The 121,440-nt window shown below is 41.2% G+C and overlaps 2 protein-coding genes and 1 long non-coding RNA gene across 6 annotated transcripts; 2 read left to right on the top strand and 1 right to left on the bottom strand.

Annotated features, from left to right (window-relative positions):
- Positions 1 to 693: 693 nt before the first annotated feature.
- On the bottom strand, positions 694 to 106,346 carry eva1aa (eva-1 homolog A, regulator of programmed cell death a). 2 transcript variants are annotated; one of them, XM_084737234.1, is made up of 8 exons: positions 105,976 to 106,346; positions 77,018 to 77,241; positions 74,792 to 74,915; positions 71,215 to 71,367; positions 57,509 to 57,652; positions 8,503 to 8,637; positions 3,630 to 3,833; positions 694 to 1,905 (listed from the first exon to the last, which is right to left on the bottom strand). In XM_084737234.1, exons 1-8 carry the CDS (start codon positions 106,082 to 106,084, stop codon positions 1,526 to 1,528), a joined length of 1,473 nt encoding a protein of 490 aa, XP_084593360.1. In that variant the 5' UTR covers positions 106,085 to 106,346; the 3' UTR covers positions 694 to 1,525. The 2 variants fall into 2 exon arrangements, with proteins under 2 accessions (XP_084593360.1, XP_084593361.1); XM_084737235.1 differs by lacking the exons at positions 57,509 to 57,652; positions 71,215 to 71,367; positions 74,792 to 74,915; positions 77,018 to 77,241; positions 105,976 to 106,346 and adding an exon at positions 43,506 to 43,641.
- LOC146314498 (uncharacterized) lies at positions 39,658 to 45,010 on the top strand. Of its 3 annotated transcripts, XR_014771914.1 has the most exons (4): positions 39,658 to 39,827; positions 43,149 to 43,494; positions 43,655 to 43,814; positions 44,553 to 45,010. It is a non-coding gene; the product is annotated as an uncharacterized LOC146314498 (long non-coding RNA). The 3 variants fall into 3 exon arrangements; XR_014771912.1 differs by lacking the exon at positions 43,149 to 43,494; XR_014771913.1 differs by lacking the exon at positions 43,149 to 43,494 and having other exon boundaries at positions 44,684 to 44,794.
- A 2,689-nt stretch (positions 106,347 to 109,035) lies between the features above and the next one.
- On the top strand, positions 109,036 to 112,920 carry mrpl19 (mitochondrial ribosomal protein L19). Its single transcript, XM_084738019.1, has 6 exons — positions 109,036 to 109,178; positions 109,648 to 109,771; positions 109,877 to 109,995; positions 110,829 to 110,963; positions 111,344 to 111,525; positions 111,793 to 112,920. The coding sequence occupies exons 1-6, from the start codon at positions 109,100 to 109,102 to the stop codon at positions 112,012 to 112,014; spliced, it is 861 nt and encodes a 286-aa protein (XP_084594145.1). The 5' UTR covers positions 109,036 to 109,099; the 3' UTR covers positions 112,015 to 112,920.
- The last annotated feature ends 8,520 nt before the right edge of the window (positions 112,921 to 121,440 follow it).

Genomic DNA, 121,440 nt, shown 5'->3' with positions numbered 1-121,440 from the left:
CTAGTGTATTTCCTCAGTCAAGCTGGATATCTAACTTTAATGTTGTAGTGTGTTTCCCTTGTACTGAATGCTAATGCTACCATATTGTCCATATGCCTCAGTATGAAATCTTTTTTTAACAGAACATAATGCAGATTTAATACAACTTTTTTTAGCACCATAGGCAGCTTTTCGTGTAGCCTATTTGATGCATTTTCTTAATTCAAGTTTTACATTACATGAATATAAAGGGAGTTTTGCTTTTTACTTAGTTTTACTGACTGTTTCAAAGTTGTTGCTAGAGAAAATTGCTTTCATTTTTCCGTCATTATTTCAGTATGCATTGGCCTCAGGTAGGCAGTTGGAAGCAGGCATAAAGTTAACGTTGTCATGTACGAAAAGACCCCAAATAAACTACTTGATTACTAAAAGTGAATGATTTAAAAAGCATTTGAATAGGAAAGATTGTGTCCCGAACTTTTTGATCCATATATATCCACTGTACTCCATCGGTACTGGTATCGTTCCCAAAAATCAAGTATCGGTCGGGCTCTAAAATACATATATGATCAAATAAATTTAGAACATCTGATTGATAAATCATTTGACCAGTTATTGAGTAATACACCAGCTGCACTCTTGACAACAGTGACTTAATAATAGCTAGAAAAAGGCACTGCACTGTGAATTAAACATACTGTATCAAAAATAAGGTTAAATCACTAAACCTCTTTGAGGCTCTTTTATATGATATATCTAACTCTTTTTTTCTTTAAATGCTGACATAGCTGTTTAAAACGGGCTGATCCCCTTCTTAGGAAGCAAAATACATCAACCAAACACAGAAACACTAGGATTGCATCCCTGAGGTGCCAGACAACCTTCGCCAAGTATAAAAATATCTCATAATAAACCATACTTGAGAACAAAAATACACAACATCAATAAACTATTAAATATTATAAAATAGATTTCATAAAGGGCTGAGATGAATTCCCTCCCAAAAAAATATCTTTTGGTTTTTATAGTTCAAAAAAGGCAGCTTGGTTATTCACTGTGGAAAGATTGTCTTACATCGTCCTTTAGTACACTTCTTTCTGCTTCATGCTGTCCCCTCTGTAAAGTCCACACTTGAATACTGGAGGGCGCAGAGCATTAAGCTCCGAGTGTCACAGTCTTTTTTGCAGCTGCCTCACGTTCTGCATGAAAACAGAGCCATCTGAGGCCTTGGTCCTTCAGTCACCATGTAGTCTCAGCTAACCCATAAATCCCCACTTCAAAAAGGCCTGCTGAGGTCACGGGCGAGGCAGCGTAGCCTTTCACCCCTCGTTTCCGGCAGAAAGAGCTGAGCTTATTCTAGTACTGAATGGGGTACAAGCTTATGATACCCAGAGGAATACGCAAGGACTTTCCTCTCAAGTCTGCAATACCTTCCACTGTTCTCATCAGCGCGCTTGCTCATAAAGCTTCATAAGGGTTTCTCGCCTCTTTCAAACCCAAGTGCGTCCTAAACTTTGTTCAAGTCTTCTACTTTAAAAAAAAGTCCTCAGTAATACCGGTTGAGGCTCCGTGTCCCGGGGATGTCCGGCTGCCCGTTCATCCAGATCTCCCGGATGATCCTCTCCCTCTCCTCGAGCCTCTGCGCCCTCTCCAGCTCCTCCGCCGACGTGAACACGTTCATGTTAAGCGTGCGCTCGAACCGCCGGTGCCGCCGCGCCGACAGGTCCGAGGTGGTGTCCCAGTCCGAGTCCGAGTCGCTGGAGTCGGAGGACGAGTCGGCGGGGCGGGCTCGTTTCTTGGCGGGAGGCCGCTGGCGGGGCTGGCAGTCGGTGCGACAGGAGATCTGGACCACCAGGGCGAAGAGTGTGAGGAAGAGGCCCAGACACACGCCGCAGACGAAGAAGAGCGCCGCCCTCTCTGGGTGGTCTGTCATGGAGGAGAGAGAAGAAGATGTTTTACTAAAAACATGTCAAACATTTAATTAGATCCTTGTGACTCATGTTGGATTTCTTGTTTTCCTCTGACCTGTTGAGCCTGTTAGAAACTGTTTCACTTGATGGCTCACTCACTGTAATGAACACTGGCTGCAGACTTACAGCTCATATTACTTAACCCACTTCCCCAGCTCGGTCCCTTGGTTTGGCCAAAATGTCTCACAAATTCTGCTAAACCCTGACAAGTACTCTACTTCTCCTTCTCCTCATCTTACTTATCCATAGTCAATGTATTGCCTATAGCAGATACCCGTCCGGACAACCCCAGTTTGGAGAAGCAGCAGGAGTATTGGAGTAGGAAGCTAAGCAATGTACTACTATAGACAATATTTTAGCCACTTAAAAAATGTCCCTCTAAAATATTCAGTATCAGTTGAAGTGCTTGCTATATTTAGAATATTTTCTGAGCTTTATTATTCTGCCAAACAGCCTTTTCTGATGGGAAACTGCGATTATAAAAGGGAAATATTGCTCTCTTGAGACCAAACTGACTCCATAGCCAAAAACAGTAATTTTACATTGTGAAACACGCGAGTTGTTGACCTACCGCTGCCTTTATCTGTTAGTTTGTTATTGTGTGACTTAGATTAATCCGAACGATGCCTTTAAAATGCCAGAGTCAAACAAAAACGGGCCCAGCAACTTCTGTGTTCTCTGAGGTCAAATGATTTTAAGCCTTACAGCTCATCCAGATTGTGGTAGTGTTGCTCATCTTCAACCTTAAATTCTCTTGCGGCTCTCAGGTTGCTAGTTGCTCTAATTAAATTCAACTGCAGTAACCACCACGTCTTCACACTATTATCCAGCCCCATACACTGTAACTCAGCTCAGTACCTTTCTTTTCATTTTAACACCATTAGACCCTCAAACAATTGAGTTCCAAATGAAAAGGGGGAATGAACTACAAAATATTAGTAACATATGTTTTAATCACATCCAGTATAAGTTTTTCTTTTAAAAAAGTTCACACTTAAAGGTCATACATTATTTTGATTGGCATAATATTACTCAATAAAACATTCTGTAAGTACAGGTCATAAAATTTTATGGCAGCTTACAAATGGAAAATAAGCTTTTTTAACAAGTTCAGAGCTCAGTCAGCTGACCTTAGTGTATGGATTGTGTGTTCATTTGACTGTGTGACTGCATTTCATTGTGTATAAACTGTTTATTTGAGTCACAGAGTTGATCTTGGTAAAACAGGAAGTATTCAAACACCCAAACTATTGCAGCGTCTGTTCTAGCAGCTGGCTGAAGCAGGTGACTGATGTGTGTGTGTGTGTGCGTGTGTGTGTGTGTGTGTGTGTGTGTGTGTGTGTGTGTGTGTGTGTGTGTGTGTGTGTGTCTGTGTGTGTCTCTGTGTGTCTCTGTGAGTGCGTGTATGCAGCCGTTTATCTCTGCCTAACATCTGTATTCCTCTGGCCCACATTTACCCACCTTTCAGGCCCAGGAAAAAGGAAATGGGGGATATTTCCAGAAAGATAGCATGCCACACACGCACCACATATGAAACCATGTGTTCAAATACTCAAATGTCTCTTACATCACTCCCTGAGAATGAATCCTAAGATCTGTGTCTATTCTCCACTAATAATAATAATAATAATAATATAACACTGGATGTGTGCTTGTGTGATGTAGTGGATGTTCTCCTACCTGATATGTATGTGTAGGCCGCCAGTGCGTTGCTGATGAGGGCCATGTTGGAGCTAGAGGTGGAGTTCACGATGGGATTCATGTCTGGGGGCCGAGGTGGACTTTGTCCTCCACCTCCTGCTCCTCCTGCTCCTCCTCCTCCTCCTCCTCCGGCTTCAGAAAACTTCTCCTCGTCGGGGTTCGTCTCCCTTATCTTCTTCCTATCTGCAAAAGACAACAGAGCAGGAAAGTTCAGTTTGACAATACAAAGCAGACTTTATTCTAAGAAGAAGGGGAAAATTCATTAAACAAAACAGACCAACACAGGCAACACATACCTTTCTCATCATCACTCTGTCATATGTTTTTGCAAATATCCTACTTCTCATCTGTACCAGCAAAGGATATGAAGGACAATCAGAGTCTGTATTTGTTTTGTTTTGTAGTTGTTGCAGTGTAACTTTTAAAAGGGACACTGAAGTAAATGCAACTTAATAAACAAAAATAATGTCAACTTCAAAATCCAATCCAATTTTAAGACTTGCCAACATTGTATTAAAGTCACATTCTGGCCTAAAATTAAGATTATTGGATTTTAGACTTTTTGAGACTTTTTTAAAGCAGTGTTTCCCAGCCCTGGTCCTCAGGGACCACTGTCCTGCATGTTTTAGATGTTTCTCTGCTCCAACACACCTGATTCAAATGATCGGCTCATTATCAGGCTTCTGCAGAGGCTTCATGACGAGCTGATCATTTGAATCAGGTGTGTTGGAGCAGAGAAACATCTAAAACATGCAGGACAGTGGTCCCTGAGGACCAGGGCTGGGAAACACTGTTTTAAAGAACCGCAGTAACCCTGACCCGTGGACGAGAGGGCACAGTTCAGCCACGGAGGACGCCATCAATTTACTTACTTACGTCACAAGCATGAGTAGATGCACGCTTTCTTCTGCGTGGTAGAAAGAAAATAGTTCCTATGTGAAACTGCACTTCAGGTCATGATTTCTGGGAGTTTGTACGACCCTCTTTTCTTGATACATGATTTCTGGAAAGAAACATATCGTCTCCAGCAAAGTCAGTCTTCTGAAGGTTTTTTCTTCGCTGGTGTAATAAAAAAAAGCATATCACATTCATAAATAGAACATGAATACACTCTTGAGATCTGAATTCATCACCCCCACATGCAATGATACACAGGGAGTGTGTTCATTACCACATGTACAGTCAGATTATGACGGCACTGTTTGGGTCATTTACAGTAAAAGAAGAGCGTATTGTCTCTGAGGAATTGTGACTACAGCATTCAGACCACTGAATCATCTGCAGTCCCTCCTGTGGTTTTCGATTTTTTAGGAGTTACGCTTCTGTAAAAAGATGCATCACACATAAAGACACACACATGTTCACCGAAAGTCGTGTGATTCAGATGATAACACAACATCCGCTTCTGTCAAATTCGTTCTGACTCAGGTCGTTAAGAAACAGAGAACCACATGGGAAAAGTCTGCACTCTGGCAACATTTCAAAACTCGAAAAATCTCAGAAAGCGATCTATTTATAGACGGGAACAACTGTTTCCTCCTCTGGATTTTCATCACAGTACAACTTCTGTCAGTGTTTACATGCTGGCTTGTGTTGTGTATGCAAAAGTCGGGGAGTTGAGATCAGAGAACAGAGTGATTTGATTACTTACATACTCACTTTCTGAGCCTCTAGTTAACCAGAATTGGTTTTAGGTGGGTTAGTGTCACTACTGTAACTTTAGCTCCATGAATAATCGATGCATCACTGAAAAAACAAGGCTGCCCAAACAAACAGGAGCATTCAGTTCAGTGACCTCAGCCTTTACTCTGTATGCATATGTGTGCACAGCCATATTTACATGCATGATTCTTCGTCAGTGTATCTCCGGTGAGCTGTCACACACGCCGATGACCACTAACTGCAGAGGCTCTAAGGTGTGTCAGGCTTCTCTTTATCTGATAAATGCAGTTTAGACTGGAACGGCTCACTGAGGAGGTAAATGTTTCCACCTGGACCCACTGCTGCGGTGCAAACATCAGCTCACATTCAACCAACAGACCGCAATCTCTCTTTTTTTTACACACTTAAAAATAAGCAGAACAATCATCAACAGAAAACACTCTCAAGGCTGGAAAATACTGAATCCAATAACAATGAAAATACATAAGTTTCTATTTTGATTAAATACTTTTAATATGATAAATTCAAGTGAAATCAGTATAAATAATCTAATATTACTTATTTTTCTTTTTAATATCACAACTATGCATTTTAACAATAATAGATCTTGCATCTGTGCTGACATGTTGGACAAACTGTTTTATGTTTTCAGCATCAGCAACAGAAGTGTGTTTAGAATAGAAATAAGAGGAACAGGGCAGTTATGATGGGTATATAAATCATTACTAAAGGGACAAAAACAGGACCACACTGAAAGAAGATTCCAGGAAAAAGACAACACCATCATGGCCAAAAAATCTTTGGGAACAGCAGCGCACAAACGTCAGAGCAATAAGCAGTTTGGACCAAAGATAGAGACAATAAAAAGTCAGAATCTTGTGGTTTCCGACTTAAACTTGTTTGACCTTCCTAACGGGCGGGTCAGGTTTTACAAAATGATTTTATCCTGTCAAGTCAGATTATCAAGTAAACTCAAAGTTTTATTTTAAAATTCTAGACAAGATCCCTGAGTTATTAAAGATACAGGTAAGCCAAGCAAATTAAACAGTTAATAATTTGGGGCAACTAGAAAGTTTCCACGTTAAAGGCATCATAAATCATCACTTATGACCCACTACAAGTGGTGGTATTTTCTTATTTACCATGTTTTGCTACATTTGTGATGTTTCTGGACCTTGGCCTATTCAGCAGTGGTGTTTAGCATCCAGCCAATAACAGCATGCAGGTTTTAAGGTCAGAATTGTATAAAAACATAGCGACCGATGCTTATATCTCACTGTCTGTCTCTTTTCTCTGCTCTCTGTGCGTGAGATCTGCAGAGAGAGTTTTACACACAGGCAGAGCAGACTGAGACCAAATCTGGTGTCGTGCAGAGGTGTGGGCATGTTTGAATGTAACATCAGTAAAACAATGAAAAAATAATGCATTTTATCTTTATTTCTCTGATTCACTGCTGTGTTCTTGCTGATGGTGTTTCCTCACTCCATTCAGTCTGTAGGTCATATTTAATATGTTTAACCTTTAAAAAACAATGACACTGCCATAAAAGCTATAACTTGAATAATTAACTCATTGTAAGAATCACATAGCTGTTTTGTACTGTTGTCGAAAGCCCATAATTTCATACACAGAGACATATGAAGTGAAAAGATAGGAGAAATTTAAGACTTTAAGAAAGTAAAGGGCGCAGAAAAGTTTGTTTGTTCATTTTGGACAGAAGGTTTTTTTTGCTTCCTTGCTGAGAACTGAATGAGAGGATAGATAGCACTCTTATATCTGTATGATGAATATGAAGCTGGAGCGAGCAAGCAGGTTAGCTTAGCTTAGCATAAAGATTGAAAACAGTGAAAGAGCTAGTCTGGCTCCGTAGACTGGCAACATCCTAACTAACATGCTATATCTTGTTTATAATAATACTTACAAAAACTGAAGTTTAAAAACGATAAGTTGTGGTTTTACAGGCAGTTATGTGTTGGACTTTTTTTTCCTCTGGTGGTTGCCTGGCAACCTCATGGAGTCTCCAAGAAGTCATCGTGCCCGTCCAAGAAAAAAATCCACAAATATCCCCCAGATTTTGTCCATCTGACAGAGCAAGGATAGTTTTTTTCTTTTCCCTGTTTCTTGTTTCTTGGTGAAAAGTGTATTAGGGTCGGGCATAAGGGGAAAAAATGAGAAGACAAAGATATTTTTTGTTGTGCATTTTGAGAATAATGTTGAATTGTCAAGCATAAAGTCAAAATGTTGAAAATAAGACTGAAATAACATTGTGACTCCTTTCTTGAAATGCTTGGCTTCTTTCTTGACATGCAAAATAAAAAAAAAACTCCCTCCTTTCATTTTTCCCCTAGATGCACAGATATGACGCTGCATAAACTATTCCTTTAAGAAACACGGTATGTGGTGAAAATGGTGACCCAGCTGTTTAGTAAACCGATATGTTGATGGTGAAACATAAAGATCAAACCCTTTTTTGTCCAGCTGAAAATAAACAAAGAGAAATGAGGCATATGAACCGTGGAGATCAGGACATTTACAGTAAAATGTTTCTCGTTCCGCCTTCATGTGTTTCATCCCCTATCAGAGCATCGGAGATGGAAACAGGTTTTTCTGGACGAGCTGTTTGGAGCCGGTGCGAGGAAGTGAAGCCATTCATGCGTGAGGAACTGTCAGCCTCCTGTCCGCTCCCTCTCTTAACTCCTCATTCATTCGTCTATCCTCCTAATTAGTACAGTGCCGGTAGCTGAGCAGAGGGAGTACTTAGTGTGCTGGACGCAGGCCACCGTCCCTCATGAATAAAGCTTTGTTTAAGTTTCCTTCCTTGCTGGCGTCTCCGCTTTTTCGCTCTTTCATTTCATTGTCTTCTCCCTCTTTCTCTCTATGGGAGTTTGACCATATATAACAGACCGATTTAGACTGTGGTCACATATAAGAGCAATCACTGGCTCTTGGAAAGCGGTATATTTTTAAGACCAATGATCATAAATGGTCCAAACCGATGCCTCTGCGTGGATACATATGGAAACAGTTGACTTTAAATATACATACATGATGCCCTGAGTTACTGTTTCTCTTGAAGCCTGGGAGGCCTCGGGACTGTTTAGTGTTAACTGCTCTCCACGGGAGGCTGCGAGTGTATGTCCGTGTGTGTGTGTGTGTGTGAGAGAGTAAAGAAAAAAGCTTGGATCCTCACCTGGAACAGCGTCGGGGCTTTTCACTGAGCTCCCCTCCGGAGGGCTGTCTCCCACTATGTTGGGGTCATGGGCGCTGGGTGGAGGGGCGAACACCGGCGGTCTGTGTCCCTGCTCCTGCAGCAACTTCTTTGGGACTTCAAAGAGAAGGAGAGAAGGAGCAAAGGAGGGGAGTTTGGGCAGGAGGAAATAAAAGAAAGATAAAATGAGGATAATTAGATAATGATGTCTAATTTGAAATGGAGATGAATAGCATTTATTTCAATTTCCATTCGATCAGGAAACATTATCTGCTGATAGAAAAAGAAACTAAGAAAACTAAAACATTGTTAAAACGTTCAAAACTGATATTTTGGCCAAAAACAAGGTGTAAATGAGGGTGTAAGGATAGAGTGGTACTGACGATAACTGTGGTATTTAAAAATGAAAACACACTCTAATCCGACGCGTGACAAAACACACAATAAACAAAGTTAAGATGAATTTGACTAACAGCATTTTATCGTGATAATTTCATATAGATATCGCCATCGTGAATTATTTGGCCCACGATAATCGTGAGTGAAAATCTGATATTGTGACACATTATCACCTTTAACTTCATATAGCAAGCATTTATTTAGAGCTCTGTTTCTGTCCATCTAACAAATGGACAGTATTCGGTCTCCGTATTTGGTCTCCGCCGACTCAGAGCCCAGTATGAGTAGAGGAACTGTATTATTATGTGTAATTGTATTGTATGTAATACAATTATCAACATAATCCGATATGTTCTGAACAGACACATTACAAACTCTTGCAAAAAAGCATTTTGGAACATAAACCTAAATTCTCAGCAATGCATGATGGGAAAAGAGGACCAGCACTGTCTGCAGCACATGTGAAGCTTGCAAGCCTCCTCTGGTGCATTAATTTAAGAAAACGAAGTGATGCTGATGGTTGTTTATATTTGTTAGGTTTTTCATATCTCTTTTTCTTTTTTTTTCATAGGAATATTAAATATCTCATTAATTACCTTTTAATTTGTCAGAGCACTTCTGCACAGTCTAGATTCTTTAGATCGGATTATGAGTTAATCTCTCAAACATTTAATTTAAGCTTGAATGAGAGTAAAAATATTTAAGTGGTGGGAGAGTAAGGAGTGGTAGTAAACGGCATGATTCACACACTCCTCCTGAACTTGCACTCTGATTCCCAGAAGTTATGCCGCCCCCTCCTCCTCAGACCTTCACATCCCCCCACCTCGCAGTGTCCTGTGAGCCTGTGAGTCAGGGAGTCTGCTCTCTTTCCCCCCCAGACACAAACCCACACTGCAGTGGGCTATACATTCCTGCCCGCTCACATGTGGTTTTGGAGGCCGGGCCACGCTCCGGTCACCGTGTTTGTCTGCTCTGTCAGATCAGCGGTGATCTACAGCTCAGCAGATGACTGTCCGTCCAGCTTTCTGTCTGTCTGTCTGTCTGTCTGTCTGCCAGAGTTGCATTTTCATCACACCGGACAAACAAACAGGCGGTGACGAATCATCAGCTGCCTGCGTTTTGCTGACATGAGGAGCACTAATAGTGAAACTGCGACATGTGATTTAGGGTAAAAAAATGGACCGTTTGTTTAAAGGCTGATGAATAAACACGCTGATCAAATTTCCAGAGACGGATCTTGGCCGTGGTCCAAGAGTCAATCAAAGTGCAGGAAGGAGCAGAGCAGACCCCACAAAGCTTCCCTCCACTTAGGCCCTGGACACATTACGAGAGTTTTCCAATTGTAAGCAATGATGAAAAGACTGAGCAGGAACATTTAACTACTAACGTTCACTGTACAGCGCTGGAGGGACCCTGTGGCCACGGCACGTAGTGCACACACACGACATGGCACACAAATAACAACAGCCATCTTTGGGTAGTATATATGTAAAAATGGGGACTAGATCGAAGCGGTGCACCTGCACTTAAGCTTCAACTTGCTTTTAGTACTCTACAACTCACGCTGTTTTTGAACACTAAAATAACAAAATGTTCATGTTCATGTTCAGCAACAAGTCCTGCTTGCAGACCCTGAGACAATCGACAAACGCAGTCGACATCTTTCACACATGCACTCAGATCAGCTGGACGCACCGCAGCGGGCCGACCCAGGAGGAGAGGAGGTGAGCGGAGACAAGAGCCGTGCTACAGCTGGGACTTAAGGCCGCTCTTGGATAATGTCCGGCCAGGAAAATAAAACAGATGAGAAAGCAACGGGAGATCTGAGACTGCAAAATTGGCAGCAGCAAATAAATCTTTTAAAGTTAGCTAAGACCAACCGTGGTGCAGGAGGTTTTACATCAGCACTGACACATGATTGACACGTATTGTTCCACGTCGCCTTTTCTGTCAGTCTCAATTCGTATTTTGTATTCAACCAATTAAAACCGTAAAGATCATTTTCTATACTGCTGGGATTCGAGTATTTAAAGAGGCTAAACTCAACAACAACACTTGCTTTATTGTCTGCCAGTCAGGGACGAATGATTGGCCTGAAGACACATGATAATATACCCATCTTCAGAGGTGCCTTATTGACTGATGTGTACGGAAATATATCACCGATTGTCTTTTATTTATTTATCTATTTAAAGGTTATTTGTAACATGTTTTGTCATGACCTTGATGAAGGCCACGAGCCAAAACACATTGTTCTAACTAACAATGAAGCTGTTCTACAGGCTGTTACAGTAAGTTTTAACATCTTTTTTCTCTCTTCCACGCACCTTAGAAGTTGTGCCAGAAACACCTGCTCTGTTTCTGAGATTTCAGTATTTGACAGCAGAAGATTACAGAGGCACAATGAATAAAACATGTTGGATTTTATTGTAACTTTTTCACTCACACACGTAATAATTACAGCCTGATAATATAGTGCAACTATACTCTCTGATGGCTTAACTGGGCTCAAAGTTGAGCATTGTGTTCCCTCAAACACTGAGTTCATAACTTACTACGTGGTCTTTAGTACAGCTAGAGAGAACAGTGACCGAATAAAAGGCAGAACCATTTTGTTTTTTTTAAGGTTTTTATGTCAGTCTTTAACTCCCCAGTAGAATTCCTTTTGTGTTCAGATTTTGGTCAAAGTAAGTATGTTTTAGCCTCAAAATACTGCTTTCCTAAGATATTTTCCCACATGACCTGACATAGGTTTCTTCATGATGATGTTGCTGCATTTAAACCACCTGGGTGGAGGTGGAGGTGGAGGTGGAGGGAGGACATCAGTGCTGTGACCTACAGTAAGCGATGTCACTGCTTATTTGCTAACGGCTGAGTGGGAGTTTCCATTTGAAAAACATGGAAAAGAACAAAGACGAAGAACGAGCACTGCAAAGTCACACACTAGCGCTACTCTAATTTATTTTGCCGTGCATACCATATTATGTTCTGTCAACTGCACATGTGAGAGGAGAAGTTTCTGATGCTATCTTTCTGCAGCCAATCAGCAAAGCCCGTTTAGCGGCAGACTTCAAAGAGCTCTTTTGGCTTTTCTTCTTGCCATGAGCAAAAAGGGCAGGAGGCTGATGCCAGACTAATAGAAGTAGTAAATGATTACTGGTCTTTCTTTAAATCTGCTCCGACAGCTTCACCTTAGAATTCATACGGTGTCAGGAAGGTTACCAGTTGTAGAAACATATACTCTTACATTTAAATACCTTTCTGTAATTGCATCATCTCATGTGGCAAACCGCACCAATCTGTCGCCTAAATGGGTTAAAAAAACCAAGAATTTGAAACCTCACTTTATGCAGGTCTGGTTGGCACAAACTAAATAAACAGAGCTCTCCACATGTGGAGGTGAAATGAAGAAATAGGACTCAGCCTGGCAGCTCCCCCTGTCAGTCCTCATCAGTCTGACACACTAATCATGGGTCTTAAAACTCCCCCACTGCCACGCTGCCACCATCCCCACGCCACGCCCTGATTACAGCCTTCTGATTGGCCCTAATTGGCTGCACATGTGGCCAAGGGTCACAGCTGAGAGACGCCACGATGTGACACACACACACACTGTCTCACACGCATTTTAACACAATTAAAGGGATAGGTTGGACTATTTGAAGCGGGTTTGTATGACAGACTTATTGATAGTCAGTGTATTAGCCACACTAGATGGCGGCTGACACGCCTCCAGTTTGGAGAAAGGGAGAGAAGCACCAGCACGGAAGCTAAGTAATGTACTGCTGTGGACAGGGTCAGTTAACAAAACAAATATATTTACAGTGTTTTCTTTCCTTACATTGCCATCAGACACCCATTTCTGTCAGGAAACTGGTGTTACATAAGCCAAATGTCAGTCTCTCCAACCCAACCAAAGTCCAGAGGCAAAATCAGTCATTTTACCTCACAGAACATGGGAGTTACTGGTCTACAAATGCCTTGATCTGTTAGTCTGTTTGTGTTGTGGTGTGAATTTGGTGTTTTACAAGGTTAGTTTAGGTTCACCAAAGTCACACAATAATACAAAAAAACTACCTACGCAAGGCATTGGTAGACCCGCATCTCCTGTATTCTATGAGGTAAAATTGCAGACTTTACCGGTGGAGTTTGGTTGGTCAGGAGAAAGCGACATTTGGCTTACATAATGGCAGATTTTCACCAGAACAGGATGTTTGATGGCAAAGTTAAGTGGTGGAAATATTCTAAATATAGCTAGCACTTAAACTAATATAGATTTTTTTTTCCTGCTATATCATGTGCTAGATAATGATCATTTTAATTTGAAATATCAAGTTAGCTTGACATATTATTGTATTGTATTACTGCAACAGCTTTCATTCTCATCAAAACTTCCCACTAAATCATAATTTAAGCTAACAGGAACCTTAGCCAACTGTTGAATGTACACAAACTTTGCCCTACTCATGTTTGTCTTGATAATTTTCTTTTGAAAACATCAAAAAGACCATCTGTTGTGTAACTTTGGTAGTTTTGATTATAAGCCATTGTCACGTTGAAATCAATCCATAAAAATCAGCTGAAATGTTTGAAATGTGAAATGTTATGTCATCATCTGATACATTATCAGCGTTACAATTTGCTGTCGCATGAAACGTTGAGAGTTGGGAGTTTTGCAACTGTTGCTGCTGACTTTCAGACAAGGTTCAAGTGCCTTGCAGAGGGATTTACACAAGTACAAGTAGCTTCACCTGAGTTTCAACCAGCTAAAGTTGAACAAAAGTTTCATTGTCCATCTAACGCTGGCACTACGCTGATAAGTACCTCATACAACCCCACATCAAATAATCCAAACTATCCCTTTAAGGAACATATATTTGAGATACACCTATGCATACAAAGGCGTATGTACTCTCACAGCCACACCATTACCTGGCATATATACATAAACACACAGTCCGACACACTTGTTTAACATCTTTCTTCCAAACAGACATTTCTCATGTTATGTTTTTTCTATGGGCTCACTTTGCTGGCGAAAGCTGCAAAAGTATAGCTGCTTGTCTAAAAATAATTGTCAAAAAGCTAAAACCTCCCAAAGCAAGCGGCCACAAACCACACGTACAGAGCCAAGCAGTAAAAACCGAACCAGTTAGAGAGAGAAAGAGGAGTGCGAGGGAGAGAAACCGAGGACATAAATCACACTCTGCAGACTGCTGTATTATAATGGCGTGGTCACATGAACGCATGGCAAACGAGTCCTCGCGATTCTTAATATAACTCCACTAAATAGGGTGGGACCCATGCCAGCGCTGTACCTCTCGGAGCGGTGGATCGCCACAGGGAGCGAAGATACGAGGCGGGAAAGAGTGCCCCTAACAATGGCCCGTGTTTACACTGGCAGAGCCCGGCTTTGTTTTCACTGGGCTCTGCAGGCCAGAGCGTGTGTGCGTGCATGTGCGTACGTGTCTGTTTGTGAGCCATGTGCTGACCGGTGCAGAACACAGTTGGGACAAAGCCCCGTAAGCCAGAGGGGATATAATGAAATATTAAACCACGCTAAATCTGAGATGAGATCAGACCTGGGCCAATAATTTGAACAGACTTTGGCTTTTATGAGCGTACATGGGGGGCTGCTGGGGACTGAATATTTCGGAGATTGTCTGAGGGCATTTTTTTAATGCTCGGCCTGCTTCAGCTCTCAGAGATTTTGTCCCTAAGACAGACACTTATAAATTACTGTAAATTTAATATATAAGGTGCTGCCTTAATGTCAGGAATTCAACAGCGACAACAAGTCAGTTTGGGCAGGAAGATGTGGTGGATGAATGGTTAAACACAGGACTTTCATCCAAGAGACTGGGGTTTAAGTCTTGTGCGGGGGCTGTCAACTGGGGATGATGATGATGATGATAGGTCATTATTTGCAGACTGTAAAGGTTGGAAAATGTCACTATTGCAAATCCTGGTGAGATATGACCGATTGGGAAAGTTCAGTGACTTTAAATAGTCATCGAAAAACCATTTGAACATCTTCCGCTAGTGAACATCTTTTTCCACAGAGAAATGCTCACTGGGAAAAGTCAAGAATTTGAGCAACGTGCCGCAGGTCTGGATGAGATGTACTCTACTACAAATTCATACAACTGCTGAAAAACTGGAAGAGAGTGTGAGAAACTCGACAACACACACTTCTGACAGGAGATGGGATTCATTTGCAGCGATACGAAGATATGGAGAGTTTTGTTCCAAATTGAAAAATCGCACGAATGTTAAATCACTTGTGGAGTGGATAACTTGAGAGCTTAGATAACAAAATGCATAACACGTTGTGGTAGTATTTTTTTCCCTTAAAGAGGCAACAAGCATTTTAGAGAAAAAAGGGTGCATTGAAACAATGTGCTGGTATTTGTGTGCATATGTGCAAGAAGTCTGAGCAAAAGCGTCTGGTTTCAATCAGCACACAGTCGGTGCCTACTTCATCTACAACATTAAAGTGCTGTCTAATACACACAAAGCCTCAAAAACTCAAATCAGTGTTTACAGAAACACTTAAACTCACAAAATGCTTTTTATTCTTTTTCAGCTCTTTCTCCTGCTTCTCCCCTCAGACACCACACAGAGAGGCATGCAGACATCTGCCTGCTCACGCTCACGAGCCCATCCGCCCACGCACACACACACACACACACACACACACACACACACACACACACACACACACACACACACACCACCATTTTTCACTTAACTAATGGAATTCCTGCAGAACAACATGCAAGGTGAATAGGGCAGGAGCTGAAGGTGTTGAGATTGCATTCCTCCTCTGCCTCCCTTCTCCTTTTTTTTTTTCCCCTCTCCATCCCCCAGCGTAACACTCTAACGGCATCCATCTGACAGCAGCTGGTTACGCTCGAGTGTGTGTGTGTCTATGTGTGAACGTCCGTGCATTTTTGACATGCATGAGATGGAACGTCTATTTATTGTACGGACAAAACTGTGAATTGTTTAAAGGGATAGTTTGGATTACTCGAGGTGGGGTTGTTTGTGGTACTTATCAATAGTGCAGTGCATCTACTGCAGGCAATACAGTGACTATCAGTAAGTACTTTAAATAATCCAAACTATACCTTTAAATGAGGATGACACAGTGTAAGTGTGTGTTAGTGGCTTAGAGAGATAAAACTGTCCCTGACCTGAACCAGACGAAGGCATTATTGTCAGGTTGATGTGTATTCCCCCAAAATAAACGCCCAACCTCGACCCCACAGTGAAAACGCGTGTCTATAAATCCAAATGCGTGTGCGCCTGCATGGCTGAGAACGCGTGTGTCACAGGACATGATTAACACGCTCATTCTCGTCTTGTGTATACAAAGTAGACCAGGTTTAAGGTCTGGTAATGTGAACTCTATCAAGGGAGCGGTGCGGTGGTCTGAGCTGAGGCCTTTTCCTGGTTCTGCTCCATTTTTATGTTAGCGTGGGCAATCCGACCTACTCTACCACTTTATTAGGTTCTGCTGTGAGAGTGTGTGTGTCGACTAGAGTTACAACATAGCCTACGCTGGGACTGTGGTCACCTTAAAGGAGCCTTAAAGGAGCATACCGGTGGTTTTGAAGGTTTTAGCCCATTAACTGTAAACTACGTCTGATTTACACGGCTGTCGACAATTTCCCAAAACAGGCCGTAAGTTTTACATTTAATTCCCACCTTCAGCAGAGCCATTCATTTACATTCATTGTACATAATGAAGCACAAGAGAATTGTCTTTTTCATTGAACAGCGCAGCCATAAAAACATGACGGCTTGGATTAGGGTTGACTGAGTGCCTTTGACTTTGAGTCCACTGGCGGTTGTTTTTTTGGGAGGTGATTTTGGTTATTTTATTTTGCTAGTTTAATGGTCTGCCTCCGAAGAACGAGCGAGAGCCGCTGCTTAGGGACAGGCCCTAATTCAGCGGCGCAGTACACATCCACTGAGCCGAAGAACGAGTGAGAGGGAAAACAGCCAGAATATTTTCACATCCAACTCTGTGAATTAAGGATTTATTTCGTCCAAACCACAGTGGTGATTGTTGGAACAGTGGAAAGTAGGGATGCCCTGATCATGTTTTTTTTTGTCGCCGATCCCAATCGCCAAGTCACAATGAGAGGGTTTTGTTCACTGAAATGCTTCAGGGAGTTTTGGAATGGATACAGGAACTGTTGAGGTTGTATTAACAACGGGAAAACGGGAACAGATCAAAAAAAGGTTTCGTACTTCTTTAACTGACAAATTAGCTGTCTGACTATCTCACTAACGCTGCCTGCCAGTTGCTTTTTTTGACCCATAGTAGTAGAACACAAAAAACGACATAAAATACAAAAATTTGTTTATATTTTGCCAAATTAAAAGTTAGCTATTAGCAGTTCCTTTTTGCAATTTATCAATGGATGTCCAGAAAACTATCACTGGATCACTGATGATTTTCAGGCAAGTTCTGGAGTTATAAGGAGCATATTTTGTCTCCGTTTTCTAAGTGGATTTATGGACACTGCATCACTCTGTGGCAAAGGGTTAAAGAAGAAAGTATGTCCACTAAATTTGCAAGTCCTCACTTTTTAGGACAAAGTGTTTAACAATATAATGCACATACACATAAATGAACATAAAGTGTTCAAATTTATAGAACAGGTGTCTTAAATTACTTACACTTACACAAAATTTAGGGGGGAAATGGGAAACAAGAAGTGAAAATGACAAAAATGGGAATAACCAGTAGGCTAACTGCCATCAATGTGTCCTTTAGCAAAGCTCTTAATCCACACCAAAGGCGGTTCTGGAGCTAATCTGAGGCCACTGGTGGAAAACTGGCTATGCAAGGACGTTCACTACAGTGGTTGTTTGTATCTGTATGAATGAGAAGCAGGCACAGCTCAGCAAACCTTTATGAGAACCAAGCCTCAAATCCTGGAGATCCAGGAAAAGTTCAGCTTTGTCTTTTGGCTCAGATGCACGAACGCTGTATCAAATCAGCGGCCTCAAGTCATCCAGTCAGCGTGTATCATGCAGGCTAGAAAAGCCCTTCGCTGGCAAAAAGCATCTTGTGACAAGATCTGTGAGCTAAAGAGACTTGTATTCTGCAGTACAGTGCAGGTATATTCTACTGCATGACGTGCATGCAGAGCAAACATAGCTGGATGGTGACACAGTGTTAGTGAGGGGTGGGAGTACATTCCAGGATGGAGCGAGTGGAACAGCTCAACCCCCCATCCTGCCTCACGGTGAGCCCCCTGCCCTACATTCAGCTGCAGAATTTTCCCCCCATTTACTTTAATGGATAACACACATCCCTCTGCTGTGAGACATCCACAAATGCAAATGTATGCACACACACACACACACATATTCACACACACATGCCACAGCATGAGCTCTGAACGTAATCACTCTCACTTCACCGCAGCCATCAGTTATACTCCAAAATCCCAGCTGTTTTGACTATTTAAACACTGCTCACACACCGCACACGTGCACACACACACACACACACACAGTTGGTGTCATTAACATAGACAGGAATAGATGCTCTGCTGACAGTGTGGGGTCATAACAATCAGACCAGACCCCACACAGACACACACAAACACACACACAATCCCACTGATGTCTTCAACTGTGGTAATATCCACAACCTCTGTCCCACTTTGAAAGAAGAGGTGCTGAGCGTAATACTCACTCCCTGATGACGTGCTTATTTTATCATCAGTGAATCATCTCTGAGCATCTCTTTGCATGTTGATTGGCCTGTAATGTCACTGATAATGTCAGTTTGTGTTTTTGTGGTTCTACTGTTAACAGACTGAATACTGAGGCTATCTTATAAAAATGCATCTGGCAGATGATACAAATAGGAGTGTGCACGCACATCCAGAACAAAGAAGGGCAGGTGCTGAACTGAAAGTCAGCAAATACTGAAATAAACTCTTAAATGTCTTGCACACTGCAGGCCTCCAGCGTCTACTTATCTATGCACCGAAGTAGTGACATTTCAAGCAACACTACTCTTCATCAGACTCAAGTGACAATGCATGATGTCATCATATGTGTGCTCAAAAATAAATTTTTTCTAGTGCTTTTTTGGGGATATTTATTGATTGTTACCTCACACTTACATATCAGATACTTAACTATGAACTAAGGGCCATGTGCAATACTATGTATGTGCGTATTTATTTATATATGCATGCACGTCATGTGTATGTGTATCTATAGATAAACATGTATTTTTGAACCCTCCGTTCACACGAACTGTCCACACCAAAAACTTTAAATATAATTATCATTCTACCTATGAATTATTGTTCTAAATATTGTTCACCTATAAAGATACAGCCTGCACTCTGTCATCCACTTGAGTTAGAACAATTTTTAAAACGATATTTTTATAGTTATAGTCATAGCAATGGTTATAGTTCTGGGTGCTGACAGCCCTTCATCGGGTGACTCATGTGTATATAAGACGGCGTCATGCAGTGTCTCTGTAGTCTGATGAAGAGCAGCGCTGCTTAAAATGTCACTGCTTTGGTGCATTAAATAACTGGACACTGGAGCTTTGCAGTGTGTGGTGCGTTCATTTGTTTATTTCACTCGAGCTGGATTTATACACAAATGCCCAGACATAAGATGTGATCCAAAATACATTTAAGATTCAGTCTGCAGTGTAAGCTCTCTGCAATTTAACCATTTCTTGAAGTGAATTTGAAGGACTGTGGTGCATTATCAGCAGCCTATTTGTGTTTCTCCCCTTTTTTTCTTAACTATCTATTATCAGAAAAAATTCTGAGCTGTGTTTGTACTAAGCTGTTTTCAAACTGAGGTCCAGGGACCAACAGGGGTCCTTGAAAGGGTTGTAAATTGTCCCCAGCAATAATATTTTAACTTTTGTCACATTTTTTTGAAAGTTGGAACAACAAGGAAAGAAATAGGTTTGGCCATTTTGATTGACTGTAACTTACAGGGATCCTAGTTTGATCGCTGGTTTATTATGAAGATCTTTTATCTGCAAACTAAAGCTGCCGTGATTAGTCGACTTTTCAAGTAAAAATGTCAAACATTTTCTAGTTCCAGCTTCTTAAATGTGAGGATTTGCTGCTTTTCTTTGTCACTTTTGACAGTAAATGAAGAGTCTTTGGGTTCTGGACTGTTTCTGGAATTTAAAGACGTAACTTTGAGCTCTGGGAAATCATGATGAACATTTCTCACAATTGTTTGACATTTTATAGAATAAAAAATTAATAGATTAATCGATAAAATAGCTTGGTATTATTCTGTGAAAATCAGTAAAAATGATAAGTCTTGACCAGTTAAACTAACTGCTTTATCTAAAGGGCCTATTACTGTCACATAAATTCTGGAAGTCCACTGCCTGTCCATATCTAAACATGACCTGCGTCTCTGCTGGACTGGAGCTGCCCTCAGATCACTCTAATGTTTGTATTTCCACGTCTTTATTGACCGGTCGTGGGAGAGGCGGGTCGCTGTCGATGTCAGCGCAGCCTCATCACTATCTGATGTTCCACTGGGTCAACAAGGATGTGACCAACGCTGAATCATCAAACCATGCCGCCCGCCTAAACTCACTCCTTCATATCACAGTTATGAGGTCATGGGATGCTGAGTTTTGATTGGGCCCCCGAGAGCTGCTGAGGTCGTCAAATGACTTGTGAAAACAGTCAAGACAGAGGTCGTCATTTGTTGTCGCTGACATGGAACAGACAGAGAACAGATAGTGGTGGGATTTGTCTAGACGCAATCATGACAGAAATAAGGGCAGCAACATTCACCAAGCATGTCCCAACATATGTCACGGCAGATCTAAACAATGGCGCTATCTTTAGCAGGAGGCAACAACTGGTCGTACATGGCTGTTCATAAAATCAACACTTGGCAACAATAACGTCTACTGGGGCCTGAGGAATGACTCACGCTTTGGCGAAAGATAAACGATGAATATCTAATAATGGTAGCACAGGTTTTGCTTAACCAAACCTCTCAATATAACAATGGGCATGAGTGCCTCGTTGCAGTTAAAAGATTAGTGCCAGGCGACCGGGCAGGATTATATTTTTTTCTGCAGTGGTGACAAAATCCTAAAAAATATATTTAAGTTTAAAAAAGCTCCCGGCACTCTCCAGGGAAAATATCACCGCAAACTCCCTTTAAGAAATATAACATATTAACAATTTCTTTCATGTACGAAAAGCACATGACTCTAAAAAACACAAGATAAAAGGCGTTGTATGTTGACAACCTGCTTGTCAATCTGGCATCAATATAATCCACTAAAATAAGCTGTATTTCTGTACAAACTTTACTTTTTGGATTTGTCCTCCTCAGCTCTAGCAGCCTCCCTTGTCTAGCTGCACTATTTTAGTGTGAATCAAAGGAAAACTGGTTTAAAAAATTACGATTTCTCACTAAAATATACACTGGTTGCTGGATCAGACACAGGCCGAATTAAACACAGACTCATGACACTGTTAATTCACCGTCTAGCAAGCGTGTGACGGTATTTCTTTTGTTTGTTACCAAAGTTACTGCGTGATTTGCTGATTCCTGTTCGGCGCTGGAGAGAGCACCTACCATCCAGTAATATTAAACATGTTTAATTTAATTATAATTATGAACTTTTCTTGATCCAAACTTGTTTAATAATAGCAAAGATGTATGACCAAAAAGCTGGGATGCAGCTAGTCCACTGCTCAGGTGTCTGTGCCATCAGGTTTCTATTTATCTTTTTAGTGCAGTCACCTGTGTTAATGTGTGATGGTTACAACGGTTAAGACGAATGTTGACTGTCGACATTCTTGCACGGTTGAATACATCAAAAGGCTCGAGATTAGATTTTCGATCATTGGCGACTGATAGATCCCTAAAGTGACAATGAGGTGGAGCAAGGTTCATTCAGATCTCTGGTATGTGAAGTGTTGGCCTGATTAAATCATAAACTGACAGTCTCTCTGACAGTCTCGATACCCAGAATGCATCATGCAACATGATGACTAACCCGGGATTTACACCAGATGCGCCTGCGCCGCAGTTTTGCTCCGTCATGCACGCGACTGTTTCAGAAGCGTTTCAGCAGTGGAGCATTTTGCCCGTCTGATTATGTTTACTTGCTCTGATTTTGTTGATTAAGTCCTCTTTCCTTACTCTTTGTGCTTCTACCATGGATAAGCAGGCTACGTAGTTAAATTGTTTATTTTCTGTCTGTCTTTATGATCGCGAGTCTGCACGGGGTCTTTTATTTTGAAAATCAACCGGATTCTCCCCTGTTTTCCGTGCCTGACTTCCTGCCCTTTCGACCAGTTCTGTATCAACTGACACACCATCCGTCGAAAATAGACTCGCTGCGTATTCTCCGCAGAGCAGAGCACCGAGCCGCTTCTGGGACGCTGCTGAGACGCGCCGCTGCGCTTCTGGCGTAAATTACAGCATTGACTAGAATGGGATCTATTTCTCCGCGTGCCGCGGCGCAGCCGTTCCACGGTGCAGACACGCCTGGTGTAAATCCCGGATAAGTGTTTAAAGACAAATATTAGCAGAGCTAGAACAGTCTGGTAAGTTCAGAAAGTTACATCACTACACAACACTAATGGCATATCATGATGTAGTGATATTTATCAGGATATCTTGTCTTGTATCACGATACGATAAATATCGATATATTGCTTAGCCCTAACCTAAAGTTTTTAACATCGTAGGATGAACATTAAACAAGAATTCATGTTTTCAGGGTTGCGTGCAGAGCAGTGAGTGGATGAGATAGTCAGTAAGAGCAGCTTTACTTCACTCAATTTGAAAACAGCGGGAAACCTCATGAGGTTTCAGCGAGGTCACCTAACCTGCTGAATGGGCCTCTGTGATAAAGCTAACTGCATTACAGAAGTTAACTCAGAGACGTGGAGACAAAGACAAAGACAAAGGTATGTTTGTGGCATTGTAACGTAGGTGTGACCTCAGAGTTTAAGGATAGCGGAGATGCTGAAAGAGCCTGACCTCAGAGTCACATGCGGCGTTTAAGACCCTCTACATAACACACTGGCGCTTCAGTAAACACCAGTCAGGACTAGATTAGATTACAAGCCATCGCACTAAATGACCGAGGATATAACCATAACAAAATGACGCAGCAGATGATCTTTTAGCGTCTGTGTGTCATTATGTGCTCTATGATTTGATGCAGGCCGTCACACTCCATCACTCCCTCTTTATCATTTTGGTTAAACGCTACCACCTGCCTCACATAACGCTCGTCTATCATAGGTGCTCCAGCGCCCTGTCATTGTCAGGTAATTAGACGAACCCTGAGTGAGAGTGAATTACAACCAGGATAGTCTTCTGCCTCTTCAACGGAGGAATAACTGAAGAAAACCTAAGCTGTCTGTGGGTTGTTGGCGTGTTCAGATGTGTATATAAATATATATATATATATATATATATAAAAAGCGAGGCATTTTTTTTCTCCATGTGTTGACAGTGCGCTGGGCCGTATTAGCGGTCAGGCCTGGACAGAGATAATGACGGTTAGGTCTGGGTCAGCCTGAGTCCGTCATCGGTCTTATCACCACAAACACACACGGCACACACTCACACGCATGTTATCGTACACCTTTTGTTTAGTCTGCTGTTACGGTGCTGCACTCAAGCCAGGTATTGTTTGACATTTTCTTAAGCCAACAGTTCCAACAACTGATGATTTTTTAGTACAAATATGAAAACATTCACTGTAAAAATAACCTGTTTTAACTTTAAAAAAAAAGCTAGTGCCTGGGCTGTCTTAAAATTAGCTGATATTGAATGAATTTGAAAAGAAAAGTTGAGGCAATTTTATAATGATCCATAACAAATAAACTTTTCTAGTCAGATACACTCATGCAAAAATGAGTACAGCAGTAATATTAAATAGGCTGAAGCTGTATTTAATACAGTGTCTATGGTTAAAGTGAGTTGTTTCCCCCCCGCCATCTCTACCCCAGAGTGTAGGAAGCTCAGGCGGGCTGCAGGAACACACATCATCACAAACTGACAATGACAAACCGGAGCGAGTCCTGCACTGAGAGCTGCTCAGCTGTTTATGACTGTCAGTTGTCTGTCGATGTAAAGTTAGCAGCTGTGGCGTTGTTACCTTAATCTCTGATGACATATCATGATCATTTTATGATTTATTACAGCAAATTTATTGCAAATTTCTCCCTTATGCTATTAAAGCTACTAAAAGGAACGATTATGTTTTAAAACGGTAGTGTTTCCATAGTAATAACCATAAATTATGATAAAAACATACGACACACTGTAAAACTGCCTGGAAAAGTGTTAACACAGTTTCATCTGATTTCAAGGAGAATTCAACCCGATGACAGACATTAAGAACAACTAAATAGAAATAGCCTTCTTGCAGACTTACACAGGTCATATAGAGGCATCAGTAATAAATTAAGGCTGTTTCATAACCAGTTAAAAACTCCTCATGGAAGCTTAAAGTTGAACCAGCAACTCTTCAGTCATACTGATGAACAAATTTAGCTGCAGCTGCTCCTGTTGGAGCTTCTTTGTTCCAGCGTTGGCACGAAGACAACATGTGAAACGGCTCCCAGTGAATTTATTAAATTTTAAGTGTAAGGGGATAGGGACCGAATTCAATACTAACCTTCGTCACGGTGGTCACAGTGTTTTCATTGTTGTGAAAACAAGCAACAAAGACTTATCTTGAAGTTTAATAGAGCCACACAGCAAGTTTTCATCAAATATGCTTTCTTAAAACTTAAAAACAAAACAGAGAGAGTTTTAACTCTCAAATTATGCTAGCTGATCATGTTTCTTTAGAAACTAAGTATAATGATTTAAGCAGAACTCTGTACAGTACATTCAATCAACTCATTTTCATTTTAAGTCGAAGTTAGTTGAACTCATGTTTATAAATTCTGACATGTTCCAAAAATAAATACTACACATTTTAGGTTCAATTAACTTAAATGAATAAAACTTGCCATCCAAACAGCACTGAGGTTTAATGTCCAGCCCTACACTGGACTGAATGTGCCCTATATGAACAGACTTTTGACATTATTCTACCATGAGCTATTATTAGAACCACGTCCCAAAATAGACATTAGCAGGCGGGTGCTATCACCGGCTACACTGAGAACAGCTGGTTGTGATCAAGAGAGAAGAGGAAGGGTGATGAGAGAGGAAAACAGAGAAGAAGAACCTGCATGAAGATTTCCTTTCCTTTCTCTCCTTACGGCTTGAGTTTTTTGGCATACAGAAGCGCTAATGCACACACACACACACACACACACACACACACACACACACACACACACACACACACACACACACACACACACACACACACTTCTTGCAATTGTGCACACACTCAAAATAAACGGCAGTGCACTCATGGGGCGCAGGGATGATGATATAACTAGATTTGGAAACTCAAGTCTCCCATGTGGATGTATTCCCATCCCAAGACTATCTGGGTTCAGCTGCAGCTATCAGTTTGTCCTGCCGCGTCCCGTCCTCTTCTTCTTCTGCCCCTGTCAGCTTAGACGTGGTCTTAAAACAGCTTGAGACGCAACAGATGCAGATGCATGTCCTCGGGGTTAAGGGCATGAGAGAAGCAGACAGACGGAGGAGTGATAGGCACAGAGGCCGCCAAAGACACTTTTACAGCGGTCTTTAAAACAAACACCTGCTGCCGTGGCTGCAGTGCCTGGAGGACATCAGAGGTCCTGCAGTCTGTAACCACACGGCCCTGATTAGATAATGAAACTGAGCTAACAGGGTTACAGCATTACGAACTATCTATCAAGCCATCAAGTCTCAATTAGGGTGTAATATCCTGTACGAGCACGAGGGAGACGAGGCTGCAGCGGAGGGCAAACGCACATAAAACACTGTTTGCCCACCTCTCAAACTCAGCACCCATGAGGAGGATTTACACACAGTTTACAGCTGCCGGGGCACTCAAAGCACTCTAGGACTGCCCAGTTTGCTCTCCACCGGATCACTGAGACCTTTGTAAGCTTTCCAACATGGAAATTAAGGGTGTTTCCAGATCTAGAGTTTGTTTGCTCTGGTCAGAATCAGTGAATGAGTTAGTGAACTTGATGTGTTTCCTCCTTGTTTCGGTTTCTTTTCACACAGAAAGAAACTCAAGTGAACAAAAAAGCAGCCGCTGAACCACTTAAAGCCATGTAAGAGCTTTCAACTCCTCCCACCGGTTAGCTGAAAAGATGCACGATTGCAGTTTTATTGTCCGATTCTTTAATGGAAAATTAAATTGTATGTTCATAATAAAACATAAACGTTAATAACTTATATTTTTTCCAAAAGTGCTCCAGGTTTCTGTCAGGGGTTGTCTCAGTTTCCTTTTTCCAACCTTTCTTCCCTCTACCTCTTGTTCTTTCTTCTCTCACGTTTCCTTGCCCTCTCTACTCATGTCCTCTCCTCTATTTCTACCTCTCTTCCCCAATGAACTTCATTGCCAGCCCAGGTCTGATCTTGATTCATTTTGCATATAGCTGCTAGAAACCTTTGATTTCAGATTCAGCTGTAAAACACACCACTTTTTAACTAATTCTTTTCCTGATGATGTTCTTTAGGAGCAATCTGGGTTCTCAGCTGAGGGTAGATGTTAAGCTGCAGAGCTGTACGTTAGTAATGTTACCAAACGAAGCCGTGGAATGTAATTACAGCTGCATTTGCCACAGGAGCCTACATGCATTCATGCATTTTTCCTCGACTGTTTCTGATTAACACTTGAAATGTTGCGCAGCAATTCATGCACACGCTGAAAGAACGATGAAGCAACTCCAGACTCTCTGAATGATGGGTTTAAGCTTGATCCTGATCTTCTGCCAAGTCCATTTTACACTGCTGATACTGCAGCACTGATTAGAAAACTGATTAGTCTATCCTTTTTATCACGGTACATTGAATCAGTAACTATTCTAAAAACTACTCATTTTACTTTTATTTAGCCAAAAACTAAAGTGATTTCCATGTCGCCTTCATTATGAGACAGACCTTTTAATCTGCTGTATCAAGTTTATTTTTTTAATGTGCAATTTTATGTGAATTCACACAGAGCCTAAAAAAGAAAGCTTTGGTTAACAAAGCAAGATGATAACCACCGTTGTGATACACTTCATCTCTGCTGCATTAAATAATAATTTGTCAGATTAAAGGCCTCACTGTCAATAGCTGCTTTTTAGAAATAAAAGCTCTTAGAGGGTCTGAAAAGTTGCGAGTTGGCAGCACTGAGCACAATAATTATGATGTGGTTCACAAACAAGGTGAAAAAAGTTGACTGTTGACATAAAAAGTGTAAAACGTTCATCTTTTTCCTCTCCACACCCTTATAAATGCATCATCTGTAAGTTTGTTCTGTATATGAAATGTTATTGTGATTGAGTTGTTTTTGAAAATGAAATGCTACTAAGTCTCCTGATCATTAAGAAATGAAATTAAAATGATGGGTAATAATAAGATTATTACAGAATTTATGCGACTCTGTCTGTCAAAATGCTAGATGACGAGAATGTCTAAAGCAAACTCTGTTTCCAGTGAGTGAGGCTTGTGACTGAACCTATTTGTGTATTTTATTATCAGTCATTATATCAATAACTCTGCTTCTTATGAGCAAAATGAGTTATTGTGCCTGTCTATAACACCTCTATAAGTGCTTTTACTGTATGACGATAAAAGTTATGTATGCATGACCCCTTTTCCTGAAAGAGGAAAGAAATCTATTATATTTATTGGTTATGAAACATCAATCATTTCTTCATCTTGAAATAAGCCCGGTTAGTGTGAAAAACAAATTGTGCAATCCATCTATATTTGAAACTAATAAATACAGTACAAGCAGAACAAAATGCAGTGAGGCTTAAGGAGAGATTGATAGAGTAACTGACAAAAGGTAGAGTTTAACCCACCCTCATTTATCACTATGACCCTGAATACAATAACAAATAACTCTCTGTAACTGAACAGGAATCAAACCCTTGTTGCAGCTGAGAGGATCTGTCTTCTCAATCCCAAGCCCAGCCTGCAGTATTTTCATTCCAGCTGTGTTGTAAATCTTTCTGGTATCAAACGGCTGCAGAAACCCTCCGACAGTGGGCCAACTGTGGCTTACGGAGTTAGAAAACGCAATTTGATCTGCGACGCTTGTGTCTTTTTTTCACATCGCATTGCCGCGGGGGGTTTGCTGCGGTTTTGACATAAGGCAGACTCACACTGACACACGGGTCAAAACGTGACACTTTAACTCACACACACACATTACGCAGAACACCTTTCCAGAACATTTATTCAACCCTGAGACAGAAGAAGACAGGAAGTCGGGGTGGGAGGGATGGGGAGAGAAGGAGAGAGGAGAAAAATGATGGCGTTCCCTGGGGGTGACGCAGGCATACCAGCTTTAATCCAAACACTCCAAAATATTTGTATCTATTATGTCAGTATTATAATGCATATAGCACGAGGAATACAAATGACACTTGGAGAGGAGAAAGATGAGAAACATGCTGCCAGAAATTTAACATCCACAGAGCTTTTAGAAAGATGGAGAATAAAAGTTTTGCTTTTCCTTTTTTTTATTATTGTGAATTAATCATTTTAAAAAAAATTGTAAGGTCTTACTTTTTCGTTTGACGAATTAAACAAATGAGATATAACACAGTAGTTGGTGAGCTTTAGAGTTGCTGGGTGGGTGGATTTCACCTCAGGCCACATAAGCTGTTTACACTTGTTTCCAATCTTTATGCTAAGCTAAGCTAACTGTCACCTGGCTCCAGCAACCTATTTACCCCTCAGACATTAGACTGATATCAATCTTCTCATCCAACTCCAGGCAAGAAACTAAATAGGCACATTTCCCAAAATGCTGAACTGTTCATTGAAATATTAGCTTCTGAATATTAATAATTTCACTAGAACTTTTCATGCATTTCAAAGTTTTATGCAGCACATCGTGGAATGGGTCTAGCAGGGTCAATGATATGCCAGCGATGTGAGGAGTCAGAGTTTAGACTCACAGGAGGGAGAGGACCACCCATGAACTCGGCAGCGCTGACCTTTATAGGGCAAACTGTCATATTAACATTGACAGGCATTTTATTAAGCAAATGAAAGAGTTGAAATCTTGAGATCAAAACAAAGAACATGTGGTTGCCTGTAACATTTCTAAAGGGGGTCTGTGGGTCCTTAAAAACCCTTTGTACTTTTACCATGCAAGAAATCACATGAAGTTATTGCAACCTTTGTTCTGACATGTCAACTGTTCCTCTCTCGGTGGCTGATTTTTTTTAATTTTTGTTGTGAAATTATTATTAAATGTATTCATCCATCTCAGGGAGGGCACGTAGTTTTATGCAGCTTTTCTATGCTAACAGAGCTACACATTAACTTTGGCTAGAAGGGCTTGGTTAACTCCAATTAAAGAACAAAATGCTACTTTCTCAAGGTATGTCAAAGAGCTCTAGTCAGTCCACTGGTGAATGACTTCTTCTCCTCCTTTTACATCCCAAGTGTCCTACTCTGAACTGCAGTGGATCTGGCACTGACAACAACAGAGCCCTGATGAGTGTTTGCTTCCATCAGCAAGCTACCAAATTTGTGGATTGCGTAAGAGTAGCATCCCAAAATCAGACTGGTTTGGCTAAGGCTGTAGCCAGACCTACGGAGGCCTGGATCCGCAGTGGCCTCGCTAAACAAACACAACTTGGAGGTCTGGCTTCGCTTTAGCTGGCGGACGTCATTATGCACGTCGATTAAAAACAAACACACTGGCAGAGAGAGAGACATCCAGCTTTTCAGTGTGGGCCTACGGGTGGAAAATTCCCATCTGACAGGGTTAGACAGAGGAAAGGAGAGGGAAAAAGTGAAAGACAGACACTGAGGTTACTTTTAGCTGATGGACAGGAGAGTTTAATTCTTCTCAGCTGCCAAGATGCCAATTCTTACCACTTAAACAGTAACCGAACTGACGGCTGAATGAACTTTCACTCTTCCTCCTTCATTGTCATAGAGAGCGAGTGAAAGAAGAGATTGGGGATTATCCAGCTTCATCCAGCCAGCTCCATTACTGTTATTAGTGGACAAAAGCCAAGATCCAAACAGAGGCTGCCCCCCTCAAGCATACACAAGACCAAACACGGGTCAGACAAAACAGCCACTATTACCAAACCTGATGATTACACAACAGCAAACTGCAGGGTTTCACAAATTTATTACCTCCTCTGCACGAAGTAAACAGCAGAGGTGGGAAGGAAGCACTTAAGTAGAGTTTCCAGGTATTTGTACTTCAAAATAGGCTTGTTACTTTACTTTCGCATTTGAGGAGAATGATTGATTATGTTTATTTAGCATCACTGCATGCCACCTTCACCATCAACAGGGCTAGTTTAAACCTAAATGGATAACACATAGGAAAGATGATTCCCTGCAACATTACGTACGAGAGACGTAACAAGACCGAAAACGACACAAAAGTCGTAACAAGACGAGGAAAAGTAAAGTTCAGTTCAGGAAATGTCCTCCAGAGTGACACTTTTTACTTTAGTGCTTTGAATACAATTCAGAGCCTGTGCTTTTTCACTTTTACTTAAAGTTCCCATGAAGTCAAAATTGATATTGAAGTGTTTTTATCACACGTTTTGTGCTATATGCCACCTACAGGTCAGCATCTGTTCCAACAATGACCAAAGAGTTGTTCTGTTGGTGTTCTCGGGTATTTTTAATGATATTTCAGCTAATGGACAGATAGCTTTAGCTTACTTGTTGCTAAAGTAGCTAACCATAATTGTTAGCTGCCGTTAGCCGGCAACAGAACCAGATCAGCAGCCTCCCAGTGAACATGGGATGAACACATCCTCCGAGACTGACAGGGAATAACAGTACTGAGGTCAATTACAGAGTTTTCTGATGGAAAGATAGCTTTAGTAAGATAGGTAACTGCTAACTGCTGTTAGCTCAGACAGCCGTGACTCAGCCCCGTGGTGCCGGGAGACAAACCCAGCAAGAAGAACCTCTGTACTGTACCCTGTTCCCTGTCATCAAACTGGCTTCTCTTGGTCTCTGAGGCTGTGCTGGTCCCAGTCTGGCCTCGTTCACTGGGAGCTCTCAGTCTGGGAACAGCCAGCTCTCCTTCCTTGTGTTACATCCATGGACTGGCTACGGTAAACGCCAATCAATGTCTGCAACAAGCCCCTCCCTATCAACCTGTTTTACAGGAAACATGTAAGCAATAAGCACTCTGCTAGACATTTCATGGAAAGTTCAGGTAAAAGAGTTGAATCTGTACTTCTACTTGAGTAAAGACAGTGTGAACTTTTGCCTTCTCTGGTGCTTCTTAAGTATTTTCCATTTAAGAAACGGACACAAAGAGCATTGTTACAGGCTGTTCCATGCAAACACGTGTGAAAAAAGACAGTATCTGCATGACTTTACATGGCTAAAACAGAAAATAATGCATTACCACGTTACATCAGCCACTGAGAACTCTCAATTTGAATCAATGATACAGAAGTCAGCGGTTCCCACACACTTCTGGGTGGAAGCGTGTCTACTATATCACACTTGAATCACATGAGAGCACATGGGCCAGTTTGTACCAACATAAATGACTAGCTGCATTAGCATAGCAGCTAATCATAAACCCTACAATAGTACAACCACACACACCTCAAGAGTACCAGAACTCAGTTGGGCACTGGTGTCATGTTGCAGACAGGAAACAGATGGCCTGTTACAAAAAAAAAAAAAAAAAAAAAAGCATGCCAAAGAAGGCCAGAGAGAATGTTTCCCTCACTCTTTTTCTCCCTCCCTCCATCATCCCTTCATCCTCGGCTGGAAGCAAAAAGAAGACTGAAGCCGTGGTGGTGTTTGGAGGCTAGATCAGTGGGCTCTGGCTCGAGATCAGAGTGATGGCGTTCTCTGGGAGATTTTTAAATAACAGCCCAGCATGGCTCTACTGTACTGGGCTAAGCTGGGAGCCAGAGCCTGCAGGCTATTTAAGACAGGACACAACCCAACGGGCGAGAATATATTTTAAGCCTTCGGGGGGAAAATATTGTTATCAAGTGCTGCGTCTCACGTTAACGCTACAAATATAAGTGCTTCATTTAGGGTACGTGTAGGTGTGAGAGAAGATAAACGAGCTACGCCATGATAAAAAATGTATTTTGCAAAAGACTCTACTGCTTTCTCGCAGAGAGGATCGATACCACTCTCATTTCTGTATGCTAAGTTAAGCTACAGCCAGAGGTTATTAGCTTAGCTTAGCATAAAGACTAGAAACAGGGGGGAAACAGCTATCCTGACTCCATCTAAACTGAAAAAAGTACAACTACCAGCATCTCTAAAGCTTACTTAAGTTGTGTATCTGGTTTGTTTAATCCCTACACAAACAGAAATGTAGAAACGAGGCAGCCAGTCCTGCTCTGTCCTCTACAGTGTTCAAAAATATGCATTCCTGAACCAGCAATGGAAAAACAGGTTGTGGGGAGTTACAGGAAGTTATGTTCTGTATTTCTTGGCAATGAGAGATTAAACACCGCAGCTTCCTGGTTATAGTACGTAAAACCACAACTACAGTACTGTCTGTGTGGTTATGTGCATTTCTGAACATTGGACACACCAGGGTAGCTGTTTCCCTTTGCTTCCAGTCTTTATGCTAAGCTAAGCTAATTGCCAACTGGCACTAGCTGAATACTTGAAACCACAGATGTTAAGATTCACTTATGTCCTCATAATACTTCAAAATAAAATACAACTAGGGATTAATTGTTGTGGATTTGGCCATCATTTCTATCAGTTATAGTATTGTAGCTCGCTTTTATGAAGCGATAAGATCTAAGAACATGGTGAATTTTGCTAAAAAGAAGTCTGACTTGGCAATAAACAATTACGGTCAGACAATCAGGCAGGTTTTGAACAAGCTGAACTTGTATAAACCATTTATTTGGAAGTGAAACTCAAAGTGAGTGCAACTGTAACGCAGAAAATAATGCCCCTAAGAGAAAAACTTTTTTGTCAACTGACTTTGTCACTGCGTTTCCTGATTTTAGCGAATAACTTATTCAGTACAATATTTTAAAGATAGAAAAAATGACCAACACTATTAAAAGATATCCAAGTTATCCTTTACTTCTACTTGTAAATCTTTTTGTTTCAATAAACCCACCTATAAAGGATAGACAGAGGAGAGCTACACAGATCAGTGGTACCTGACCACCATCAGACACATTCAACAGATAACCTGTAAATTGTACTTCCTCTAAAACAACCTCCTGACCTCTGCCTGGCACACAGGACTGACCCATCAGCTGCTGATGACAGATAACCTTTAACCCCGAAAAACAGCAATCAGAGATCAATATTGTCTTGAGTAAGACCGCCCTCCACAGAGAACACACTGACAAGCGGACTGACCCTGACTGTTTGAGGCCGTGATCTATCACATGTTTACTTGAGCTCTTTGTCCTGTGTTTTCCAAATCTCCAATCTCAGATATTTATCGTTGTGAAGCTTCTCACGCCGAGACCGTCTCACATTGTCTGATGTCCAGGGACGCCCTAAAAGTTTTCAGTTAGAGACTCTAAAAGATTCAAAGTGCAATCCATTATATTTGGCAGAAATCAAGCTTCTCTACTTGATGTTTGTGCAAATAATGCAGCAAAACTCAAAGTAGAGGATTTTAATTTAATGCCTGCTGCTCAAATCAACACATAAAAGTTTGTGATTTTTAATACAAACATTAACAAAGACAAGATTAATTTGATTTGATAGTTTAGCAAAATGAGTTTAAAATGAGTAAATCTAGATTTAAAATTAAGCAGAGCTCTGTTGTACAAAAACTAATTTTAGTAAATCAAGTAAATTCAAGTAATCAAGTTTAGTAAATCAAAGTTTATTTATGTGAAACACACAAATTAAAAAAAAAAAAAAAAATAGCGAGTACATGGGGGAAACTGCAAACTTTTGCTGCTCTGTATTCCTTAACAAAACTTTGCATTGTTTGCTAGCTAAACAGTAAAACTATTATATTGTTTGCTAGCTAACTAAAAAGGTAGTTAGCCCACTCATGATGACTCAGCAGAAAAGCTATAATTTTTCAATTTAAACCTCCTCAAAAGTTTAAAGTCAATACGGGACCACATTTTAAATTGAAGTTTAAGGTTTTGGTATTACATATTAGTATTACATTTAATCTGGGTTTAGAGTAACAACTAAAGTGAGGTTAAAAGATCTAAAAGATCTATTTGAATTAAAAAAAAAACAAAAAAAAAAACAGGATCAGGTTTCAAATTAATCCTGGTTGGTGCAACCGAGCCACAGACTGTTTTGAAATCCTCACAAAGTTCAAATTCAATCATATATAGTATATTAAATTAAGCAGTACTCAGCTATAACACTTTTTACGTACACCGACTATACTTCAAAGTACGCTCAAAGCCAACATCCGCATTCATTTGTTGTATATAAATATCGACTACACATCTTGAAGTTTAGACAGTAAAAATATATAAAGGCTTACTGCTTTATTAGATTTCACTTACACAAATCCCAGCAGATGTTCTTCCATCAACCGGCAGACATCTGAAAACCTGCCTAACATCTGCAGCTACTCATTTAATGCTTCATTCAAAAACCCTGGGCTGTAAAATCTACAGACATCATTAAGCATGTCTGCTAATTTCTAAAACCTGAAATACAGCAGCGATAAAACTACTAAAGGCAACGCAACCCGAAACACATGTTTACTGTATATTGGAACCTACCAAGTGTGGGCCGACTTAAAACACATGTTTAGATAGAAGAAACCTCCTCTCAAAGTCTCTTTGCAGAGACTTGGGAGTCTTCATTAAATTTGCACCCTGTAATCCTGCTGCATAACATTTCAACCTTTACTGGAAGTCTTGGAGGATTGTTGAGGAGTGTTTGGGCTTTTTGAAAGTCTCCAGACTTCTAATAAGGAGTTAACAAAGCCAAAAACATAGAAAAAGAGCGCTCTGTCTCTACTGTATTTGTCTCTCTTTTTGTTTCTCTCTCAGTCCAATTAGGTCGTAAAAAGTGGGGCATGTTCGCCAAAGCATACCAACAACAGTTACGTTCAAACTATATTTTGATGATTAATGACATAAAAATGTATGTTATAAATGTCCCTCCCTCTCTGTCTCGTTTCTTTTCCCCGCAATGTCATTAAATCCTCCTTCAAATCGAGTTTCTCGGCCTTCTCATGCCCGCGCAGCACATGCTTCAGGACTCATAGCGATCCTTTGCCTCTCAGAACAAATTGAGTTTAATGGGGGTGAGGCGGGGTGAGCCGAGGGGGAGGCGAGGGGAAGGCGAAGAGAGGGCTGTAAAAACACACCACATGCTACTCTATGCCAGTCCCTGTGAGGAGAACAGCAGCGTTACTGCCTCTGACATTATTCCTTACACCAAATCCAACAGTAACATACGCTGAGATGGCAAAAACCGACACACGCTCACACAGGCGATCGCTGCACGACAAAAATACATCTTTAAAGGGATAGTTCGCATTTGATAAAGTGGGGTTGTATGACGTAGTTATTGATAGTTGGTGTATTACCTACAGTAGATGGTTTGGAGAAGAAGAGAGGAGCATCAGCACGGAAGCTAAGCAAAAGATATTTCAGCCACTTAGAAAAATGATGATATTGATGATATTTTCAACACTTTACTTTGCTGTCAGACATCTTTTCTGATGGTAAACAGCTCTTATATACACCCAAACACTGTTCTCTCCAAACCAACCAAACTCCATAGGCGAAATTAACAATTTTACACGAGAGTTGTTCTACTTCTGCCTAAATTAGTTAGCTTGTTTGTGTTATTCTCTGACTTTGGTTTTTCAACAAGATAGTTTGGATTCACCAAAGTCACACAAATAACACCAACAAACTAACAGATGGAGGCAGCAGTAGACCAGCTGCTCCCATGTTCTGCAAGTTAAAATTACTCATTTTGCTTATGGAGTTTGTTTGGTTTGGGGAGAGCAATATTTGGCTTATATAACAAGGGCTTCCCGTCAGAAAAAGCTGCCTGATGGCAAAGTAGAGCAGTTAAAATATAGTAGACATAGCATACATTTAAAGTCATATGGTTTTTTTAAGGTGGACCTTTTTAATAAGTGGCTAATTCACCTTTTGTTGCTGACCCTGTCCACAACGGTACATTGCTTAACCTCTGTGCTGGGGCCTTTTCTGCTTCCTCATAGTACCTCAATCCTCAATCCTACATGAAATAATCTGATCTATCCCTTCAACATGCGACTGAATGAAGGATTTAGTCTTAAAATGACAGCTCCCTGAGTCATTTCACATTAGCATTCCTTTGTTTTATAGAAATTCAAGACTCTAAGGCTGAATCTCAAATGAAAACTCTAAACAATCCTGATTGTATTAATGTTATTCTGGTAGTTACCACATTAGGGCAGCTGTCAGAGAAAAGTCTACTCTGTTACTGACTTTCAAACTGTCTCAACTTCCAGTATAAATTGCAGTGACAAACACCATCCATCTTCTCCTCAGAACAGGTTAAAACGGTCACAGTTGTTGGCAGATACCAGTTCATCCACGTCTCGCAAACACACACACACACAAACCTGGCCGGACAGGCCAGTGAGCAAACATACACACCTTTGGCAAAACACTGACGTGAACACACACAGTTGGTATGCACCTTGAACACTGGTCTTTTTTTTCTGCCCTCCTCACGGTGCAACGCTCTGGTTTAATTAACTGGACCAGCTGTAAAGGTTCTTCTAAGGCCAGTACATCCAAGAAAACACACACACACACACACACACACACACACACACACACACACACACACACACACACACACACACACACACACACACACACACAGAGTCAGAGGTGCAGCGTTCTTCACCCTGACCAAACCAGGGTGCCTTGAAGAGAAAATTAATTTTCCTGGGTGAGCATGGCTCGCTAAAGGGCAACTAAAAAGGCAGCAAGTCTGCTGAATAAAGTCATTCAAGAGGTTCTGTGGCATTCTGTCTGCATGTCCACGTCTTCCAGACCCGAGGATGAACTGGACGCACACAAGCTGTCTGGATCACTGCAGCTGCCAATCTGCTGTCCTGCTTGTCATCATTTCAACATCAAACAAGACAAAGAGGTACATATGCAGCATACATAAAAAAGATCCCCTCCGGACATATGAAAATATCTTGCTTTGAATACTAATTTGTGACTGATTTATCCACAAAAAGTTTCAATCAGCCCGTTAAAAATTCTTAAAATTACATCTACGGCGTCTCTGTTCTCCTCCCACTGTTCATTTCCTTGACTATTTGACCCAAGACGTTCCTACTTGACTGAAAATTCCACTCTCAGCGTACGTGCACTGGTTTCCACATCACACTTGTGTAAATTCAACACATTCTCACTCCCAACTCGTCAAATACGACAGCTAGGTCAGTGGCCCTGTGCTTCAAACTATGAAGCACAGGGCCACGTGCAAGGTTCTGCAGTCAAGTTAGAAATAATAAATACGAGAACAATTAATCAACCATTAATCAAATCACATTTTTGAGTGTAGGGAGCCTGTAAAATCTAGTCCACAGACAAAGTAAAAAATGTGTTTGATCGTCACACCAGCACAAACGTGGAACTGCGAGTGTGTGCTTTGCATCTTCACGAGTTTTTACTCCCACGTGCACGACCCTCGGCCCGGCCATTTTTTCCCCCTCTCCCACCTCGCTGACCTCTTAAATCTAGCAGGATCCAGGGGACTTACCCCCACAATCTCGCTGGGAAATAAATGACTCCCCACAGCTATGAGGCTCCTCAAATCCCCTCCATCCAGGGACCAGTCCGGGCAACAACACGGACATCAGAGGAGTGATAAAACACTGCTCCTCCAGGACAAGACTGTCTGCAAAAACTCACACAAGGAACTGGCCCAAAAGGAAAGGAAAAGTTCTTGGAGAGCAGAACTATGGTCTGCAAAGTCAGCTTTTTAACAGAGAATTATCATGTATAATAATTGCGACTGGGGGTCCCAAGCAGCCAAAGCCATACAGATAATGGTATGAGGATGCAGGTATTATTGAGAATGTGGTTTAAAGGGTGGGATATGGGGGACAGAAGAACCCCAGCACCCCCTGCAAGCAGCTGCATGCTGACGCTAAAGAATGCCAGGAAGTTTTTTTGGGGGGGCCACATCTGCTTTAGCTATCAGCAGACCCCATCGCCCTCCCCATGCTCTTCAAAATGACTTTTATTTTGGAGTACTTTTTTTGAAAAAGGGAGGAAGGAAAGAGGGAAGGAAGGAAGGACGGGCAGTAGGAAGGAAGGAAAAAAGAAAACACCCCTCTAGGAGAACTGAAGCCATTAGGAATGCATGCTGAGTTTCAAAAACAGAGAACAGAGAAGAAAAGGATAAAAATCAAATCAAGGGTAGAGAAAAAGAAAAAAAGACGGGGGTTGGAAAGGAAAGAGGGCTTTTGCTTTTCTGTGAGAGAACCAGGCCAGAGCTTAGTACAGCGCCAGGTTCCATTCAGACTAGACAAAGTAAATAAAACCACTTGATGAAAAAGAGCAAAAGGAAGCCAACGCATGGCGGAAAGAGCGTTCCGAGCAGGGGGGTATGAAGCCGTACCAAGTTATAAAGATGCAGGGAGAGAGAGAGAGAGAGAGAGAACGACTGACTGACGTTTTTGTTTGCACAACTGAACAGTCGGCCTTATCTGATGGCCGGACACAGATTTACACAGATTATCACATGGATTGTTAAACATGAAGTCACATCTCTGTGTGTGGGGCGCAAAGCAGAGAAGAAGAAAAACAGCGGGAAAGGCACTGACACTGTGCATCAATCATTTCTACGGTCGACCCTCCTAACTTCTTAACTGTTTGGTAACCATGGTAATTAGGGCGAGAACCAGGGTGCGTTCCAGGTTGCAAATCGAATAAATTTAGGAAATCTGACAAATCATTATTATTTCATCACTTTCTGATTGATCAGTTGCTGAAAAGACAATGGATAGTGGAAATGTGGAGAGACATCGGGTCAAATGTCAAGCTGAAAAAATTAACCCATTATCTACTGTTAGCATTCAGCCACTTCCAAGCTAACAGTGCCACAGGGAATCGGACAAATCGCTATCCTTTAATCAGCTCCTGACTGATCAGTGACTGAAAAGACAATGGATTGTAAACATCCGGAGGGACAGTATATTTGATAACCCATTAGCTACTGTGAGAGAAATGCTAACGTTAGCATTCAACCACTTCCTAGCTAACAGTATCATTTGACAGGAAAAGTGTCAATGAATTCTGAAATATCTACACACCACTTTTCTATTTCAAGTCTAACGGTTACAAATTTGTTCAGCTCAGATGAGAAAAGTAGTGCTGGTTGCTAGGTAACAGACGGATTGAATATTTAAGATTTCCTAACTTGAGGTAAGAAAAGATATGATTCCTAAAGTTAGTTACGATTTACTCCTGTAACACCAAATTGGGAAAAATTCTTCCCTAGACTCTTTCTATTTTAAGACTTAAGATAAGTAGTTTCTCTAATCTGGCCCCTGGAATAACAAACAAAAGCGAGTTAACACCCAGCTAATCAAAATGAGCGCTGCATGGAGCAGGCTGGGCTTATATTCCTCTTCCTGTTCCTGTGCCGTCAGCTCTCTGGCCTGCCCTCTCTTCTCGTAACCCAAACCACACACTAATTCATAAATTACAAACAAAGAGTCCCTTGTGGTTCGGGAGGGACCGGGCCGGCACTGAAAACTGGCGCTACAGGGGAACGGCAACGCGTCAATTAGAGGGAAACCTGGCTGACGGGGAGAGGTAGGTGTGGATGCATGCAGAGTCTCAGGAGCACAGACCTACTGTATACACTGTTCACAACAAGACAGGAAAACACACACACACACACCATTTGGAAGCCATCTAAGCAATTTTGTCATTTTGGAGCCCAGGAACTGACTGTGCCATTGTCTGGCGTGAGCGGCTCGCTGGGTTCCTCGGTCCTGTTTACGAGGGGTGACGTGGGCGTTCAGGTGTTGCGCACGCAGCGCCGGGAGTTAAGCCTCTAGCGCCGTTGAGCTGAAGGCAAGCTTCTGTGGAAAAACACGTGTTGAGTTTGCAGGAGCTGTTGCTACAATCCTGCATGTGGACTAAACACAAAACATATTTTGAGCTCAGCATCAGATGAAAGGAACCCATCGAGGCTGATTAGTCTGGTTCTGCTCAGTATACAGATTCTTATGTGATGATACACCGAATTTACTGAATCTCTTGTGAATGTTTTATGACCTAAATGTCCTCATTAATTTGCAATTTTATAGTAAATACAGTTTTTCAAATCCCATAACTAAACTGAGAATAGCTACAGCAACCAGTGACATCCATCCAGATGTTCGACCAACCAATCAGCCAACGTCTTGTCAAGAAGCCCAGAATATTTAATATGCAGATACTATTAAGTCAAGTTAACTGCAAGAACACACATAACCAGATTTGCTGGTAATGGCTGTGGTACCCAGCACAAGGACTAATTTGTCGAAAAACAAAAACATCATTTACGTCATTTAACAAATTGGAATAATTTACCCCTTAATGTTCTCCTAATAAAAAATAAATTATCCCTTACAAAAGAATATGCAGAGACATTTATTGGCATGCAGATGACAGACAGATTTTAATCATTTATATACAGATTTTTAAATATTATTTTTTACCTAAATGTATGCAAATTGTTGACTGGCATTTAGTGTTGCCGTGGCATCAGCTTATGGGTTCCTTTAAATAAACAAAATAAACAAGCCATACTTTAGTTAACTCAGACAAATATAAAAAGTAAACCACTGTAAGAAAGGAAATGACACAGGCACAGATGAATTAAAAAAAATACAAACTCTTAGAGTTAAACTGTGACATAGATTTCATTATATTACCTATTATTCAAATATTCTAGAACTAAAAAGACCAGAAAGTGCAGCAAAAATGATGAAACGATTAGTTGATTAACTGATTAGTTAACTGTCAAAATATTAAGGGCAACTATTCTGATAATCTATTAACCGTTTCAGTAGTTTTTCAAGCACAAGGCAAAACATTTGCCATATTTGTCTGTTCTATATCAACGTTAACTGAATATCTTTCATTCAACCTTTATTTAAAATCAGAAATACATTGAGGTAGAGGCCTCATTTACAAAGTAGCCCAGTAAAACAATAAAATCTCTGACTTTTTGACTTTTATGCAAGTTTCTCATCGTGTTCTCTGTGTCCAGGAGCTTTTATTTTAAAATGTCATCTTGCGCTTCGACAGTTCATAGACTGAACAGTTCGTCGATTAATCAAGAGAATAATCTAAAGATGCACCGTTGATCGCCCATGACTGGTGACCGGCCGGTCAGCCTCAGATATATCCGATTCGTAACGCCACAGCCATATTCAACGGTGCCGGTCACAGCCTCACACACACACACACACACACACATTCAAGCATGTCATCGACTTTAAGAGGAACGATCGACACCAAGAACAGGATACAGAAAAGAGTCGTGGGGGAATAGAGGAGAGGACATGACTAGAGAGGGCAAGAACATGTGGGAGAAGATGGGAGGAGAGAAGACGGAAGAAGAAAAGTAGAGGGAGGAAGTGATTTTTATGCCTGATAGATTTTTCATCAGATACTGTGGTTGTTTAAAAATGGAGATAACAACTCCCATGATTCCATGCTACTTTTGTCTCATGTTTTTGTTTTAAAGGGACATTTCACCCCCCCAAAAAACTTAAAAACACATATTTTTCCTTTGACCTGCAGTGTTTTTTATCCATCTAGACTGCTTTGCTGTGAGTTGCAGAGTTTTGTAGATATCAGCTGTAGAGATGTCTGCCTTCCCTCCAGTATAACGGGTCTAAATTCGACTCTGCTTGTGGCGCTCGAAGTGCCAAAAAATACATTATACCAGTGAATGCGTCCAGAAATCCTGACCTCATTACTCAAGATAAAACACAGACTTTGTTGTAAGCAGTTTCATGTGGGATCTATTTTAATTTTCAACAGTAAAATCTGCTGGAACTACTTTCTTTCTACTAAACAGAAAATAGTTCCTAGAAGACTCTGCTCACAACAAAGTGTTTAGTAATCAGGCCATGATTTGGTCTGTGGATTTCCAAAATGCTGATTAAATTAAGCGATAATGACATAAACATTCAGAGGAGTCGGTGTTGTGGTGAGTTAAGTGACATCTTTTCAGCGAGCTGCTGCCTGCTCCTCTGAGTCAGCACCACTATTTACAGTGTGTGTGAACGACTGGCCGCCCCTGGTTGGTTTTACTGTATTATGTTCCCCGTGGTTAATTACAGGGGAGTCAAACTCCTGCCAGCAAAAAGCCTGTTTTCTACCCACAGCTCATTAGGAAAAAACACTGACCATCTATGGAAACACACACACACACACACACACACACACACACACACACACACACACACACACACACACACACAAAGAGTTTCACTGCTCCTGTTAAAGGTACCAGTACTGAGCTGGGTGTTGTCAGGCATCAGTCCTGTCATGTGAATGTGTTTGTGTCTGTATCTAAGTGATCTCATGCAGTTATCTCATCTGTTCACACCTGAAACCTACAGCTCTCTGTCAGAGTCTAATCCAGTCAGTCGTCCTGGAACATCTTCCTCTCAGCTCCTGACAGAGGTGGAAAACGCACACACATTATTTACTCAAGACTGAAAATAACTCTATACTCTAAAATAAAAGTAGAAGTACTGATTCAACTTCTTTACTCAAGTAAAAGTGCTTCCCTCATTGTTTATTTGTTCTGTTATGTCTTGTTATGTTGTGTATAATAAGCACTGATGTGTACACCGAGAAATCTACGTGTTATTGTCTCATACATTTAGACTGAAATCCCTCTGGATGGCAGTGAGACAGCGTGCAATGATGCAAGATAAAAATAATCAATAATTCCTCTCAAATGCATTAAAACTAAACAACTCTGTTTTGAAAACGGAAGGAGTAGAAAGTAGAGATATCAGTGTTAAAATGTAGGGAGTAAAAGTAAAAAGTTGATACCTGAAAACTCTACTTAAGTACATCAACACAGTATCTGCACTCCTAAACACTTGCTTCCTTGTGTTTCAGACACACCGACTTCCAAATAATTAAAGACAGTCACACTCATACAAAAGTATCCGCTCATACATTCCCACATCCTCGACAGCGAGAGCTGAAACAGCGATGACGATCCTGAGGGCAACACAAGGTGAGGTGTTTAAACTTCCCAACCAGCAAAAGGTAAAAACAGAGAAATTACTCTTAAGCATCCAAAGTTTAGAGCTTTAAAGGTTTAAAATAAGAGGGATGTTCTCACTTCTCAGCAGTCTCACAACAACAACAACAACAACAACAACAACAACAATCCAGAAACAGGCAAAAGTCTCCAGACTGTGGCAGAGAGGTTTAACAGCGTGTTGAGGCAGAAGACGAGGTGACACTTACACACACATCTCTGAATGGAAAATCCTCCGGGGTCCAGGCTGTAACTTTCTCTCTGAGCGTGTGCTTGTGTGCGTCTGTCTGGCTTGTCAAACACTGACCCCTCCTCCTCCTCCTCCTCCTCCTCCACCTCCACCTCCTCGTCCCGCCAGGAGAGCTGGGACTACAGCTCAGCCGTGAAAACAAGCGCTCACGTGAATAGTCCACCGCGGGTCCGACCAGAATGAGAGGGAGCACGGCCCAAAAAAGGAAAAGAGAGAAGAAGGGAGGGAGGAAAAAAGGAAAAAAGAAAAGGATAGCCCCTTTAAGAAGGTAGGAGTTCTTCTTCTTCTCATCCAGAGAGACTGAGGCTGTTTCTAATGCTGCTCCTCTTTTAGTTCCCCCTTCCTTCCTCCTCTCAGGGAGAGAGAAAGTTAAACCCGGCTTTAGACAACTGGAATGTGACAGCAGGAGAGAGCGACGGAGAGAGAATGAGGTGGTGAGGGAGGGACTGTGTGTATGTGTGTGAGAGAGAGAGAGAGAGAGAGAGAGAGAGAGAAAGAGAGAGGAGCAGGGACATGGAGTGTCCACCTCCACAGCCCACTGCTGTGTGAGCGAGCAGGAGAGGTAGAAAGGGGGAGGGAAGCAAAAGAGGAGGAGGGGGCTCCGAGTGTGTGCATGAGTATGAGTGAGGGAGCGAGAGATGAAAAAAGAAAGAAAGAGCAGCTCCAGGAAATGACTTGAGTATTTCATTCAGCTCAGATTGGGAATGTGGTGTGTAAGAGCAGGAACACGCGGCTCAGGGCTGCATGTAAGTGAACGTGCACGGCGAGGTTGGACAGCGTGATCATATGTACAGTGAGACAATATAAATTTGTCAACAATCGACAGGTTTTTCCACCATTTATAACATTGTAACTGTCCCTTTAATATCTGTAGGCCATGGTAAATAAACAAGCAGGACTACTTTATTGCAATGTTGGGTTATTAGAGAGAAGTGCACTGATTTTTCAGGTATTTAATTTGATGCATTTGCTCAAAACAGCCATTCTTGTCAAGTTTTTCCTAAAGGACTGGTGCGTAGGATTTTCTGGCATCTAGCAGTGAGCTTGCAGATTGAAAACACCTTGCCATTTGCTTGGGGTTCGGATAAAAGAGCAGCAACCTTGAGACAATCAACAATGCATCTTTCGACCACGCAGTCAAATCAGCTGGATGAAGCGCCCTGGACCACCCCAGGAGGAGTGGAGGTGAGCAGGCACAAGAATCATGCTGGGACTTTAGGCTACTCCTGAAAGGGAAAGGGAAAACAGAGCCTGTTGTGACCGCATCTTTGAGAGACCTGCACCAAAGTAACCCCGGACCGAGCTGTTGCATAGTTGCAACATGCAAGACTACGACAGGACGAGGAGAGGAAGACTTCGTGTTTACATCGATAATGCTTTGTGCTCAAACACAATCAAAATTGATGCACAATGTGTCCAAGCTGTCTAACTTTTTCATGCACAGATGTTGACAGACAGAGAACTTACTTTAAAACTCTAAATAGCATTTAACTGCTGTGTTTTGAACTGTTTACCAGTATAAGGAGTATGTATTGTGTTGCAATGTTCAGGTGCGTTCTTGTGTGTGCACATATGATAGAAACAAAACACTATTCAGTTCTTAAAAATAACATTTAATAAAGTCTTCATATTTTATTTGAAAGAAAAAGTGTATTACTTACTTTATTTCAACTACTTCAATGCAAAATAATAGAAAAAAAGAGTTTGAACTGGATTGTTTCCTTTACAAGCTCAATGAGTAAAAACACATGAATAAACAGGACTCATTAGTCCTTCTGATGTGGTGCTTATGAAGTGTCTATAATCTGTACTTGTAAACTATGCAGTAAAAAATCTAACAAACCCTCCAGGCAAAAGAAACTAAATGGATGATCGTGACTTCTCAACTAAAGCCCCAAATTGCAGTAAAAACATTTATTGTAACTTGGACTCATGGTTCTTAATCATTTTGCCTGTTAAGAGTAAAAAAAAAAATGTGCACAAAGTCTAGTATTTCGCCGCAATATCCGTGCCTAATGTAAGTTAAGAGCGTTCTTAGCGAGTCAGTGATTTTCCTTTTCTCTCGATCCAGAGGAGCAGTGTTCTGTATCCATCACTATTCACTTTGGCTCGTGTCACCGTACCGAACCTTTAAAAAGTCGCTTTAATGAAAACAGAATGAGAGGAAAACCCGTAAAAGAAAACTAGACTGTGTGTCAGCCAGACGCTTTGATTCCTTTATCTACAGCCTGTTTGTTTAGTGAACATGAGGAAGCAGCAACAGAGGGCTGCGCTGATGCAGACAGATAACACACACAGGTGACTGCAGCATGATAGGATGACTGCCAACTTACTGCAGTCCTCGCTGGATTTGATGAACTCAGTGCTAACTGAGGCATTTAATACACTCGTCAGGTCTGTTGGGAAATGTCAGAACGTTCATCATCACCTGTCAGCAACAAGACGAGATAAACACCAGCAGTCATTATATGTAAATATCAATCAAGTACGTTTACTCAAGTAGAAATCAGAATTACTTTACTAAAGTGTTTCCAATTCACACCACTTTTCTGTTCCAGTGCTTTTTACTCCACTATATTAAAGGAGCATTATGTAACAGTCATGCTCAGGCAGGCTGCAGGAGCTCTGCAGGAGCTCTGCAGGAGCACAAGACAAGAACAACATTGCAGTTTGATAATAACAAGTGACGATGAGTCCTCTGTAAGTTGTTTATAGCTATCAATTGTCTGTCATTGTAAAGCCAAGCCCACTATTCTGAAAACACAAACTTGAGTTGAGTGACTGCCTGTCAGACCCCATTTGCATATTTGCTCTAATTTAACCATTATAAACATCTACCCTTTCTAAAAGATCATTAATGATTTATTATGACTTATAAACAGACACTTTATTCGTTCATTCGGTGAACATTCTGCATTAATTTTAACTCTAATTAATGTGAAATAGGCAAACAGTAATGCAACTTACGGCACAGAATAGAAATTTCAAAAGGGGAGCGCTGTGACTGTAGAGTTGTTGTAAATATGCTGCAGATTTATCCTTTAACTTACCAGTAAAAATTTATTTTACATGAGTACTTATACTATCTATACTAAAGTACATTTTGCAAATAATGACTTACTTTTCCAGGACTTCTACTTGTAATGGAGTATTTTTTATATTGTAGTAGTACTATTTTCACTCAAGTAAAGGATTTTGATTACTTCCTCCATGACTGATGAGAAATAAAGTTGCGAATTAAGTGTCATTTCCTACAGTATTAGCATAGTTTAAGATCTAGTCGAATGTTTGTAGTGAAAGTGAATAATGGTGGTTTTGTGGTTTCTAAGACTCAAAGATTCAAGTTTGTCTAAAAAAAATAAGAATGACTTCTCTAAACAAAAGATTTCTAGGCTAAACTTTGTTTAGTTTATTTCAAAACTAAAGAGTTTTCTCAACTTTTTTCCCACAATGTGGCATCAGGTATAGACTTGCAGTTTTGAGTCAATTATTGATTATTTGATTGCCTGTGTAAACGCTGCAGTATAGCCTGATTTGCAGAAATGATCACTGGTTAGATTTCTGTCCTGCTTTGCCTCCCATCCTTTATCTTCATTGTGCTGACAGTCTCATGATCACATTAGATAATCGGTGTCTGTCTGCCCTACAGGCTCGATACTGACCACCAACCAGCCTCTGTAGCACAGTTTTATCGAGGTCACAGGTCTCATCAGCTCCGGTCTGTATGGGACTGGGAGGAAAAAGGGCCTCTCTGATGATCATTTTTAGGGTCTGTCGCGCTGCTGCTGCTAGTCAAAGCCACTTACGTCCCTGAAACTGTTCCAGCCGCCAACATAGGAAGCACTTTCCAGAGCGGAGGAATGTTCTGCGTTTGGCTTTAGGCTGTTTGTCTGTAGGATAATAGGAGCATGCAGTCAAGTCGACGTTCGTACAGTCACACAAACACATGTATACACATGTACAAACATACCTACACACATAAAGCACAAATAGATTATACAGTACATGCACAAGCTGAATGCACAAACACACAAACATCTCCCCCCCGTCCTGTGGTTTGTGCTTGGCCCGTTTTCCCAAATGAGCGACTGCTTTTTGTTGGGCTGGAAACTGCAAAATAAGCAGAGCTCTGGACGAGAACTCGCTGCCAACTTTGTCGGCTTCACGAAGTCGTAAACTGCGTACAGTACACTACTGTTTGTCGTGTCACTCTGCGCTCACGGCGAGAACGGCCCTCTCGCTCTTTTTGTGATTCTTGTTTTCGTTTGTATGTAGAGTGTGTTGAATCAGAGGAGGAGGTGAGGTGGGGGGCAGACTAATGCTTTCCAGTCTGTGGCTGGTTTCAGTTTTCCTCCTGCGGTGGACGAGGACAGAGGGAGAGGAAGGGAGAAAGGGAGAGGGTTGAATTAGTGTGTGCGTTGGGGGTGGGAACCGAGAGGAGAAATTCCCAGGGCATCTGAAGCTGGAATTATAGTTCTGCAGGATACATTTAAATGTCTCTGCGGATCCATGTTCACAGAGGCGTTCTGGGTAACTATAGGTCTCGGAGGCTTGCGGAAGAGTTGGTGCACACACCTTCACAACTAGACACTCAGTATGGTGAAGCACCTACTGCAATGTCGCCCCAACTGCCAGATGCAACCAGCAGATATTTACAAAGTTGCAACAACCACATATTTGAAACTGAAGCAGTTACTGATCACGTGAGGCCTCTAGCGGCTGGTTAAGAAGAGTGAGAAGTCCATCATGTCTATCCAGACTGATACAATGTCTGTAGTGAAGATTTTGAAGGAATTAAATACAGAACTTGCCATTATATTGACCTGTAACTTTGAAATAAGGTTTTTAAGTAAAGGTATTAAGTTTTGGTAAAATAAAAGTTAACGCTAAACATGTCTGATTCCAGTGAATGCTGTCTTCACTTAGAGGCTATTTTTACAGAAGAGGACTGATAAAGAGCTGAATGTTATAATGTCACAGTGAAGCTGACCTTTGACTTTTGGGATATAAAATATCATCACCTCATCATTTTATCCATTTAGACATCTGTGTGTGTGATTTTGTCATAATTAGTGTATGAGTTCATGCGTTATGGCCAAAACCTTTGATCATCAAAATCCAACCAGTTCAACCCCTAACTCAAAGTGGACGCTCGAATCAAGTTTGAAGACATTCCCTAAAGTTGTTTAGATATCGCCTTCGCAAGAATGGGATGACCCAAAAAACATAATGCCTGCGGCCACAGCTTTCATCAGCGTGTAGTCGTTTAAAAAAACATGTTTTTACAAAGATTCTGAATCACAGATGTACTTCAACATACTGTCATGACTGTGCACAAAAATAATAGGCTGATTGATCCAGTAGTATGCTAAATTAGCTTCAGACAAGCTGCACGTCTGTTGATTATGTACGCACATATCAGCGACTGCACAATCTCTGCCAGGCGTAATGATAACTTGTTATAAACAACAACAGTGGCCAGAGGGGATGCTTTATATAAAAGCATATTGATTTTAGGAATGGCTTTCATGTTGTTGAAGGGAAAATTGTGCTAATGCCTGGTTTCAATAGGTAATATATAGGTAATATAATTAAATTATTACATACATGTTAATTCTAACCACTGTAATTTCAATATGAATGGTGTATTTTCAGAAGAACAGGGAGGAACTGCCACCTGGAAAAAATAAGTCGGAGCAACTTAGGAAGCAGTTGATGGCAGCTGATTTGATTGCTGAAAGACACTTTATAAGTAATATCTGCACAACTCAATTACTCTCCATGAAAAAATGCCTACTCCCTCAGATAGTCTGGGACACGAACCAGTCAACTTCCTGCTCTAACCTCTAGGCTATCGCCGTCTGTGTGCTCGGAAATGGTGGACAGGACGGAGACAGGAGACAAACAAGGGAGAGGGATGAGATGAAAGAGGGTTACGGCCTGCGAGGGGACGTGGACGAGGAAATGGAGAACATTGAAGGGGACGGAGCAAGAAAAAGAACCATGCATGGTTAAAAAAAACAACAGTGCCTATGAGTCAAACATATGTGAGCGGTGGGTGGGAAAGACGAGAAGCTGTCAGAACTTAAAAGGGAATTTAACACCTTTTGTTCAAGATTCATTTTAATCTGATTAAACTTCTTACAGACTTTCCCCCTCAGGCAAGTGATCACACCGGCTGGGAATTAAACTAGATTTGTAATGTATGACTACACCACATGGAGTTGAGTGTGCATGTGTCTGAAGGAGGGGAAACTACCAGAATTTGTGTGTGATTTAGCCAGTTATTATTCGCTCGTAAAAGCGCGTGTGCTGCTTCTACCAAGCTGCCAGCAGACATCAGATGATGCAAGTCGATGAGACACGGTGCGCTGGTAGAGACATCAGCTGACTGAACATGCTGGCAAACCCTGAGCCGCAACCCCCTTGCATCAGCAGATCGCCGTGACAACAGCGCGTTCCCGCCAAAAAAACTCCCTCCGTGTTCCTCGTCCCGCTCCGGAGACCACACCCAGTAACTCTCAGTCACTTTACCAAATTTCAGTAATGCTTAGAGGAGACTACTACCAAACTCAGAGCCTTTTATGGTCATTGGCTGAGGCAACCACAACCACCCATTAATGCAGCACGCCGACACACACACACACACACACACACAGGTCAGGTGAGGTCACGTGCTGTGTGTTTTCTCGCAGAGAGTGCCAGCTGCTGGCTGTTATTGCAGGGTTTCTGCAGAGTCAGGTTTGTGTTACGAGGCTGGGGCCACTTCATTCCTTTCTGCTTGCTTCTCTGCTCACCGACATCACACACACCACGGATCACATCTGGGTCAAAACCTCTGTTTTAAAACACCGTTTTCACGGGTCTTGGTTTGTTTTACCCGATGTGCAGGGTCGGTCATATACTCTATAATGATGCAATGAGAGCCAGAATCCTCTGACGTTACATCTGAAGTATCCAAGGGTTAAGTTTTTCTTTTGATTGACAGTCTGCTTGGTACAACTGGACTTGGCTGTTTGTAGTAAACCACACCCAATTCAGGTGATACTCAAAGAAGTCTTTGTTTCTTTTTAGCAAACAAGGTGCAGTTTCGACATATTACAGTATGAAGCTTTAAACTTGCAGCGTGAGAGGGTAGTCAAGTGTCTAAAACAAAAGCACGTCTCGCTGGCATTAAGCAAGAACAAAAGTACTTTGTTCAAAGATACAATAAGATGAGCCACGTCAGCGTCAGAGATGTTTGATGCTGGATTTTTGCAGGCCAACTTTCCTGAAAGCTTCTTCAAGTTGAAAATGAAAATCACAAGTTGACGATCGGTCATACTTAATCAAATCAAGCAGCGCTGAAATTAAAGTCATTTAAGTTTTCAAGAAAGACTGAAGTTAGTCCAGAGAATACCCAGCATTTGGTAGAGGGAAAAAAGTTTATTTAATTTGAAAGGGTGTGCGTAAGACTGTCATAATCATGTCATGCACCTGCTATGAAGATGAAAGAGTATTAAGAAATGTTTGACTGTCATTCAGTCAGTCAGTCTTAATGAAAGTTGACATTGTCTGAGATGTCTTTGTTATGACGACTTGTCATTATCTGGCCTGTTCTTGAGTAAAGTACAGACTTGGTTAATGTCACACTGTCATAACAAAACCATCTCAAACGATGTCAACTTCACATTAAAAATGGCGCCTCTCTCACAGCCACAGTGTCCCCCTTTGAAACTTACATTCCAATCCGAAACTTGTGTTATCGTTTGCCCGTTTTACGTTAATTAGAGTTCACATTAATGCCCAATGTTTGTTGAACGAGCTGCAAAAAAATCTTTTAGAAGGAACAGATGTTTATAACGGTTAAATTGAGTAATATGTTAACAGAGTCTGGCAGGCGGTGAGACTTAAACTCCAGAGCGTGTATTTTCAGAGCAGTGGGCTTTCAGCTCAAGATAACAGGTTTAGCTTTACATCAACAGACAACTGACAGTTATGAACAGCTGATGAAGTTACAGTGTAGGACACTCGTCACCTGTTATTGTCAAATTACAGCGTCGTGCTCGCCTTGCACGACCTGAGCTTCCTTAAGTCGGAGAGGAAGGATTCAGGGGAAACAACTTGCTTAAATTAGTGTGCCTACTTGCTCCACAGTATAATGGTGTGTGTTCTCCAGTGCTGCAGCTATAGGATGATCAGCTATAAGGGAGATGATGAGGCCCAGCAGCAGCTACTGGCCGCCCGGCTGGACTGCAGTTCCACACAACTGAGCCAAAATAAACATCTTCCCCACAGTCTCCTCTGCTGACATGACATGAATGTGTGCGGGGGATCGGCTGCAGGAGAGTATGGCTCGCAGTGGCCACATGTGTACCTCAAGTATCTTTGTGCATATATATATTTGTGCGTGTGTGTCTGTGTGTGTGTCTGCATAACCAATTGGGACAATCTGAAACCTCAAGCTCCTGAATTACATCTTTATCTTCCTCTGTTTTCCCCTGTTACGTCTAAATCAGCACCCCTGAGCCACATGTAGGCGGCCAGAGCTTCCTCCACTCGGATTGTGTCCATTAAAAACACCAGTAGCACAGTCCAGTGACCACACCTCTGCCAGTCCCTGCAGTTTAGTCTCTATAGTGTAACCCTCACCAAAATGAGTGAAACAACAACGATAGAGACACGGAAATTTAATTTATTCCATCCTCCTTTACACTTACATTAATACTGTGATATTCAGTTAAGTTAATTAAACAGTAAAGTGTTTAAGAAGTGACTTTCGACAATCACCAGTAAAAAGTGTACACGAACTTCTTCATTTAAATAAAAAAAATCATTAAGAAGGATCAAAATTATCCAGCTCTTGTTTTGCGTTACAAAATATTGTTGACAGGGTAGTAGATTTCACATGTTTTCTCTTGTACAATGTGCTTTGGTAATACTATGTTTCACTACGACAATAAACACTCTTTGAATCTCTTTTTGTCACTTTTGGTCCAATTTATTACTTTTTCTTACGCCAAGAACTTTGAAACTCAACATTTAAGCCACCATAGACGGAAAGTCCTTAAAGTATTCAGAAAATAATTAAAATTGATCATTTCGACTGAGAAAAAATCCATCTGCTGATAAAGATGGGATCTAAACTTACAGAAAACTTATTAAATAATTGTTTTGTCAGAGGAATGTTTACATGTAATATATAGTACAGTAATGGTTCAGCCCGTAAGCCGGAAAATCTTTTCAGCAGCTGAGCTGCAGCTCTGTTTTTGCGTCCGGTCCCATATTTAAAAAACATGTATAGGATATTAATGGACTCATTATACTTTCATTAGGATTTTTTTAGGGATTCTATTTCCATTCTGAGGTTTCAACCCGAGGGTTGGAAATGCCTGAGTGGCCTGTTCCACTGAGCCCCCATTCTTTAAAAAAAAAAAAAAACAACCAGCTCCCACGTTAACCAGCTAAGCACCACAATTAATCCATTTCCTCCTCAGAAATTAGACCTGTTCATTAGGCTTTCCATAAACTTCCATCGTCCTGAAAGTCTGCTCTGCTGTGTGTGGCTTGTTCAGGGGGATCCATTACACCGCAACAAACACTCTGGAGGGGAAGTTTAGAAGAGAGGCCTCCTCATCTTGATATAAAGTCTCAAGCTTTAATATCTCTCAGGGGAGGAAAAGAGTTGTGCTCCGGGTCTCAAGAAGGAGGGAAAGATTCCTCTGGATATGATTTGATCAGCACGAACGTCCGTAAATCATATTTTGTCGAGTTAAAGTTATCGCTGCGCCTTATGGTACAAAGACACACAGAAGCAGGATGTCCTCAGGCTGTACCTCACTCACAAGTAAGAGGAACGATGTTGTCAAATAGGAAGAAAGATATTTTGGGGCTGTCGGACAGGCCTCAGGGGTCTGATCAAGCAAACTGTATAAATAGGACCCTTCCTACAACTTAAAATTTCAAGGCAACTCATTGCCAACATATGACCAAAAACACACAGTTACACAACGCATAAAACATCTGCCAGAGCCGGACTGTTTTTTCAAATCAAACATATGGATGGATGCATGTTGCAGGGAGTCGGAGGTTTTCATTCCTGCAGCTTCAAAAGGTCAAGCTCTAACAAAATAACCAACACAACATTACAAGAAAGAAACTTCAAAGGGCCCATATTGGAACTTTGCTTTTTGAAGAAAGCGCCCCGAGCAGACTCATTCATCAATCTCCAAATGTTACACTGAGGCTAAATATTTCCAAGTTTAGACTATGAATAATGTGCGAGACAGAACTCACTGCTGCTATCTGAAGCACAGAGATGACAGATAGTCAGAGCTGCGATCGGACTCACAGGTTTAAGTATTTTCTTACAAACTAACAAACAAGCCGTAGGGACTTCCTCCAGGGGGGGACTGGATGTAAATGAAGCCTGACAGTGGCGGCTGCGCGGAGCGCGTGTGTGATCTGCTGCTGAGACCGATGGCGGGTTTCCGGGCCATTTGCTGCTCTGTTATTGCTGAGGAGGGAGTCTGCCCCTGGGGCTGTGTGAGGAAGAAGCAGGAGCTCAGAGGGTTGATGGCTTTATAAATCACAGGCGAGCTGAGGCCGACAGAGAGTCCGGACACCGTGAATCAGTGCAGTACACACAAACACCAAAACGCACACACACACACTCATTGCACATGGGTATATACACTCATAAAAACCTGTTTCCGAAATTATTTTATTCTTGGCAGACTCTCCCTGAAATAGCACTTAGGTCATCATGGCACAGTAAAGATTTTAAGTTGGTGAACACCTCCTTCAGGCAGCCTGGTCCACGCTACACCTTAAATGGTACAGAAACTCTCACACAAAGAGGAACGTATACACACTCAGAGAAAGAGACAGGGCTCCATTTAAACAATCTATGGTACGGTCTTAAGTGCATGGCGCAAGTGCATTTAGGGTGTGACTAACTCCACTTTTGTAAGTTAAACAGCTCATGATCTGGGTGCACAGTAAGTCCCCAGGAAATGACAACAACTTCTGAGATGGCGACCTATACACTGAATATGGTGAGGTAACACCTGGGATGCAAATGTTAAGAATGCACACAAGCTAACATCTTTTCCCATTTCTTTTGTGGTGATTTAACCATTTTAATGCCAAGGCTCGCCTCCTGGTGTGCAAATGTTTCACCAAAACAAGTTCTCCCCTAACACTTTTTTTTGCAGGGGCGCTGTCACCGCATCCTGGGCTTAACTCCACCCAAGGCAGAGCGTTTTTCCCCCTATATAAGAATGATAATGTGTGGAGCCAGCTGAGCTGAGTGCTGGAAAAAGGTCTGACTATGCAAGACTAGACTCAGTGTCTCATGAAGTCCAGGTTTGTCCCCTGCCAGTCCACATTTTGGTACCACAAGTCGCTAAAACGGAAGAGAAAACAGTTTTTTAACAATAAAATGACACACAAAGTGGTACGCTTCCTGTGATTGGTTTGCATAGTGTTCACACGAGAGTTCAGTTGACAGTGGTCGGAGACCACTGCTTTGAGACAGACCAGGGAGCGGTTGTTTGATCCGCACCAGAGTTCAAGTCAAGCGTTCACACCAACCCAAATGAACCACACCAAGGGGAGAAACACTCCAGGGTTTGGCAAACAACAAAGTTGGTGAACACGCTCTTAAACAGCAGAATGAGTTTAGTTTTGCACCCGCCCTAAAATTCCTAAAAGTCCAGACATGGGAAGTTATTTCTTTAATCCTTTACTATCTATCAAAAAATACTCGGTGCCATCAATCACTCTCTATAAGTAGACTCCGCTTTTTTCCGTTGGAACAACGCTCACACAGAAAACCACACACACACACACACATATGCACATAAATGCAACCGATCATGTGGAGACAGACATCCTCCGTCCCCTACTCCGACACAAATGGGGTCAATCCTACACACACTCAACCACCAATGAAAGAGGATCCCCCGAAATTACCACTTTGCTGGAGCCTGGAGCAACCAGTGACTTCATGTCTGCAGCAGCTCCGATGATTTACTCACGTTCAACCATCCCGACTCCCGCCGCAGCCCAGGAAACCCATCACTTACCCCCCACCCCCCCCTGCACCACATTTCCCTTCTATCTGTTGAACATTTACACCATGCCACATCCCCTGCATACCTCACACGTTTACTGACCCAACTCAGCAGCACCAGAGCTGTTAGGAGAGCACGTCGTGTTATCAGGGACAGATAGGGGAGGTCAGACACAGATTCGAGCCAAACGACTCCATAAACACAGCTGAACGGTCTCTGTGTTCTTGTCTGCGCCGACCGGTTGTTGCTGAGATAAAGGATGGATTCTTGGACAACAATCCGACAAACACAAAGCGTTTGGAGACAAAGGACTGGGCGGCGGACCCTTAAAACCAGCCAATATTTGAGCCATAAACCGAGACCAGAAATTCATAACTCAGCCCATGTGAAAGCTGAAGCACTGAAAAGAGCTGGAAATATCCACACACAAATTTTGATTAATTTACAGTCCTACGAGGCACATAATAGTGGTTTTCAGGCCCAGTGGGGACTAAAAGATGCCGTAAAATCCAATCCTTAAAATCAAAACTCAAAAATCACATTGAAATGTTAAGCATAACAGTCGTCACAGTCTTAATCTGGATCTATGGCGGGTATGAGAGGCTCCAAGCCATGGTGGTGCTGATTGATCAATTCCTGGTGCTGGAGGCGCCTCGATAATGTGTGAGTGCGCACGCGTTTGAGTGTGTCTCCAAGTGTGTGGTTAATGAATTACAGCCTTGACAGGTCAGGATTAGCCCTGGGGTGTGGAGCAGATAAAAAGGAAGACCATCATTCTCCCTCATTCACACAGACAAAAAGTCAAAACAGAAGATACGACACAAAGCTGTTTTTCTTCACTTGAATTTTAGGGGTGTCATGTTTGCAAGAATAAAGTGCCTTGAACAAGTGAACTTGCTCACTTACTTGGAAAGTAAGTTGAAATGGAAACTTTGAACATCTTGTTTGACTCTTTTAACTTCCTCTAACTAAAGAAACTCCTTCAATAGTCAAAAAACAAGAAATTAATTGCTTTACACAGGGTTGCATCACCAAGGAATGTTTTTTTTAAACCTGATTAAATCATGGTTTAACTTGAATTTATGTTGCACCAAATGTTTAATCTATTTTAAAATTAAGAAAGATTAAAATTAAGCAGCTAGCAAACAATATGACATTTGTGTTTGCTTTTTAGCTAGCTAGCAAACAATGTAATGTTTTTTTAACTTTTAAACTAGCAAGCGCACAATATAACTTTTTTTTATAAACCTTTTAGCATGATAGCAACCTTTTGTTAGGGAATAGATAGCAGTGGAAGTTAATGGTTTCCCCCTGTCTTTTATAGGTCCCAGCTGCACTCAGATGTATTTTATCTTTATTTATTTTAATTTGAGTCAGTGATTAAATCCGGTTCAGTTTCAGTTTACATCAATAAACTTGGATTCACTCAAACTAGATGAGTTTTAAATTGTGCAACAGAGCTCTGTTTATTTTACTCGTTTTAAACCTGGCTTTACTAAACTCTGAATTAATCTTAGTCATCTTAAGAAACAAAGAAGTTAACTTATCTTAATGAAATCCTTGAGTTTAATTTAAAAAATCAAGCAGACTTTAAATTATTAATCATAGCAGCCAGGACACAAGTCTTCCTTGAGGACATCATAATACAATTATTGGCACCTTTATTGTCCACTGGTAGACAGATCCATGTTTGCACCAAGTGTTTACCCAACAGCAGAATCATCATCATACCTTAAAAAGACATATAATTCTTCTCTAAGTATAACAGAGCCCATTTTAGAGGCAGAAACACAGAGCTGAAGCGTCAGAGACCAGACTGAAGCTGATCGGTGAGTGAACATCACCCTCTGGTGGTAAAAAAAAAATGCAGCCCTAGTGAAGGTGTGTTTTTTTTTTTTGGACTCACCACAGGTGTAGATGACACTGAGGTACTTCCTGGTGCCAGAATAACACGGATCTCCAAAGTCTCTGGTGGAGGCTCGAACCAGGCAGCTTTTCTTTCCCTGACAGCGGGAGGTCAGGACCTGCAGGGCCAGAGACGACTGGCAGTCTGACAGAAAGACAGAGAGGGGGGGGGGAAAAATCTATTATTACTAGACACACCAGACTGATGATAACAATACAGTTTATCTAATTATATAACAACATAGACGTCAATGTTACTGCTTCTGTACTTTTCCTGGTAACACCATCATTTCCAAAAAGGAACTGACATATTACTCACAAATTTCTTAGGAAGTGTTTTGGAGGAAACTGTGTAATTTGCAGCGACTTACAAGGAAAAGTGGAGCAGAGCGGACAGGAAAAACATACGTTGATTTCAGCTCCTCAAATGTGAATACCTGCCTCAGTCTTTTATAATAGTAAAATGTTCATCAGACAAAACAATGTGAATGTCAACTTAAGCTGTGGGTAGCTGGTTATTATTTTCTGTCACAGACCAAACCATTAATAAATTAGTGAAAAAAAATAACCTGCTCATTAAAATGAATAATGACGTAACTGTTAGCTGTAGCCCTAAAATGAAGACAGTGTTCAGCTGCCTGGCTTTCTTCCAGTTAACTGAGAGTTTCTACCCAAGTTTCTATCTTTTATGCAGGTCAGCTGAACATCCAAAAATGTAAATATTGTCTTTCTGAGTTGTAAATTACAGGCAAGAAATGACTGCTTGGTTTAAATGAATCTTTTTAACTTTTCCCAGTCAGTCATACTCCAGTTCTTTGAGGGAAACGTCTCTATAAATCAAATACCGCTCACAAACTCTACCCAGCCATCTACTATCTACTGTATAATTTCCTTGTTCTGTGTTAAAACGTCAAATAAATGAGTTACTATGTGTATTGTATCCTACAGTCTCTGTAATTAGTACCAAATTACACAGTCCTCCTTCTCCTCCTCTAAATGAAAAAAAATACAGCATTATCTATATCAGTATGAAACATTTATTTTATCTTATCAGTTACTGTGGTCATTGAAGTACAGAAACCTTTGCTTGTTTCATACCATTTACAGTTCAGTTATCAACAAGGCAGATAAATGATAAGTACAGATAAAAGCTCTCATCCAATTACAACTAATCTAAAATTAAACTAATCTTGTTTTAGCTTGTTTATATTATCTGTTTCTATAACTGTTAATTTTCAGGACAACCAACCATTTTTCAGGACATCTGGTCACCCTGGTCGCGACTCTCTGTACTACCTTGCTATTTGATGGACAAGTAGCACTTCAGGCACAAAAGGACTACATGAGTCTCTGTCAGCTACAACAGAGATCGACACACACACATACACACACACACATCAGACCAAGGGGACATCACACACTCCTTCCCATTAAGCCTTCCTCAGCTCCCATCATGGACCCTCTGTTCACATCAGACCCACATACAGAAACCTTACTGGGGCCTCACATTGTCTGAGGGATATCTGATCCAACATGTGTGTGTGTGTGTGTGTGTGTGTGTGTGTGTGTGTGTGTATGGAGACCAGACAGAGTAATGGATGTGGCTCTCATTCATCATCACTAAGCACCCGGCAGCTCGTCCAGACCCTCTGTTCTGCATCCTGTGGGGAGCGCGGACGGACAGATGAGGCTCTTCTCTTTCCTTTTTCCGCTCTCGCTTCCTTCCCCTCTCACATTAATAACACGACTACAGAAGATAACACACTGTCCCGCTGTGCTCGCAAACTGTACAATGAACCCGTTACAGCTCATAAAGTCAGAGTTACAAGCCTCTTGATTAACTGGTTTAGAAATTATCAGAAAATAGTGAAAAAAAAGTCTTTTTACAGGTTCAGAGAATCCAATGTGACGGCCTTAAATTGCTTGTTTTGTCACACCTTCAAACCAAAGATATTCAGTTCAACATCATGTAAACATTTGCGCAATTATCAAGCAATCAACTAATTGATTAATCAACCCATCATGTCAGCTCAGTTTTAAAGACAGACAAGACAAGGGCATGAATGACTGATCTATACAATGACTATGTGGACAACAAAGTGTATTGTTGCAACCTTATGGCTAAAAAAACTAAGCAAAATTAATTATCTCTAGAAAATAAGATCCTTTATTATGTTTTCAACTATTTACTTATTTTTGCGTCAATGACATTGGCAGAGATTTGGAGTTAAAACATCGCAGACTCAAAAAAAAATCACTGGTTTAATAAAATGTTGCAGCCACAAAATGCGTCGCTGCAAACTCATTCTCCAGTATAAAGTAAACACTGAGCAAAAGGAGCAGATTATCAGTTTGTACACCATATTTAGACGATAGATATAGTTCTTCATACAACTTCAAATAATGTGAACTATCCCTTTAACCAAACTGGAACACTGTGAGTCTAGTGGGATCAGTATATATCATGAACTCCAGTGACAGCCCACGCCGAGGTGTGTGAGAAGCGCTAATAAAGTCAGAAGATCCTCCTGCTGAGTCTTGTGAGAACGTGAATGTGTCGGGGTTCCACATGGATGCCTCCCAGATCCCCACGCTCCATCTAACCCCTAAAACACAACACAAGGAGGCGAGCCTTTGAAAGTGGACACTGCGCTTTCACACCGTCTGCCTCGGCGGAAAGAGACAGATCAGAAAGGTAGAGGTAAGAGGCCGGTTAAGGCTCGGCTCACACGTCGACAGGCCAAAACAAATTACGGCGCGGGTCAGAGGGCAAATGTCCCCGTCAGGAAGTGAAAGAGAGCAATGCAGTGGTCATGCACAGTGTCAACGCTGGGAATTCGGTGAATGGCGCACAACTGTGCAGTCCTGTCTTATTGGATTACAGCAATCGCAATCAAAGGCCACGCTTTATTTCCTGGTAATGATTGTGTTCGGAGTGAAACCAGATCAAAGGCCATGTGTAGAAAGCCTCTTAAGAATGTGAACCTGAATCAGTGTCGCTTCGAAGGGGCAACCGGACACTCCCCAGCTGGAGCCGACACACTGGAATTCCCAACCAGGACGTAGTGAGGTGGAAATCTGTGGGAACCAGTGAGTGTAACTGGATAACTAGTCTGACACCTCAAAGGCTGAAGAGCTCCCACTGTTACTTCAGGAGACAGTTAGGATTATATGAAGTGGGGCTGTATGAGGTACTTATCGATAGCCAGTGTATCACCTACAGTAGATGCTGACTGGCACGCCCTCACTTTAGAGAAGCAGAGAGGAGCACCGGCATGGAAACTTAACTGTTGTGGTGGGGGTCAACAACAAAAGACACTTAACAAAGGTCCACCCCAAAAAAAAACAAACAAACACAATATTTTTACTGATTTACTTTGCTGTCAGACAGCCTTTTCCGACAAGAAACCACCGTTATAAAAGCCGAACATCGCTCTCTCCAATCCGACCAAACCCCATAAGGGAAATTACTAATTTTACCTCAGAGAACAGAAGAGTTTCTGGTCCACCACTGCCACGATCTGTTGGTTTGTTTGTGTTACTGTGTGGCTTTGGTGAATCCGAACTATCTTTTTAAAACACAGAAGTCACACAATAACAAAAACGAACCAACAGATCGAGGCAGCAGTAAACCAGCAACTACTTTGTTCTGCAAGGTAAAATGACTGACTTTGCCTATGGAGTTCAGCTGATTTGGAGAGAGTTATTTTTGGCTCGCATAACAGCAGTTACCCATCAGAAAAGGCTGTCTGGCGGAAAAGTAAAGCACAACCTGCTTCATCTGCAAATTGATTCTGGTTCCAGAAAGCACTCTTTGAATGAATTATTATGTTGAAGAGAGATGCTGCTGGTACGATGATGCTCCATACAGACACAGCACTCTTCTTGTGTGCAAAAACATATCCTAAACGTGCCTATATCCATTTCCAGCATAAAGGAATGATGCTCCCTTTGTTTGACTTCTTGTTGTCTCTCCTTTGGCTCTAAGTGTTTATCTAGGCATGTTGTTAAATGTTAAGTACTTAAGAAACATGTAGTTGATATCAGTATAATCAGAATTACTGACTGTTTATACAGTGTGAGATAAAATGGGCGTTCTAGCATGTAATAGGATAATTTTATCAGAGTGAAGTAAATAAAGTGCGATGTGTTAATGGCTTAAATGCCACAGTTTATCTACAGCAAGTAAAACTGAGCAGCACACGTGTGCTGCCTTGCATCACATGCTGAGCTGCATCCTGAGGCCAGAACTGAACAACCTGAACCAAAGAAGCACTGAATGAACGTATTATCCTCTGATCAGCTGAGACTAACATCACAAACTGATGACATGTCTCTGCAGAGGACTTACAGGTCAAGATCAGGGGGTGCAACTCATGATTTTATTATTTTAAGATTAGATTTTATTACGGGGCTGAACTGTTAATCAGGATTGCATCAAAATCACGTTATGGCCTACTGCGGTTTTCAAATCGTAGCGGGTGCAAAATTTGTTCAAGGCAATCAAAAATAATATTTTAAATTAAATTTTTGCGTGTTGCAGAGCTGTCCTGACCTACACAGCATATTTAACAGACATGTTTAATTTTAATATGTTTTTAAATGAAAATTAGGATACTGAAGTAAATCCCTCTAAATCGCAAATTATATCACAATTGCAAAATCACTCAAACGCAATTCAGAACTATTTTATTATTTTAGTTGAAGAAACATTTAATTCATAACATGTCAGAAAATGGTGGAAAATTCAAATAATACATTCCTATAGTCCGAGGAGTATGTTGTATTTTATCTGAACAGTCCAAAACTAAAAAGATATTCAGTTTACTGTTACAAATGACCAAAAAAAATATTCCAATACTCACATTTGACAAGCTGGAATCAGAAAATGTTTGTCATTTTGTTGAAAAAAATAATTACTAAAATATCATCAAAATAGTTTGCACGAAATCTTTAGGCTTTTGACTAAATGATACATGAACTAATCATTGCTGCTCAGTTGAAATATAGCGTCCTGTTTACGTTCATCCCATTCTAGAGTTCCACTTTTAAAAGTTAGAGATGTGCACATTATCTGACGACAAAATATATTAGACAGTTAGACAGTCTTTCTACCATTAATTAATTATATTTTTTTATATTTATCTTATTTTACTTAATGAATCCTATCTTTTAATTAACTGTATTTTTCTATTTTTCTCTGATATAATTATTGAATTCACTTGTATTATCCTTTTTTACTGTGTCATTAACACTTTGGCAACATTAAGACATGGATGCCAATAAAGCGTTGTGTGTATCTATGCATGTGTGCAGATGCTGCAGCACAATGACCTCCTGGTCTGCCCGATGTACTTTAATTTGCCCTCCCTCTCTCTTTTCCTCCCCAGAGGGCTCGTTTGAGCTGCTGCGCCACGCTGAAAACTTTCCTCTCTGACGGGCGGACCCACTGACAGACAGGCCCCCATTAGCTGCAGCTTTGATTCCCTGACTGGGTGATTAGCAGAGCAGGGGGGCCACGGAGGAGCGGGCGGGGCCAGAGGGGAGCAGGGGGTTCTCAGAGATAGATAGAGACTTCTAGAGACAAGAGGATGGAGACACACACACACACACACGCACACGCACACGCACACGCACACACACACACACACACACACACATATTTATTCTTTGTCCACTGGATTTTCATGCTTATATGTGCGCACACACACACACACACACACACACACACACACACACACACACACATTTCTATGCAGTTTAAAAGAGCATTCCTCAGGGTCTGACCTCCTCTGGCTCTCATTAGCAGCTTTAACACAGACAGACAAGCATACAACAGTCCTCTCTCTCTCTCACACACACACACACATTCACACACACTCATAGGGGGAAACAAGCATGAATAACCCCTGATACCTCTAACCTTTACCCTCAACCACCTCCGAGCCTGTGCGCTCACCCTCCGGCCTCCACACGGCCAACAAGGACGGGCCTGTGGTCCAGAAGAGAAGGTCCACAGTCAGGAGAGGCAGCGACTGAGGGAAGAGGAGGAGTTTCCTGCACACGTATTCTCACTCATGACTAATCACAGACTGAGGTCACACACAGAGAACCACGAACAAGAAAACACAAAGGCATAACTTTTCTTAAAATGACCCACGGTTCAAGTTACTGACACCTGCTAAAACAGAGAACCTCTAGTAGTCCGGGAGTTTTAGACAAAAGTCACACAAATCCCAACAGAAACAAGCTTAACTGATTTTGTGTTCTCCGACTGTTCTAAACGAAAGGAAAAAAGTCTTAAGGAATCATGAGAAAGGAAAGTTTACTACACAAATAAAGTTCTAAGATATCCAAGTGGTGGTTCAAAGGTGTTTCTTAACCACTCTGGTACCACTTTTTTGCCTCCTGTGATAATGAAATCAACTATCACTGATCAACTCTAGTATACTTGTATATAAGGCAACATAAATTGGCATTATTAGCATCATTAGCACCAAATGAATATCGGCACTGATTAACATAAATTTAAAACCAAATATTTTAAATATCACTCGAAATAGACCGTTTATATTTATTTCAAAATATTCATGGATGCCAAATTGGCACAAATCAGCATAAATAGTGGCGATGATGTATTTAAAGCTTTTCAGGTTTCTTTCCTAAGTCCCGCCCCTTTTGCCCCGTGTTCCAATAGCAGTTGAGCAACCTTGGTGTACCCCGTGGAACCTCAATAAATTTTCTCCTTTCCTGTTTCCTGCACTTCGATATGCTGTGTGCTGGGCTCGTCTACATTCAAAGGAAAACGAAATTTCATTTTTTTAACATGGGCGGCAATGGGAAATTGTGGCATCACAGATTTCAGGATTTGTTTTAGCACCTTCCCTACTTGGATTTTGCAAGACTTTTCATACGTTGTATGAGACTAGAACAGTTGAAAAGAGTTTCTGTTGCAGTTTGAGTGTGGTGATATCACATTATATTTGTACTATAGGTTGAGAAACCCTCTGCTAACATCCTCCTCTCTGTCGTCCATGCATTTAAAGTATGTGTTGATATGCTGCTCTGTACCAGCAGCTCCTCTGTGTCGCCCAGCTCTTTCTGTCACATCACTCAGCTGTCATACATCTAACTTTCTGCTTGCTTGAAACCGGCATCATCCTTGGATTGTGTCTTCACCAGTAATCTACCAGTTTTCCCACTTACACGGAACTATTTCAACATGATACCAAAACAATAACATGACAATAATATCATGAAACGGTGGCTCCTGTGTGTTGAGTTTCACTTGTCACAGAGCCCGCATATTAAGATTAACGTAGGGTGAGTGTATGCTGGTGGAATGAGTGACCGTCCAACAAATCGACAGGACGGCACTAACATAAAAGCACGCCTCTGAGCACGTACAAATCCACACACACAAACACAGCACATCCGCAGAAACCTGTCCCTCTCCATATCAAACCTCAAGGTATTCCACCCACGCACACCTTTCCCGGAATTTCCAAGACAATGGGCAGACAAACTTGTCAAAAGTCCTCATCTCCTCTTCTGCTGTGACTCACCTGAGATACGTATCATTTCATAGGGAGGCTCGAGTCATTGTTGTGGGATTAAACGTCTTTGTGAAATAGAAAAGTGACTCTCAGATGCCGTGATAGGTTGAATGGGCCTGCACATGCTGCAGACAAGTGCTTCCTGCGAACGTCATTAATGAATTTGAGACCGCGCTCCCACGCACATTTATTGTAAATGGTCCATTCATTTCAGCAGAATTCATTTGAAGTGTTACAGTAAGTGATTTCCAGTCATTAAAAGGGATAGTTTGGATCATTTGAAGTGATGATCCACACACACCCTTGCGCAGAGAAACACGTGCGGATTCATCTTCAGATTTATTTGTAAGTTGATAGCAGGTTATTTCTAGAGTCTGAGGCAGTTGCTGCCAAAACAGTCCTTCGCATATGAGTTATCACTGACAGCATGTTCATATAATCAAACACCGCACCTAAATTCCAATCAGAGATGCCCCTAAACCTCGGATTAACCTGCTGTCCTGGAATCATATGCAGGGTAAAAGCTGGAATACAAGCGTCAGGGATATTTTAGAAAAGTTTAGGTAAAACAGTCACCACCAAGAACTCAATCACTGAAATCTGTCATCGACTTCCACAGCTGAGCTATAGTTACACCTTCAGGACAGGTTTAAACACACGGAAGTGTACAGAATTTTATCTAATCTGCAAAATCCCAAACAACATCCTGCGCCTTATCTGTTACGTATGCATCAAAGTCACAGAGAAATGCAGATACAGTTACAGCGAAGCAGCTCGCACCCTAAGAACTGGAGCAGATTTCCAACAGCCAAGTGTTAAATTTGACCTGCAGCTGTGCGTGCTCGGCTTTTAAAAAGCTAGCGTGATCACATGAGAGACCGACCAGTCCGTGCTTATAGTCTGAAACGTCCTGAAGCACATACTCAAAAGTGAAAGCGCAGGGGTATACAAAAAAAAAAAAAAAAAAAAAGCAGCTTGAGACCCTGCATGCCGAGCATGGGGGGCTATTTAGATGTCAAGAGGTGTGTGTGATGGTAATGGGGCAGATGAGAGAGGAGGGCTGAAGCAGGCCCCTTTGCTTTGAGGATTCTCCATCGCCGCCAAGACCTGTCCAACTCCACCACTCCCACCCCACCCCAAAACCGGGGAGCAGACGAGATCAAAGAGGTCGTACTTTTGTGCACACATGCCTGTGTATGCACTTGTTTTTGTCTGGTATACTTTTCCAAGGCTTTGAGTTCAACATGCAACCACAATGCACAGTGTTCTGTTTGCCAAGATTTAAAATCTTCAGATTTGGAAATATGGGATTAATTATCTTGTTTTAAAAGTTATTCACTCGTTTCTATTTAGGAATTTTTAGAATGTTCTTAAATTGATTGTGCCTTTTATGCCTCAATCATTTATGAAGAATCATTTGCTGATATTCACTATATTTCACCTATTACTGTGCCTACTACTATACAGTCGGATGGCATAATTTGATCTAAAAAACATAATATTTCTACTTATTTCAGCACTTGTTAGTGTTACTAGTTAGTTTGTAACTTATTTCTGGATTGCTGCAATGATGGATAATTTCACTGCTATTAAGTTATCTTCTCCTCAAACTCTGTTTATTTCTTGTATCTAGCAAAACTTTGGTAACAGCAGGTCTTTATGGTAAATGGGCTGCATAATGCACAAGCTAAATATGGTTTATGTAGTAAAAACATGTCCAGAAGAACGGTTTTCAGACGAGAAAAATCTAACTCTAATTGGCAGAAGACGTAAAGAGACTGTTTGCAGGGAAAATAAAAATAAATAGCGGACAAGCGATTCCCTGCTGCTGTACGTTGTATATCTGAATGACACTTTGCACAGTTCACCTGGGCAGGTGCATCCAGCTGTGTGAGTTCAGCCGTTGATCTCACACACGAGGCAGCCGTGAGGTTGCCAGGACGGTGCGGTTTAGAAGATTACTATAACCAACCTCGCTGGCACATTCAAACACACATTTAAAGAGAAATAAAATCAAAATAGGCACAAAACAAACTTGCACATGATGCGACTGCCAAGCCTGAGATTATTCAGACACGCAGAGCCACAAACGCACGTACACACACACACACACACACGTACACACCTGTTGGAGAACGCGAGGGCAAAACGAAGGGGAAAAGCATTTAAAAATAATTAACGGTGTGTGTCTGAGCTGTCACTCAACACACCCTCACTTCCTGCTCCTGGTGACATGAGAGCCACATGAAAGACGGAGCTGACGGGGGAAAATCCCACCAGGGCACCACGAGGCTGTCTGGAACACCCTGAGGAGGTGTTTGTGGGTGGTTCGAATGTGTATACGCCTATGTGTGTGTATGTGATAGAGAGACAAAAAAAAAACATACTGTTTAATGGGTGAACAGGAACAACAAGGCATTTGTGTACGTTTCAGTGTCCAGTTCATGTAAACACACACAAGGTTATATAGATAGTACAGGAGATCCCCGTTTTTCATTGCCCTTTTCCAGTTTCCTTCTGGGGTCACAATTTTCCCATATTTCTCCTATTTTTAAATTGTCATACTGTTGTTTTCTTACGGAACGTTTTCAAGGAAAGGGGCACACATTTTCTAGGAGCAGCCTAATTAATTTATACCCTCAAAAACATTTGTAAAATATTAATCTTCTGTGCTCTGTGATTTAATTTGAAATCGGACCAGGAAAGGCTAAATGCTGTGGTGTTTTGCAGGTAACAACTGTTAATCTGCTGACATCAGTTTGCAAGTTCTTTAAAAGTCACCAGAATGCAGGAAACAAAGTCCATGAAACTCCAGTTTTTCATGTGAAGGACCCCCAGAACCTCCCGCTTGGTTTCAAAATCCTCCCAATTTTTGAGGTCTCAAGGTTGTCTTTTTCAGAGACGTCCCTGCTTATTTCAGCAACACAACGACAAGACACATTCTGCATGTGTTTCAACAGTGTGGCTTTCCATTAAAAGAGTTCAGGTACTAGACAGACTGTCCTGCAGTCCAGTCCTGTCTCCTATTGCAAATATGTGGTGTCATATGAAATGCAAAATATGACAACAGAGACTCTGCTGAGCACCCGAAGTTGTATATCAAGCAAGTATTTCACTTTCAGAACTTCAACAGTTATTGTCCTCAGTTCCCAAAGGTTTTCTGAGTGTTGTTAAAAGAAAAGGTGATGTATCACGGTGGTAAAAAATACCCCTGTCCTAATTTTTTTGGAATATGTTGCAAGCATCAAATGCATGCATCAAAAGTTTAGCAGTTTGAACTTTAAATATCTTTTCTTTGTACTGTATTCAACTGAATATATGTTGGAAAGCATCCTGTTTTTTTGTGATTGGGTTTTGTAGATGGGCTTGTTTTAAGTACCTAAAATACCTTTTGTTGCTGACCCTGTCCACAGCAGTACAATGCTTAGCCTCTGTGCAGGAGCTCCTCTCTGTTTCTCCAAACTCAGGTTGTATCAACCGCCATCTACTGTAAATAAGACACTGACATTCGAGAGGCGCCTCATACAACCACGCACGAAACAATCCGAACTATCCCTTTAACGTGTGATTTGACAGTAAACACTATGGCTCCTCTGCTCTAATCTGGCCTTTGTGCAACTGTAACAGTAGAGTCTGTTTTCCATCAACGCCGTAAGAGCTCAGCTACTGTATTTAATCCTGAGTCTGAAACCAGATACGAGGCAAGCCCTGTCTGACCCGCTACACCTACCTGTCGCACATTCCTGGTCCACCTGCGCGCGGAGGACTGGCTGAGGTTGCTTCAAAGCAAAGCCCTCAATGCTCATATAGAATACAATAACACACACATACACAACGCCATTCTTCATATCTGTCTCTGATTACCCGCTGACTGACACCTGTGTCAGCGTCTTGACCCCGTCCTGTCACCTCTGTCATGAAGAAGGCACACAGGGCACGTCCGTTAGCGCATTGTCCCTTCACAACTTTAAACAGGAACACACACCAGTTAACTGTCACCTGCTCTGGCTACTTATTTACAAGCGCAAAACCTCAGCGTCGGTTTCCTTCTATACATTAATGAAACAAAGGCGGCGCAGACTAAATGAGCTGCCCGGCAGAGAGGCCCGGGCCGCCATGCTAGCTGTTGTCATATACTAATACTTGTCACGGATCCAAGCTTAGAGTCATTAACATTCCCCTAAACAAGGACGAAGGTACATCTGGATACCCCATGCACTCACACACACATACACGCTCAGAGGGAACTCAATACTGTCCCTTTTCTACGGGCCAAACTCTTGCTTTGGATGACACCTGATCTACATTCCAGCCCAATTCCCCTGGCAATGTGTGTTTGTGTGTGTCTACCTGAGCCTCAGTGGTGGTTTTGTGTATCCCAGTATGCTTTCATAACAAAGTGAAGAAATGCTAAATGGTGATTTGTCTCTAAAAAAAAAAGGACAGTTTGGATTATTTGAAGTGAGGTTGTGTGGGGCGCTTATCAATAGTTAGTGTATTACTTGCAGTAGATGGTGGTCGACGCGTCCCCAGTTAGGAGAAGCGGAGAGGAGTACCAGTACAGAAATTAAGCAACATGCACGGGGCAAAACCTACAAAAGCACCCTGCAAATGTTTTACAGTCTACAAAAAAAGTATAGCCACAAGTACAGTAAACAATGTTACACATCAACAACACAATATTTCGGGATCTGGTGGAATTTAAGACTGCACAAACAAGGCACAAAGCAAGAAATAATTTACTTCCTGGCAACATACAAGACATATTTATGGGCTAAAATTTCAGAGGGAATCATTCTCGCACTAGTCTTATAGGTGATTTTGTGGAATGAAATGGTTATTGGTTTTCTTTCCTTTGTCCTTTTCAGATTTTTTATTTTGAAGCGCTGCTGATAAGGTACGAAGAGGATGAACATGGTGGTTTTGTTGTGGAGATGGACGCTGGTGAGGTGTGGCTTAAACGGTGGTGTTCAGACTGGGGTCCGGAGACCAGCAGGGTTCCTTCAGTGGGTGAGGATTCGAATATTTTTACTTTGTTTTGAAATTTGGAACCACAAGGAAAGAAATATGTCCTAGTTTGATAATTGATTGATGAAATTACAAAAAGTTTTTATTACCTAAGACCAGTATTTATTACTTTAATATATTCTAATCTAAAACCTAACCTTTAAAAAACGACAAAGAGAGGCCTGTGGTTTGATGTACGTCTACTGTGATGGTCCTTGACATGAAACAGTTTGGGAACCCTTGGGCTAAAATCCGTTCTGCTGCTGACCCTGTCCACAGCACCGATTCTCCCGCTGCTCCTCCAAACTGGGTGTGTGCCAACCGCCATCCACTGTAAGTAATACACTGACTTTGGATAAATCCCTCTTGCAACACCACTTCAAAAATCCAAACCACCTCTTTAAATCATAAATCAGTAACAGTGTAAACAGTGTGAACGGTTGGGTGTGGCGGGCCATTGTTTGCTCTACAGCCTCCGAGGCAAAGAAGCCTGTAGAGGAATTATAAAATCTTCCAAACCACAACAGCTTCTCAGGGCAATTATCATCCAAATCAAAGTAAATTCATGAAGGACTGATTTTGCGCGGCGTTTGAAGTTCTCTTTGAGGTTCAGAGGTGTTCGAGTGCTGACGTGTAAAACCCATCAATAAAAATGTTTCATGTTCCCCGTCTGCTGGATGCGTAATGACGCCTGGTGTGATTCGCTCAGACAAATCTGGGCAAAAAGAACAAATCAAAGCCCAGAGTGACCTGAAGTTCCACTGTCTGAGATCATTAATATGTATAAGCACATTAGCAGGACAAGGAGACTCATTTTAACATCACGCAAACGCACACAGACTTGATTTGCATTCCCAGCTTGTGTCTTCATGTAGGAAATCTCATTCCTTTTCTGACCTCAAGCTAACCCGATGCTAAGAAAAGCGTGAATGATAATTAATTCAAACAGCACTGATGCTAATATGATTAGCACCCATTCCTCACCCTCTCAACAGAATGATCAGTTAATAAAATCACTACAAAGCAGCTCCAGGAAGCTACAGGAACCAGGATGCACTTGAAACCTTAAAACTGTAGTTTATCAAACTACCAGGCAGCCTGAGGATTTGTTTTAAAGGGGATGCAGTGAGAGAAGGTGCCTCACCTACTGACGGGGCCCTCCTGTGTTGAAGGGGACACTCCAGGGTCCCCTGTTGAGTCCGGCCAAACATGGCGGAGTAAACAGCGATCTGCATACCCCGTTTGCAGCTCAGCCTCATCCTCTCCTCCTCACAGACCACCTTACTCTTATACTCATCTGGAGACACAGGGAGAGAGAGGACACAAGATGTTACAAATAAAAAAACTGAAAAGTTTCTTCCCGCTTTTATGGATTTAAACAAAACAAATGTCATTAATGTTTTTTGAATTATGCTTTTTATGGTCTCCTTAAGAAAAATATCTGCAGCAACTTAAACTATAGCGAACAGAGTAATAAATTCATGTGATAACATATAACAAGGCAACAGATATATACTGGGAAGCAAGAAATACTCAAAACAAGAGTGATTATGACATTTTATCTACCTTTAAGGTGAATTTACTTTTAGAGAAAAAGTGATGAATGTTTGAGGTAATTAAATTCTGTGTGATGTGAGGTATGTAGATCTGAAATAACTGTAAAAAAAAAAATAGAAGGATAAGGCCATTTTGAATTCATTATGAAGCAATTTAAGGATAAAATATCAATTTTCTGGGTGCTTTTTGTCTTTAAAATGCTACAGACCCCATAGTGCCCCAGAGCGCCATGTCATGATAGCGCCTGGGAGTGCCTGACATTTTAAAATCATCCTCAGTGTATTAAAAAAACAGGGAAACAAGTGTTGTAGATATTTTAAGTTGTCATCAATAAATGGAAGCATGGCTTCCATGACTGGACGCTGTATTCAGGGGAAGAGTCGGTCGGGACAACAGACTGGGTCGTAACTTTTCCTGTTGTTGTCAGACTCTGAATGTTTAATCAGGAGGCAAACAGAGCGAGATTTTATGGATCATATTTGTGATAAAAACTGACCAGAAGTTACTTTCAGTTCTTTTAGGTAGACTGAGTTTCATTTCTTCATAGTTATTTACATATATCTTGTTTTGCCTGGTATTTTTTCATACATGTTCAATGAAACTTGGTCTAAAAGATCATGTTTTTTCAAATGAAACAACTTGTGATTGTCAACATCTGCAAGACTCAAGAATTCTAACAGGGTCTAAATGGTTGAAACACTATAATAAACATTTTTTTGGAGCTGGCAGTAAGTCATGCATTTAATTGTATGTCTTTCCATGTCAACGAGACGTTAAAATAATAGTCGGTTCTCTTCAAAAATCACATTTTCAGATGAAAAGAGAATTTGGTGACGATTGAATGACGTTTAAATTTTTTCTTTTATCTTATTTGTTTGATCAAACTTCTGTAAAGCAGCTTTTGGCCTCGACAAAAAGGCTCCTCTGGGTGTAAACAGGCAGAAGCAGGGTTAGTGTTTCTCAGTGGACGTGTAGAGCCATGCAGAGGCATTCCTCACACACATCCAGCCACAGTGACCTGTGACAGCCAGAGCAGCTCCACTGGCCAGCAAATAAAAACACAACAGCAGCCGTCTCTACGTCCATGTGGGGAGTGGAACAGGAATGCAGAAAGAAGCGAGGGGAAGAGAGCGGAGAAAAAAGGGGGCAGGACTGGTTTGTTGTATCTCCTGCTGAAGGATTCACTCTTGTTCGCTCCCTTTCTCCTTCACTTCCTCTCTCCTCCGTCCACCTCTCCTTTCAGAGGCACTGACACCTGCCCGTTGCACCTCACTAACACCCCATGCGGCCTTTCTATTTCCCCCCCGAGAAGTCATTGGTTAAGTGACAGTGAACAAAGAGCTGTTGATTGGCCCCGGGGTCCGGCGGAGAAAGGAAAAGCGGGGAGGGCAGGGGGATCAGTGGATTAATGCCCACTTCTGGTCACTCTAGTGTGAACCGCTGCACAGCTCAGTGCGGCCCGGCTCAGCACCGCACCGAGGCATGAATGGAGACCAGATTCTGGGTGGGATTACTGCTCTGTTGTTGCTCCCCTCTGGAGTGATACTCTTAGCTTCCTGGCTCACAGAGAGAGGCAAGGAGAGGGATAAAAGGAGAGGCACGCAAAGAGTCTTATTTTCCTTTTAAATGAGGCAAGGATGGCAGAAGCACGAAAGACTCACACAGATACACTGCAAAATCTAGTGAAGGCAGTTGCCTTCTCAGCTTTTTTTTTAGTTTTAAATCAAACTTTTACAGAAAGTTTTGCCAATCTATTATCTTACGTTGAGATAATTTACTTAAATACTTTAAACTCGCTTTTTCATAGATTTCTCTCTTAAAGATGCATGATGTAAAAATCTATAAATGCTTTTGTTTTTGTACACTTAAAAGCTATGTTCCAGTTAAAAATATTCCTGCACCGAGGGCAGAAATTTCATGGCAGCCATGACGGCCATGGCCGCCGTGACCCCTCAGTTTGGCCCTTATGTCCCTCAAAAAATTACATGCCCTGCGGCCACAGCGGCCTTCATGCCACGCCTGCGCTGCCCCAGCTAATTTAGCTTTTTTCTCCTCTGCCTCCTTCCCGTCAATACAGTTTTTAGACACCAGCGTCTTTCGTTGACATTCTGATGTCGGAAACCCTGTGCACATAACCAGCGGTGGGTTAGATTTCAAGCCTGGGTCTGTATAAGTGTGATGCAGAGAGAGAGAGAGAGAGAAAGTAATCATGTGGACATGTGCGAGAAAGGGATGGCGAATATGGACAGTGATGTTGATGTGAATAAACTTTATTTGATCATGAGGTCCATGGACTGTCTCTCTCTATGGAGGCCCAATTCCACCAAGGTGATGAGAGAAAAAAAAAGAAGAAAATAGAATAATGACTTAGTATACACTATTTAAAATACCACTATATCGCTAAATAGCCACTATTTTAAAATACCAACTCAACATTTTGACATAATTAATTATTCTAAGACATTATTATTGTAACTATTATATATAAGTGGTAAAATAAGAAATAACCTTTAAGCTGATTTAATCGCATGGATTTTAGTTTTTAGTTGTTACACCACTTCACATATTTGTTCGTGTGAATCACTTATAAAAAAAAAACAAAAATGCTTAACAGATTTAAACTGTACGATCAATACAAATTTATGCATGTTTGCATGTATGGTGATATGAATTTAAAATGTTTTTACTGCTCATTAGAGGCCTAATCTATGGATGTTTTGTAAAGCATGAGGTGTTATATGCTTGCAATTTACCATAATGTGCAAATAAAGACAATATTTGCATACATATACATACATATATATACATACATATATATATATATGTATACGTATATATATATATATATATATATATATATACATATACATATATATATATATTTCAGTGACAATCAACGATTTGTGTAATACTTTATAAACAGGGAAGATCCTGGTTAAGATTAGTTAGTTGAATAATGCGCTGTACAACTTCACTTCTAAACCAGAATATGGACACAGATTTCCTTCACTGTTAATGTCATTTGTTTATTTCAAGAGCAAATGAAGTGACACTACTCCTTGTGAAATGTGTAGGTGTGTGAGAAAAGAGAAAAAAAAAATCCCTGCCCAGAGTGGGACAGAAATGTGTGTCACTGTCAGGATTTGAGGTGATGAGGGACTTACTAGGTCTGCATTTGTACCAGACAATGAGGTATTTACTGCTGCCAGGACACTGGTCTGTCCCAAACACGCGGCTGTTGACAAGGACTTGACAGCTCCTTCTGTCTTGGCACTCGTCCAGCATTTTCTAAAGAAGGAAAGAGTGACAGAGAGCGGGAGAAGACCAAAGAGAGGTTTAGAGAGAGGACAATAAGCCGACGATGGTGAGAGCAACGGCAGGCAAAACCTAAAACCACTTCAAACAGGCTGCTTATGGCCATGGGAATATGGAGAAGAGGAGAAGGTAAGAGAAGAAAGAGAACGGGAGAACGAAATCTCTGGAAAGCTCCACTCCGCTCATTTCCTGGCATCGTTTTGCTTCTCTGGTTTCATCATCTTTAGCCGGCTGTGACCCAGGTGAGCACATTCCAACACAAAACAGTCTCCCGCACTGAGAGCCCACTCACTGCAGGAACAACTGAATGGACTCTGTTCAGAGCCTTCACCGAGTTTTAGCATCTGTTACAACAGATCATGGACTGCAGATGAAAAATTAATGGATAAATATCGTATATACTCTTGACTAGTAGGAGAAAATGGGCTCGGGGTGCTGCAGACAGGCTACAGAAGTCATAAAGTGATGGCTGATCTGATCACAAGTGTCTAAGTGCTCAAAGTACAGGTGTGAACGTACCTAAGACGCATTAAGGACGGTGGTAAGAGGTGGTCTCTGCTGCATGTGACCACACTCTTTCAACAGTGTGTACGCAATGTGTCCTGGGTCACACTGAGGGACGGCCTACTGAACTGACAGGGTGACCTCCTTCCTTTGTGAGTTTTTCAGTTAGGAGAAATTTTATAAACTTTGCGAAGGCTGTTTACAACAATTTCTTAATTATTAAGGCCTTCTTATAAATGTGGCAAATGTTCTACTACATAAAGTCATTTATTTCTTTGTGTAAAAAACTTTGCGCCCATAATGTGCTCATGTAGCCATGTGGTGTCTACACATGGAGAGGGGAAGTGAGATGGCGGTTTGGTTCTTTACGTAGGATTTTTAAACAGTAAGAAAAATAGAGAATAAATCCGCTGAGCCTGACATTCAAAGTTTAAAATACTCAGATGTATCACGTGTCATTAAAGAAACAAAAGGCTTGTCATAACTGGTGACTTCACTCGCCTGATTAAACAATTTTGTCAATTATCTAAGTAGCTAACTTAAAATGCAGAACAATTCCTTGTTACAACTTCCTAAATGTAAGGATTCGCTGTTTTTTTTCTTTTTCTTTTTTTCTGTTTTATGTCATAGATGCTTTTGGTTTTTGAAATGTTGGCCGCACACACAAACAAAAAAATATTCTTTAAATGTCATCTTTTACTCTGGGAAACTTTTATGTTATTTATTTATATATTTATTTATTTATGTATAGTTTAAAGAATGAATTAAAAATAATCATTAGATTAACAGATGATGAAAGTGATCATTGTTGCCCTTGTTGTGACACCCCTGAACTAAACCTTCTCATATGGAGACATTCATACTATAATACCAACAAACCCAGGGTCATGAACAGGTGGTACAAAGGGATTCTTCAGGGTTGTACTAATGTGGGTGGCGCAGCAGTCAGTCATTCTCTCACTTCAGCACAATGCACTCTCTGTGTCTGTGCATTCATGGCTGTCCTGACTATTATGGAAACGGAGGGCGTTCGACGCTAGAAGGCAGGGGGACTAAGAATAAACCGAATGAATGCTGAACAGGATGTGTTTGTGTGTGTTTGTGTTGGTGCTGCAAAGCGGGGGTTCTCGTCCAGCCGCATCCCAATTTAGGAGAGGATGCTAAGGCAAAGACCCCATGAAATCGCTTTGTGTCATGGGAACATACAAGCCTGCTTCCTCTTTAGAGAGTGTAATTTGCCGGAAAACGTCCTCACAAAGCATTACATAATCAGTGGTCCTCCAAAATATAACCCTTGGCCAATTTGACCATTTTACAGGACGCTTCCTCTCAGGAGATCTGCGGCCCGAAAGTGAGGGTGTGTGTGACTGAGGAGTGGACAAACAGACGGAGGAATGCCAAAAAAGACACATGGGAAACTAATTTTTACAGACCTGTACAGACTCTACAGACTCTAATTAATTTTGGTTACTTGTTATTTAAAAAATGAAGAAAAGTAACCAAAAATGATGAAAAAAAGATGATTTTCTGACACAAAACACTATCAAGAGTGTGAGATTTTAATTATTTACCTGTAGTGCAGTGGACACAGAACAATATCGATCATCCTCCCGAATGTGATAAGAGCTCAGGAGGGTCTGGTAGGTCTGAGGGCACTGTTGGGGGTCCGAGGCGCCTCTCCTTCCGTAGAAAGCTGATTGGACGGTGATGGTGGTGCGGGGCGGGCAGCGAACAGACAGGAAGTCTCCGTCACAGGCCTGCTCGGTGTAGTTCCTCAACACTTTGGACAGGTAACCTGCGGGACAGCAAAATGCCAAAACAGCTTTTACCTCAGGCACTTTGAGCAACACTGCACACACAAAACACAGACATGTCAGTCAAACTTGACTGAATGCTGTTGGATTGGTTCAAAACAACACAGATCTGGGGATTGTGCAAAATAAACCCTGCATTCCAAATTGCATTATTTTTCTTTTTACTTTTATTGTGTACTGCAGCTGCCCTAGTATTTACTATTGCATGCAGTATGCCTACTACTGGGACATACTACTTCCTCATAACATTGTGCCTCGAACTTTGACCCTCTTACTCACACACCATCACAAACTATTGTAAGACAGAATAGAATAGATAGAACAGAAAAGCGTGGTAGTGTGAGTACTGGAGCGCAGAGTGAGTGTCGACTTGCTGGAAATGAGTAGCATTAACGTTAGTGGATTTGGGACACGAACTATCTCGAGGCACGTTTTTAAAATGGCACACAGGTGCACTTTTTAACCTTTGTGCTTGGTGTAAGATATCAAATATTTTCAAGCCAAAAGGCTGAAGTTCAGGTGAAGTCACGAGTCATTGGTATAAAAGTCGAGTTGCAAGTCTCTTTTAATTTTGTCAAGTCAAAAGTCATCAAACTTCTGACTTGAGTCCAAGTCATGTTACTTCATGTTAAAATGTGTATTTTATGTGCAGCACAAGCATCCTTACTCAGATAGATGAGGACAGAAATGCTTATTAATCAGATTAAAGCTAGCCTGCTAACTTTGCATTACCCAGGCTAAACCACCTCTTAATCACCCTCATTCCATGCTACTATCATATGCAGAGAGGGTTGGTAACATGCTAAGGTCTCCTAAGATCTTTTTTGTTCAATAATGGAGTGTTTCCATGGATATTTGGTAGTCCTACATATCAACAAGCCCCGACAGATCTCTGCTTACTTCTAAAAGATGCCTCCAGGCCAAGAATACTGCAACGACACAGAGACAGTAAAGCTTTAGCTTATTTAGCTGTTAGCGTCAGCCCTCCGGTCATGGCTGTAGAACATACTCTTGTGTTTGATATTGAAAATACTGCCAAGGATCATTTTTAAATCCTGACATTATTACATTTTTTATACAAGGATTCAGTACATACATACCTACTTTTTGGACCTTTTCCAGAGATTGGAAACAGTTCTGGGGGCATTTTGAGGCACCGCTATCTACCGGTCTGCGTGATAGTCAGCAAATCCATCTGTCTACTTAGGAACAATCTTTAGTGATTGATGATTTAAGTGAAGACTTCAAATTATGTGAAGTGGGGATTTATGAGGCACTTATCTGTAGTCAGAGTATTACCTACAACTGATGGTGGTCAGCACCCAGTTTCCAGAAGCAGCGAGTACCATCAAAAATGTATTTTAGCCACTTAAAAAGACCTACATAGAAAAAAAAAGTCTTTATCAGTTTAAGTGTATGTTACATTTAAAGCATTTTTACAGCTTTACTTTGCTGTCAGCTGTTGTATAAGCCAAATATCCTCTGTCATGCTCAACCAAACTCCATAGGTGAAATCACTCATTTTATCTCCAGAACACAGGAGTTGGTGCTGCACTGCTGTTCAGTTCAAAAAACCTCTTTAAATCTTTTACGGGCCACTCTTCAAGTTTTCAAGAATCAATTTCAGATTCTTTCCTTGCCAGTAACCATTTCTACTTGCACCAAACAACCAGCTGGTATCAAGACTGTGAATAGAAACATTACATAAACCATTTAACGGAACAAGCATCGCGTGAACTTTCATTTAACCTCGGAGGCGGCTTCAAATCAAATGGAAGCTCTCATTCTTTTAAAAGACGCTCAAGTCTCTCGGCTAACTCCGCTTTCCCATTAGCAGTCTTTGAGAGCTGCCAGTCAGCCTGTCAGTCACACAGGATAACTGAAGCCGTCACAAAAGCCACCATTAACATTCCAGCCTGTGAGGAGGAAAGCACAGATAAAGGAGAGAGCTGATCCCCACGGACACTGACATACAGTGTCTCTCTGGACTTATCTGGACCGTTTACGCACTGGCTGCTGCAGAGGAGAAACAAACACACTCACAAAAACATTGTGGAAATGTTTGCCTTTGGTTCAGGGAATGTGTGCATTGTGCATTCCTGCATAATGTTCCCTGGATGTTTAAATTACTTTTTTTTCTGATGTAAACATTATTATGCATGCAGTTATGTATATGTAGTTAATCTAACTAACTTTATGGGTGTTTATGTTGTTTATTAGAAGATCATCATTTCATTAGTAGTATTTATTAGTATGTTATGTTATTTTATTTAGATCAAATGAATAACTAAAGATGGTAAAACAGTAAAATGCACATAAATCTGAGCTGTAATAGTCCACATGCTGATAACTTGGCCTGTGGCATGCAAATAATCTCCAAATAAACTTAAAATAGGATTGCACGTACACCTGTTCTCCATTTTCACAGCTGGGCAGCCACAGGTGGAAACCTGTTGGTGTGAGAGATGGTGCTTTAATAGCCATCTCTATTTAGACTGAGGCTGACCTTTCACAGCCTGAGAATGTCTCTTGTTTCCCTTCCTCCTTTTAACTGTGGTCATGGTGATAAGGGGACAATGTGTGTGTGTGTGTGTGTGTGTGTGTACGTGTGTGCCCGCTAATGTGTGCGTGTTAAGGGAGCTCTGTTTATTTCCTCTTGCCTACCAAACACTAACCAAATACAGGTAATTGAATCACAGTGTGTCCACTTTGCGAGTGTGTGTCAACGTGTGTGTGTGTGTGTTTACTTCTTGGTAAATGTGTTTGCAGAGCACTTAAAGGGAAGCTTGAGCTCGCTTTGGAGGTTGTTTTTCAATCGTAGAACAAGTAAAAAATAGTTGCTTTTTCAACCTGAATAAAATTGGAAACGTTAAGTTACCTTTATGTTTCTGACGGTCAGTGTCTGACAGTGAACCTCAGTGAGTTAGTCTCCAATCAAAATTAAAACATTTCTAAATGATCAAAGGGCTGGACTGAGGCTGTTAAAGGCCTGAATTTGGCCTGATGTACACTGCTGATGCATATTGCAGGTTACATTTTTCTTTTACACATTTCTTATTTTTATATATATATATATTGCTGTTATGTATTGTAGTATAATGCACATATTTCTTAAAGGGTGGTTCCATTATTTGGGGATTTTTGTGAGGTTTTATATCATTTTGTAGCTTCCCAGTAGTATTCACTGTGTATCCAAATCCACAAACATTCAAATTTTGGTCTAAGTACATATGTTTTGGCCTCAAAATGCTATTGTCCTGAAGGTTTTTAAAACTTTTGGTCTTATGTAGTTGTCTGCATGATGACATTGCTCTATAAACCCCCGAGGTTGAAGGAGCAGCATGTAAAATCATTACAACTGGGATCAGCAGCCTCTGAGTGAACCGGGACCAAACACAGTCTCTGAGACCAACAGGGACCAGCTTGACAACAGGGAACACAGTACTGAACTGATATAAAACGGCTCTGATCAGGAATCTGACTCCGGGGACGATGAACACGACAGGTGGGAACAGGAGAAACATGTAGCGGAGAAGAGCGAACAGGAGGTCAGACATCTGAGAGGCAGCAGGGAGACAATATTTTCCACATCTAATGTTTTAGATTAATTTTCAATCACACCAGAGCTGGTGACTGTTGAATAATGGACAGAATAACAAAGGCTTTTTGGTGAGTTTTATTTTGTTTCTGTTGAGTTTGACGGCTGAACTTCAATTCAGAAGGTGTACACTTTATAACCGACAGGTGTAAGAACATAACCTAATTTCCCACCAGGGATCAAAAAAGCATTTCTGATCTTCTGATTCCCAACACGGTTTCCCTCGTGTGAAATATAATTTGCACTTATGCTGTCACTATTGAAATTTTTGACTCTTTCTTTCCATTGTGTAGCCTTCGCAAGTTTCTCCCCCTCTACAGAAATCTCCCTCTCTCTCTCTCTCTCTCTCTCTCTCTCTCTCACACACACACACACACACACACAGGTCTGCTTTGCCTGCCACATTCCACACAGGGTGAGAGGGAGCTTGGCATTTCCCTGGCAGCGAGACCACACACACACATGCATACAAAACGTCAACACAAACAACGTGGTAGGAACAAGCCTCTCTTGAAGCCAGTGTGTGTGTGTGTGTGTGTGTGTGTGCTGTTGGTGTAACAGTATCACTTTATTAGGGCTGGTTCTTGGCAGGGCGCCAGTGCCATGAGAGACCACGAGTTCGCGCGGCCCTCTGAGCCTCGGGTATGGCGATGTAACCATGGAAACCGAGGTTATGAAGAGGGTGAAACGGAGAGGACTGAAGATGGATGATTTGAATTCACTCGGGCCACTTGGAGGAGGGGTTTCTTGAGAGAGAGAGGGGGATCATTGAGCAATGGTTTGAGCACCACAAACGCACCTCCACCCTCCAAAGTGGGACTGTGGGTAAAAGCAAACAGATTATCTCACACAAACCCTCAGGTGCTTTCCGAAGAATCCATTTCTCTTCTTCGCCATCCCACCCTCCTCCCACACTCTCTCTGTCTCTCTTCTTCGGGACCGTCACTATTGTTCCCTTCACGCTACCTGTTGACTGAAGCCTCCTTTCAAGGCAGACAAATCAGGCGGGGTTTAAGACACCTGTGTAAACCGCCCAGCCAATGACAGGTGTCCCTCAGAGGCAGAAGGCCGAACAATGCTGGAGGAACACCCAGGCGTCTCTCCTTCTCCCTTCTCCTCCCTGTTTCTTTTCATGTGGGCCCAGACTCCTTCCCTAACTAGCTCTCTGCCCTTTCCCTTAACAAAAGCGCCGCACTATTATGTCTGCTGGTTTGTTTATTCGGCCATTAAAAGACAGGAGGCTGTGGTCGCGATGCCGTTCATGCACAAACAGGTTGCTCTTGTCATGGACTGGTCTGATAGGTCCATTTAATCTGAGCACAAACAGCATAGGGATTTGTTTTAAACACACACACAGATGACTGCACCTGCCTTTTGTATCTATCATCCAACACAGACGGGATCTTGTCATACGATGCGACTTAACCCGTCAGTAAACAAGAATGTCCACGGCTTCAGCTGCGACCTCTGAGTCAGTTGTAAAGCAAGAAGCCCTTGTGATTGTTGGCTCCTCATTTGCGGTCATGTGATGGCCCTAAAGTCTGACCCAGAAATGGAGGGGGGGGGGGGGGGGTCAGGTATGATGGAGATTAGTGACGGGTCGCTGTATTGTGTCAACATGACACAGAAAGAAAGCTCTCCTCCCTGGGAGTCACTGATTAGTCACAACCTGGTGCAGGTCACATACCAATTTAAATTTACAGCAGAGTGTCTGTAAATACGTTTAATGGGATAGTTTGGATTATTTGATGTGGGGTTTTATGAGGTGCTTATCAACAGTCAGTGTGTTACCTGCAGTGGATGCCAGTCAGGACGCCCCAAGTTTGGAGAAGCAGAGCAGAGGCTGTGGTGGACAGAGTCAGTAACTAAAGGTCCACATTAAAAAAAAAAAATCAATATCAGTTCAAGTGTACGCTACATTTAGAATATTTTCCCCACTTTACCTTGCCATCGGACATCTTTTTTCCTGTGGGAAACCAACATTATTTTGTCCTCTTCAAACCAAGCAATCTCCATGATTAAAATCAGTAATTTTACCTCACAGAACACAGAAGTTTCTAGTCTACAACTGTGCAATTGTGTGACTTTGGTGAATCTGTGCTTCCCATTTAAAACACCAAAGTCAAACAATAACACAAACTAACTCACAGACTGAGGCGGCGGTAGATCAGCAAAAACTGTGTTCTGCAGAGTAAAATTGCTGATTTGACCCATGGAGTTTGGTTGGTTGGTAAGGAGTGATATTTAGCTCATTTAACAATGATTTCACACCAGAAAAGGCTGTCTGATGGCAAGGTAAAGCAGTGAAAATACTGTAAATATAGAGTCTGCTTCTCCAAACTGGGGGCTTGCAACTACTGTAGATAACACAGTGAAGTTCATCATACAACCCAAACTGGATGATTTTGAAGTTTTCGATAAAACTGAAGCAGGGAGTGCTACTTTATTAGTTGAGACAACTCTCTTATTTCTTAAGCCAAACCAAGCATTTACAAAGTCATCAGATCATGTGGAAAATATTTTGCCACAAGGCTGAAAGCATGGCTGCTCTTCTTAGCTCCTGAAAAGCTGGCATTTGGAGGTTAAGTAGTTTCACTGGATAGCAACAATATGCAATATTTTGAAGCTTGAACCTTTTAAAGGTGGTGGATGTATCTGCAGAGATCCTGCCTTCTGCCTGGATTTTTCATGATTTTGTTGTGCTGGAGGCGCTTTATCAACCCAAAATGTCAGTATGTTAAATCCTAGGAATGACACACAACAATAAACCTTTAAATACCATATAATCATATAACCATATAAATCTTTCTGGTGCATTTATTGCTGTAAACACTGAACGTTTCCCTGTTATTGGAGTAATAAAGGAATATCTTATCTTATCTTATCTTACAAACAGTTCAGACAAATCCTAATAATTCTACTTTTAAATAATCTGAACTATCCCTTTAAAAATATTTATTTATTACTTCTACATAAAGTGCTCTGCCACAGCTGGAGCCTCCCCGTCAGTCTCACCTGCCTCTCCTTTCAGGTCAGACTGCGAAGAAGCTCCGGCTTATTCTCTAAGCTGAGGTGTTCAGTGTCTGCTGAGAATAAGCACGACAAGTATTTCTGACATGAGCTGAGGGGAGGCGGGAGGACGAGGACGGAGAGGGCGGTCTGACACCAGAGGCAGTTCAGGTGTAGAGTCTAGCCCGTGTTACTCATGCTCAGGGCTTTCCCCTGCTTTTGAAAGACGCCGCCTCCTCCTATTGGCCGAGCCTGCAGAATGAACAATGCTCCGCAGCGTGGAGTATTACTGACGTGTTATAATGGCTTAATGATGCTTATTATTCAGCTGCTTACTCATTCAACTCACTTTTATGTTGCGTGTGAAGTTACGTCTGTAAAGCCCCTTGCATTGGGCAAGACTGTGTAATATTGCAGAATATTAGAAGATTATAGCTTAGCTTAATGCTGCAAAAGTGCCTGTTTACATTGTGTTTTAGAGATAATCAACAGGCTGTGTGAATAACAGCACTGTAAAAAAAAAAAAATTTGTTACTTAAGATAAGTATGTGGACGGCCTTTTTTTTTTGAAAAGTCAAGTTCAGATAATTTTGCAACAATTCACAACAAATAAATTTTGCTAGTAAAATAAACTCTATGAAACGGATATCAGAGTGTTTGTGTATTCGCTTCTGCATATTTAAATGTTTCCTATGGACCAAACACCACCTCTGAAACCGACAACAGGGAATACAACGGCTGTTTTCTTCCTGGGTTTGGCTTCTGGCATCCCGGAGCTGAGTCAGCTAACATAGTTGGTTGCATGGCTAACAGGAGACGGCAGTTAGACATTTTAGCAACAAGTTATAAAGTTGTGTTTTTATACAGTATCACTCAGTACACTGAGTCACAACTGCAACCTCTTTAATGGATTATTATCTATATATAATAAAAAATACATCCGTAACAACACCTCAAAAGACATTCTTTAAAAACTCCAAAACCAAGACTTTTCTTGAAAGCTACAGAATCAAAGGCTGTATCGCGTTTCATCTTGGTGCATTAGGTATTTAGGCATTTACAGCTTCATGACTTTATTGGTGTTATTTTAAGCAAATTATAGCCATCAAACCATCAAATCTTCAAAGATGCAGAGCTGCAGGCCTGCTGCTGGAGAAGGAATTCCCTTTAAGTGGTGATTACTGGGAAGGAGCGGAGGTTTCCCTCAAAGACGCAGGCGGCGCTCTGGCAACACTCAAGAGAAGAGGAGGCGGGTGGAGATGAAGGATGTTGGAAAGTTAGAGAGAAAGACGAGTGATGGAGAGGGAAAGTGGTGGATAAAGACACGACAAATCCAAAAAAGCTAAATAATCGCGTGTTGATTAAAAGTCTGAAAAGATATCGAGAAGACAGCGGAGGAAGACAACACACAGGTCATGAGAAAAAAGAGCCGCACAGAGGAAAGAAGAGAGATCTTTTAAAAGCGAAGCCGCTGCTTACAGGATGTGGCAGCAGCGAGTCCGAAGGCCAGAGCTGGTGGCTTTAGGCCCTGTAGTAATTACATTTCTCCACAAACCACAGAGGCGGCACAAGAGCCTGGAGCGGGGCAGGACTTTCAGATAAAACAACCACCGGCTCTAAATCATGCGCGGTCAAAACTCCGCATTCACCTCTTCAAACCTTTAGCTGGAAGTATGACACACGAGCTGACGGAGACAGGTGGATGAGGTGTGCCGACGTGAAACGAGACCTCAGACGCGAGGAGAAAGACGGGGCAAAACGTTCACACGGACGCCACAAAGGACACGCCGCTGCACAATGGACATGATGTCAAAGCAAGGCTACAGTACAAGCAAGTGCTGCTGTAAACGTGCCAAGTACAGTCCTCGCTGCTAAGCCATTCAGATTTGGCTCTAAAAAGAATGCATTCCTAAAATACACCGCATTCTTTCGCTTACAATACATTAGTCTTGCTACTACAGTCACGTTTTGGATTAGCCTACTTTCTCACTAATCACACCGTGGGGCAGAAAAGGAGCAAAGAGATATTTGGCTAAAACCTCAGCAGTTAAATTTGACATAAGTCACAGCAGGATTACCTTTTAAACTACTCAAGTACTGTAAATATATAGCTTCAAAGTTCTGCAGCATTAAAGGTTTAAGTGTTGAGTGAAACGGTCTAAGATTTTGTGCATCAGTATGAACAAACATGCACCAGCTCGCCATTTCGGTACAGAGCTTGCAAATATTTGATGGATTATTGTGATCTGACGATTTTAGGATCTGTCATCCTTTCAGTTCACATCAACAAAGCTACAAAGTCATAACTGCACTGAAACCTTTTTGTCTCAATCAGTTTCTTAAATGCACAGAAACACTTCTGTTGGAACTAGTTTTGTTATTTCATATAGTTTCTCTGTTTTTTCCTGTTTTTTTTACCACTGGAATGGGGGTGTTTTATGTATATGCGCCAATCAGAATTTAGGAACATCTGATTAAAGGGTTAATTAAATTCTTATGAAAAACCCACACACCTAAAGACATATCTCCTTTGGAAATTTAACTTTGATTGTTGCTTATTTAGTCAGGATTATTTAATCTTCATTCTTAAACCTGACAAGGAGGATAATGAGAGCGGTAAATTTTGGCAGATTGAGGCCACACAACCAAAACAATGAGTTCAAAAATGATAAAACACTCTGCAAAGCTGAGAGAAACTGCACAGTTGGTTGATAATTCTCTGCCGGTTCAAGCAACTCTTTTACACAGTCATTTGATCCATTGTTAATATTATTATTAATACATAAATATAATAAGTATTGATTATAGCCATTAAGTCAGGGGGTTTAACACTTCTCCCATAAATGACACACTGCAAACCTACACAGAGTTTGAACAAAGACTCTTGAAAACAGGATGAAAAGGAAGATTTTAACCAATTATCATGTCTGTTTAATAGCTGACTGGTTGTTTTATGTTTTTCAGTTAACAAGAGGATGGTGATCTGCAGTACATAAGTAGGTGTGTGTGTGAGAGAGCGCTGACAGCATTAACAGGTGACACGTGACGCCTGTTGAACTGAAAGAGGTGCAGACCTCCCATAATACTTATACTGAACATGTTAACATACAGACACACTGCGCACACAGTTACTGAACGTGTCAGGGCTGTCAGCTGAGGGGGCTTACTCACATGAGGTTGGTCCCCTGGATTTAACCCCACTGAGGACCTAAACAACACAACTTCAAGTCCTATTCCAAAGTATCCTCCCCTTCCTTCTCCCAGGGATAAAAACCCAGCATGTGTTTCACACTCTGCTATCAGACTTCACTTCAGACTGATCAAACGACAGCTAACGGGATTGGGAAGAGTGTGGCAGGAGTAGAAGGAAAGTACTTATAGCAAGATTTATTTGCTCATGACATTAAGGGGATAGTCTGGATAATTTGAGGTGGGGTTGCATGAGGTACTTGTTGATAGTCAGGATGCTGGTTGATATGCCTGCAATTTAGAAAAGCGGAGAGCAGACCCAGCATGGAAGTTAGGTTATGTACTGCTGTGGTCAGGGTCAGTGACAAAAGGTGTTTTAACCATTTAAAAAAGGTCCACCTAAAATAAGAATCAATATCAGTTAAAGTGTACGCTAAACTCATAATAATTTTGCAGCTTTACTTTGACGTAAGACAGCCTTTTCTAAAAGGAAATTGCCGTTTTATAAGGCAGATATCGCTCTCTCCAAACCAACCGAACTCCAGAGGCGAAAACGATCTTTTGGTTTGTTTGTGTTATTGTATGGCTTCAGAAAATTCAAACTAGCGTCTTCAGACACCAAAGTGACACAATAATGCAAACAAACTACCAGATGGATGCAGCAGTGGATGAGCAACTCCTGCATTTGGCGAATTTAAATGACTGATTTAGTCTATGAAGTCTTGTCGATTTGGAAAGACCAAGTTCTGACTTATATATGACAGTAGTTTCCCGTCAGAAGAGGTTGTCTGATGGAAAGGTTAAGCAGTGAAAATATTCTAAATATAGCATACACTTAAACAGATTTTTTTTTTAGGCAACAAAAATGTTGCTGCTTAGCCTGTACTGCATGTAATACACCGACAACACATGCAACCCCACATCAAATAATCCAAACTATCTACTTTCAGCCAATTGAGGTGAAACTGATTTGTCATTTCGATGCAGCAAACTGTGGAGATTCACATTTGCGTGTATAAGGGCCATCTGGGTGCATGCTGCATTAACGTCCTGCATTTATTCTCACCTATTTCAATATGTCATCAGCAGGGGCAGCCAGATATGAAAAACAAACATCCACATGTTTAGATTTGGTTCACTCAAGCGCTAAAATTCTGCAGTTTGGAATCCAGAGGCAGAAGATGACTGCGTGCCAACATGGTAATCCAAATTAAGTTTTTAAACCAGCACAGTGTGAATCACTATCCTCAGGCGATGGTGGTCTTAATTTGAATGTCAGAGTTGCTAACGTACACCCCCCCCCCCCCCCGCCTTCCTTCCCCAGCAGACAGAGAGCGGAGCCTGAGCAGCTGAAGTCATAAAAACCGGAGACACAAACACAAACACTCTGCTTGCTCCGGTCCTTCTCCTCCTCCCTGACATGGCTTATCTTTCTAACACCTACACGCACAAACACACACACATAAAATCCCACAAAGGCATGCAAACACACAAACAACCCGCTGAACATCGACAACAAACTTCTACACCCTCCCCTGCCTTTGGGTTTCATAAACACAGCTCATTTAGGCCTATTTGTTCACACCATGACACATGAATCCATTAGCATCAGTCACCCGGGCTTCTAATGGGCAGTGTTACGGCATACGGGTCTTAAAGGGATAAAACTATAACAACAGTTTTCAATAAACCAGGAACTAAATCTTACAGCTGAGGAAAAATAAAGACCAGACAAGGGAGATAACGAAGGTTTCAGGCAGGAGGACTTACTCATATCACTAAAGCTCATAGATAAATGGGTGTCAGTGCTCCTTGGTCTAGATTTCACAAGTTTTTAGCGGTCTGCTGGTGGGATGAACACCATTTTTCCAAATATTTCATCATGTGGTGTTTGATGTTGGTGGTGGAGAGCGCTGAATAACATGTCAGTCTAAAATCTTGCATGTAGGTGTTGGGAACTATGACTGCAAAGGTCACACTGTGGCACAGTTCATCATCATTCATCATTTTCACCAAATCATTCAGTGACCCCTTGTGCCCTGTGTGTAGTATTTGTTACGCTTATTCACCCATTTATTCATTTTTTTCTGTTACATTAGCTTTTTATCAATCTGTACATTAGAGTTGAACCAGATATCAATGCAAATAAAATGTTGGTAAAGGTATGATTAGGGTTCAGCTACTGAGACAAAGTTATCAGAAGTTAGCAGTGCTATAAACTCATGCATTCCCCACACCCCCACTTCCTGCGTTGCCATTTTATTGGGTGTACTACTTCCTGTGTGCTGGCAGTGAATGTAAATTGTGAGGCGCGAAATTGTCCAGTATGACCATAATTGATCCTTCCTGAGTTCCACCCCTTTTTGCTCTGAACAAGCTGGTATCCGGCTGAACCTTGGTCAATTTTCTCCTTTCCTGTTTCCTGTACTTCGATATGCTAATACTTTGAAAAACAACAAAATTTTGAATGTGGTTAAAAGATGAGACCTGTAAAAGCGACATATATAGTCACACCTTAAATTAGCTATTGTCAGCAAAATGCTAGCGAACTAGCTAGCTAACATTTGATGCAGATTTTCTAGTCAGTTAGCTAGTGTTTGACAAACATTAGCTTATTAGATATAACTAGCTAGCTGGGGGGTTATCAACCTGCAGCTCCTCTCCTGTTGCTCCCTTTGGCTTTGACACGAATTATATAAAAAGGAATAACGGCTCTTTTTTTAACATTTCAGTTTTCACTTATCACTGTTCTAGGTCTAAAGTACTTCATACATTCTCCAATTGTAAAAATGAGTCACCCGTACACTGAATAATAACTTTAAAAAGGTTTAATATTCCAATATTTCATCAACTAAAATGTATGTCGTAGCCTAAGTCTCAGAGGGAAGAAAACAAAGACAACAAAGGTTGTTCATTGAGGTTGTTGACCCCTGAGCGAGCTAATGATTGATGTACATTAGCTAGCTTGTTAGATAGCATTTTGCTAACATTAGCTAACTTAAGATGTGACTGTGGCTTTTCCAGGTACCCCAACAACATCTCTAAACCATCTTCAAAATTTCTTTTCCACACAGATGAGCCGAGCACATAGCAAAGCTAAGTAGGCTACAGGATGCTTGGATGCAGAAAAAAATGATCCATTAAACTGTGAAATTAAAGTATTAAGGTGTTTCAATACTAAATGTTGAATAGTTAGTCAGTTAAATAAGAATTACTGTATGCTGTGATTGATGGTGGTAAATTGTAGCCATGTCAAACACTGGATTTTAATGTGAAAGTTGCAATAGTGATGTTTACTTGTTCCAGTCCAACAACAAGGTGAAGTCTTATCTACCAGGAAAAGAGAGAAGGGATTAAATTGAGAGAACTGGAGGGATGTCACATGCTAAGTCAGACACATATCAGGTGGGACGGGGAATTCATGCTCTGGAGGAGAACATGAACACAACATGCTCCTCTTGCTTGTTCACAGCCACACACACACACACACACACACACACACACACACACACACACATACACACAGCCAAGGGAACAGATCCGCACTAAACGGTGAAGCTTAGATGAAACCACAAGAGAAGCTCGAGCTGAGACTCAAGGGCAAACTCATGGTAGTAACAAGGCTGAGGGGTGATATTTGAGGCAACCGGTGTTAGTTAACTCCTGCAGACAACGGGAGGACGTCCACCTGTGGGTCTGTGGTCTAAGCTCATCCTGAGGGGGCGAAACATCTGCCAGGGTTGGAGATGGCCTCACGGTTGGACAGTGGCCGCTGAGTCTACCGCTGGGAGTCCCCCAAAAACCAAACACTTCCCCCCTCCCGAGCCCTCCCATGACCTCTGTTAGCACGTGCCTCTCCTAATGACCCCTGGGGGTCAGAGGGCACCGGGCGAGAGGACGCTTTTACTTGAGCATTGTGTGTTTCTCATGATGGGATGTAGGGGGGGGTGAAGGGTGAGAGAGTCGAGTGGGCGCAGAGGTTCTGGGAACACCCTCCCTGGTGTTTGGATGCGAGTCCAGACGGCCACAGAGAAAGTGTGTGACAGAAAGCAACGGGGGGAGAGAGAGAGAGAGCCACAGGAAGAGAAATCTGTCATTTTAACGGTCACTTTTATGACCCCGGAGCGCTGGGTGGCAGGCAGACCGCCCTGTTACTAACCGCAGTCCGGCAGACAGCAGACAGATGCATCAGTGTGTGAGCTTTATTGTCACTTTAGTGAACGACAGATGTATCTTTCTCCAGTCGTCCTCACCGCAGCGGATAGGGTTTAAGTGATTGTTGGGTGGGGCAGTGGTGGCCTGAGGCTGAGAGAAGTCCACTTGTGGCAGAGAGGTCATAAAGGAATGGTCTCCTTTCACTCGCTTTCTCTGCTGTTGTGCAGCACAGACAGAGAAATTGACTGTTTATAGCAAATGGCTCTAAAGTTAGAGTTGGCAGGAAAAGCTCTCAAAGCATCTGATTCTGCTGGATAATTCCTTCTTCATAAACACATGTACCTTAAATCTTAGATAAATTAACAATATAGAACATTAACAGGAGGTTGGTGAGATTAAAAGGTGTCTTCATATCTGCCAGAGCAAATGAAACGTGAGCTTGCAGATTCGTCTGGTTCCCAGGCAACAATTAATCCAAAACTGATCCATAAACTGAAAGTGAATCAATCAGCAATGATGGATTATTTTAAGGTTTCTATGAAGCAAAATCTTTACACTAACTCTGCCCAATGCAACACTTTCTGGGAATCAAATTTTTACCTTCGTGTTGGAGCATAACTGGTTCTTTGATAAGAAGCCAGTCGCTCATCTTTTGCCTTTTGCCAAGCCTGAGAGCTCCACAGCTGCAGGTCACCTAACACTATTGATGCAGAAAATGAACAAGGCTTTTTCCCAATAACCCTGGATCCCCTCGGACTTTGCAACTTTACTCTCTTCATTACACCCTGGCTCTCTGGCATCATTGTGATGCAGCGGCCTCCCAACTGCTCCATCACTTCCTGCCCTTCTCTAGTTTTGTCAAAAGCCTACAACCCCCACTTTAAAAAAAAAAACAGCCATTATCTTTAATGCAATAACAGCAAGACAGCATACCTCTATCAAGGTCCAAGCATGCGCTATGAAGAAAAGGTAGGAGCGGGTGGGCACTGAGTTTTTTGGGGAATTAACAAGCTTATCAGGGGGGCTGTTCTGTGAAAACAAGCAACAGAACCAGTCCTGAGGAGCCGAGGGAGTGAAAAGACGTCTGCAGCATGTCCAATGGGACTTAGCGGGGAGATCTGCTTCCATTTACAACAAACACAGACAGATCTGCAGGAACGAGCAGACTAATGTGAAAGCTTACCTTGATCTATTCACTCAGAGTTTCATGGAGAGCTCGTTTTTTGTGGCTACTGAGTAACTAAGGCCTCCTTAGGTAAAATGTCCTTTGAATATCTTTGGGTCGTGAGTCAAAGAAGACATTTGAAGACGTCCTCTTAGTCGTTTGGACATTGTTCACCATTTTCTGACATTTTAAAACAAATCAATTAATCAAGAAAATAATCAACTAATTAATCAACTATAAAAAATAATGGTTAGTTGCACCCCTAATCAATATAACAACAGTATTAAAAAAAGATATTCTATACCTCTTTTGATACCATGGTTTTGCTGCAAGCCAAATATCAGGCAGGACAATAAAGACTGAACTGAACTGAGTTCTTGAAAGAGCACTTAGATCATTTCCTTAACAGCTTTGACAGTTTTGATACTATAATTATCAGATATTGTACCATTTTAAACACAGCATTGTTTTTGTTCTAAAATTATAAAATCAGTGACAGAGCCTGGCGTCTGATGCTATTGCTTCTTAATATGCATATTTCTGAATTTGCACTGTCCCTCACTAAATGAACCTCAGCGTAAAGGTTAAATATAATGAACTGGACTTGCTAACCTATAACATACTGAGTTGTCCAGTAGTGTTCGGGACGCTTAACCAATCCAAAATGTCGGTATCTGACGTCCTGTGAATGAGATTTACAAACCGCAATTGAGAAATCTTACATAATCTCCCTTAAATGTTGATACCATGTTTCTTTCTGGCATGAATTGAACTCTTTTAACAGCAACTTTTGTTAAATCACAATTTCTTTATTTTGCTTCTTTCTGTGCTCGTTTTTACACCACCTTTGGTTTCACTGTTGTTTACGGTGTCTCATATTTGTCTGATTTATAATCACAGTCACAGGAAGTGTGTTTAGCTCGCTGCATACACACACTAACTGTGCACCTGGACACGAACTGAAGGCAGAAGAGTGAATCTTTAAACAACCAAAATGTGCTCATATCGCAATTCTCAGTAAACATCAATAAACCGAGACAACCAATGACATCCAACTAGAAGTTCTACCAACCAATCAGCCAACAGCCCAGATTTTGAACTAGTTATACAATAATTAAACAGGACAGACTTATCAGAGGTGAGCCAACATGTCAAGCAAGCCAAGTAATTACCATCACATTTATTGAGATAAATCTAACAGTTTATTCCTTCAAATGCATTACAGATTTTATGGTTTAGCTCTAAACGAGACTTTTAACATGACGCTATGCTGCGAATGGAACAAAATGCAGTCTGAGAAGAAGATTTTGGCTTAAACATGGAAAAGAAAAACAAGGAAAATCTCTCTCCTCTTTCTCTCCGGTTCCCTCCCCCCTTACCTGAGCTAGCCGGAGGGGCCAGTAAGCAACAGATTAGCAGTGCTTTGGGGAGCAGGCTGCTGTAGCGTGCTGTAATGCAGACTGTCAGTCCGACACAGTTGGGGGGCTACACAATGCCTCCTTGTTCAGACTGGCCCTTCTGTGCCCCACCTCTCTACTACCTCTCCATCTCCCTCTGTCTGTCTCTTTCTCTTTGCCTCTGGGGGTTTAATCAAACCATAAAAACTAATGGTGTTCAAAATGTCCTTTTTTCCCCCTGCGAAACTGAAGAAAGCACGTGGTGAAGAGCGGAGACAGGATAAAGAAAGACTAAAAAGGAAGCCAGATCAAGGCGGACATGTTGACTCTTAAACCAAACATAAATCAGCTCCCAGGAAACAGAGAGAAAGATGGAAGAAAAGAGATGCAGGGGGAGGAGGAGGGGCATCAAAGCATGGTTTACATTCTCAGGAGCAGAAAAGGTGTGTGTGCGCTGGTTTTTGCATGTGCATGTGAGCAACCTAAGCCAAGTATCACAATACTAAAGTGATTACTTTCCATTACACCTTTTCACTTTATGGTGAAATTATTTAGCCTTACACAATGTTAATTAATTAATTGTTTGTCCAGTTGTTCCTTCCTTTGTTCCTTTGTTGACTTTTTCTGGGACTTGGCAAGTGGGTCATAATCGACTTACCCAAAGTCAATTTTTACTAGTCTCTGTACAAAATGTTTTATTTGTTAGCAGTTATAAAATAAGAGCAAAGACTTGGGTTGATTTTCATGTTTAATCTAGAGCTGCAATGTCTATAAAATGTCAGAAAACTGTGAAAAATGTATATCCAAGCTTTTGAAAGTCCAAGGTGATGTCTTTAAATGTCATTTTGTCAGTCTAAAAATTCAAAACTATGCCATTTTCAGTGCCTGACAAGGCATTTTACGTGCCCTGGGGAAATCCTAGCAGTAATTTGAGTAGTAGTGGTACTGACAGATTAGCGAACTAACTCTGTTTCTGTGTCGCTAACATTAGAAGTTGGACTGACCAGTAAATGTCTCTTTAAATCAGAAAAGAGCAACGTCACAGTAAAGTGACAGTGTCAAAATACTGTCATCATCCAAGAACTCAATGTCTAATTTAAAGATAAAATAATGTCATTAAATAAATCCACCCACTAAAGGCAATGTAATCTGATTATATCTTTTTCATCTATAACTGTCACAGAATACAGTTACATTGTATCCAAATTATGTAATCCGGTTACATGTAATCCATTACTCCCCAGGCCTGCATGTGGCTGTGTGTCTAGTGGGGTTTGTTTTGAGCTCATAATTCAACAGCCAGCGCATGAGTGGGGTGGACACGAGGAGATAATTGCCGGTGAGTGCACACTCCCACTGCCGTCTCTTTCCCAACACTTGTTTCTGTTTGTCTACAGCTCAGTTTCATCCTCCAGCTGGCTGGCGCGACACTCCGTACCTGCAGGAGCAGGTATCACTACTTATCTGATTCACAAATAAGCTTTCTGCTCCCAAACTTTCTCTGGAAAAACGCTCAGAATATGATAAATGGGACCAAATTCTTAATTAATGACACAGTTGTTGCCTAAACAGAAATAGCTGGCTAACTGCAGCTGCGTGCAACAACGCCGGGGTGTCAGTCAAGAATCTTCTTCACATGTTTCTCTGTGTTTTCTTTGGGGCTTCTTGCACCTCCCTCATGCAAGAGAGGGCAAGTGCAAACACACACCTGCAATGTCTACATATACATCTCTGCAGTTTAGGAATTAGACCCCCTCTTCCCTCCCCAATAACAGTTATTACTATAAAACCATCCAGCTCAGCATCTGATTGGGCGATTCGGGCGATTTTGGGGATAGACAGAAATCTATGCAAAATAATGATTATCTTATTAAGGGCTGGCTGCTTGAGCAGTTTTCTGCTGATTATAAGTCTTGATTACGACATCCAGCCTCGTTCAGCTGGTAGTTAGGACTCCTGCACCCTCCTCTGCAGTCTGGATTTAATGTGGGAGTTTCACCCCAAAATCAGGTTTGAGTCAGACGCTGTTTGAAAAAGTGACATCGACTCTCACTCAAATTATAGTGATTTTTTTTTTTTAGGACAAGAGCCAATTTAAGCTCTCAGTCAAAACACAGATAACACACATTACAGTATAGTATATAATTGAGGCACTAAGGGCGCGTTCACACCTGTAATTTGGTTTATTTGAGTCAGACTACGGAGAAAAAATTAATATTAATAAGAATAAATTGTTGTGGTTTTGTTCTGGTCCAGTTTGTGAGCTGCAGACACAAATTTATATACTTGGTCACTGTGATCTTGCTTCATCATACAGCTGCACTTATTTCAAAAAATCCTTGCGACAACAGGCGCTGATGGTTGACTGATGAGAGACGGTAACGCATGTGGCTGGTAAACGGTTTGCAGCTCTTGTTTTTGAGCTGTGTCGTTGCACACAGAGCAGTGCGACAGCATGGCAGGCTGTAGACTTTACAAACCGAGTCTTAAAATCACCACAAACCACAAAACTGACTGTGACAGAAGGAGAGAAGAGGGACGGAAACGGAGCGCAGGTGACTCGCTGTCGGCTGCCGCAGCACCCAACAGACAGCGCAGAGCAGGTGATGCTTATTCGTTTGTGCTTGTTTTTTCCAGATTGTTATTCTAAGTGTCTGATGACATTATGGAACAGAGACCTTTTTTGTTTGACCAGAAATTTCACTGCTCTCGCCAACTGTAATTTCAACATCGTCATCATCAGCTTCATTCAAACTCGACAGAAACATGAAAAATGATGAACAGGTAAACAGGGCAAATGCATAACAATTTCTTCTGACTTTCCCAAGACACTTTCAGGTGGTCTTTGATCCATTGTTTGGTCCACACTGTGTCTGCACAATATGAGGATTGTTCCATGACATTGTTCAATATGACTTGTGATAAATAAACAAATATTTAAGTGTGCCTCTGGAAGCTGCCAAAATAATTCATTGTGTTTCAGTCAGTCTTTTGCAAATGTGTTTATCATGCATGTCCATTTTGCATGAACAATGAAGACACATTATCTCGGTCTGCAGAGGACGATTGACAGCTTTCACACTGGCCTCAACAAACTAAACAAAACAGACAAACTGAACCAACCAAGTGAGGTGTGAAAGCCCCTCAACGATTACTCTTAACACTCAACTTTCTGCAATAAACTCTCCACTCTTCTCTGCTTATTAAGGAAAGTAACTTCGCCTTTGCACAGAAAGAACAAAATGCTTAGTGAGACAGCACAGAATTATTGCTTTTTATTGACATATAACAAAGACAAAACCTTTGCTGATTGCAAAACAGTTTGTCTGACAAGTGTGTTTATGTTCTTTGTGTGGCACCAGGACATTACTAACATACCAACTTAATTTAGTGTAATATTGCCTCAACAGCGGCCAAATCGTTTATTAAGCATTACCTCAGCCAGGATGAGCTCTCTTCCCACACACGTCTTGGCAACGAGACAAAAACTTATTTTGATCAGCGCACGTTAATATGGTTCATATGCCAGGACTTGACTCAGTTGATACAAAGCTCGCCTTCGAGGCCACATCTGCTTTGAACGCATTTTCACATTAATCTTGTCAGCAGTTTGGTATTCAGTGCTTCGTGCTTTTATTTAACTTCAGCGCATTGTTTTTCCCATTAAAAAAAAGCGGTTACGGATCATTTAAAATAAGCTCGAGTTGTATAATGTACTTCCCTACAATTCGCTTTTTAATCACTCCACAGTGAGGCTGTGACTTCAACCATTGTGTTTACTGCAGTGTGATGTGGGAAAATTTAATTTCCTCATGCCGAACTTGAAATACGCAGAGGGGAAGAGCTGTTTCCTGTTGTAAACACCCTTCTCTCATCACCAACACCACACTGTTGTTCCCCTGACATGATGTCAAGCTCGGCTTTATGTGTGTGTTTGTTTATGTACTTATTGTATCCAGGGGGAGGGACTCACAATAGGTCATGTCTTTTATCACTATCATGTTGTGTCAGGCCAGACTTAACAAACACACACACACCCCACTCACTGTGCTTTATACAGTATGCACACAGATACACACACACATCCAGAAGTTATCTATGTTACATCTGTGAGCTGTCTGCACCCAAAGGCTCTTTAGTTTCACATTTCCTTTTACTTATTTGACTGTGGCTGCAAGAGGAGTCTTGTTAGTACCAAACTTTAAAGATGGGATTTACACAGCTATATATAATCGGCATCACTCAGCTATTAATGCTGCACGTCACATTTAAACGGCTGAATATAACGTTTCAGATCTCAGAAATACATTCATGGCCGTCGAGATGAACACGTTTCTGTAACATGAAGCTGAACAAGCCTCCGTCTCAGTTACCTCTGTGTTTAAATAACCTTCTGTGGGCTGGTTTCAGCAGGCCGGTTCCCTTTTAGATCCAGGCCTCAGTTTGTAAAATACCCAAAGGATTGATCTCACATTAATACATTTCTTCTTTTCTTTTGGAAAATGTCTCCAATACGTGGCATTGGATATTAGCAGGTATGTAAGTCTATGCACTGATCTGATACCACATAACGTATTAATTCCAAAAAGGGACCCTGCTACTTATCAGCAGCATCCTGTTCGCCAAATTGTATAGTCAGTGAAGGAGAGAGGCGTCAGCTGTACCACTATTCGGGCAGTTCTTGGTAAGTTGAGGGTCCATGGAGTTAGTGGAATAATGTGGAGGATTGTGTGTTTCCCAGTCAGAGTTTCTCCAGGAGTTTCCGGTGTTTTGGCAGAGCCACTGATGGCCATTAAGAATTGGCACTAGCGTGACAAGGAGCAACTAGTCGTCTCATTGTCTGCGTTCTGATGTACGATTACCTAAACTCTCCAGTTCTTTCATCAGTCTGTTATCTTGCTGCATTCACCTTCCTCTAAAACAAAATTTATCTTGCTGTGACCGACAGTCAACCCTTCTGTATCCTCCATTGTTACTGGAGGGTTTGCGTCGTGTTGAAAATTATGTCACGTGTTTCACGTTGCATCACTATGATGATAAGCTAAGAAAACAGTGAAAATCGAGAAAAGTACCTGGTTGAGTTGAGCTGCGCGGTACCAAACAGTGGAAAAGACACTTCATACTGCATCCTCTCGATGTCTATACGTCTTGTTTGTTTGTTAAGATCAATGTGCGAAACAATTTGTCTTTAAATGTCAATCTTTGAGTATCTACTGGGTTATCTGTAACTTTTGTTACTTAAATATTATGAAAAGCAACACCTAAATGGATTTAAGAAGGAATTTAAGAGGATTTAGATTTGATAAGCGGATTCCAAACTAGATTCAGATTTGCTAAAATGCTATCAAACACCAACAAAATCCTTGTTCAATGTGTCTCCTGTCTATTTGGTGGATTAAATAAACAAAATCAATTCAAATCAAAAGCATTATTGCGCAAACTGACGCAGCAAAAGCAGAACAACAGATGATATAAAAGAATTCACTCCCTCATTGACACCCAACAACTCCGTGTTTTGATACCATCACACCATGAATCGAAATGTCTTGACAGCTCACTCCTTTGAGGAGCTCATTCACAGAAACTATTCTTTGAACGGCGACACCCCCACCTCCTCTCTATTCAGCCGGGAGAGAAAAGCAGCCTTATGCCAGGCCCTCGCTGTCCGCCTCGCCGCCTGCCTCCACCGCAGTAGACAAAACAAGTGGGAGGCAGGATTTGTTTAGACAGAGCTCACCTGGCGCACACAGACACAGAAACAGTGATCAGGCGAGCCCTGGGGAGGAGTGGAGGCAGCGAGGAGGTGGCGGGGAAAGGAGGCAGGGGGAGCTCTGTGCGAGAGGGGGGAAGGGACCCAGAGAGGAGAGCGTGGGGTTCAGTGGGTCACCCTTATCCAGGGCCACGCAAAAATCAGATCGGATTAAGATTTGAGGGGCCTCGGGTAGCCCTCAGCAGTAGGTGGAGGGGTGTGTTTGTGTGTACGGGTGGGGGTAGGAAGTTCAGAGTAGCCTAATCTAAGACTTGCCCATAGGGTGATAGCATAGGTGGATTTATGTGTTGGCTGCAGTTTAGAGCACTTGCCCATAGGGCAGCAATCAACTGATGTGTTACTAATGAAGGATCGAGGTCTCTTGTGTTTTTACATCACATCATCAAATGACAGCAAATTTATTTCATTGATTTATTGTTTGCAGAGCTTCAACCAAATGCGAACCAACTGTGACATCACCTGTTGGTTTTTGGACTAGTTTTAAACCCTAGAGTTTGGCATGTTTGGGGTTGCCATTTTGTATTTTTGCAACCAGATCGTGTGCAGTAACGCTGAGAGCGTGAAGCTGCGAACTCGACAGTGTCAAGATCTAGCAGTACACTAAAGCATGTTTAAAAAAACATTTAAATAGATGATGTAGTAACAGAATATTGATCCATGTCTGACCTGCACTGCCTAATTTTATAGTAGGGCAGCACAATGTGGTAAAAAAGTCATATTTCTTTTTATTTTGACTGATATTGTGATATGCGATCAGATTAATGGGAATGATCATTTTTGCGCCACAAGTTTCATTTTCACTGAAAAAAAACCTATTACTTCTAATATCGCAAATCACACCGCACTTGCAATATCAGTCAAAATAATCACAGTTGGATGTTTTTGCAAAACCGTTCAGCTCTAGTCTGTGGCTACAACTAATGATTATTTCATTATCAATTAATCTGACTACTAGTTTTTCCGATAGTTGGCTATTTGTTCAGACAATAAAGGATTATTCAGGAATTAGTTATGAACATCCATCAAAGTTTCCCAGAACCCCCCCAAAAACAGTTTCACAATTCTTGTTTTGTCCAACCAAAAGACTCCAAACAAATACTCAGTTTGTTTTAATTTCAGACAAGGAAAAGTACCAAATCCTCACATTTGACAGGGTGAAGGAATAAAATGTTTGATGATTTTTAAATGATTAATTGCTGATAAATTCTATTGAAGATTAGTTGGTTAATGGACTATTTGTTTCAGCTGTAATTGTCTGATCAACATTCATACAACATATAAATCCAGAAAGCTACAGCATCTTTATCTTAAACTCAGAGAGATTTTTTTTTCCTGGAACACAAATATGGTCATTGAGGTCAGAGATCAAGATGTTGAAAAGCTGACGGTGAATGTAAGAAACCACTTTTAAACATAATAAATTAATTAAGAGCATCATAAATATTTTGCTCACACTTTAATTTACTGCAATTATTCATCTGTCTCTGGGAACAAACCTTTACTTTATTTTACATGTGAAACTTTTTTTTACCAATCAAATTAAACTGACCATAAGTAAAGACCTTCATCCTCTTCTAAACTGAGGTAAAATTCATGACCTAAAAAAAGGTGCTGTGTTGACTTTTCTTCTACCTTCCCTGACACTGGTCAACATGTGTGATGAGGTTCGACGGGGGGGAACAAAGACTAAGATGGATGATAACTCCCCCTAACCACACACTCACACTCACTATGGGTTGACCTCAGTTGACCCCATGGCCCCTCATAGCCTCACATCCCATTGAGCGAGGTTAAATGGGGTTTTGCCTACAGGGTTTTATGACAGAGAAAGAGAAGAAAAGTTGCTTCACTGTAACCCTTTTGGCTGTTAACAATGCAGTGGTTCTAAAATGTTCTGCAGTTAAAAGAAACAAACATCTGTGTATTGTTTGAGTTGAAAGTTGAATGGTCCACCCGTAGCAAATGATCCTGTTCAGCCCTGTTATTCTTTCAGCTTTTTTCCCAAACAGTCCAGCATCCACTGCTTCACTTTCCCTTCAGAACTATGTGCTTACAAAAATGACACTGTTTTCCGTCTATGCCAGCTCATAACAATCCCAGTAGAAGACAAAAACGCAGAAACAACGGCGTTCATACAGTAGCACCTCAGGTACCACGACACACCTGCCTAAAAGTGAGGTGAGTCAAGTGTAGGGCCTCAGATACTGTTTAATTTCAATACTGGTTACTCTGCAAGTCAATAAAATGTCTCAAAGTAGTTAAAATACCAACACAATTTGCTCAAGACCAAGGTAAAGTCTCAACATTGCTTCAACTGTTCAAACAACATCCAAAAAGCCAGATCTTGTAAAGGAAAACTGGAGTTATTCTTCTAAAACATATTATATATGTTAGTACAAAGTTACTGAAAACATGTGAAAGTATTCAGAACTATGTAGTACTGAACTGTTACGTTTAACAGTTAAACTGTTGTTCACGATTTGGGCGTGACGTGCCGGAGTCATTGTCCCACTGTAGTTAGAAAGCGTTTCAATGGACGCCAATTTACCAGTGCCCCTGAGTGCATGATGACAAACTCTGCAATACCATTAAAAATACCTAATAATATCTACAAAACTACATTTTTGTCATTGTTGAGCTACATACTGGTGTGTAGATGACGTATAGAGCATAAAAGCCCTCAACCTTAAAACAATTTAGATTTCATGAGAACTTTTACAGTTAAAAAAAAAATCCACATAGTACCTTTAAAATATGGAAAAGCAGCATATCCTCACAAATTAGCAGCTGGAGCATTTGCTCAGAAAATGATGGCAACAATTTATTGCTTATCAAAATATCTGCAGGTTTATTTTCTACCGATCTTCTTATAACTGAATCAATTGACCGTTTCAGCTCAGCAGGTGCAGCGTCGTCTGTATTTGCAAAAAAATCAAAAGAAAGAAAACATGACATACTGCTAATGGGTGGTCTGCTACTAGCTCTCTGAATAAACAACAGTTACGTAAACTGAGCGTGCAACACACAAATAAACCTGAGCACATACATGCAGGAGAGGAGACGATAAGGTTGTGTATTTGGATCTGTGATATTTTAGCGATTTTGGTATCGATAACTTGCAATCATGAAGCATTAATTAGCTAATAATTGCTATGTCCGTTAGCCTGGGGCTCTGAAGTGTTGCACAGCTCGCTCCATATCTCTAATTAGCCGTTCAGGCAGCTGTGTAATAGAAGATGATAACAGGGCGAGACGCTGAATTAAATTACCCACCAACATATTGTAGTTTGTTTCCATTTCTGCCTTGGGCTCTAAGCCGCTGGTGAAACCTGACACTGCCATTACTCCAGCTGTCAACAAACGATGCAAATGCAAGACACAGAGAAGCATGAAGTAAGAATAGCCTGTGATAAAACGAAATGATCTTTTACCACCGTAAACATTCCTTGGACATCGACAGTTGGATCGTTCGCCACACTGTCCGCCGTCACCGATCCAACAACATGACAGATGTTAGATCTGAACCCACCACACTGTCACCCTGCACCCTGGCAGCACCTGTCAATCAAAGACCTCTTCTCTCTCTCTCAGTCTCCAGGGAGACTCCAGCTGGTCAAGAATGTGAGGACTGAAGGATTTCTTTGTCCCTGAGGTATTCTGAGGCAGTCCCTTTCTTTTTCTCATTTCATTCACAGGTCAGCATTTCTGTAGAAGCATGTTGCACGGAGTCCCTGATGGGGAAATAAAATTGCATCTGGGGACTCAACACTGGCATCCCTTCAGGTCCTATAGAAAAAAAACTGTGTCCATTTGCATAAAATCACTTGGGGCCTAAGGTTTCCCTTAAATTTTCATTTAAGAATGCCATAGAAAAAAATTAGTTGCATGTAATCACCATAAGGATTTCATTTGGATGTTGAAAGGGAGATACCAGGATTCATTTTTCAGGACTGGGAAACCCCACTGTCAGCTAGCTAGGCAAACATTAGCAATACTCTGTCTCATTATAGGTACTTCGTCTGTGTGGATATATTTACTTTGGCTTGAGTTAAATTTACTTTGCATCGTTTGCTTGCACTTTCCATATTCTTCAAGCAGAAAAACTTTCTCACCTTCCGTCCAGTTTGGCTTTCTTTTGATTTTTGAATTCTGTATGTTGCCCATTTTGGAAGAGCTAGCTAACACTGACAGTAACGCTGCCAAGTAAAAGCAACATGAGTGAAATGTAACCATGGTACTACCGCAAAAGCCTTAAGGGCCGTCCACACCACAACTATAAGTATAAAAAATATGATTCTAACTTGGGTGGATGGTGGAGTCTAGACTCCAAATTTCACTTGACTTAGACCAACTTTAGAAATATTTATAGTTAGAGCTGTTGATATTGACAGAACTGGCAAAAGAAGTCCATGGATTTAACACTAGGAAGGACAGTGGTTCAAGAATTGACTCTTCCCAGACTGAGAGCTCCCAGCAATCCCAGCCAGACCAACCACCAAACAGTCTCAAGAGACAAGCAGAGAATAGGCTACTGTGGTTCTCTTGCTGTGTTTGGCTCCCAACTTAGAGGTAACTCAGCTAACTTAGTTGTGTTCTACGTTATTTAGCAACAAGTAAAGCCATTTTTACATCAGCAAACTCAAACGCCCTCAGTACTGTATTCTCTGACGGTCTCGGAGGCTGCGTTCATCTCAGTGATCGGACGAGTTCGCTGGGAGGCTGCTGAGCCCAAATCTGTTGCTCACTAACCGTAACCAACAGTCACAGTCAGCTACTTTCTCCATACAATATGATCCAGTTTACCCAAATCAGTGAATAAAGGGTGCAACCTTAACATATGCTCTTGAGTGCAGAATGAGACATCAACAGTTTTTAATAGTTTTCCAGAAAAAGACAAACTCTGAAAGACCATTAAAGTACCCAAGACATCTACAAAACATTGTCATTGTTGGGTCAGATGCTGGCGTCTATAGTGCAATACATATGGTTGTGACTTCATGAGGAATTAATGCAACCGGGCACCTGAACTCAGGTCCATCTGATGCTAAAGGAAGATCCCAATATGACAGCTGTGTTTCCTCGCCTTCCCTTATGGAGCAAAATTACCAGTGAGCCACTGGAAAAGTCCAGAGGTAAACTCTCAGAACAAGTTGCACCAAAGCTGAGATTTCAACAAATTAACTCCTGCCTGTGACACACACTATTTGCATAATCGTGTCTAAGCCGGGGGTATTGGTAAACCTGCTCCGAGTGGCGGAAATCTGGAATCAGCTGGTGTTATAATTTCCCCCCCTTTCTTCTTGCTTAATTAACCCCCATCAGATCCCCTCAATCACTGTATTTATGACAAAACCAACAACCACTGACACATGCGTGGCAATTACAGAAACGCTGTTAACAGGCCCTCACTACGCCGTGATCCTTAGCAGCTCATTAGGCAGCAACATGGGACACATGCACACACAATCATACACAGAGCGGGGGCATGTTCCATACATCTGCTCTTTAGCACCTTTCCCCACAGTGTTAGTCTGCTCGTTTCCAGCCATCAGACCCATTAGAGGCCAATTAACACCGACACAAAGCTCCCTTCCTGTTTTATGGCACTGTAAACAAAACCTGCAGGCCTGCCTTTGGGCTCAAACAACACAGAATCACTCATTAGTTTGGTAATACACTGCCTTTCCTTAGCTGAATATAGAAGCCTACATCACATAAATGGCATTAGGCAGGTCCCAGACATTGATAGGAGCACTTGTATTGACTTAACCTGTCTAACTGATTGTATATGAAGCACATGATCATAAAAAACTGTCATATAGTCGGTATTCTTTCTTCTCTGGGTTGTAAATCTGCAGCAGCTCGGTCCAGACAATAGTTCCCATCTACTAGTAACACATTAACCACATTATCCCATTTATCTCAGCTGCATCAATGGGGATATGTGTTGCAGATATGCGCTGCACTGATAAAACACCAAGCCTTAATCCTGGCTTTAGTAAAAGGAGAACCTGTCTTAAGTGCCTTATGTGGGTCATTCTTCACATGCTGTGTCAGAATTGAGCCAAAAGATAAGAAAAATACGGGCCTTTTCCGCGTGTTCAAGTTGGGTTATACTCGGTTTAAATGGAGCAAACATTTGAGTGTGCATGCTGCAGCACGCCACAGGCACGGGTCGGTCCTGAGAGGGGAAGCTGATGCGACACTGACGTGAAATCACCTCTCCAAATTGTTTTGGGAGTCGTGCCCAAAAGTTGGAAGCATGCGTAACGACTTCTCCTAGTTCTATTTAATCTCTCTGGGTGCTTCTCAAGCGTAAAAGTGGATGAGGCTTAAGCGCAGACAAGTGTTGGTCATCTGAACACATGTTTTAAAGCCTGGAAAACAGGTTTAAACTAGTTTTTTTTTTTTTCAAGGGTAAGAATTCCCCACCTGAAAAGTCTGGAGAGCCCTTGGTGAGGTCGCAGAGGACGGTCAGACACGTTATTCCCAACAGGAGCGCATAAGTGACGGCTGAGAGAGTCCCATCTGAGAAGAACATCCTTGAAGCCTCAAAGTTTTGGGGTTTCTCCGTAGCATTAGAAAGTCCAGCTCCAGCAGCAGCATTGGGGTTGTTTGTTTGTTTGTTTGTTTGTTTGTTTCAGGTTCTGTGTTGTCGCATGCAGCAGGAGATGTGCGGTCCCACCGTGTCTCTACGGTCTTCCCTCCTCATCCTCCCACCACAGCACCGCTGCGACACAGCCGGGGCTCGAGGTTCCTCTGAGGCAGCAGCAGCAGTCCTCTCTCTCTTCCTCTCTCTCTCTCTCCCTCTCTCTCTCCCTCTCTCTCTCTCTCTCTGAGAACATTTCTAACTGCGTGTTGTGTTGTGGAGGAGGCAGCCCACCTGGAGGACCGCCGCGCCCCTGCATGGTCTCAAAGACCCGGAGATCCCTGCGACACACGCAATAATACAATAACTGAAAACGCCTTTCTGTCCCCTAATGATTACTACTTTCTATAGTTTTTTTTCCTTGAAAATACTTCTGTCCTGCTTAAAATCTGGATGCAGAACTTTTACTTCGCAGTTCTACTTGTAATGATGTTTGTTTTTAATGAATTCTCAGTGGAATAAAGGCATGTAGTTACCTTTAAAAGGCCATAAATGCAGCAAAAATAACATTTGAGTCCTGTGTTCTTAGATCGAAAAAGAGAAATGAACACACAAATGAACCAGTTTCAACTTAACAAGTTATATGAACACAATTACTTGAAGTCAGATGTACTTAATAATCCGGCTGCCTTCAAATCAACAGTTTGCATTATTGTGACTTAAATTTAAAGGGGCAGTTCACCCTAAAATTAAAATGCAGTCATTATCTACTCATCCTCATGCCAATTTGCGTCTATAGTGCTTGTCTGGTGTAAATCCAAGTCTCCTAAAGCCCTGACATGCCAAGTTGACTTGAAAGATGTCATTTACACCACGTTTTTTTGTCTAAATCTTCGCTGTAGATCCTTAGCATGGAGCCACGTTCACATGCGCTTGCACACCGCCTGAACTGGGTGTGTGGTGTGACGGTGTGCACACGCAAACAATCTGCATGTCAGTGATTTAGAAGACTTGGATTACTGGTCACCATTCACTTACATGTTTCTAAGTTTTTAAGTTTCTGCAGTGCTGTTTTTCTGTGAAACTTTCCAAAACTCAAACCACTGCAGGCAGAGAGACAGATGTTTTACTAAAATCTGACTATGCAATGGCTGTGAAGAAAGTGAAAAAAAAAACTGTCATCACAGTGCTGACAGGTTAATCTGTCACTGTTTTGGCTGCCCTAAATACAAGCATTATAAATACATGCTGTAATATCTGTAAAGAAAACAAAGAAGTTATTTCTGTTGTGCAAACTTTAAAACTGTTGTTTACAAAAATCACTGATTTCACAAGTGAAAATTAAACTAGCCTACATTTTAAAACTTTCTGTCTGTGGTAGAATGAAAGTAGTTCCTACTTGAAACTGCTGACAACAAGGTCTGTGGATTATCATGAGTAACCGGGTCAGGATTTCTGGAAAGAGACGTTGCTGTTGAGTTTTTCAAATGTATTTTTTTGGTGATTTGAGCACCGCAAGCTGAGTGGTATTTAGTTCCATGATATTCCAGAGAAGGCAGATACGACTCTACGACTGATATCCCCAAAACTCTGCAGCTCACACCAAAACAATCCAGATGGATGGATGAAAAATATGTATTTTTGGTTTGAGGGTGAACTATCCTTTTAACCACTTAAAAAAAATTGATCAAACTAAAACTACTTTCAGAATTTAGTTCAACTACAGTACATTTGAAATGACCACAGTCTGGATAATCTTTCATATTGTTTCATGGAGGTACAACTGAACTGACACTTAAGTGTAGGTGTGTTTGATTTAGGGACTAGGGCGGACCAGTCCACACTTTGACAGCCCAGGTGCAATTCATGAGGTAGCAGTGAGAAAAAGCTAAATTTTTAGGGAAATTCATAGGAGGTCTATTCAGCCACAGACACCTTGGTTATAAACCACAGGTGATTTTAATCAAATAGAGATGATTATCATTCAAGTAAAACTGGGGGCCAAAGAGCCATGGCATTGTTCCATATTGTATGCCAAAAAATATAATGAGAGTACTATGAAAATGTAGTTTATGATTAACTTCCTAAACTACATGACCAAAAATAGTTAAATACTAAAAAAGCTACTGAGATCTGAATGCAGTTAAACTACCACCCGACTACTGCAAATAGTTAAACATGTAATTGAACTGCATGTTGTTAACTACACCCCAACACTGTCGGTTTGTAGGCCCATTTAGTTACAGACAAATATATGGAAAATGACTCTCATCAACACTGACAGAATTAAAAAGACATTATCATTAGATACCATCCACATAAACTTATGGGGTATCTAAAAGCATGAAATGGGACTATAATCTGTTGTGCATGTGTTTTGGCATTGCCAATTGCAAAGCAGTTTTGGCAAAATCTGTACGCCTTTATTATTAAAAGTGTGTCCTTCTGTGCACCATCTTCCAGGTGACCAATGCATATATGATTAATCTCACATTATAAGGGCAAAATTCAATACCCTTAATACCTTACCAGGTAGGAAGCCGTGCTTTATCACCTTTAGCAAGGAATTCAAACTGTGGGCCTATTCAGTTTGACTGTTTTAGAGAAAATGCAATAAAAACTGTACTTGCTTGTGATATCTGAACTAATTTTTAATATAGAAACTTTATCTTCTTTTTTTAAATCCATTTATACCCCATAGTGTCAAAAATAATTGATTTTCTTTTACATATTTTTTCTCTTTCTTGTGTTCCCTTTTGTACACGTCTTGTACATGTAAGTTCTGTAAGAAATACTACAGGAAAAAAATGAAATAGGGCTAAATTAAGTTGTTTATAATGGACGGAACAGTAGCACCATCTTGAGGACAATGGACTACATTGCAGATTCGGACGAAATGCATTTCGATGTCATTTTGCCCTACACGGCTGCCGTATACAGTTCACATGTGACCACGGAAGGTCAGTCATGGCAGGTTCTGCGAAAGGGCTCGACAAATTTATCTTTTCACTGAGGTTATTACGAAACCTGCAGCTCCAAAATGAACGTAAGTACATGGAAAATCCTCTCTATAATCCGCTATATATCATAACCTGCTGCCAGGGTTCGAGGAAGTGTAGTACTGGTACTGTATACACGCTAACGGTCGAGTCTAGAAGGAAACCCCTGATTTGCGAAACTCTCGCGTGAATTGCAGGCGTTGTGACATTTTACGTGCCACGTACAAATTGAGTATGTTTTATAATGTTATAATGCTGTCGTTAAAATGTAGGGACTGAAAACATTTTGTTAGAGTGAAGGAAAGATTATGGTTTTGGGTTAAAATTGTAACTCTCGCGAGATCTATCGCGGATTTGGGGTTCCCTTCTAACCATGACCTCCTTTACCCGTGAGCTAACGTAGCTAACAGTACAGTGTTAGCTAGCATTTCTCAACTTAGGTTAAAAGCAGCAATCTAGTTTTACTTTACCCGTATAAAACAGTTGATGGATATCTTATTTTCTTGCTATTTCCAGGGTTTCTGTCCACGTCTGTGTGTCGTCTCTCTGCGGGGAGTAACAGCGACCAGCCACCAAAGTTCACCCCTCCACCTAAACCTGTCATCATAGATAAAACACAGAGTGTGTCATCTCTGCGAAAGTATGATCCACATCACAGTCTTTCACTCTGGCACTCGCATATGTTAACAAAAATGCTGCATACTGTGTAAAATATGTGTTTTAAAGTGTTGTTTGTCCTTGTCAGGTTTCTGAGCCCAGAGTTCATCCCTCCCAGACAGAGGACAGACCCATTTAAATTCTTCATTGAGAGGAAAGACATGATTCGCAGGAGGAAAGTGCTCAACATCCCTGAATTCTACGTAGGTAAGAAACCAGTTTAAATACACAGCAGGTACATTCCCACTGTGAGCTGAGAGGTTTAACATCACAAAACAATGTCTGTGCTCTCATCCTCAAATATGGACATCTTACATCTTTCACTTCATCCGAATTAAATGAAATTAACTCCATTCTGGGCAGATATATTTCTGTTGTTAGGGTACTGTCATGCTTCAAGAGAAGAAGCCAATTTTTACCCCAATGTTTGCTACAAATATCAAGCTGTCTGTCAAGTTTAGAATAGAATTCAAGATTTTACTTTCTAGGTTTACATCATCTGATTTGTTGACCTCCTAGGGTCTGTAGTTATTATAGTTTTATATTTGTATTAGTTTTTATTTCATTTATGACCTTTTATTTCTTTTTAATTTAGTTTCAGCTAGTGTACAGAGTGGTTTTGCTTGCCTCAGTTGTATTTTTATTGTTTAAAATATTTAGTTTTAATTGATTTAGCATTAGTTTTATTATAATATGGGCAGGATTTGTCAGGATCATGATTTAATAAGTTTGGAATATGTATTAAAATACAAACACTACACTACATAAGGGCTCACAGTCATGTAGACATACCAGTCTCAATAAACTTATGTACCAATGCCTCCTCGTGCTTGTTGTGTTGACAAATTTGACCAAAAACTACAGACATTTCCTGTATGTTTTTCTCTTATATTAGTTTAGTTTATTAAATAATATTAACTGCTCTACACTGCAGCCTGAGATCCTCTGACAGGGCATTTTTAGCAGTTCAAAGAACTTTGCAAATATAGTGTGTTTTTGAAAGTCTGTTAAATGATGTAAATTATTTTGATTGTTTTAAGGGAGTATCCTGGCAGTGACCATGGCCGACACTAATGCCAGTGGAAAAATTAACCGCTTTGTTGGCATCTGTATCCAGAGGGGTGGAAAGGGGCTGGGAGCCACATTTGTCCTGAGGAACATCATTGATAACCAAGGTGAGGTTTATATACATCGTAAGTACTGATCTAGCGAAGGGTTACTGACAGTCTCTGACTCTGGCATCGGTGTCTTTTGGCATGAAGGAATATTTAGTCAACCACGTTTTTTATATAAGTTATTATGAATGTTAAATTATTTGTCTATTATTTTCAGCTTTTCTTCTGTTGTCACACAGTACGCTGCTCAATATGAGACTCTCCTTCTATTCTTAACAATTACTGGGAATTGGAACTAAGAATCTCTACTTCAGTGTTGACCATTGATAACTTGGTTGAGAAAAAAGGCTTTCTTCTTCAATGATGCACGAAAGTTAACCATGTGGCATTCGGGTAAAAGACATGTTTTAGTCATGTATTTCTTCATGTGTGTGGCTCAGGTGTGGAGATCTGCTACGAGCTGTACAACCCTCGTATCCAGAAGATTGAGGTGCTGAAGCTGGAGAAGAGGCTGGACGACAACCTGATGTACCTGAGAGACGCTCTGCCTGAGTACAGCACTGTGGACCCGGACATGAAGCCGGTGCACATCTCCCCGACTGGAGAGGTGCCCGTCAACAAGGTGAGAGAGCCTTAACATGGAGTCTAATTTATAATAAAGAGCTGGATTAAATGCTGGTTCTCCAAACTCATCTGTTGTACCTAAAGGGATAGTTGGGCACACTTCAAATAATATGAACTGAATTATCTCTACTGATAGTGATATAAAATGTGCCTTTGTTAGCAGATTGATGTAAAAGGAATTGCAATATCATTAAGTGTCCATGAGTTAAATCGAACAATGTATAAAAATGACGAATGATTGAGTATTTTTCTGTCTATTTGCCAGTTGAAGGTAAAGATGCGTCCAAAGCCGTGGTCCAAACGCTGGGAACGACCAAAGTTCAACGTCCAGGGCATCCGCTTTGACCTGTCCCTGACCCCGGAGCAGATGGAGCACGCCCAGAAGTGGGCGCAGCCTTGGCTGGAGTACGACATGCTGAAGGAGTACGACACCTCCAAAATGGAGGAGCAGATTATGAGTGAGGTCCAGCAGGAGATGAGCAAGTGAAGAAGATCCTCCTAAAAATATTCTTCAGTTTTACCATCGACAGACGTTTTTTTTAGGCAAAAGAAAAGACTGGAATATGAGGTTTGCATGGACTTGGAACACTCGACTGGACTGATCAGTTTTAAGTTAATGGGATAGCTTGGATTATTAGTTGTGGGGTTGTATAAGGCACTTATCAATAGTCAGTGTATTACTTACAATAGATGCTGGGCAGCATGCCCCCAGTTTGGTGAAGCAGAGGGAAGGGTATCAGCATGGAAGCTAAGCTTTTTCTTATGGGAAACCACCGTCACATAAACCACATACTACTCTCTCCAAACCAAACAAACTCCATAGCAGAAATCAGTAATTTTACCTCGCGTGACATGAGAGTCGCTGGTCTACCACTGTGGTCTGTTTGTGTTACTGTGTAACTAAGGCATTTTAAAAGGATAGTTTGGATTCACCAGAGTCACACAATAACACAAACAAACTAACAGATCGAGGCAGCGGTAGACCAGCAACTCCCATGTCATGCGAGGTAGAATTACTGATTTCTTCTGTGGAGTTTGGTTGGTTTGGAGAGAGCAATATTTTGCTTATTCAACAGCAGTTTCCCATCAGAAAGGGCTGTCTGACAGCAAGGTAAAGTGGTGATAATATTCAAAATATGGTTTAAGTGGACCTTTTGTATTACATTTTTAGGTAACACTCTGACTATGGAAAAGTACCTCATACAGGCCCACTTTAAATAATTCAGACTATCCCTTTAATCCAATCACACCAGTGTATATAAGGAGGGAACTGGTGTATTCTGACAAATCATGCCTTCTTCTGTTTGTCTTGTCAGTCTGCTGTACAGTATATGAGTTATTTACCTCTATGCAGATCCATGGTTTCTATAATAAAAGCTATTTAACATTACAAGCTTTTCATTTACACAGAAACATATGGGTTTAAATATATATTTGAATTATTTTTCTAGTTGTTCTTTGCTTTGAGGCCAGTTGCATGCCTGTAGTTGCCATAGAGTGATGTGGTCTTGACACTAGGTGGCACTATTCCTCCATCTATGTGGCATCCACCAGCAGTTGCATAAGCAAGCCTTTGTTGTGTCAGTACAGTGTTTTTAGGGAAACTCCTGCCATGCTAAATAAACAGAAAGTGTATTATTTCAGTTGATGAGGGGCTTGTTTGTACAAAAGCAGGGTTACTCAGTTATCTGGTTGTTAGCCTTTAAAGAAGTGTTTTAAACGTACTTGTTCCAGATTTTAGGGGCTTCCGGATTTGACTTAGTAAAGATTTCCAGATAAATCAGTAAACCTGCGTCTTGGAACAGGCCCCAGTATCCTGCACTCTGAAAAAAAACAGCCCCGGTATTCAGGGAGCATACACACCAAGGACACCCGGTAGTGTTTTACTGTTGTGGATGGAAAATTGTGGTGTTGAGATGGTATGTTAGAGCGTCAGTTGGGTAGTATAAAAACACTTGGACTCCTTATGTTATGTCTGCTCTCTGTGAATGTGTGTGTGTGTGTATAAACACGCCGAATGAGTCCCTGCACTCTAATTTCTCCATATTACAGGATGAGACGCGGAGAAAATGGTCTCTAATACAGGAGTAGCAGATGTTTACTGAGCTCATTATGGACCACACAGATTTCCTGAGTGGAGATGCAGCCGAGTAAAGAGAGCGATTATTCCTGTTACAGTTAAGGTAATGGAATGGAATAAATGGCGCTTTCATCGTCAATATACACAGATTCACCTTATTGGATTGATTTAATGGTTTGATTATTTTAACCAAACTGCCAAATCTGCACCTGTTGAAACAACTATTCCTGCATTCATGTGGCGTCAGAGTAACCAGAAAATGAGTTTCTGACTGGGGAAATTCACATGAACGCCCCGTCAAGTCAGAGCAACAGCCTGGAAAGTCTGAAAGTTTCGGTACGTGACTTGTCGAGTTGTTGTCTGTTGACATCATGTAACCAAGTGGTTTTCAAACTGGGGTCTGGGGTCCAACAGGGGTCCCTGAGTGGGTTGCAAGGGGTCCCCAGCAAAAGAAAGAAAAGAGTGTTTTAGTTTTATCACATTTTTTGGAAGTTGGAACAACAAAGGAAAAAATAGTTGGGTTGGCTCTTTGGACTGATTGTAATTTAAACTGATCCTAGTTTTTTTAATCTTGAAACCTAAAAAAAAATATTTTTAAAAATGCTCAAAGGGGATTCTTTAAGATAAATACAGTCAGTTCTGTATATCTTGCGCAGAAACATGGCAGTCAGAAGTAAATATTTAGTTGCTAACTCTTTATCAAGTCAAGTAATGATCATTTTCATTGTTGATTTATCTGTCAATTATATTCTTGATTAACCAATTAGTTGTTTGGTCTATAAAATGTCAGAAAATGGTGAAAAATGTTGATAACTGTTTCCCAACATGATGTCCTCAAATATCTTGTTTTCTCCACAACCTAAACATTTTTAGTTTACTGTCATTAAACTAAAAGAAACCAGAAAAAAACATTTAAGAAGCTGGAATCAGAGAATTTTGACTCTTTTTTTTTCTTGAAAACTTGCTCTCCCATAAATCATTGCAGCTCTGTGTAATTTGTAATATGGTATTAGGCTGTAACTATGAGTTCTGGTCCACATAAAGTGACCTCAGTTAGTTATAAAAGTTATTTAGTCACATTAACCCTGATAACAAGTCAACTAAAGCAATATTTGAATGGTTTTGGGGAATGTTCTGGTGGAACGACATCACTTTGTCATATAAAGCTTCAAACTGTTTCAGCATACTCTGATGGCAACATGTGGACACTGGTCTCAGACAACCCATCAACAAAGATGCAACAGGTTCCAGGGTTCCTACACCTTTTCCAAAGTCAAACAGGCTCATTTTATATGATCTCAAGGAGAACCTGACCCGGTGGCAGACATCAAGAATAACAATATATGTAGAAATAGCATCAGTATTAAACTGAGACCATTTCATAACCAGATAAAAACTCCTTTTAGTAGCTCTAACTATTAAGTCAGAGAGTAAGTAATGTACTTACAATTTTAAGTTAGTTTCAAGCACTTAATCCAAAATCCAAGCACTTTTCAAAACTTGAAAACATGTCATTAAAGTTAAGTATTTCCAAGGATTTAAAGCACCCATAGGAACCCTTAAGTTCAATAACGACAACCGTACCCTCTTCTACCCTTTGTAGCGTCCATGTTTTTCCACATTACGACTTAAAAGCTCACCGAAGTCGGAAGAACGACTTCCAAACTTGGGAAATGGGACCATCTGAGGAGCATGTGAACACAGCACAGCTCTCAGCCTCTCTTCGGTTTCATACGCGGTGTGTTTAGTCCCAACTGTTGACTCTCCACCTAATTTACTCCGTGCCCAATCAGACCTGACCTGCAGCAAAGAAAACCAACTCCATCTGCGTCTGTGTACAGTAGACCGAGAGCCTGTCCTGCACATTGTCATTAAGCTACCCACCGAACCAGCTGGCCCTTTCACCTTTTCATTTCTCACTCTCCGTATTTCTGTTTGGGACTGATTGATGTTCACATGCGGAGGCGGTAACAGAAATGTTTATCCTGCAGCACACTGCCTGAGTCTTTTAGAAGCATTCCACGGCAACACCACTGGACTGGTAAACCAGTTTAAACCACAAAGTTACTCAGTCTGAGTTACTGCTTCAAGGAAACTTCCTGCCTCTGTGTGTGTGTGTGTGTGTGTAGAAGTATGTGTGTGTACTTCAGGAACTCAACTGTATGTGCCTCTCATGCCCTCAGGTTGACTTCTCTGCACCTGGAGTGAAGTTAAAGCCCCTTGGCTGGGAAAGGAGATCAAACACCAGTTCACACACACACACACACACACACACACACACACACACACACACACACACACACAGGGCGACTTGCAGACAGGCTATCATATCAGCCTTCGCAGACAGACACCTCAAACAGTGCCAACTGTAAACGTCTGGGACAGCCTTTCTGTCAATCCTCATGTGAAACAAGATACGCTCCATTCACGGTTGCCGTGGAATCGGGGCGGAGCATGCAGGTTTGGAGGAGCCCGTAATCCCCACCCCTCAATAAGAACTGACTGTAAACCATGGTGGGCCGATGATAGCTACAGTGCCACACCACTACGAAGGTCAGTGCAGGAATGTAAGGGAGGGACACACTCCTCTAATCCGTCTTCCTCCCCTTCGCTGGTGCTCCCATGACCTTCATCTCTTTCTCTCTCTGAAGGCTTTGAAAAGGAGCCAGGTTGATGAATTGGCGGGGATGTGATACAGGGTGTGCAGCGACTCCCACATGAGACAGATTTTGGGGGTAATGTCTTCCACCGGGCCACTAAACGCAGGCTTGGAGAGTAACAGATTACATGTAACAGGATTACGCAATTAGGATACAAAAATAAACCTATTGCATCACAGTTAGAAAAAAAAGTTGTAGTAGTAAGAGTACAAACTCATTTTGTAAAAATCGGGATTACGAGCAGGATTACATTTTTAAAATACATTCAAAAATAAAGAATGCTTTCACGGGGTGGAAATTTCAGCATTATTTTTCCTTTAAAGCAGAAAAGACAATGCTGTGAAAATGCTGTCATCATCCAAGGACCCAACTTCTAATTTAAAGAAACATTTTCAGGCAAAACTAACAGCTAACGTTAGCTAATGTAGGCTACACAGACCAACAGCTAACATTATAGCTACACTGACCAACTGTGCACGTTAGCTGAACAGAAATACAGTTAGTTAGCTAGCTAGCTACTACTACTAGCCTACTCTCAGTGGTGTCAGACCGGTTTGATGTTTTCCAGCCCAATGACTGCTCATAATATGTACAAACTGATGAAAAATCACCAACATATTGTCCAGTATAAATAAAACAAATGAACTAATAAATAATCGCAATAGTATTGTAGTTGATAATGATTTTAAGATATGATATAATATTGAAAAAACATGTTAAGTGTTCACAATGGGGCTAGAACATATAGGAGGTTATATTGTACAACACTGCTATTATACAACTTTCCTTTTCTGCTCTTTGCCTTAAAAATAAAGAAAAATAAAGGGACGGCTCAAACAGCAAAAATAGTAGGCTTGATCTAACTTCGTCAACTGCAACAAGCCTTGAGAGTATGTCTAAATAAAGTGTACCCTCCATCTACACATGCATGAACGGGGAGAAAGAGAAGCCCACATACAATCCCACTCCATTAAAAAGCCAAACAAATAGTGACGTTGCAATGTTGCCAGCAGTTTCTCTTTGTAATGAAAGGACAGATTTGATAGCCACAGATCTCTCAGCAGAATGAATACAAATGATTCCATATCAAAGTTGTGCTGAGTGACCGGACGTGTTCACACAGCAAAGTGATTACAATTTATGAACATATTTTTAATACACTGTAATTTTAAATGCATTCAAAAGCCAGCCCAACTCATGGTAAACCAGCCCAAATTCTGTTGACCCGCCCAACCTATTTTAAGCCACACAATGCAGCTCAAAACAGCCCGACTGGGCGGAAAACTGCCCAATCTGGCAACACTGCCTACTGCGATGACTGAAAACTATTTTGGGACTGTAAGTGGCGATGCTGTTGATGGGGATGGTGTGTGGGTAAAAACACAAGCCCTGGACCAGACCTGAAAGTTTCTGTCAGTTTACTTGTAGTTCAAGTCTGAAATGTGAATAGCTAGTTAACATTCACATCCAAACATTATACAACAAATATTATTGTAGGTGAAACAATTTCACCATATTTGGTATTGAATACCTGAGTACACTAAACGCACTTTCAGCATGTTGATCTCTAACATCTCTGTCACTGTGGTGATTTCTTACTCTCCTGTCTGCAGGCCCGGAGAAATTAGTTTCACTCTCTCCGTCTCTGCCAGGGAGTGTGAACTGTGCTTGAGCTGTCTTTGTGTATGACAAGTGCAACAGGATACTGGGCCACCCATAGGCCCCAGGTAAATTACACCCTGTCACTGTGTGTGTGTGTGTGTGTGTGTGTGTGTGTGTGTGTGTGTGTGTGTGTGTGTGTGTACATGTGTGCATGTGTGTACGGGGCCACCCGTAGTCCTAGGTAAATTACACACTTGAGTTTCACCATATGTTTCCAGTGAAAAGACACGACCGTCTGCTCCTCTCCCACTGTCCCATGGGCCTGACAGGGGGCTCCTGCTGCCATCACTCTCTCTTTGTTACACACTCACACAGACAACCTGACAGTGCGACAGCTGTTAGGAAACATTACATCGCAAGCAGCTGATGCCTGAAGTTGAACAGGCACATATCACAGTCATTTTAATAATGTGATCCTGTGTGTGTGTGTGTGTGTGGAGTGGGCCTGGCAGCACTGCCAAGGTTATGGGTTCATTTCCAGTTGGGGCCAAGTATCCTAAAAATGTGTGGATAAAAGTGTCCATCAAAATGCCATATGTTCAATGATGTCCATAGACCGAGGGTGACTGTACAGGACAGAACCTAATAATAAGACTTCAGCAACTTTAGTATAAGAAAAGACCATGAGCAACACTGTGAAAAATCCTACAGGAATTTAGTGGAATCAACTAATCTTTTTCTGTAAATAATTTAAATAAGATGGTTCAAAAGAAAAAGTCCAGCTGCTGCCTTAAAAAGTGTGTGAGTTAACAGAACATGGGTTGTGAAAAAGTTTCAAACTCATCTAATGAGTTTTGAAAACCGACTGAAAACATTCAAGTTCAATTTAAGTAAACTTAAAATATTAAGTTGAAACAACTAACTGCAACTGCAATGATTTGCAAATCCTCCTCAACCAATATTCAATTGAATACAGTCCAAAGGCAAGATATTTAACGTTCCAGAAAGGTGTGAAGGGGCATGTTTACCACTGTGAAACGTCATCTTTTCTTTTAACAACACTCAGTAAGTGTTTGGGAACTGAGGACACTAATTGTTGAAGTTTTGAAAGCGAAATTCTTTCTCATTCTTCCTTGATATACGACTTCAGGTGCGCAACAGTCTGGGGTCCCTGTTGTCGCATTTTGTGCTTCATAATGCACCACACACTGTCAACAGGGGACAGGTGTGGACTGCAGGCAGGTCAGTCTAGTAGCTGAACTCTTTTACCTCAAAGTCACACTTTTGTAACGTGCAGAATGTGTCTTGGCATTGTCTTGCTGAAATAAGCAGGGACGTCTCTGAAGAAGTCATTGAACGTGTGAGTGAGATCTGTCATGTCAGTTGTGTGTTGGAACTGAGTTATTTTAACTCAAGGAAGAAAAAATATAATGATGCTAAAAGTTGTGTGAGTTAAAACACTTTGATAAAAAAGAACCAGGAGTATTGCATGTCTGTGTCATTTTGTGGGCTGTGTATTTCATGTTAGTTGAAAATTAGTTTCACTGTTTGAGCTGGCTGTTTTTTTAGATGGCTGTTAGGCAAAGTGCATCCATACAAACACATTATTAAGAGCTTGTTTAAGAGAGGAAAAAGGCGTCACTGAGTCGGTAGCGGTGTTGACAGATACTCAAGGTACTGGATGTAAAAGTGGTATTGAGCCGTTCGCTAATCATAATCTGTTGAAAGTCACAGTTTCTTGCACCATTATTGCAACGTGTTCCAGAGAAGTAATAACTTGAAGAAGGTTTAAGGGCTTGAGCCTTGATAAATAGCAGGCTTTTGGTCATATGATCAGAGGAACACTGTGACCAGAGCTGAGGTGAAAATAAATCTTAAACCTTTTGTTTGAAGGTAATCCAGTCTGGTGTCAGAAAATCACAGAGCCTATTTAAATTCTAGATAGTCTCACATCTGTGTGTCCCGTACTGTACAGCCGATAAGAAAGCATTGAAATAATTTACACAATACTGGCCTGCAGACTAAGGGCATTAAGATGAAAGGAAAAGTCACACCAACAGCAGCAATGTGTGTTTCAGACATTCACTCACAAACTTATTATGCTTTCTCTTGAAGAGCTACATGTCTATTTATGTCCTGTCAACGCTATATAATGTTAACGTTATATAACGTTACCTTCGCCTACAAGTTCGTAACTTCACTTTACAGTTAGCTTGGTACATAATAGTATTTATTTTAATTATTTGTATTGTGTTTTTGAGACTTTTATACCTCTTAGGTGTCGTAGGTAACGCTTAGCAATATTAGCTAGCTAGCTAGCACTGTCATCTTCATTCAAACTCAAAAGAAACATAAAGATCACGAAAAACGTCTTGGCCTGTCTTTCCACTCTTTGACCATTCACCAACTCTGGTCTTGTCTGGTCTGTTTGTTTCCTTCTGGTCAATGCTATAACAATGTTATCTTCATCTTCAGGCTTAGTGATTTTTCATCTTTGTTTTAGTCATTTCACTTTTCACAGTTAGATTGGTTAACATTATTTGCCTTTCATTTTTTATAGTGTTGTTGAGCATTTTGTTAGCACCTCAGTTTCTAGATAGCACTGTTAGCAATGTTAGCTAGCATTGTCATCTTCATCCAACCTCGACAGAAACAAATTTTAAACAATCACCAACTATTGTTTGATTGAAACACATCTTTAATTCACCATATTAGATGTGAAAATATTCTGTCTGGAATGAGTTTGAATGAAGATGACGATGCTAGCCAGCTAGCAAACATTGCTAATGGTTGTCAAAGACACTACGACGATAACAAAATGCTCAACAACACTATAAAAAATGGATGGAAAATACTGTTAACAAAATATACCAAGCTAACTGAGAGATGTGAAACAATTAACTAAAAACATTCTTGGTGAGTCTGAACAAAGATTACAACCCTAGCTAGCTAGCTAACATCACATAACAGGTGATGAAAACGCTCAAAAATAATAAGTGCTAAACAAATGGTGAATACTATTAACAGTCTGTGCAAGTTACTGAAATTTAGTAATTAGTTACAGTTACTCATTACTTCTCTCAAAAAGTAATTGAATTACTTTAACAATTATTATGTAAGGTTTGTGTTACTTTTAAAATTCTGCTTTAGTTTGGTTATTAATGCACACATAGTTATATTATTTTAGTGTAGTTACAGTAATTTATTGTACCTATATTCTTTTATTTCAGTTATATTTTTTCACGACAAAAACAGTGAAAATCAATAAGCCACACTTTTACTGGCTCTGGTTAAGACGGCAGGATTTAGTAGAAGAAGACCCCTAGGAAACTGGATATGTTAACCAAGCGTTGCTAAAGTAATAAATAAATAATTATACGAGGAACAGTTTATATTAAATTATGATGAAAAACAAGCTCACATGGTCTGAATTGTCTCACACCATCATAAAGTTGGATGTTGTTAGATAAATAAATAATAGGCTGTTTGTCAATAAAGTAACGGGTAACAAGCCCATTTAAATTTCAGTAATTGTAAGTACATTATTAATTTGAGAAAAGTAGTTAGTTAC

The sequence above is a fragment of the Lutjanus erythropterus genome, chromosome 15, assembly GCF_056507025.1.
Source record: "Lutjanus erythropterus isolate fLutEry1 chromosome 15, fLutEry1.hap2, whole genome shotgun sequence".
Lineage (NCBI taxonomy): Eukaryota > Metazoa > Chordata > Actinopteri > Lutjaniformes > Lutjanidae > Lutjanus > Lutjanus erythropterus.
Note: the sequence above shows the minus strand (reverse complement) of the source record. Positions and strands in the feature narration are given on the sequence as shown.

Coding starts and splice junctions, on each gene's coding strand:
- eva1aa (XM_084737234.1), bottom strand. CDS start 106,084: ATGTTCTTCTCAGATGGGACTCTCTCAGCCGTCACTTATGCGCTCCTG. Junction 77,242..105,975: donor GGGCTCTCCAGACTTTTCAG/GTGGGGAATTCT, acceptor GCTGTCCCGCAG/GTTACCTGTCCAAAGTGTTG. Junction 3,834..8,502: donor AAGCCCCGACGCTGTTCCAG/GTGAGGATCCAA, acceptor TGTCTTTTGCAG/ATAGGAAGAAGATAAGGGAG.
- mrpl19 (XM_084738019.1), top strand. CDS start 109,100: ATGGCAGGTTCTGCGAAAGGGCTCGACAAATTTATCTTTTCACTGAGG. Junction 109,179..109,647: donor CCTGCAGCTCCAAAATGAAC/GTAAGTACATGG, acceptor TGCTATTTCCAG/GGTTTCTGTCCACGTCTGTG. Junction 110,964..111,343: donor GAACATCATTGATAACCAAG/GTGAGGTTTATA, acceptor TGTGTGGCTCAG/GTGTGGAGATCTGCTACGAG.